The sequence below is a fragment of the Sminthopsis crassicaudata genome, chromosome 2 (genome assembly GCF_048593235.1).
Source record: "Sminthopsis crassicaudata isolate SCR6 chromosome 2, ASM4859323v1, whole genome shotgun sequence".
Lineage (NCBI taxonomy): Eukaryota > Metazoa > Chordata > Mammalia > Dasyuromorphia > Dasyuridae > Sminthopsis > Sminthopsis crassicaudata.
In genome coordinates this window covers 364,699,498-364,843,676 of record NC_133618.1, presented here as the reverse complement: position 1 = coordinate 364,843,676, position 144,179 = coordinate 364,699,498, and the positions used below count along the sequence as shown (strand labels likewise).

Here is a 144,179-nt window from a genome sequence, read left to right as displayed (position 1 = left end):
CAGAGAAACAAAAAACAAACAAAAAGGTCAAAGAAGAGATCAAATACTTATTATCTGTGTACTATGTGTCAGACACTATGCTAAGCACTTTACAGATATTATTTTATTTTCCCTTGACCATAAGCTTGTCAGACAGGTACTATTATTATCCCCATTTAAAACTGAGGAATCCGAACTTGCTTAGGGTCACACAGCTAAGTGTTTGAGGCTTCATTTGAATTGAAGTTTTTCTGACTCAGTTCTCCATCCATTGCCCTAATAGTTGCTTGTGTGTGGAAAGATCCCAGGATTTGGAGTCAGAAGACAAAGATTTGAGTCCTGGTTCTGCTCCTTACTTGGTTTTGTGCCCTTGGGCAAATAATTTACCTCAAAGAGGAAATAAGGTCCTGAGGATTTTGAAGATACCAATAATTCCAACTATACAGACCAATGGAAAAAAGTTAGCTAATGAACCAGTTACAGTGTCCACACATACTACTTCCATACTACTTCTAATTCTTCTAGAAGTAGCTTCCCAGCACTTTTCAGTTCGTGGAGATTTACCATTTGTATAGGTGCAGACCACCATTTCAAAGAAAAATTAATGTTCAAAATGAAACAAACCATATACATATGTATAGCATTTTTTTTGAAACTCTGGAGTTCTCATGAATTATAGTATTTCATACAATGTTGCTATTACCGTGTACAATGTTCCCCTGGCTCCACTCACTTCACTTTGCTTCAATTCCTATGTCTTTCCAGGGTTTCTTAAACCATTCTAATTGTCATTCCCAGAAGTCTCTCTCAATCAGGGTCAGAACCTCTTCACTCAATCTCCCTGAATCTAGGCACATACTTCTCTGACTATGATGGGGGGAAGCAGGGAGAGAAGATAAAATCCTTGGGATTAGGAAGTATAGGTGGATAGATATGTCCTAAATGCACGTCTGTAAATTTTCAGCATTTACTGAATGTTAATACCACCCTAAATGACGTACATATTAACTTTTACATAGTAATATCCACATCATCCGTGTAATCTCTTTTTATCTCTATGTATATATAACATGGATTCTATTACTAACATCGATATCTTCTACTCTATAATTATGTTCAATGTGTATATTATTTTCATTTTGATTTCTTCATCCTCTCTTCCTTCTTGAATTTATCATATTCATACAGAATTTCTATATTCTAATTTGGCAATTTCCCAATAAACAGATCTTGTTGATTTCTGGGAAGATTTTTTTTGTTATTATTGTGCCTAGCAATATATTTGTATAGATAGGTCTCTTTTCTTGTCAATTGCATCTTTTGGGTATAGATTAGGTCAAAAGAAAGGCACATTTTTACCTCATTATAAAATTCCGCTTGGCCAAAAATATTGGATCATGCTACAATTTCACCAACAGTGGAATATGGCATATTTTTAAGAATAGGAATATAGTATATTTTAAAAATATATTTATTTTTAATATACATTGCTTTATGAATCATGTTGGGAGAGAAAAATCAGAGCAAAAGGGAAAAACCACGGGGAGAAAAAAACAAAACAGAAAAACAAAGTATGTGGATTTACATTCAGTCTCCATAGTTCTTTTTCTGGATGCAGATGGCATTTTGTGTCCAAAGTCTATTGGATTGCTTTGGATCACTGAACTACTGAAAAAAAAAACCCAAGTCTTTCATAGTTGATCATTGAACATACTTAATGTTATTGTATACAATATATCCTGGTTCTGCTTGTTTTGCTTGGCATTAGTTTGTGTAAATCTTTCCAGGCCTTTGTAAAATCAGCCTGTTCATCATTTCTGATAAAACAATAACATTATCCCTTGTAATTATTTTTCCAAATTTTCCCCTCCCTTCTTCTACTCCCTCCCCTAGATGACAGGCAATCCCATACATTTTACATGTGTTACAATATAACCTAGATACAATATATGTGTGTAAATACCATTTTCTTGTTGCACATTAAGTATTAGATTCCGAAGGTATAAATAACCTGGGTAGATAGACAGTAGTGCTAACAATTTACATTCAATTCCCAGTGTTCCTTCTCTGGGTATAGTTGTTTCTGTCCATCATTGATCAACTGGAGGTGAGTTGGATCTTCTTTATGTTGAAGATATCCACTTCCATCAGAGTACATATTCATACAGCACTGTTGTTGAAGTGTACAGAGATCTTCTGGTTCTGTTCATTTCACTCAGCATCAGTTGATGTAAGTCTCTCCAAGCCTCTCTGTATTCCTCCTGCTGGTCATTTCTTACAGAGCAATAATATTCCATAACCTTCATATACCATAATTTATCCAACCATTCTCCAATTGATGGGCATCCATTCAACTTCCAGTTTCTAGCCACTATGAAAAGAGCTATGGCATTGCTAATTAAAGGGTATACACAGTTTATAGCCTTTAGGGCATAGTTTCAAAGTGTTCTCCAGAATGGTTGGATCTAGTGTGTTTATTTTATCAGAGTTGCCACTAGACCATATTTTGTCTTCTTTTTATTGTTCTTAACAATTTCTCTGGGTTAAATGAGGGAAGGGAGAGGGATTGCTTTTCTCCGGTTTTGAGAAAATTCCAACATTTTTTCCATATTAATATTGATAATTGATTTTTCTTCTCTTAAGAAGTATCTTTTTTTTTAAATAAACCTTTAATCATTTATCTATTGGAGAATGGAGCTTAGTTTTAGTTTGTCTTGGTATCATAAAAATTTTGGATGTCTGAGTTTTATCAGAAATGTTTCACACAAAGATTTCCTCCTCCTCCAAACTGTTTTGTTGCTTTTAATTCTATATATATATTGTTCTGACTGTACAATTTATTTTATTTTTGTAAGGGGGAAAATTTGATTGAGGATGCCTCCATGATTAATCTTAAACTTCTCTCCTTGAAGACTGGTCCTAGTTTAAGGGGCAAAAACAAAGGGCTGGCATGGCCACAGCTAAGAGAACTGAAAGTTATAAGGAAGAGATGGTAAGAGATGGTATTAAGAAGTCAGATTTCTAATATGATACTACAAGAAGAAGCTAGGCACTCCGTGCTGCTTCTGCAGTGAGAAGCCAGACATTAAGAGCCAGTGTGGCAAGGGTGATCATGTAGACTAGAACAGGGAGGTAGGAAGACAGAGGCAGCAGCTGAGGCTAGTCTATTGGGATATTCCCTAACACTTTCCACTAGTAACTAATATATATTCTCTTACTGTTTTGAAACACCAAGGGTTTAATATAAGGCAAAACTACTGTTCTATGAGAAACAGATTTAGAGGAATATACGATAGCTATTTGTGAATCACTGCTAGAGAATTAATATTTGATTTAATTCCATATTATTGCCCATTCAGTTTCATTAAATATTTTAATTTTGAATTTATAGTCATCTGGTTTGGTTTAAAAAAGAAACACCAATGGGAGTTTATAAACAATGGCTTTAAATTACTGACTACTTCACTGGTATTAGGATCTTGTGGGCATTTGGGAGAGGAAGGGAATAATTAAGAGGGAACATAAAACTTTATCTTGATATAATGAAAATTATAAATTTTGTCTTTTTTCTAAACCAAGATTTGTTAGGAATTTATTTCTTTTCATTCATGATGAAACATATTATCTGCCTCTCATTAGAGAAATAAACTCAGATTGAAGCATACATTTATTTTTTGACATGATTAATTGTAGGAATTTGGTTTGCTTGATGATAATTATTTGTAATGTGTTTTGTTTTCTTGATTTCTCAATGAGTAAGGGAGAGGGAGATAGGAGGGAGAAAATTTGGGACTGAAAATAAAGTTAAATAGAAAAAAATATAAGTACATGTATATATATATATATATATATATATATATATATATATATATATATATATATATATACATACATATATTTAATTCCATTTCTACAAATGAGAAATAGATAATCCCTTGTCCTTTAAGTTTTTATGACTTAAAAAATATTGTGATCATAAATCCATTTGTGTTCATTTTGAGATCTGGGGTTATTTTTATTTTTCATCAAATGGTAATCTTGTTTCCACAGCAATTTTTGTAGGATGACTATTTTCCCTAATGTTTTGTGATTCCAGGTTTATATAGCAGATTATTATAGGCAACTTGTTATAGCTTGTTATTCCACTGGTCCATTTTTCTGTGTTTTACCTATAGCCAGATAGTTTTGATTCTTATTTCTTTGTCGTATAATTTAAAGAGGAAGGAGGGAATAAGCATGTATACAGCAATAATATGTATCAGACATTGTGATAAGAGCTTTTTACAAATATTTCCTTATTTAAACTTCATAACAACACTGTGAGGTGCTATTATCCCTATTTTGCAATTGAAAAAAATCCTGAGGTAAACAGGTTAAGTGATTTATCCAGTATCACACATCTAGTAAGTCTAAAATTGGATTTGAACTCAGATCTTTCTGATTCCAGATCCAGCACTCTATCCCTGTGCCACCAGATGCCTCATATTGGAGAACTAAAAGTTCAAGCCTCCTTTTTTCCTTTTCCTTTTTAAAAAATTTCTTTTGGTATTCCTGACCTTTTATTTGTCTCTATGAATTCTATAATTATTTTGTCTAATTATATACAATATGAATTAGTATTTTGAAAAGCATAGCTTTAAATGTATAAATTCATTCAGAAATTATTACTTATTTATCATAATTATGAACATTGAACATCTTTTCAAATATTCAGTTCTTTATTTCTATAAAAATTGTTTCATACATGATGAAAGCAAGTAACTCCATTATAACCATATACATAAAAAAGAACCACTATATATATATATATAAGATCTTACAAATACTATGATATACTATTTAAAGAACCCCACAGATTCAATGAAAAATGAATTGAAACAATAACTTCAGCAAAGTTGCAGATATAAAAATAAACCTATATCAATTATTAGTTTTTCTGTAAACTGCCAACAAAATTCAGGAGGAAGAGATAGAGAAATTGCATTCATTAGAAGGGAAGTAACAAATTGGGAAAATATTTTTAAAAACAAAGGTTCTGACAAAGGTCTCATTTCCAAAATATATAGAGAACTGACCATAATTTATAAGAAACCGAACCATTCTCCAATCGATAAATGGTCAAAGGATATGAACAGACAATTCTCAGAGGAAGAAATTGAAACTATATCCACTCACATGAAAGAGTGTTCCAAATCACTACTGATCAGAGAAATGCAAATTAAGACCACTCTGAGATACCACTACACACCTGTCAGATTGGCTAAGATGACAGGAACAAATAATGACAAATGTTGGAGGGGATGTGGGGAAATTGGGACACTAATACATTGCTGGTGGAGTTGTGAAAGAATCCAGCCATTCTGGAGAGCAATCTGGAATTATGCCCAAAAAGTTATCAAACTGTGCATACCCTTTGACCCAGCAGCGCTACTACTGGGATTATATCCCAAAGAAATACTAAAGAGCGGAAAGAGACATATATGTGCCAAAATGTTTGTGGCAGCTCTTTTTGTTGTAGCTAGAAACTGGAAGATGAATGGATGTCCATCAGTTGGAGAATGGTTGGGTAAATTGTGGTATATGAAGGTTATGGAATATTATTGCTCGGTAAGAAATGACCAGCAGGAGGAATATAGAGAGGCCTGGAGAGACTTAAATCAACTGATGCTGAGTGAAATGAGCAGAACCAGAAGATCACTGTACACTTCAACAACAATACTGTATGAGGATGTATTCTGATGGAAGTGGAAATCTTCAACATAAAGAAGATCCAACTCACTTCCAGTTGATCAATGATGGACAGGGGTAGCTACACCCAGAGAAGAAACACTGGGAGGGGAATGTAAATTGTTAGCACTAATATCTATCTGCCCAGGTTGCATGTACCTTCGGATTCTAATGTTTATTGTGCAACAAGAAAATGATATTCACACACATGTATTGTACCTAGACTATATTGTAACACATGTAAAATGTATGGTATTGCCTGTCGTCGGGGGGAGGGAATAGAGGGAGGGGGGGTAATTTGGAAAAATGAATATATAAAAAAAAAAAAAAAAAAAAAACAAAAAAAAAAAAAGAAAGAATAAAGAGAAATTGCATTCAAAATAATGACCACATAGAAAACAATATTTTGGAGTCTATTTAGCAATATACATAAAAGAACTATATGAATATAATGTCAAAATACTCTTGACCAAAATAAAGACATACCTAAATAATTGGAGGAAAATTATTTTTCATGATTAGACTGTACCAGTATAATAAAATGACAATACTATTTAATTAGCTTACTTAGCCAGTTCTAAACCAATCAAATTTTCATGGGATTGTTTTATAGAACTAGAAAAAAATTTTCTTTTGGAGGAACAAAAGGTTAAGAATCTCAAAGAAGAGAATGAAAAACAGACGAGGAAGAAGTGGCAAGAGATGAGTCAGCTAGTACGGATAGCCTTAAACTATACAACAAAGGAGTAATCATCGAATCTATTAGGTACAAGTTTTAAAAAATTGAAAAGTTGATCAGAGGAATATATGAGTATGACAGTCTACAAAAACAGATTAACATAATGGCATAGTTTGCTCAACAGACTGGGACTATTTTGTTGTACTAATATTTCAATCAACAATTAACCACTATTGATTAGAGAAATACAAATTAAAACAACACTAAGATACCATCTCATCTCTCAGATTGGTTAAGATGACAGGAAAAGATAATGATAGATGTTGGAGAATGTGTGGAAAAACTAGGACACTAATGCATTGTTGGAGGAGTTGTGACCCATTTGGATCATTTTGGAAATTATTTTTGGAACTACACCTCAAGGGTGGAAAACTCTGCCTACTCTTTGATCCAGCAGTCTCACTACTAGGTCTGTATCCTAAAGAGCTCATGAAATAGGGGAACGGATCTACATGCACAAAAGTGTTTGTAGCAGTTCTTTTTGTAGTGGCAAGGAATTGGAAATTAAGAGGATATCCATCATTTGGGGAATGGTTGAATAAGTTATGGTGTATGAATGTAATGGAATATTATTGTTTTATAAGAAATGATGAGCAGGCTGCTTTCAGAAAAGCCTTGAAAGATTTATATGAACCGATGCTGTGAAGAGAGCAGAACCAGAAAAAACATTATACACAGTAACAGCAAGTCAATTATGAAATTCTTACCTCTTCTCAGCAAGACAATTTCAAAAGATTTGGGTTGGAAAATGCCATTCGAATCCAGAGAGCAAACTATGGAAACTGAATGTGGATTGAAGCATACTATTTTCACCTTTATTTGTTTGTTTGTTTGCTTGCTTCTTCTTTCTTGTATTTCTTACCTTTTGTTCTGCTTTTTTTTTCATAAGATGACAAATATGGAAATGAGTTTAAAATGATTGCACATGTATAACACATCAGATTGCTTACTATTCTTGAGGAGGGGAAAGGTGGGAGAAAGAGGGAGAGAAAATTTGGAACTTGAAATCTTGCAAAAATGAATGTTGAAAATTATTCTTACATGTAATTGGAAAACAAAATTGGGGAAAAGAAAAGGATAAGATGATCCTAATACTAAAGAGTTTGAGAATACCTAGTCTAGATACTCACTAATTATCTTCCTTTAATTAAGAGACCTTATGTGTTACTAAACTTTTTGGGGGAAATGCCACTGAAATATTTAATTTATAGCACGTTTTAGTGTTTGGGAGTTGTTGGGAAAGACTGAAGCCCAGTGAAGTTGCAGATTCTGAAAAGTGCAATGCTTGAATCCCTGCAGCTCCATTTGCTTGTTGCAGGTACAACCAGGAAAGTCTTTATGGTACTCTCTATGACAGCAATAAATTAAAGATATGTATCAAAGCTTTTTTCCTGAGAGGAGGAAACTTTAACAAGTACTCTCCCAAGGCACAAACTGTAGATGAAGAAGATGCTGATTAGGGGTGGTGGAGAAATAGATATCAACCTGAACAGGATTTTTTCCCCTTACTTGGAATGGAATTCTAGATTGAACAAGTCTCAGTATATGATACTTGCTATTGTTTCTTTGATATGAATATATTTATGCTTATGTTCCCACTTTGTTAAAGTGTTGTTGTTGTTATTTAGTATTTTATTTATTTAGTTATTTTAGTAATTTAGTTATTTAGTAATGATCTTAGGAAAGGATTCTGGGAAGATGGTAGAGTAAATCAGAAAACTCTATTCTCCAGATTTTTTTCACAGAGCCTAAGAGCCAACGTAGAGCAGTAAAAATAAACAAAAATCAGGGTAAAGCAATTGTTCTCTTGAGACAACCTAAGAAATCCCCAGGAACCTTCAGGGCAGAGGTTCACTAGAGTAAAATGCAAACATCTCTAGTCCAAAAATACTTCTGCAGAATCAACAAATAAGTCTGGGGGCATTTGAAAGTGGGAGGCAGCCTCAGCCTTAGAAACTTTCTTCTTCCACAGTTTGAGGTCTGATCTCTGAGTAGAAAAAGAAGGCTCTTCCACTGTTGAAGGATGCTTAGACATGTCTCAGGATGAGTTGATGCTGCGGGGGAGGGTGGGGAAGGCACACACACTTATTGAGTGTGTAGAGACCCTTCTCACAGTTGCAAGAAAAGCAGAGTGCCCAGTTTTAGTTTAGGGCAGAGAGGACAGCTATAATTTGCAGCCACCAGAATTACAAAGGAAATAAAATTATTTGGGGGACAGCATAGGGAAGAGGAAGGATGGTACTCTAGCCTTGGCTTAGGAGTGAAGATGAAAGCCCAAGATTGAGCCCTAGAACAGACCTCAGAAAATAACAATAAGGACTCAACCCCACACCTTAGAACTAGAACTTGATCACACTGACATGAGTGAACTCTGTAAAAAATATATAAAATCACAAAAACCATGTCCCCTTTGATCTGCAATAACCCAGGCTCCAAATGGTCTCACATCCTCTCAGAGTGAGATAAGCAATACCATTTAAGGGCAAATCAAACTCCTATTGATCTTTTAGGAAGTCAGAAAAAACTTCACATTCAATTGAGAAATCCTGGTCTGATTATCAAACTCCCTTCCCAGACTTACCTATATAAAATAGGTCTTTTACTAAACATTCTTTGCAGATTTTCTTCATGGCAAAAAAACAGGCCTGCTAAGGGAGAGCCTCTTAGTGTAAATTAAAATCTCCTATTTTTGTCACAGCCTCTGGGTTAGCGAATTCTTTGGCTTCTAAACCCGCTTTTCCGAGCAGGAGGGACCTCATTCATTCAATCATCATCAACACTAATAGCAAAACATAAAAAATAAAACAAAATTAAAATTAAAATAAGCAAGCATACGAGAAAAAAACCCAATGTTCAATGGCTCCTATGGGGATAAAGAAGATCTGGGATCATATTGTCATTAGGAGAGGGAGGAAGAAAATGGTTAGAAAATTGGGGAAATTGATGCATTTTCTTAGGCACTTCTGCCCCACCCTCTATCTCATTAGTTCAGATTGAGTTGGAAATCCTTTAAACAGCTTTTTCATTTTTACTCCTTGCTTAAAATATACTGGACTATGATTTGCTGGTTATGTTTTAACTTTGAAATCCCTTATTATGCTGGAATTGCCCTGGCAGACTCAGTTTTAGGGATTATTTTTTAGAAACAACCAGAAATCGGACACCTGTCCTGGGACTGGCAGTCTCTCTGATCTGTTTCTCCACTTCTGTAACCCCAGTTCCTTAATTAGTATTTCAACATTCTCAAAGGACCTTGCAGTTTGGTATCAGGCCTCTAAAAGTTCGGGGTTGCCTGCCTTGGTCTAACTGTGCATAATCTGCTCAGAAATCTGAATCCTAGTAGCAGCTCCAGTCTGTTCCTCTGGGTGGGGACAGGTGGAGCTACTCCAAGCCTCACCCTTCTCCCCTGGAGAGGATTGCCCCTCTGAATGGGCCTTGGCCCTTGAAGCTCAGCAGAGGCTGAGCTAAGTGCACAAATGACTGCAGAGCTAACTCACAGTGAACTGTCTATCTCAACTGGATTCTCTGGCTGAGATGTCCCAACTGACATGCTTGCAACAGGGAGCCTTTGTATTGCTGATTAATTATCAGGGAGAGACTTGTCCTTGCTATAAGTCCTATAAACCATTTTTCTGATTTTATTTTGGTTTACTTGCTTTACATAGGGTTGGTTGAAATTATGGTGCTAGACCTTCCAGGTACCTGGAGGAAGATAATTCGTTGATTTGAACATTCAGAAGAAAGAGAGTATGGAATGTTGTGGCACAGTTCTCTTTTATTGTCCTGACTCAGTTTCCCTAATTGTCCTGCCTCAATTTCCCTGAATTGTCCTGCCTCAGTTTCCCTGAATTGTTCTTCCTCAGTTCCTAATTATTCTGGTCAATCCTGCAACACCACTCCTCCCTCCTAATTATGATCATCCAGATAAGGAGAAAGATCTTCTATCTTAGGCATCATCACAATGTTGTATGCCTCTCCCCATTCTGTAATCCCAGAATGTTCAGTGCCTCCCCCAACTCTGTCAGAGTCCCGTTCCTGATCTCAGCACTTGGACTCCACCCCTTCGGGCTGGATCCTTGGAGACCATAATCTCATTCAGCCCTGGGACCAAACCATGGATCCATTTGGTCCCAGTGAATCTCTCCCTTTCAAATAAAATATTAAAAACTCTCTAATTTCTATCTTGCCTCAGTTTCTCCAGCATTAAACAATAACCTAAGATAATTCCAAAAAACCCATGATAGAAAATGCTATCCACATCCAGAAAATGTCTGAATGTAGATCAAAGCATATTATTTTAGTTTTTTGGTTATTTTTTCTTTCTTGAAGTTTATTTTATTCTGAATCTTTTTTTTTACAACATGCCTCATATGGAAATATGGTTAATATTATTTTGTGTGTGTAATCTATAGCAGATTGATTGCCATCTTGAAAGGGAGGGAAGGGAAGGATAGAAGGAAAAATGGAAACCAAAATCTTATAAAGTATATGTCAAAAACTAATAAATAACTTTTAAAGGAAAAATTAATGATATTCTAAAACACAAAGAAATAATAAAACAAAATCAAAAGAATGAAAAAATAGAAAAGTGAAGCATCTCATAAGAAAAACAACTGATCTGGAGAACAAATCAAGGAAAAATAATATAAGAATTTCAGGCTACTGACAATTATGGTTTTTTTAAAAAAGAATCTTGATTCAATAGTATGAGAAATTATCCCTGAAATTGCCCTGAAGTTCTTGAACAAAAAGGCAAAACAGTAATAAAAAAAAAAATCTGTAAATGATCATCTGAAACAGATTCCAGGAGGAAAATTTACAGGATTATCACAGCCAAGTTTCAAAGCTCCCAATTAAGGAGAAAATATTGGGAATAACAAGAAAAAAATTTAAATATCATGAAAGTACAATAGGATTACACAATATCTAGCAGCCATTACTTTGAAGGAATATAAGTTTTGGAATACTATATTTTGTAGAGCAAAAAAGTGAGGGTTATGGTCAGGGATAAATTACCCCTAGCCAAGTTAAGTAAAATCCTGAGTGAAAAAAAAAGACACAATGAATTGAAAGACTTTCAGATATATGTGACAAAAACAGCACAACTTAAGGGAAAATTCTACATACACCATCTAAGAGGAATATAAAGGAAACATGATGGACCAATGTAAAGAAATAAAATCATTTTCTTACATATGAAAATGTCAGTTCCTTTATGATTCATTTTCATTTGCATAGTTTGAAAGATTTGGGTTGAGCTGAGTATAAGTGTGATTCTTAAAAAAAACTAAAGAGAGATTAAAAAGGAGCAATCATCTAATACAAATGAGGCAAACCAGGAAAAACTGATAAGAGAAAAAGTTGGCTGGGAAGAGGGCAGAATGTAGAATCTCTACTCTCAGTGGGAATGGGTTAAAGAGGGAATAACACATATGTCTAAAAATTTGTCTTCTAAATTCATAAAGGTGAAGGGAGAGGCTGAAGGAAGGATTATTGGCAAATTGGGTAAATTAAGGAATACGAAAGCAAAATAGTGGGTAGAAGTAAAGTGGAGGATTAGCAATGGTATGAGGATAATAAGGAAAAACAGGAAGTAGGAAAATAAACAAGCAAGTATAGTTTAGAATGTGAATGAGATGAATTTACCCATAAAGCAGAACCGGATAGCAATTAAAAGTTTGAATTCAACAATATGTTTGCTTTTAGAAAATGCTATGAAAATGAGTGATACATACAAACATAAAATAAAGGTCAGGAGTAGAATTTATTTATTATGTAAAACAAACAGTGGTAGTAATCATGATCCCAGCCAGTTGAAGATGAAATAGATTTAATTAAGAGAGAAAAATAGGGAAATACTATTCAATATTATTTCAGACCATTTAAAATAACTAGGCAGTATAAAATACCAAAGAGGATATGTGCCAAAACACAGGAATTATACAAATATAAACATAAAAATTTTTATTTAAAAAACTAGATTTAAATAATTAAAATAATATTTATTATTCATGACTAGATAAAGTGAATATAATAAAAATGATAACTTTACCTAATATATTTATATAATGCTATCCCAATTAAATTAATAAAATTTTATTTTTACTGAGGAAAAATAACAAAGTTCATTTAGAAGAACAAAAGAACAGGGGGCAAAAGAGATAAAGAAAACAAATTCAGTAGAATCAGACCTTAAACCATTATAATTTAAGAGCATTGTTGAGATATAAAATGGCTAATTTTGATTATTTTAAATTAAACTTAAAAATTATAAATAAAAGTATGTATAAGTAAAAGTATGTATATATACACAGCCAAGAAAAGAAGGAATGAAAAAAATTGCTTTACATTGAATCTTCTCTCAAGTTTCTGTTGTGACATGGCAATGGTTTTTTCTCTTATTTTGTATTTGTTTAAAATAAAATTTAAAAACTTAAAGAGGAATTCAAGCATTTAAAGAATTTAAATTTTATTAGTAACCTTTTGCAACAACTATAATAAATATCTTAAAAATAATGTTCTTGGTAGAAAGGATTCAATGAGGCATAGCTTGAAGGTAGGAGTGGGGCAAGGTTAGGAAGTGGGGACCACTAGCCAGGTGATTTGATTATTAGAGACACAAACACATCCCTAAATCAAGAATTTGTACAGTACTACCCATAAGGGGACAGACACTCTAGCTTTCCTGAGCTCTTGAAGGCAGTTGGCTAATACAGTATCTTTTGGTGCTAGGTATATCTTTACAAATACAATATCTTCTAAAACTGCCAGGAATTGAAGTAAAATGTATTAACCTATAGTTTGCAGAATATATCCTCTTAATTTTTTGAAAACTCTTTTTTCAGTCTTGTTGCACCTTTTCTATTATTTATCAATCTTTCCAGAGACATCTGCCAGCTCTTTCAGGACTCTGAGATTTTGTTCATCAGGGCTTGGGTAACAAAAAAACTTTATCTTGGACAACTGGATGCTTTCTTATCTCCATACTTAAGTATTAGATTTTTGAACTATCTCAGACACATTTGATTCAAAGATTCTCCCCCTCCCCCATTATTAGCTTCTTTACTTTTTCTATCTACATTAATCTTGTTCATACAACCCCTTTTAGATTTTAGAATTAAAACTATCTTTTATGATTCCCTTTATCCTTTGTCCATACTTAACTATTGGCCTAAAAACATACTTTCTTCCATTCTTTTAAAATTTTTTATGATGCAATCTTTTATATTTGGGTTGCTTATTCATTTTTTACCTTACATAATAGAAGATAGTACTGTGGCTCTCAATATCTTTATGCTATTTAAAGTTATTGAGGATCTGTCCAAAAAAAATTTTGTTTATGTGGGTTTTATTCACAAGATATTTACCATGTTAGAAATAAAAACTAATTTTGAATTTCAGACCCTCTGAAAGGGTTTCAAAAGCCCCCAAGATTTAGAGTCTAAAGCAAATTTTTGCTAAGCTACCTTTCCATTTTTCCAACAGCTCTTGTCCTTCCTTCAGTACTTTGTGTTCTTTCATTTATCAAACATTGGGCTACTGTTTTTGATTGCTTCTGGGTCTTGCTTATCTAATCTGTTCCACTGATCTGTTTTTCTATTTTTAACTAGAACCAAGTAGCACTGATAATTACTGCTTTGAAATGAGTTTGAGATCTAGTAATATTAGACTTCCTTACTTCCTACTTCCTTCATAATTTTTAGTCTTTTATTCCTCTGAATGAATTTTATTATTATTTTCATTAATTCTATAATGTAACTCCCTGGTAGTTCTATTTATGCAGCACTAAATTTTAAAATTAATTTAAATAGTATGATTGTTTTTATTAATTCATCCTAGATATGGACAATGATCTTTATTTTAATAACATATGTGTTATAGCTATATTTATATGTCTTGATCATATCTTAGTAGGTTAATGCCCAGATATTTTATGCATTTTAGTTTGAATGAATCTTTCAAAATTTTGTAGAAAACTTGGATTTATTTTTTGGCAAAATATTATATATTCTGTTAATTTCTTGGTCATTAATTGTTTTAATTGAATTTTTCATTGATTCTCTGGGCTTCTCTTAAGTAAGTTATCATAGTGCCTGAAAATAAAAATAATTTTGCCTATTCTCAATTTCTTTTTCTTGTCTTATTGTCATGAGGAAAATATACCTTAAAATGATATTTAAATTGAGTAATTACCATTATTATGATTTTGTCCAACCCCAATCAGATACATGTATTCCCTATTATATGGGAATTGTGTTAGTGCAGTGAATTATTGGGGGATACTTTCCCCACTAGGATGGACTCAATCTGAAAATTTTCCTTTCTATACAATAACTCTTAGATTACTTACCCCCTTAGGTATTTTTTTAAATTAAATTAAATAAAAAAAGAAAGTTAAGGATAAAATGTTAATAATATAGATTAAATTTAAAAGTATGTCATGCATAGCGGTTACTAAAAACCATTTGGTACTGGCTAAGAAATAGACTAGTTGATCAGTGGAATAGGTTAGGTTCGAAGGACAAAATAGTCAATTACTTTAATAATCTAGTGTTTGACAAACTCAAAGACCCAGCTTTTGGGATAAGAATTCACTGTTTGACAAAAACTGCTGGGAAAACTGGAAATTAGTATGACAGAAACTAGGCATTGACCCACATGTAACACCATATACCAAGATAAGGTCAAAATGGGTTCATGATCTAGGCATAAAGAATGAGATTATAAATAAATTAGAACATAGGGCCTGTGGAGGAGGAAGGAATTTGTGTCCAAAGAAGAACTAACTAGAGATCATTATTGATCACAAAATAGAAAATTTTGATTATATCAAATTGAAAAGTTTTTGTACAAACAAAACTAATGCAGACAAGATTAGAAGGGAAGCAGTAAAATGGGAAAACATTTTTACATTCAAAGGTTCTAATAAAGGCCTCGTTTCCAAAATATATAGAGAATTTACTCTAATTTATAAGAAATCAAGCCATTCTCCAATTGATAAATGGTCAAAGAATATGAACAATTCTCAGATGAAGAAATTGAAACTATTTCTAGCCATATGAAAAGATGCTCCAAGTCATTATTAATCAGAGAAATGCAAATTAAGACAACTCTGAGATACCACTATACACCTGTCAGATTGGCTAGAATGACAGGGAAAGATAATGTGGAATGTTGGAGGGTATGTGGAAAAACTGGAACACTAATACATTGTATTACATTGTAATACATTGTATTATATTGTATTACATTATAATACATTGTATATATATATATATTGTATGGAGAGGGATTTGGAACTATGCTCAAAAGTTGTCAAACTGTACATAGCCTTTGATCCAGCAATGTTACTACTGGGCTTATATCCCAAAGAGATCCACGTGTGAAAGAATGTTTGTGGCAGCCTCTTTGTAGTGGCCAGAAACTGGAAACTGAATGGATGTCCATCAATTGGAGAATGGCTGAATAAGTTGTGGTATATTAATGTTATGGAATATTATTGTTCTGTAAGAAATCCAGCAGGATGATTTCAGAGAGGCCTAGAGAGACTTACATGAACTGTTGCTGAGTGAAATGAACAGGACCAGGAGATCATCATATATTTCAACAACAATACTACGTAACGATCAATTCTGATGGACATGACTCTCTTCAACAATGAGATGAACCAAATCCGTTCCACTAGAGCAGTAATGAATAGAACCAGCTACACCCAGTGAAAGAACTCTGGGAAATGAGTGTGAACCATTACATAGTATTTTCAATACTATGTTTTTTGTCCACCTGCATTTTTTAATTTCCTTCACAGGTTAATTATATATTACTTCAAAAGTCCAATTCTTCTTGTGTAGCAAAATAACTGTATGGACATATATACATATATTGAATTTAACATATACTTTAACAGATTTAACATGTATTGGTCTACCTGCCATCTGGGGGAGGGGGTATGGGGAAGGAGGGGAAAAATTGGAACAAAAGGTTTTGCAGTTGTCAATGCTGAAAAATTACCTATGCATATATCCTCTAAATAAAAAGCTATTTTTTTAAAAAAAGTACGTCATGCATATATATTTTCCCACAAAGCTGATTGTTAAAACCTTTAATATCACCAATAGACATTCATCCCTTTTTTCTATCAACAGTAATAAGGAGTTCATTTCCTCCCAAGGCAACTCATTTAATTATGGAATCACTGTAAATATTAGGACATTCTTCCACATATGAAACTGAAATCTGTCTCCTTGTGATTTCTGCTACCCTCAGGGGAAAGTAGAATAAGTCTCATTATTTAGTTTAGTATATGTAGTTTAGTGTGTGTGTGTGTGTGTGTGTGTGTGTGTGTGTGTGAGATATATGTATATGTAACTATAGATATATATATATATATATATATATCTATAGATACATATTTAATGTTTCTACTAATTTATATGCCAGTCCTTCAAAGCTATAGTATTTAAAACTATCCAATGCCCTCTATTTTACAAGTTTAAAAAAAAAGCGATCCAGCAAGGGGACAAAATTTGCCCAAGATTATAAATATTGTAAATGAAATATCTAAGAGTAGATCAGAGCTTTTCACAATACCATACTGCCTCTCAGTTCATAGAGCAATATTGTTTGGGAAGAACTCTGAAGATCTACTCAGCTCTAAGAAAACGGAATTCTGTGGATAGAAGAAAATAGTTTTGGTGTATCCTGAGATGAACCATCAATTCCTAGGAAAATTCAATGACTAAAGCAAGCGTTTTTACTATATTAGATTGGCCTAAGGCTGGATCCACTTGAGTTACTTTTTAACCTCCTGATTCTTGAGTAAAGCAATCAGGACTCAGTGTTCCCAGGGGTCTACTTTGAGCTTGTTCTGTGCAAAGACACCTATGGCAAATAGTAGCAGAATGTTTTTGAGGCAGCTTGTTGCTAGGCTAGGAGTCAGAAAGAGCAGATCTAAATTCAAATCTTAGATATTTACTAGCTTTATAACTCTGGACCAGTCAATTAATTTGCCTTCATTTTCTCAACTGTAAAATGGGGATAGGGTAGCCAGGAGGTATAGTGGGTGGAGTACTGGACTTGGAGTCATCAAGACTCATTTTCCTGAGTTTAAATCTGACTTCAGACACTAGCTGTGTGACTCGAAGTAAATCACTTAATTCTGTTTGCCTCAATTACTCATCTGTAAAATAACTTGAGAAGGAAATGGGAAATCACTCCAATATCTTTGCCAATAAAATCCCAAATGAGGTTATGAAGAGTCAGACATGACTAAACAACAACAACAGAATGGATTTAATAATAGCATCTCTCTCTCAGGGTTGCTGTGAGGATGAGATAATATTTGCAATATTTATAAATAGCTTAGCACTGTGCCTGGCATATAATAGGTGGTCAGTAAATGGTGTTTTTTCCCCTTCTATCCCATAGCATCATAGGATATTAAAGCTGAAAAGATCTTGCATAATAACGCTGGCTCCCTGGCTCCCTAACACGCTGAAACTCACTCAATAATTATTGAGACCAGCTATCCCTAAGTCTGCCCCAGCATTGGTCTGGCCCTCTGGGTAAGATATTCTACTTGAATTGAGCCTTCCTCTCCCTATCCCAGTGATTCTGCATTTTAGACTGTCATTGTATAAACCTCATCCCATTTCCCCAGCTCCAGCTTTATGGGCTACAGCAGGGAGTGGGACCAGTTCATACCAATGTGGACCAAACCACAAGGAAGGCATGTCCTCAGAGTAAATACAGGGAGTTTTAATTGCATTCCCAGCAAACTAGTCAAATTGGGAAGTTCTAGCATGTTGGGTGTGTCTTTACTTAAGGCAAACATTCATTGTTCTACAGAAAGGAAAGTCCAGGGATGAACCACCTCCATACAATCTCCACATACGACCTATGGCTACTCAACTCCCAGACTTCATAACCCCATTTGAGATTTTCGTGGTAAAGACACTGGAGTGGTTTACTATTTCTTTCTCATGCTCATTTTACAGAAGAAAAGACTGAGACAAACAAGGTTAAATAACATACTTAGGGACATATATCTAGTGTCTAAGGACAGATTTGAACTTGAATTTAGAGATGAGCCTTCCTGACATTAGGCCTGGCACTTTATCTACTTCCTTGCCCAGTTGCCCTTGTTTGGAATATAAAGAAAGACCCATTACAATTAGCATATTTGAAATATACATTTAGAAGGAAATTTATATTATAGAAAGAATTTGCTTCATCTTTATTATTATCATTGAGAAAAATGTCAATGTTTTCTATTTGTTTATACATCTTTTGAAATACATTGGCACAAGAAAGCCAATGTGTTTTGAAATTACATAGGCATGCCCTAGGCCTTGTTTCCATATAATCCCATAATTTGGAGTGTTTTTAAAAGATACTTATTCTTATAGATTTTAAAATCTATATGCAGGGGCAGCTAGTTGGTGTAATGGATAGAGCACCAGCCCTGAAGTCAGTTCAAATCTGGCCTCAGATACTTAATGCTTCCTGGTTGTGTGACCCTGGGCAAGTCACAACCCCAATTGCATTAGCACCCCCCCACCAAAAAACAAAAAACCCACCCCCCCAAAAACCCCCCCCGCTATATTCAACTATTCACTCATATTTTCTTAGTGTAAATGATAAATTATATTATTTATCTTTCAATTAACTAACATTTATTGTCTAATGGTACTTGAATTTATTATTAATATCAAACCATAACAAAAGACAATTTTTTTTTCCCCCTGAGGCTGGGGTTAAGTGACTTGCCCAGGGTCACACAGCTAGGAAGTGTTAAGTGTCTGAGACTAGATTTGAACTCGGGTCCTCATGAATTCAAGGCTGGTGCTCTATCCACTGCGCCACCTAGCTGCCCCCTCAAAAGATAATTTTAATAATTATTTCTTAAGTTTACTTGGCACAAGAAAAAATATTTCCCCCAAGGGGAAGCAACAGGATCATGTAAAGATATGTGCAAAATCTTCACAGAGCAAATACAAGGTAAGTTTGGGGAGAAGGCACTCATGCTCAGGGTAAACAGTAAAGGCCTCACATGAAGATGGTGCTTAAGCTGAGTCTTGGAAACTAGGGATTTCAAGGACAGCTAGGTAGTACAGTCAATAGAGTACCTGGCTTGGAATCAAGAAGATTCATCTTTCTGAGTACAAACCTGTCCTCAGACACATACTAGTTATGTGACCCCAGACTAGCTATTTAACTCTGTTTGCTTCAGTTTCCTCAGCTGTAAAATGAGCTGGAGAGGGAAATGGCAAACCCCTCCACTATCTTTGCCAAGAAAATCCTAAATGAGATTACAAAGAATCAGGTACAATTGAACAACGATAGGGATTTCAAGGTATGGAGATGAGAAGGGAGTGCATTCTAGGAATGGGGTTCTGCCAATACATGGAAACAAAAGTTAGAGATGAAGTGTCCTGTCTGAGAATCAACAAGAAGGCTGGTTTTGTTGTACTGTAGAATGCATGGAGGGGAATAATATGTAGTAAGGCTGTGGATGATAGATAGGATTGGGTCAGGTTGTGAAGGACTTAAAATGTCAGAGTTAATATTTGATCCTGAACTTACAGAGAGACACTGAAGTTTATTTTGAATCTGTGGGAAAAGGCAAATTTATTTCAATTGTTCAGGCAAGATAGACTGAGGTATTATAATAGGGGAGGCACTAAACTAGGCTTAGATGAGGAAAGATTTATACAATCTGATGCACATTGAAGTAGATTGAGCCAAGAAGACAATGTACGACAATATAAATGAAAAGAACAAACACAAAACAATAAAAGTTGAATTATTTTGTTGTTCAATCATGCCAGATTTTTTTCAGACTATGACTCCATCTGAAAACTTACTGTGGATATGGAATGAGAGAAAGATACCAAATTTATAGGTTTGAGTGACTGGAAGGATGATGATGGTCTTTAAAAAATTAAATTTATTTCTCTCCAACCCATTTCCTTTCCTTACTGAAAAATAAAAGGAAAAGAAAATCTTTGTAAGATATGCATTATCAAACAAAAGAATTCCCACATGGCCATAATCATAAATATGTGTCTTAATCTGTGTTTTAAGTCTATTAACTCTCTGACTCTCCCTTGACAGAAAAAAATGAAGTCTGGAAGAAGAATAGATTTTGAGGAAATCTGTTTTGGACTTGTTGATTTTGATATGCCTACACATCACACACACACACACACACACAGCGGCATGGACATTTTATGTTTTCCTATCTACTGGTTAATTTGTTTGAAATTTCTAGTAGGCAGATAATGATGTGAGATGGAAACTTGGAAGAAAGACTATACCAAATATTTAGATCTGGGAGTTACCTACAAAAGAATGAAAATTGAACCCAAGAAAATTGATATGGTCATAAAGTGAAAGAGTGTAGCAAAAGAAATTTTTTAAAGAGAGAAGAGGGCCCAAAATTCTTTAAGGAACACCCATGAGGACATGCTATGGAAGAACATCCAGCAAAAAAGACAGAAGTAGTGAGATGGGTACTGGAAAATCAAATGAGAGTTATGAAAACCTAAAAAGAATATCCAAGAGATGATGACCAATAGTATTAAATGTGACAAATAAAGCTATAAGGATGAATAATAATCAAAGGCTATTAGATATGGCAAGAGATCATAGATAACTCATTTGAATGTTAATTCAGAAGCCAGATTGAGAAGAGTTTAGAAAAGAGTGAGAATCAGCCAACAGAGAGGTGCTGAACTCAGTGTAAAGTAAGACATGATTTTTGGACATGACAAGTGCAATTTATTTTTCTTGATTATTCTTGTTTGCAATAGGGATATTGTTGTTCTTATTCTCTCAATGGTGGAAGGTGAAGTGGGGGTGGAAGGTGAAGAGAAGAAGGGAGAGGAAACAGATCTTTGAAAAAAATTAAAGAAAAGAGAGTGAGAAGTTGGGACAATGAGCATAGACAATTTTTTCAAGGAGCTTAACTGAGAAAGAGAGAAAAGATATAAGTGGCCAGGCAGATTTTGCAGATGCTGTTGTAGAAAGAACACTAGTTCTGGAATCAGAGGAGAACTTAGGTTCAAATCCAACCTCTGAGGTTTACTTCCTATATGAGCTCAGGAAAGCAATTTAACCTCTTTAGGTCTCAGTTTCCTTATCTATAAAATGATGGGGTTGGATTAGATGGCTGATGAGGTCCCTTTCAGCTGTAAATATATACTCATCCTTAAGTGAAGTTTCTGTTTTATTTTTTAAAGGATGCAGGAGACCTGGTTATAGGCAGCAGGGAAGGAATTAGTAGGTAGAAAAAATAAGAAATTATTAAATATTTGTGTGTGTGTGTGTGTGTGTGTGTGTGTGTGTGTGTGTGTGTGAGAGAGAGAGAGAGAGAGAGAGAGAGAGAGAGAGAGAGAGAGAGAGAGAGAGAGAGAGAGAGAGAGAGACAGAGACAGAGAGAGAGAGAGACAGAGACAGAGAGAGAAATGATGATGGTGATGATGATTGATGATGATGATGGGAATTGTCTGGAGAAAACTGAGGGGTTGGGGGATGGGACCATTTGTTCATATAGAGTCTTAAGTTAGAAGGCATACCTTCTCATCATAAAAATAGTTTAAAACACCAGCTGTGATGAATGATACAGAAAATCAATTAGGGAAGAGTAAAAGGACTGATTGCCTTGCTTCAATGAGATCCCTATTGAGATTAGATAACATAAATTTGCATTAGATACAGTGTGAACATGGTCATATCACTTCCTTCACTTCCATTTAAAAGGTGAATGATGGACATAATTCAGGGGAAGATATGATTTATCATAAGAAAAAGGAGCATGGGACTGAAGAGCAGAGGATAATGTAAAAGTGAACTAAATGTTTGAGATTGGGACAGGAAGAAAGTGAAACCAGAACATCTTACGTTGGAAATAGCATAATGTGGGGAAATTGCATTGGACTCTGTAATGATAAATACTAGAATAAAACATAGGTCTATAAACACTAGTTGCCACCATGAAGTGCCTTCTCTTTGAACTTAACTTTTCTTAAATTTATCACTCTACCCAGAAGCAGGTGACTATAATAAACCAGTCTCCAGAATATGTTTTATTTTGGTGATTGAGTTCAAGTCCTAATTCAAAATCTCTTCCACCCCAAATAATACCCTCATTATTACAGGATGTCATCATTAATGTTGATAATGCTTCAAACACCCTAAACCACACACACTCTCAGTTTCTCTATCTACTCAACTCCCATCACTTTTATATTCCACCTCAGCTGTACACAAGGATCATCAAACTATTACTCATAAATAAGCAGTTTCTATGATCAAGAACTCATTTATCTGATCATAATCTCCTATCATTTCATATATCCCTATTCTTTAGCAATCATATATCATTCAATTATATTGAAATTTTCTCTTTCTGTAGTATTGCTATCAAAGAGGTTTATAAAATAATTTATCTTTGCTACCATTAGTTTCAATAACATGTGTAATCAGATGAATGTCTTTAACTATATCTGTTGTTCAACCACTTAAAAAAATCCAAAATAGGAAGATTTTAGTTCCTCAAATAATTGATGACAAAGATCTTTAAGCATATGATCAATTTTCCTTTCCCCAGCATATTACTTGCAAATGGAACCACTGAAGTTACTTTGCACATGATTTGCTAAGCGTCATTTCTAATATATTCATAGCTATAAGGAATATCAAAGTTTCTTTTATCCAATGACAAATTTTACATTGAGTGATTCTGTAAGCAACTTATGATGTAAACAATCTTTTGATGTCAATGTTTTTTGTTTAAAAGTTTTTTCTTCTTCTTAAGGCACCTAATTTTCTCAGAAAAAAGTCAACATACTCTACAAATACACTTTTTTTCTTTTTTGAGGAGGCAATTGGGGTTAAGTGACTTGCCCAGGGTCACACACATCAGCAGTGTTAAGTATTTGAGATCAAATTTGAACTCAGATCCTCCTGACTTCAGGGCTGGTGCTCTATCCACTTTGCCACATAGCTGCCCCCTACAATACACTTTTAAGATGTCATTTTAATTTATTAGATTTCAAAATATCTGAAGTTAAAGCACTCATAAAAGCAAATATGGTAATAATAACGAAATTTAATGATAAATATGTTGAATTATATTTCTAGCTTTTTTTTAAATTTTGTATTCCTGTATTTCTATTATCTAAACTGTCAGAGTTGCTTATATTAGCTTCAGCTGATCCAATTGATTTTGTCTCTTTAAACCAGTTACATTTGATCCATTACCAAAGAATAGTTTTTCAATTTAAATTAGAAACAAAAATTTAATTACTGAAAATTTCAAATTCTCTGTAACTCATTCTCAATTGCATTTTGTAAAACTCATTACATTTTGTGGAAACTGTACGTTTTTTTAATTAGATCAGATTATTATATTATAAAAACAAATGGTATTGAGGAATATAACAAATATTATAGTGCTTTTAACTTATACAGGAAAATCAGTAAAATAAACATTTATTAATTGCCCACTTTTCCAGGCCCTGTGTAAAGTGCTGGGGAATACAAAGAAAAATAAAAGACTATTCTTGCCCTCAAGCACCTCAGTCTAATGAGAGAGATAATATACAAACAGCTATGCACAAACAAGTTATATATAAATTAAATTGGAAATAACCAACAAAGGGAAGGAGCTGGAATTAATATGGTATACCTTAAGAGTTTACACACATCACATTTAAATGCTGTGAATAGCACAAGGCAACTTAATTTGCCTCACACAGAATGAAGTGTTTTTTCAAGGCCTGAAAAAATGCTTTAAAATAAAAATAATGAAGAAAAAAGGATCTAAAGAGAAAAATCTAAAAAAAAAATCTAAAGAGAAAAAAAGGAGTCAAATTCCATCAGAAGACTGAAGAATGGGAGATGAAAGAGAAGATTATTGAACTCTTAGATTTTTCTATAGATTGTTGGAGAGAGTAGTGTGATCAGCCTAGGAAGGATCATGGAAATCTGAAAAGTACTTTTTTTTTTAACCACCAGGTGGCACTGACATCTATTATCCTAATTCTGTTCAACAAAAAGGATCTGAAGTTGTGTGGTCCCCTCGTTGGGCTGAGTCTCTGAGGAATTCCTGAGCTCTCTGTTATTCTCAGAGTAGATGACTTCTATCTCTCAGCTTTATTTTTTTCAGTGCAGTCGTGCTATTCTATGTGCACAGGATTTGGATTATTGTGGATTTACCCAATCAGAATTTGCTTTTGAGCATCTCCACCTGGCAAACCCCATTCTTCCCTGGATTTGCTGTTTCACAGAGTTTCAGACTTGTAGCTACAACTCATATGAATAGACAAAATATTCTGTAACTGTCTGATTGCTGGAATGCCATCTTGAGAATGCTGCCACAGGGAAAAGAAATTCTGCAGATGTGGAGTGTAGTCTGTCCAAGGAGACATTAATTTGATATCTTTTTTAAAAGATACCTTTTACTAATATCTATTTTTTTAATCACCAGAATTTCTCTTCATATCTTTTCTACTTCCCCCTCCCTAATAATTATCCCATATAGTAAATAATATTTTTAAAGGAAGAGGAGAATTAAAATAACCAATGAATACACAATCTGAAATTACACAAAAAGTACTAAGTCCATGGAGCTCTATCTTTTCAAAGAAGTGAATTGGGGGTACCTCTTATATCTCTTCTTTGAAGCCTAGCTTAGTTTTTATAATTTTGCATCATTCACTTTTAAGGGAAGCTAGATGGTGCAGTGGATAGGAGGCAAGGCCTGGAACCAAGAAATTCTTCCCAAGTTCAAATCTGGCCTTAGAATTTTATTGGCCATGTGACTCTGAGCAAGTCATTTAATCCTATCAATTACCCATCTGTAAAAAGAGCCGAAGAAGGAAATGTCAAATCACTCTAGTATCTTTGACAAGAAAACCCCAAATGGAGTTTTCATGAAGAATCTGACACAACTGAACAACAAAATAAATCAATTTTTATTGTTTTGTGTTTGTTCTTTCCATCTACATTGTTGCATGTTGTTTTTTCTTGACTCAGTTTACTTCAATCTTGATCAGACTGTATAAATCTTTCCACATTTCTCTATATTCATCCTATTCATCATTTCTTACAGCATAGTAATATTTCATTACATTCATGTAACAATTCGTTTAGTCATTTTCCAATCAATAGGTGTCAACTTCACTTCCCTATCCTTGCTATCACAAAAATATAAATATTTTAGTGTATATAGGGACTTTGTTCTTATCGGTGACTTTCTTGAAGTAAAAATAAGTGTAGTAGTGGAACCCCATAGACAAACACAAACTACAATTGGGCTATAGTCAGGAAATAAATAATGTGAGTGCTCTGTTTGCTTTTTGCTAAAAACCATGAAGGACATCACTTGGTCTCTCCTGCTGTCTCTTCCTTCCCTTACTAATTCTTGCATCATGATGGAGTTGATAAGAAGCAACCTGTTAGTTCTAAGAACCACCACCAATCTGTAGTCAAAGTCTACCAGAGTCTAGGAGGAATCATGAGGGGTAGAGTTGGGAGCAGGTAAAGGTGAAACCTGGTGGGTGGGTGGGAAACAAAAATGCAGCTTGACGCTACCTGCTGCACTGGCATAAACAAGAAAGGTAATTTTGATGTTTCTTACCAACAAGACTTCAAAAGCCACTTGATAAAAACATCACCAAACTGGTAAACTGGGACAGAATCCATGTACTATTTCTGGGGTCTATCCCTGTGGCAATATTCTCTAGGTGGTAACCTGGAAGCCAAGGGTTTATGTTCCTTAGCCGTATTTTACTTTGGGCATAGAATCAGTAAAATCAAATAAACTATCTGTAACAAAGAATAATAAAACATCTTCTAATCAGCCTTGTACCACTTTAAAACCTTCTATGTTACCAGACTGTAACTCAAACTAAGGAATTCAAAGAAATACATGTTTGAGTTTGTGCTCCTATTATAAGTGGACAAGAGAGTCCCAAAGCAACCCAACACAATTCTCAACTGATGCTCAATTTATATATTTATCAAGAAGAGTCAGAGTATAAGAACTCTACCTCTTTCCTCATAGTCTGGGATCTGATGTGAAGGAGTCCTGAAGGCTTGTGATTCCTCAATCAATATTCTGTCTCGAGAACCTGTGATTCTCCTATGACTAGGTCATTGAGATTCAGGGTGAGTGGGCCTATGGTTGACCCCACTGATGAAGTCTGATCCCAATAGGCATCTCTCTGACCTCATAATTTTACTTAAGGAATCTCTCTCGAAGTCTCAGCATTTTCTGAGATACCTCCCTCTCACACATTCCCCAATCCATTAAGGCATCCCTAGTGAGAGAATTGCTACATATTAAAAGGTGTCCTTTTAGTCAACTGACCTCAATTCACAAGGCTTAAAGTGGAGTGGTGGTGATGAATCCTGGATACTTCACAGGTCTCAAATTATCTTTTATTGGAATGAAATAAACTCTTAATAAGTTCCTACTATGTGACAAGACACTGTGCTAAGTACTTTACAAGTCTTATCTCATTTAATCCTCACAAAACACCTCTAGATAGGTAGTATGACTATCTGCATTTTACAGTTAAAGAAACTGAGGCAGAAAGCAGCTAAATGGCTTACTCAGGGTCACACAGTAGGTAAATGTCTGAGCCTGGATTTAAGCTTAAGTATTCCTGATTTTAGACTCAGTGCTTTATCTATTGCATCATTGAGATGCCTTGATTTTAAACTACTCTCCAACAAGATTCTTTTCCTCTAATTAGGCTGGTATTCTTATGGCATATAGTAGGCTCCTTCCTACTTTAGCTCCTCTACTACATGTCCTCTTTGCTTCCTTCTTTCTTTCAAAATGCTATTCTCTCTCTCTCTCTTTTTAATAATAATAGCTTTTTATTTTCAAAATATATACAAAGATAGTTTTCAACATTCATCCTTGCAAAACCTTGTGTTACAAATTTGTCTCCCTTCTTTCTCCCCTCCCCCTCCCTCAGACAGCAAGTAATCTATGTTAAACATATGCAATTCTTCTATACATATTTCCATATTTATCATGTTGCACAAGAAAAATCAGATCAAAAAGGGAAAAAAGAAAGAAAACAAAAAGCTAGAAAAATAACAAAAAAAGGTGAAAATACTATGTTGTAATTCACATTCAGTTCCACAGTCCTCTTTCTGGAAACAGATGGTTCTTTCCATTCAAGTGTGTTAGAACTGGCCAGAATCATCTTGTTATTGAAAAGAGGTATATCATCAGAATTGATTAGCATATAATCTTGTTGTTACTGTATACAATGTTCTCTTGGTTCTACTCACTTCACTTAAATGCTACCCTTTCTTGAAGGCTCATTGCCTTTAGGAAACCTCTTGGGATTATTTCAATTTAATGTTCTCTCTCTTTCCTCTAAGTCCCTAAGGATCTCAGTCTGAAGTATAAGATCAAGGCATATGTCACAAATTGCTTTATTTGTTTTTGTTTTCTTAAATCTCATGTATGTGAATTTAGTCTTCTTAGCGAGAGTGGGAACACCCTTAGAGCAATACGTAGGTCTGCCCCTTCTCTTTCTCACTTTTTTCAAGGATTTAGAGGTGGAAAATTCTGTTAGACATTATCTAATACAAACTTCCCTTTTGATAGATGAGGGAAAGATAGAAGGGTCTTGCCTTGGTTCCATCTAGCTAGTAATTGGCAGACCTGAGATTTGAACCCAGATCATCTGGGACAGCTAAATGACAGTGAATAGAATCATACCAGGCTTGAAATCAGGAAGACATCTGCCTGAATTCTAATCCAGTCTCAGATACTTATGAGCTGTGTGACTGGGCAAAATCACTTAACTCTACCCCAGTTCTTCATGTATAAAATGAGCTGGAGAAGAAAATAGCAAAGCTGAATTTCAGTATCTTAATCAAGAAAATCCCAAAATGGGTCAAAAAGAGTCAAGTATGACAAAAACAATTGAACAATAACCTCTACTTTAAATTTACTGCTCTTTCTACTAGGACCCAGATCAGCATCTATTTTGTTTTACCTGGTGCTTCGCCTCTCATATGACTAAGCACAAGACTGGCCACTTAGGGGACCTAAGAAAAAATGAGCTTGAATGAAAAGCAGGCAAGACCCTACACAAGCATAAATTAAGAAAGTTGGGTATCAGAGTATCACTTGCTCATTCTTGTATAGAAACAGATCCTCAGGTCCCCATCCTTTTAAAAATCAGAGATGCAAATATTAAACTGGGTAGCACAGAATTAGCTCCCTCATCTTTCTCCTGGGGTAGTCCCAGGCCTTTGATGTGGCTGTTCTCTTTCCCGTCCCTGGGAATGAAGCCTCTTCTCCCCAGAGGTCCTTTTAAGATGCTGGTCAGGTCTTGAAACAATGCCTCATGGGGGATAAATGATTAAAGATCTCAAAGCTGGGTTTGAGGAGACTAGTTTCTCCTACAGTATTCCATAGATTGCCTTCTTCCCTCTCCCTAAAAATAAGGTAGTCATGCTACTGGGATAGGAATTTGAAGTTATAGGAATCCTCTATTAGGTGACCTTAGTGATCTGCTCAGAGAACCTGAGTTCAAGTCTTAGCTCTGCTTGGCACTTGTGTCACTTCCTCATCTGTAAGAGAGGTGATGTCTAAGGCTTCTTCCAGCTCTAAACCCTGCGATCCTGGGCAGATATGCATCAAGGGCATAATGATACAAAATAAAGAGCCTTGGAGATGGAGCCAAGAGTCTTCTTTATTGTCCTGGCTCCATCCCTGACTATTTCTATGATGTGGGCAAGTGACTTCATCTCTCAAAGACGCAGTTACCTCTTCTCTAAAATGCTACTTAACACAAAGGCTTGTTGGATGGGAAGTATTTTGTGAACCTTAATGTACTCTAGAAATGAGAAGCATTTATTATAATTCAGTCAGCAAAACAAATCCAACCCAATCAAGAACAAGGATCCAGGCTTTTTTTTTTTTTCTTTTTTCTTTCTTTTTTTTTTTTAGGCAATGGGAATTAAATGACTTGTTAAGAATCATACAGTTAATAAGTGTCTGAGGTCAGCTTTGAACTCAGGTCCTCTTGATTCCAGGGCCTGTGTTCGATCCTACATTGTGTTCTATCAATCAATGCACCACCTAACTGTCCCAGTCATATCCTCTTCTTGCAAAATGAAAATAAATTTAGATATATAATTTTAATGTTTACTTTCCTACAGATTGATTTTTCAGATGTTCTTGGTGATTTCAGACTTGCATGGAGAGAGGTAGAACAAATAAATTATTCTTTCCTTTTCCCAACATGATGGAAGACTGGGTTTCAAATCCTGCCTCTGACAAGTAGTCTTGACCAAATACTTTAATTTTTCTGATCTGCATTTTCTTCATTTGCAAAATGGGATGTTGGGGAAGAAATGGGCTAAATGTATAACCTTTGAGGTTCCTTTCTTACTCTAGAGTTACAGTGCTGTGACCCTGATCTCACTTGGTCAGAATTGCTGCCATTCTTAGCTGCCATCTCCTTCTGGGGATGTCAACATTGAAAGGGCTGGTTTGGAAATGTGAAGGGAACTAATAAATATACAGTAGGGAAAACTAGAAGGTTCAGAACTTGTTCCCTAGTTTTAGTCACAGTTTCTGTCCCTGCACTGATATCATTTGTGGAAGAAGGCCAGGTCTTGAATTCTAAGCCAAAGATAGAAAACTCCTAGACCATTTGGACAGAAATCAAAGGCATCCTGGCCCTCTGAATCTGTTCACCCTTTTTGCTGGCCAGACAATAAAATTCAGGAGCAAATTCAAACAAATACCTATTAACCAATTAATAAGCATTTATAATGAACTTATAATGTAAACCCAGAAGCTGGGTTTACAAACACCAAAGTTAAAATGGTCCCTTCTCTTAAGGAACTTATATTCTATTGGAGAAGACATTTCATGCATGGTAATTTTTTAGGAGAAGGCAAAGGTGAACTTTGAAGGAAATGAGGGATTCTTGAGAGGTTGAGAGATGAGGAGAATATATATATATATATATATATATACATATATATATACGTATATATACATATACGTATATATATACATATATATATATATATATATATATATTCTAAGAATGAGGAACTTATGTGTATGGTCCTATGTTAAGCCTAATAGAAACTATTGGATAAGCATACATTTAGGAACTTTGAGTGTCAGGGCTCACAGACATGTGATATGGTGGAAAGACTTCTAAACCCCAAAACAGTAGCCTTGTATTGTCATTTGGGGTTTGCCCCTATTTAACTTTGTGATGATCTTAGGAAAATTTCTTCACTCTTGTAAATTTGTTTCTCATATTCAAAATGAGGAGGGGTTTGGATTAGATAATCTGCAGTTTTAAATATTCTGGAATTCAATTCTATTGGGCAACATTTCTTCCTGTATTAAATTTCTTATCTATATTACTTTTTTCTTTTCTTAATTTAAAATTTCCCCCCAGTGATTCAAAGCAATTCCAATAGACTTGGAGTTCATCCATATTCAGAGAAAGAACTATGGAGACTGAATATAGATCAAAGCATAGTATTTTCACCTTTTTTTTTTTTGTTGGTGGTAATATTTGTTTGTTGCCATTTTGTTTTTTTCCTCATGTTTTTCCCCTTTTAATCTGATTTTTCTTATATAATGTGATAATATGGAAATCTGTTTAGAAGGACATATTTCTTCTAAATATGGATTGCAGATATTTAAATCTTTATCAGATTGCTTGCTGTCTTGGGGAGGAGAGAGGCAAGGGAGGAAGGCAGAAAAATTTGAAACACAAAGTTTTACAAAAATGAATGTTGAAAACTATCTTTACATATCTTACACATCTTTACATATATTTGGGAAATACTATTGGAACATTTCCCCCCAATTAACAAGCAATTATTTTATCTCCCTCTGACCTTTTCCCACTGAGAAAGAGAAAAAAAAAAAAAAAAGGAAAAAGAAAAAGAAAACTTTTGTACAAAAATTCTCATATTGTCTACACGAGGAGAAAGAATATTTCTCATCCTGCATTTGAAATCCATTACTTTTACATTTTAATATATAGAACATTGATTCTCTAACTTTACCCCAACTGCCTTGCTCAAACCATATATATGTATATGTTATACATATTTATCACTTTGTTCAGTATTTGAAGCTTTGATTAAATAAAACTTTACATTACATGTCTGTGTATACTATGGAGTGGCAAAGAAAAACAACTGTTCATTCAACAGAAAACCCACGATAACTGTGATATCTGGTGTTCAACTGAGAGGGTAGTGCAAAAGACATTTAGATTATGATAATAATGAGGAGATAATGATTATAATTCACCTTTCTATACTATTCTAAGCTTTCCAAAGAGCTTTTCCCACAAGAACCCTCTGAAATAGAAAGTATTTTTAAATCTTAATTTACAAACAAAGAAACTAAACCTGAGAGAGTTTAAATGACTGAATTATGATCATAGTCTAGAGCTGGATGGGGATTTAGAAGACATCTAATCCATGCTTTCCCCTTCCCACCACAGATTTTTTACAGATTAAAAAAAGAAGCCTAGGGAACCCGTGCTCTTAAGAGACCAATAAGTGCCAGGGCCAGGACTTTAAAAACAAAACAAAACACAGAATTTGGAGTTTGTGCTTCTGAGTCATTAATTCACTGTGTGACCTTTGGTAAATCTTATCTCCCTGGGCTTCAGTTTTCTCATTTATAAATTGGGTTTATTCTAGGTGATTTCTAAAGTCCCCTCCAGCTCCAAATTCTGTAATTCTAAGACTGTGACTCTAAGCTTTCCACTATCTTGCTATGTCTCTCTCTCTCTCTCTCTGTCTCTCTTTTTTTTTTAATCAATGCTTTATTTTAGATTTCAAATTTAAACCCAAGATCACCTGATGGGAATTCATTGTTTGATGATAATATATGTGGGTTATGTGTTTATGGGTTATTTTCCCTGATTGAGACTTTTCCCTTGTCCCACCTTCAGTAAATAATTCAGGACTGCTGAGAATAAAGCCAAATCAGTCAGTTTAGAATTATTGAGAAAGGGAAATGTGTCATAACTTGTCCTGTCACCTCTTTCTTGAAGTCCTCTCTGACTACTCTAGCTAAGTCTCCTTTTAACTCCTCTGGTACTTAAGAATATGAATTATAGTCTATCTAGCACTGATTTCATTTAGTCTGACTATTCTCGGACAATTCTGTGAGTCAGATTTATCAGTCTTTTGAGGGCAGAGCTTGCATTTTAAACACATCTTGTTTCCCTCCAGGGCCTGCCAATCAGCCAAGTACCCAACTCACTGAAGGGGCTCAGTGTAAATACCTGATTAATGATGGATCATCCTTTTCTAGTCATTTCCTCCAGGATCTCAAAGGATACCAATGTGGGAAAGTCTATACTGTCTTTGAAAGCCCTGCCGGGTCCTGGCCTAGCCAGGAGAGTTTTTTAGGAGATGTCATAATGGGTGTGTTAGGCCTTTCTGGGTCCTAGCAAGATTAGAAATAAAGGAGGGGCGGGGCTTGGCTCTGCCACCCTTAAGAAATGGCTAGGTTTGCAGCCAGTTATAGACCTACTTTGAGCAGAGTCCAGAGAGCAAATAGAGTTAATAATAACCAGTGAGAGCTGGCCCCACAGAAGTCTCCAACGTCAGAGCTGGCAGGGTCCCTCAGAGAAGATCTAGTCTAATCCCTTCATTTTATAAGTGGGAAAACCCTGAAACTAAAATCAATGAGAAACGAGGACACTTATCCAAGGTCACACAGAGCTTCAGAGCTAGGATTCAACCCAAGGTTTTCCGAGTTCAAATTCAACATTCCTTCTTCTCTACCACGCTGGCTATGCCCCGTGTTTTGTGCCTTCCTCCATTAGGAGGCTGGGAGTGGGGAGAAGGGAAGGGCCAAATGCCTCAGGACACCCTCTGCACTGTGCAGAACACAGCTGGCACTTCGCCAGGCCCTGGGCCAAAGCTGGGGCTGAAGTATTGGGTGGAGGGGCCTGGTTAAGCGTTAACCTCCTTGCATTGGACAGGAGCCAGGGATACATCTGAGCCCTATTTTAAATGGGAAGCCCTAACTGAACCTCCGTTCTGAGCCTACTGAGAGGGTTCATAGAGGGAGTGCACTGCCCTCTCCCGGGAGAAGGTGAGGCAGAGATGGGGCGACTGGGTATCCAGTCTCTACTCCGTTGCATCTCGTTCCCTTTGAGACTTACTAAGACTCCCGGAGTTAGCGCAGGTCCTCTTTCTTGGAAAGAGAGTGGGGCTGTGGAGGGAGCGGGGTGTCGGGAGATCTTTCACCTTGTCACGGGTCTTAGGTCCCTCACGGTATCCCTTTAACCCTCTGCATTCCAGATTTGTGCGCTTGAGATGACCAGCATTCGGAGGTGGGTCTGGGTTGCAGATTGCGGAATAGAAAGGGGGGGCAGCTCGGGCCTTCATCTGACGCCCAGACTTTCCCCATCCTCTTGGGCGCGCAGCGCACACCTGGTTCCCAGTTCCCTCGGCTCTAACCTGGATTTCCTGCTCGGGAAGAGGCGGGGGCGGAGAGAGGGAGGAGGAGGAGGGGCTGGAGAGAAAGCCTGGAGGGGGCCGGGCCGCAGACAGAGGGAGGGGCGGGCCGGGCTGGAGCCTCCCGCAGACGTCAGTAACCTGCTTGGCTAGGGCCGCCAGCGGCGCTGCTGCTGCTGCTGCTCCCCTGGCCGCTGAGGTTGAGCCAGGGCCGGGGCCGGGGCGGGCTGGCGAGCCGGCCTCGCTCAGCCGGGGCCATGTCCTAGCTTCCGAGCCGCGCCTCCGCGCCGCGCCGAGCCGGGCGGGCTGGGCTGGGCCCGGGCTGCGCGGCTGCCGCGCCCGGGCTCCAGCCAGCCCCGCGCCTGGAGGACAGGGAGGAGGAGGAGGTGGCGGCTGAGCTGCTGGCAGGAGCCCGGGCCCTGGACTGGGGGACCCGAGGCCGGAGCAGGTGAGTGAGCAACTCCCACAGCCCAACCCCCACGTCGGTTCTCCTTCTCCGGCTGCGGGCCCTGGCCCGCCCCGCCCCTCACCTGCGTGGGCACCGGAGAGAACCTGGACTAGGGAAGCCCGCTCTCTGCGGGGCGGCCTCGGTCCACCTGGGCGCGCGCTCCACCCTCTCCCTAGCCAGACAAAGGCGCGCGCCCCTGGTGTCCCCAGGTGCGGGGCCCGGGCCAGACTCCTCCACCCCACCCCCCCACTTGGACTGTCAGCGCAGCGCGGGCGCGGCGGAGCTGGGGGAGGGGAGTGTGTCATCCTGTCGCACTATCCCTCTGTCCCACTTTCAGGCTTGGCCTGGGGTAGGGAGGCCACAGTCCCCGAGGATTGAAAAGAGGGACTGGGGTTGATGGCTGGGGGAGTGAGTGTCTCTGGCTGTCGCCTCTGAATATCTGCGGGGCGGAGATGGCTCCTAAGGCCGCAGCCATTGCTGCGAGAGGGGTGAGAGCTGATTCAGGATAAGGCCTCTTTTCCTCCCCTCCTCCCTCCTTCCTGGTCCCTGCCGCTTCCTTCTTTTTCCTCCTTCCCCGTTCCTTTCTCCTCCATTCTTTTTTCCTCCCTGTCTCTCCCTTTTCCCATGCTCTTCCCTTTTTTCCTCTCTGCCGCCTTCTTTCACTGTCTCTTTTTTTCTCCCTTCTTGTTCTTGGTCTCATCCCTTCTTTCCTCCCTGCTTCTCTTTCCCTATTCCCTGTTCTCTTCCTTTCTCTTCTCCCTGCCTCTCCTTTTCCCTTTGCTTGTTCTTTTGCCTTCTTTCCTTCTTGGCCCTTTCTTTCCATGTTCCTATTCTCTCTTTCTTTCCTGCTTTCCCCCTTTCCATCTTTCCTCCCTATCTTTCCCTTTCCCTATGCTCTCTCCTTCTTTCCTCCCTGCCTCTCTCTATTCCTATCTATTTTCTTCTTTCTTCCCTGAATCCTTTCTCTGTCCCTTTTCTTTTCCCTTTTCTCCTTGTCTCTTCCCCCCTTTCCTCCCCTTTCTCTGTTATTTTCCTTTCATGTCCTCTTTTTTCTTTTCCCTTTCTCCCTATTATCCCTATATCTCCTTCTATATCTCCCTATATCTCTCCTTCTTTCTCTTCTCTTTTTCTTCAGCACTTGTCTCCCTCTTCCTCATTCTGTTCTTGTCTCTGCTCCCTACCCTACTGTTTCCCTGACTCTTCAGCTTCTTACCTCTCTTCATCCCTCTCTCCTGTGTCTGTCTTTTCTCCCCTCTGACTCTGTGCCTTCCCCTTCTTTTTTCTCTGTCTCTCCCCTCCCTACTGTCTGTCGTCCTTTTTCTTGTTATCTATTTCCTCTGTCTATCTCTGTCTCTCTCTCCTTTTCTCTTCTCTCCCTTTCCCAATTCCCCTTCCCTTGCCTCTCTCAATCCTTGAATTTAAGGTTTCTGTAGTTTCTTTCAGTGGAGGCTCAGTTTTCTTTGAGGGAGGAATTTATGATGTGGATTACTTTTCCTTCTACTAGCCAATGCCAGTAAAGATTTGAAACCACAAGTGGGTGGGATGGGACTGGACAGGATAGGATTGCCTGCTGGGTAGTGAAAAGTAGTTCCAGGCTTTGGGTCAGGATTTGTGTGTGTTGAGATGGGTAACACTCCTTCCCCTCTCTAGCAACCCTGTCATCTCAAGAGTTTGATATTAGATTTATCATCTTGGGCAAGTCACTTTATTTTTCTGAACTTTAGTGTTCTTAGCTATATGAGAATAATAACACTCAGATTGCTTACCTCGATGGGTTGTTGTGAGGAATGTTCTTTAAAGTTTAAAAAGTTTTACAGGAATGTAAATTGGTATAATTATCTAAATTTTGTTTGAATACTTTCAGGAACAGGGTGCTCACTACTTTATAAGGCAGTCTACTCTGTTTTTGTGCTTATTGTTAGGAAATTCTTCTTTATTTTAAACTAATGTTTTTCAGTAATTTGTCCAACCAATTCTTTTTTTGAAACCAGATTTGATGTGTCTGAGAAGACCCCAATTGCAGAAGCAGTAATGCTTGAAAAGACCTTCCTATTCAGGAAGAGCTCTTGGGATAGACATTTCTATACCTTGACATTCCAGGGCTCCAGATTCTCAATGTGAAGGTAATAAGAGAAAGGAAAAAAAAGTCCTGAATGAATGGCAGAATCCGGAGCAAAACTGGAAGGGACCTTACTCCTCTAATAGTTTTATTTGACATTTAATTTTCAGTCCCAGGAAGAAGTGATTTGTCCAAGGCCACAAAACAAATTGGTATCAGGTCATTGTTTTTTTTTTTTTCCTCCTATACCTCACTGGTAGAATTAAATGGAAGAATGTCCCAGAGGAATAGGTCTGTCTATGTACTATGCAAACATGTTTTAAGGGATGTATTGGCAGCTAGCTGAGAGCAAGAGTCTTTGAAGGAGGTATGTGAAAGTGAAGGAGGGAGATCCACATATTTTCTTCTAGTTTTCCAGATACCCAGAGGACAGCACCAGGGTCATCTAGAAAAATCCTTCCTCTAACATCATGTAAACAATGAAAGTTTGGACTATATGTCTTCTAAGGTCCTTTTAGCACTAAGCTTCAGAAACTAAATTACAGGGAGATGTAGAAGGAATAAATCTCCTAACTATTAAAGCACAAAAGTAGAAAGATTGCCTCATGACTTTTTGAGGAAGATCCTAGATGACTTTATAGAATGAAGAAGCGATTCCTGCTCAGGAAGGGGTGTAGAATAAGGCTGGCCATTTTGAGATATGCTTTACTGGCCTCCATACCCCCATCATGTGACTAGATCTAGGCTGAACAGCATAATAAAATTTGAGTATTGTTAAGCACCTAATGTGTATTAGATACTGGGTATAGCAAGACAAAAACAAAACAATCTTGCCTGCTTTCCAAGAGATTATATGCTGGAGTGGGATGCTTAAGATGCAAAGCATATACATGATTAGAGGCAACAGTGCTAACAACTAAAGGCTTTCTATAGGAATTCAGTTATTTTTCAGCTGTGATCCCATTTGGTGTTTTCTTGGCAAAGATATTAGAGGGGTTTGCCATTCTCATTTTGCAGATGAGAAAATTGAGGGAAAGCTAAATGACTTGCTCAGTATCACACAGCTGGGGAGTGTCTGAAGCTGTATTTGAATTCAAGGCTTCCTGTTTGCAGGCTTGGCCTACTATCCACTGTTCTTCCCCTTGCACTCTCAGCTACCCCTTCCTATAGGAGATAAAAAAAAATAAATTGATCCTTGAAGAAAGTCAGTACTAAAAAGTAGAAGTGAAGCCTGGGGTACTTATCTGGGCCATACCAAGAGAATAGCAAATTGGCCAGTTTGTCTGGAATATGCAGTGTGTAAAGGGATGGAATGTGTAAGAGTATTATGAAGGTAGCCTGGAGACATAATTGTAAAGGAAAAGGAAACCCAAGCTATTGTCTTCTGAGAGTTCGCAGTCCAGAGGGAGTGGAAAACCCTGGGCTTTCTCTGAGACCACTGGTCTGATTAAGACCCAATCTCAGTCTCCCTCTGATTAGACTGAAATTTCAAATGCACTTTGTAAATCTAGCCTTTAAGCTAACATTCTTAAGACTTACCAAATCTGTCACATGGTATATTTTCCCATGGAAAATGCTTGGCATTTCTGCAATTCAATGTAAATCACAAAGAATCCAGCTTCACAGAGAAGCCTCATGGAACAGTGAATATTGATTGAATCAGTCTGTAAGCATTTATTAAGCATCCACTGTGGCCAGGTACTGTATTTAGCATTGGGGATACAAAAAGAGGCAAAAGACTTCTCTCAAGAAGGGCACGAACAAGCTATAACAAGAATGAATAGGAAATAATTAACAGAGGGAAGGCACTTAGAATTAAGAGGCTTCTTGTAGGAGGTAGGATTTTAGCTGGGACTTTCATAAAGTTGGAGCAAAGGTGTAAGAATAAGGAAGAAGAGCATTGAAGTCTTGGGGGACAATCAGAGAAAATGCTGGGAGTGTCTTGTTTTTGTTTGGCTGTATAGCCCAGTTACACTTCAGACACATAGTTACTGTATGACTGGACAATTTACTGAGGACACTCTCTAAGACTGAAGTTGAAAGCTGGTGCTTCATGGTAGAGGGAATTTCCTCACTAAGGTCAGTGGAATTATAAATTCAATCCTTCTTTATAAATCTTTATAAATCATAAAGATCTGTAAAAGTATCAGTAACTCTCATGATATAGTTAAGTGATCTGAGTTCTAGTTGGACTGGAGCCAGGGACCAGGAAGCAGTCATGTTAATTTAAGCCAGATTAATTGTCCTAATGATGGAAGACCATCCTTGCACTCAGGACCAGGGTATTCGCCCCTAGGAAGCTTGGAGTAGAGTAGGAATTTTCTTGGTCCTCAGATGATCAGGCAGCTGAATTGGCAAGCATCACAAGTCTGTTGTGATAACTTCAGTGCTTGCTACCCTGTCTCTCCTGCCCTTTCCTGGAGTGAATTATCAGATGGTATCAGTACAGGACCGCTCATGTTTAATAGGGATGCTTGTATTCAATGAAGCTGTATTCTTGATAACCTCCCCCTCTCCTGGACAACAGGCCTGACCACGCTTATCAGCTGATGTTCTGTGGCAGGAGCTAGTGTTACCCCAGCCTTTGGCTGGCTCATGAAGCTTGAGGCTCTTGCCCAGGGTGTGTGGAGGGGAGAACCAAGTGGTTAAGGGCCTTGGGGAGGAACACACCCCTCCTTAGTGCTGGAGAACAGAGTTAGAGAGAAGTAGATGATTCCTTTGGTCTAAAGGAAGATAAGAGTTCTGCCTAAGGCTAATGAAAGGGTGGTATTTGGTTTTAAACCACGTTTTGAATCACTTTTAAAAAGTTTTTATTGATTTTTTTTTGTTTGTTTCTTACATTACCATATATCCTGTATCTTGCTGAATCACTTTTTAATATGCCTGAGTGAGAGAGAAGCAAGGGAAAAACCATGACCTAAAACCCAGTCTAATGTGTTGAGGCCCAGATTGGACCCTGGAGTCAAGGCTAATGATCTTATAAACAACAGAGTAAGGAGAAAAACCCTGGGTTAGAATCTCTCTCTACTATTTCCTGTGTGACTTAGGGCGATTATTCTTCTACTTGAGCCTCAATTCACCTACATAGTAAAGGAGGGGGAAAGCAAAAAATTGTGGAAAGAATATTAAATTTTGGACCATTCTGGACCTTTGTTTCTTCATCTGTAAAATTAGGAAGTGGGTAAGCAAATTACAACTCAAAGGAATTTTATTTTAAAATGTAAAAAACAAAAAACAAAAAACCCAACGTTCTAAGCTTAAGTGCTATATAACAACAAATGATGGGATATTACCTGCTGATTGTAGTTTACTCATCTCTATTCTAGAGAAAGTCTCTCCCAGTCCTAAATCCTCTGATTAGTTAATTTCTAAGGCCCCTTCCAGCTTTAAATTCCCTCTATGTATGATCCTATTACTGAATTAGGATTGCTTGGTTTCTTTACAATCCTCAAAATTAGGGGGCCTTTCCTTCCATCGTTCAAGTCTTACGCTGGGCTAGAATGTGGTTTTCTCTGCTTCCAAATGCCTTCCTTCAAATGGCTTGTCTCATTTCCTTTCAGAGTCATCCCCTGCTTATCCCTAGCCTCAATGAGCTTTCTTCTAACGTTCCTTACAGTTAGAATTACTGGGCATACTTGCTACTCTCCTCTTATCATTAATTGGGAGGTTTCCTGAGAGCAAAACTTGAATCCTTCCTCTTCTGGGACAACACTCCCCAAGGGCAGAATTTGTCTCATGCTTTTTCTCCCCCTCCCCAAACTATGAGTTCTCTTTTTCTCTCATTGCAGACTAGAGAACAGAGTAAAACATGTCTGAGGTCCTTGGCTTCTACTCTGTGCTCTCATTTGGGGACTGGCAGGCCCTAAAACAGTAGGTAAGCCCCAGACAATAGTTGTACATGGGTTTGTCTTGGCCATCTAGAACAGTGAGTTACAACCAAAAGGCCATATCCTATCTGTATTTGTATAGCACTTATGGTAAGAATGTTACTAGTGGCTCTCATCTTCCCTGCTGGCCTCAAGGTATAAATCTTCTATCTATGAGCAGAAACCTCTCTCTGTTCTGTCTCCATATTGGCCCTTCTCCCTTCCTAGCAGGAAGTGTTCCTGGGTTATAGGAATCACATAAGATCACTATTAAAACATTTATCATGTAAGATTGTGTATTGTAGTAATCAGGATTGGTTCTTTATGTTCTTACTGGATAATGAGCTCTTTGAGGAAGGGAACCTTCTTTATTTAAACTTTCATCAAGAAGGATATAGTTTCATATACAACAGGTACTTACTAAATATTTATTGAATGAATGAATTATTAGATTTTGAATGTCAAAAATAGGGACCCTTCAGGACTGCCAAATACCCCAGTCTTTTTTATTTTAAAATTTTATAATTATACATTTTTTGACAAGTATATGTGCATGAGTAATTTTTTTTATAACATTATCCCTTGTATTCATTTTTCCAGATTTTCCCCTCCCTCCCTCTACTCCCTCCCCTAGATGACAGGCAATCTCATACATTTTACATGGGTTACATTATAACCTATATATATTATATATATTATATGTGTGTAAATCCCATTTTCTTGTTGCACGTTAAGTATTGGATTCCGAAGGTGTAAGTAACCTGGGTAGATAGACAGCAGTGCTAATATTTTACATTGAATTCCCAGTGTTCCTTCTCTGGGTGTAGTTGTTTCTGTCCATCATTGATCAGCTGGAAGTGAGTTGGATCTTCTTTAGGTTGAAGATATCCACTTCCATCAAAATACATCTTCATACAGTATTGTTGTTGAAGTCCAAATACCCCAGTTTTGAGGATCCAGATGACAATGTAATTGTGAATTAAAAAATAAATAAATAAATAAAATATGATATGTCATTATTATTCAGTCATTGCAGTCATACCTGACTCTTTTTTCCCCTTCTGGTGTTTTCTCAGCTTATTGGAATGGTTTTGCCATTTCCTTGTCAAAATCCAGATGAGTAAACTGAGACAGATAATGTTAAGTGACTTGCCCAGGTTCAGACAGTGTCATATGAATTTGTGAAGAAGAATCTTCCTAACTCCAGGCCCAGCACTTTATCTACTTTGCCACCTAGCTAATGTTATTTGTGTTTTTCTACTTCGGTATACAGTCTTCAAGGATCCATTTCTATTTGAGGCTAATCTCATTTTGCAGATGAGGAAACTGAGACTCAGGATAAGTGATTTTTCACATGCTTTCACAGATATTAAGTGAAACAACCAAGATTTGAACCTATGTTTTAAGGCTTAATATCTCTCTTTTTTCCCCCCAGGAAACTCGAAGAGGAAGTGACAGCTAACAAGATGAGTGTGACATCATGGTTTCTGGTGAGCAGCAGTGGCACCCGCCACCGGCTGCCAAGAGAAATGATATTTGTTGGCCGAGATGATTGTGAACTGATGCTTCAGGTGAGTGTGATTTGAGGAAAGAGCTGATTTTCTTGACTGGAATGGATATTTCATTGAAACCTCAACCTTCAGACATATGCCTCTTGTATCAGCTGGCCCCTTGAAAGTACTGATCAATGGGTTCCCATGTCTAAGAGTGGAGTAGAGTGCTTCAGAAAATTGAGATTTCCTGATCACTTGGAGGATTTCATGCAGAAGTTTTAAATCCATTTATCTAATATGACATGGTGGGGATTTTTGATATAGTGTTAGTTTGGGGTGAAATCTCTGAGATCCCTTTCTGGTCTGAGATTTTATGATTTGGTATTTGTTGGTGAGTCAAAGTGAGCAGTTACATACTGGCAATGAGGACAACTGTAATTGACCACACAGAACAGGATGCAGATATATTTTCTGGAGAGAACTGGGTTAGAGACGGGGGCAAGAGAGAAGCTGAATAATTTTCTTATTCATTCCTATTAGATTATGAGACTCAATGAGAATGGGTTCTATAAGGGACCATCCTTTTAGTTCTTTTAAAGACAATCAAGCTCAATTCCCTTATTTTATAGAGGAGGAAGGGGTTAAAATGTCAGCTCAAAAAGATCTTAGAATAAAGATCATGGACTATTAAAGTTGGAAGGATCTTTAGAAAATATAGGATATATATATATATATATATATATATATATATATGTGTATGTATATATACATACATATATATAATATATTGGATTTGTATATAATATATATATATGATATGTTACACACACTCCATATCTATATATGGAGAGAGAGAGAGAGAGAATATATGAATATATAGGATATCAGAAGTAGGAAGGCCCTAAAAATGTAAAAGAAAAAATGTCAACGCTAGAAGAAAATTTAGATCTCACAACCTAGACTTTTAAGGTTCTAATGAATCTTAGAACACAGAATGTTGAATATTAAAATAAGGAAGGACCTTAAAAACCATTTAGTGTATACAGCCTGACCCCTTCATTTATAGATGTAGGAATTGTCCGGAGAGAGAACACTTGCCTAATGTCATGCAGTGGTAGTGGCAGATATGAGATTAGAACTCAGGTCAACTTGATTCCCAAACATTCTCTTTTAACCTAATTTCTGCCAGTCCCTGACTGGGCCTGGGTTAGATTTGCACAGCATTCACATAGCTCATGATTTCCTATTATGTTTTACCTTGGCAGGTCATCTTGTTTGGGGTTGGGAGTCTGTGTTTGTGTTTTTCACAATGAGTCATGCCAAGGTACTGGCCTGCCCAGCCTAGCTCAGTCTGCCTGGGGAATGGGTGAAGCTCAGTGTACTGTTGCTAGTGGTTGAGACTTGGCCATCAGTTCAGTTCTGTTCAAAACAATGAATATTTATTAATTACATACTATGTGCAGGGAATACAAATATTAAAAATAAAAAGTAAAACCTTACATTCCCTGCCCTCAGGAAGCTTATAATCTGCTGGGGAAAGGGCAATGATACAATGATACAAAGAGAATAGAGACAGTGGTGAGATCCAAGCAAAGTGCTCTGAGAAATCTTGAAAATTTTGAGCTCATTTTTGGCACTTAAACTGGGCCTTGAAGGAAGAAAATAATTTTGAAAGGATTGTATTCTAAATAGTGGGGAGGGGGTGACATAAGCAAATGCATGGAGGTGGGAAAGGTAGGCTGAATTAAGAGTGGTGAGTAGGCTAGTTTGGCCAGAATGTAGGGTGTGTGCAGGTGAGGAATGTGATAGAAAGCTGGAAAGGTATGTTGGAGTCAGATGTAGAGGACCTTGAATAGCAGGCTTAAGAAGTTTTTCTTTAGTTCTGGAGGTAATAGGGAGCCACTGAAAGTTGGCTTTAGTTTTTTTCTTAATTTTTTATAGGAGAGTGACATGATTAGAGCAGGGGTTTAGGAAGATTGTTTTGTCAGCTATGTGAATAATATCCAGGAAAGGGGAGAGACTAGAGGCAGGGAGACCTAGTAGGAGGTGATGATAATGATAATACAAGTCTGAACGAGAATAAGTTAGAATGATCTGTCATCCTATAGAATGTATTCATTTAACAGATGTTTTAAGTACCTGGTAGTTTGCTCATTGTCACTGACAGGAGGTCCAATTTCCTGTCCCATGGATGGAATCATAGTCATTGATTGAGACCAGAAGGGACTCATGATTTTATAAATAAGACCCAGTGACTTAACTACAATCGTATGACTAAAGTTCTCATATATAGGGTGATGATCCAAACTTAGGTTCTTTGATATCAAGTTTAGTTCTTTCTCTGTAATGAGACAGGCAGTATGCTTATGGCACAGGAAGATTTGAGTTCAAACCCCACTTTGGACACTTTTTAGCTAGGTGATAGTAGGTAAGTCACTTTATCTTTGTGAACCTAAGTTTTTCTTCAATTGCAGAATGTGATATAGAATAGTACCTAAGTCCCATGATTGTTGTGAGGATCAAATGAGATAGTGCAAGCAAACACTAAGTAGCATTTGCTAATTTCCAAGGTTTCAGTGTTTCCAATAAAAATGTAATGAGCTAGTTACAGTCTCCCTCTGAATAAGGGATGATCAAACATAGGTACAGATGAGTGTGATACAAATAAGAATAAGACTAGTGCATGAGAGTTTAAAGTGCTGTTGAGATCAGAGGAGCGAGATGTCAAGTCTCACTAGTTAGGATGAGTTCTTAACTATTCTGTGTGGCCTGAGAATGGAAGGATCACCATTTTTTCATAAAGCATTTAGGTCCTGCCTGAGGAGATGGCCCAATACAGATAACTGGACACACCAAGTATACGATGTAGGACACAAATACAGATACACAGCATGTCTTCTAGTACTTTGGAATAAAGAACCCCAGAACTGGAAAAGACCTCAGGGGGTTCAACCCCTACTTTGTTACAACATCCCTCACCGTGATCCAGCCTTCACAGTGATGGGAAAATCACTCTTCTGAGTCAGCCCATTCCACAGTTGGTTATCTCCAGTTGTAAGGAGATTTTTCTTATATTTAGCTGACACCATCTCCTTGTTACTTCTCCCCTCCCACACACAACATTATATCTAGTTGTGCCTTATGAGGCCCAACCTAGCAAGTCTAACCCTTCTCTGATACTGTAGCCCTTCCTGTGCTAGAAAATCGCTATTTTGTCTAAGATTGAATACTAAATGTCCCTAGTTTCTTTAATTGATCCTCATTTGGGATAGTCTTCAGGTCCCTACTGTCCTTTTCTAGATGCAATATAAATGTCATTCATTTAGCTTTCAGTTTACATTAATCAAGCATTTGAGGTGGCAGACAGTGTGCTAGGGTCTAGAGTCAGGAAGATCCAAATTCAAATCTCACCTCAGACACTTTTAACAGCTGTGTGAGCCTGGGCAAGTCATCTGACATCGTTTTGCCTTATTTTCTTCATCTGTAAAATGGGGAACCAACAGTAGCATATTCCTTTAGACAAAGTTGTTGTGAGGACCAAATGAGATAATAATTGCTTAAGTGCTTAGTGCACTATATAAATTTAGTTATTTGTTATTTTTATTTTTAAGAATGCTGCCTCTCTATGGAGATGAGATAATCATAATGGGTAATCATAGATGAAGATAATGAAAGGATCTATGATTTCATTAACATAGGGAATTCTCAGATAAGGAAGCTCCCTCTGCTCCTGAGGGTCATCTTCTTTTCCTCATTGTAGTTTTAGGGAATTGCTTAGAGCATTGCAAGGCTAAGTGATCTTTCTGGATTTGAGGCCAGATCTGTTATTTCTGCTCTCTGTGTGAAGGAAAATGATTTTTGTTTGGAAAAGACAGAACAGAAATGTGCAATAGGGAATTGAAACATAGCTGTTTGGTAAGTTCTAAAGATCAGACTCTAAAGGAGAACCCCAAGAATCTTTTCTTAGCCCAGTAGTTTGGACACTTTTATCTGTGACTTAGATAAAGGCCTAGAGGGAATATAGTAGAATATAAGGCCCTGGAGGTCAGAGACTGATTAGATTTTGTCTTTGTATTATTACAATCTAGCTCGGTGCCTCACATAGCATAAGCACTAAATAAATATTTGTTGAATTAAATTGGATCACATTTGCAGATAACATAAGCAAGAAGGGTTTAGCTAACATGCTAGGTTATAGGGTACAAAAAGAGCTCAACAAGATAGAACATTGGACTGAGTTCAGTAAGATGAAATTTAATGGGAAACAAAGGTAAAGGCACACTTGGAATAAAAAAATCCAAGTTAACGGGTACAAGCTAGGGAAATGAAATAATGCATGCATATTTGTAAGAACATACAAAATTTATGGAAAAACAAATATAAGATGATTTGTGGGGGTACTATCAGCTTACTTGAGGATCAAGAAAAACTTCATGATGACGGTGCTGCTTGAGCTGAACTTTTAAAGAAAGCTCACAGAAATAATAATTAATATTTATATATTATTTCACTATATCCTCACAACAACCCTGTGAAGGTGGTATTATTGTCTCCATACTACAAGTGAGGAAACTGAGGCTGAGAGATATTAAATAAGGGTCACACAACTGGTTAGTGTCCGATTTAATCTCAGATCTTCTTTACTCCATACTCAGGTAGTAGCATATATAAGGTAAATTTTGTAATGCTTTTTACAAATAATATCTCATTTAATCCTCACAAGATCCCCCATTTTACAGTTGAGGAAACTGAGGCAGGCAGAAATGACTAGTCCATGATCACTTAGTAAATGTCCAAGGGAGGATTTGAGTTTAGGACGTCCTGACTTTAGGTCCAGGACTCTAGCCACTTTACCAGGTGAATGTACCTGTCCTCAAGAGATTTGGTGCTTTGTGCTTCAAGTAACTAGGCTTAAGTTTGGGGATCGCTTCTGGTGTCTGACAGGTTGCCAGTTGATTTCAGGCAAATCCTCTTCTGAGATCTGGCAGAGGTTTTGTTTCAGGCTATTCTGACATAGTAGGACAAGGACTGTCCCCCAAGATACACGTAGCAACAAAATATCAATACTAGAAGGACAGAGTCAGAGCTCATCAAATATTGGTCAAGGCCACATTTTGAATTAATGGCAGATCTGGGCAAAGGCCCAAGGCTTCTGACTTTTGGTCCTGGGCTCAGCCCACTGTCCCTCTTTGGACTTCTACTTCTTCTTCTGGATAGGACTATTAATCCCTGTTAAGTAATCAAAGCATCTTAGTCTATCACTTCTCTCAGGTGTAATTTATAATAGGTCAGAAGTCTCTCTAGATATCTCTCCCCTCTTGGTAAAAAGCCAAAACAAAACCCCAAATCCAACAAACTCAAATTGATTATTAATTAAAAATAGACATGACTTTAAAAAGCATTCCATTCCTAACCTAATCTTGATGTTCAAAGGATGGTAATTGTTTAATATTGGTGCCACAGGGGCAGCTAGGTGGCACAGTGGATAGAGCACCAGCCTTCAATTCAGGAGGACCTGAGTTCAAATCTGGTCTCAGACACTTAACACTTCCTAGCTGTGTGACCCTGGGCAAGTCACTTAACCCCAGCCTCAGGAAAATAATAATAATAATATTGGTGCCATATATGAGAGGCCATATATTAAGGCATGACTGGGTGGCACAAATATCAATGAATACTCCAATATTCTCTTTTTCTACAAATAGTAAAATATGTGCCATTTTCCAAATAAAACAGTAATAAAAAAAGGAAATTCATAATGAAATGAATAGACCTAAAACTTTAAAACTTTAAAATTTATACCATCCAAACTGCCAAGAAACCTTTTTTTTTTTTTAATATAACTTTTTTTCCCCACATACATTCATATCTCTTATTAGGAGGTCTGAGGATACCTAAGTCTAAAATATCTTTACCCTTTTATAGAGGAGAGGATCAAGATCCCTTGCTTCCCCAAGTTGACAAAAATGGCTGGTAAAAATGTATGGTAGTATATTATGCTCCTTAAAAGTGACTAAAATCCCAATGTTATCACTAGTGCCACTACTGATAATATAAGGTTGTTAGGATTACTAAGTGAGAACTGAGGTTGTCTGGATAGTTACAAGGTGAGAACTCAGGTTGACTTGATAGAAGGAGCAAGCCCATTGGCTGAAGTGGTTCTTCCCAGAAGCCCTTGCATTATCCCACGCCCATTCTCTGGGAGGATAAAGAGGACAGCACTCCAGGAAGAGAGGAAGACTCTGAATTGCATCAGGCTTGACGGGGCTCTCTGCAGGAAGGGAAGTCACTTCTTTGGACAAGAGTTAACAGCAACTGCCTGGAGACAACGGTTCACTACAGGAAGAAGAATCTGTTGGAGAGATTTGAGTTGACACAGCAGATCTCCTTCCAGAGAGCGATCAGCAGCTTCTGGAGACAACAGCTCGTTACATTTGGCGTCCACACGTGGGGCAAGGACTTTTGCTTATTTCTGACAAGAGGAGCTAGACCAGACCTTCGCAATTTGGTGCCCAGACACGGTCCTGATTCCAGTGGAAAAGCCTCCCATCCAGATCTCAGTCTCTCTGACCCAGAACCGTGAGTAACAAGGAAACTTTGTTAAAGATTAAGTGAGCATACTAATAGATAAATAAGGAACTTAACTTATTAAGGGCTAAACCAGGAATCTCTTATAGTGAAATGGGGCAAACACCTTCTGTTCAAGGAAAATGTTTGGAGAGCATCATCAAGGTTATGAAAAGCCAAGGATTGATTATAATTTTAGAGGAGATTACTGAACTTTTAAGAACTGTGAAGGTTATATGTCCTTCTTTTTCTCTGGAAAAAGAATTGGATCCAGATGAGTGGAAATTAGTAGGAGAGCAATTAGGTGAACACTACAATTGCCTTTGTGACATTTTGCCCTTTGGTTCCAGACCAAACTCAGTTTCCAAAGATACAATTCATACCTACAATTTAATCCAAATGGCTTTAAAAAATGTTATTCTAAAGGAAGAGATGAAGGAGCAAAATGGGGAGGTGTCAACTAAACTAGGTGAAAAGGATGAATCAGATAACAATGAAGTTAAGTACAATTCTGAGCAACAGGAGCACCTCCCATCTCCTCCCTCAATTAACCCTTCATGGGTGGAGCAAGAAGGAGGAGAGGAAGAGGCAGAAACACAAACAGAATTGCCTGTGAAGCAGCCTAAGCCTATGACAAGATTAGAAAAAGCATTGGTTAAAGCTAAGAGAGAAGGACAGGATATAAGTGATTTTATACATGCATATCCTGTGATTGAAAATACTGACTCTGTAGGTAAAAAAAGGAGAAGATATGCACCTTTAGATTTGAATAAAATTAAGGATTTGAAAAAAGGTTGTACCCTTTATGGGGCTACATCAGCTTATGTCAAAATGTTACTAGATGGTTTGTCTTATGAAGTCCTAACCCCGAATGATTGGAAATCCATAGCAAGGACATGTCTGGAACCTGGAGAAAATTTATTATGGCTTGCGGAATTTCATGAATTATGTAAAATTCAAGTCAGATGCAATTTGGAAATAGGAGTTAACACACAATTCACTTTTGAGCACTTAGCTGGTGAAGGTCAGTATGGAGAGAATTCGGAACAGATTAATTATACCATGACAATATATGAACAAATTGCTAAGGCTGCAATAAAAGCTTGGGGTGTCCTTCCTGGACAGAAAGATCGTGGAGAGGCTTTCACTAAAATACAGCAAGGTCCCAATGAACCTTTTGCAGATTTTGTGGGACGTTTACAAACTGCTGTCAAAAGAACTATTGGAGAAAATTCAGCTACAGAAATAATGACCAGACATCTGGCTAAGGAAAATGCCAATGAGATTTGCAAAAGAATTATATGGGGATTAGACAAAGATGCTCCTTTAGAGGAGATCATAAGACGCTGTGCTACAGTGGAAACAAATGCTTTTTACACCCGGACAATGATGAATGTGGAAAGACAGGGTCCCTCCTGGCAAAGGACTTCTAGAGAAACTCGGAGATGTTTTCAATGTGGAAAAATTGGACATCTAAGAGCTCAGTGTAGGTATGGAGATACAGTGAGAAGACAGGGTGAGAGAAGACCTAAAACCCCATGTCCAAAATGCAACAGAGGACTCCATTGGGCATCAGAGTGTAGAATAATTCAGGGAAATGGGATGAGGGGCCCAGGTCCAGGGCCCCAGGCAAAAAAGACTTGGGGCATGATGGCAGCTGATGTTACACCCAAAGAACCTTTAGAAGGCCAGGACTCTGATTTGATCAACCAGCAGAAAAGCAATCACATGGCAGAAAGGGATTACCTAATAAGTGAGCCAAAAGGCAATCAGATTGCAAAAATGGATTACACTTGGGGAGAATACAGGCCTTTTAAACCAACAGGGCTGTGTCCAGTGCAAACAATTCCAATGTAATTGCCAGATGATGAGAAGAGATTTAGAAAGTGGTAAATAGAAGGTAATTAGATAGGTTAACTGCCTGGGAGAGAGGGTTTGCTTGTATTTCTTCAGCAGGAGAAGGAATCAGATGGGTGCCAACGAGTCATATTCGCCTTGTCCACCAGAGAGAGACAGAAAAAGAGAAAGACCTCAAAATAAAGGAGAAGATCTAAGAAACATCTGACACTGAAAGATCATGGATAATAAGAAGACTGTTAAAGAACTTTAAAAACCAGCAGGAATCATTGGACTTCCTCACACAAGATGAGACTAATGGACAATGGACTTATGGACATTTATAAATTTTCAATTTATGATTATTTGATTATGATTATGTTATATACTTCTAGCATGTGTTATGTTACTATGTTACTATGTGCTTATGTAATTTATGTAATTATCTGTAATACTTCCCATATTGATGGATTTATGTTTCAAGGTCATGACTGTCCTATGTTCTAAATCAAAAGAAAGGGGGAGATGTTAGGATTACTAAGTGAGAACTGAGGTTGTCTGGATAGTTACAAGGTGAGAACTCAGGTTGACTTGATAGAAGGAGCAAGCCCATTGGCTGAAGTGGTTCTTCCCAGAAGCCCTTGCATTATCCCACGCCCATTCTCTGGGAGGATAAAGAGGACAGCACTCCAGGAAGAGAGGAAGACTCTGAATTGCATCAGGCTTGACGGGGCTCTCTGCAGGAAGGGAAGTCACTTCTTTGGACAAGAGTTAACAGCAACTGCCTGGAGACAACGGTTCACTACAGGAAGAAGAATCTGTTGGAGAGATTTGAGTTGACACAGCAGATCTCCTTCCAGAGAGCGATCAGCAGCTTCTGGAGACAACAGCTCGTTACATAAGGTAATACACAGTTGTTTTAAAGAAGCATGGGAATGATATTGTGGATGTTCCGAAGCTTCCTCTGGGAGGCTGTATATTTTGGTGACGGGGAGCTGGATTGACTTTGGCTGGTGTGGATTTGCTTCTCCATAGAGAATCCAGCTTGTGGGGATCACTGATTCTTCATGGAAAACTCACAGCTCAGGCCAAGCCACTAGCAAGGCTGAGTTTGGGAAAAGGCCTTAGGCTTCCCAGGTGAGGCTTGGAGGAGTTGGCAAGAAAAGGAGGAAGGGGTGCTACAGGGCTTGGGGAATTCACACCCCATCATAAGAGGAGCCAGTATTTCTTGTTTCATGGTAAATTCGTGGTGGGGGAGACTGAAGGAGCCAACTTGTTGGCTCCAGTGGTGGGCGAGATCTCCTCCTCTTTTTCCACACCCTTCCCGAGAACAGAACGATTATTTTCATCACAGACACAAACACAGTCAACCTAATGGAAAAATCTTTTTTGTTCATTCTTTTATTTAGCAATCATTTATTAAGCACCTACTGTGTGGTTTTATGGATTAGGGATTTAGGACAATAGCTTTGTCACCGTGAGAAACTTCAGAGATTAAGCAGCATCAACCTCTTATTTTACAAAGGAGAAAATTGAAACCCAGATTTAAATGACTTTCTCAAGATCACACAGATAAGTAAGTGGCAGCCAGGATTTGAACTAAAGCCTAATGAGGAAACAAAGATTTAAGTCCTCAGGTATCTACTAGGGATTACCAGACTTGTCTGCAGATTTGATCCACCTGGAGAGTGGGAGGGCTTGTCATTTAAAGGAGGGATCAAATACTTCAGGCTTAAAGGATCAGGTTTCTTTGAGGGTTTTGTTTGCAGTGAGTGGGAAAGGAGGAGAAATTGAGTAGGAGAAATTCAAAGAAGGGAGACAGGACATTCCCAGGAAGGTGAATTATGAAGTTGGGAAAGCACAATGTGTAGACAGAAGTCAGGATATCCATTTGGCTGGAGTTAGAATTTGGAGGGGCAGTAGCAAGAAAAAATTGGGAAGTTCAGGGAGACCCAGAACCTTGAAATGGAGCCTTGAATGTCAATTCATTTGGACCTTATATTAATAATATTAACAACAATAATAATAAATTTCTACAATTCTCCAGTGCTTCCTTCATCACAGGCCTGTTAAGTATATAGCATAAATATTACTATCCCCATTTTGCAGATGAGGAAGATGAGACTCAGCAACACAAGGTGATTTGCTCATGGTCCCACAGGCAGTGACTTTTAGAGCTGGAAATTGAGAGCAAGCCTCCTAATCTCCAAAGCCAGGGCTTTTCTCTTACCTTAACCTTGTGTCTTCTGTATACAGGCAGTAGAGAACAGATCTTTGCCTAGACGAATGACTGCATCAACATTGCATATGATGTATTGAAAATGCTGGAAAGCATGCTGGGTCTAGAATCAGAAGAGTTAGTTTTCAAACTTGCCAGAATATGATTTCATAAAAAGCTATCAGGTTTAACCTTTTGAAGTAGAGGGCTACCTGTCTCACCTTCCAAACCAGGCAGACAGCTCTGCATTTCTGCCTTGCAATTGTTCATTGATCTTTGGAGAATATGGTTGCTCAGTGAGAACTCAGTGGGAACTCCTGGCTCCTTGGTCTGCCAGTGAACAGACCTCCGGTGGATTGGGGGTGAGGGGCACTGCCCCTTCTGTTCTCCTGGGCATGAGAGAATTGCCTGGGTGGTGGAATTCATTCTTTCTCTATGAGACCATCCCTGTTGTCAGCCATTTGGCTGGCTGAGAAGTAGCCTCTGCCAAAGTGCATGCTGAGGGGTGTAATTTAATCTGCCCGGAAATCCTCAACATCTCTTTAGGAGATTAGCCACAGTGAAGGAGCTTAGGTGCTTCCTAAACAGGAGAAAGAGGTGCTGTTTCCACCAAGGCTCTTGGGTCAACTGTTTATCACGGCACACAAATACAAAAGGCCTAGACAAAGAGCTCTCAGTCTGTGCTTAGAGTATAGAGTCCCAGACATCATGGAACATAGACTGTGAAAACCAGAAGATACTCTAGGATGCAGCATGGCAGAGCCACATGGGACCTTAAGGGACTACAGAAACCACCTCATTTTACAGACAAGGAAACTGAGATCCAGAGGGGCTAAGATTTGGCCAGTCACACAACTAAAAGTATTAGAGTTAGGATTTGAAACCAGGTCCTCAGACTTCAAATTCAGAACTCATTCCCATTCCACTGAACTATCCTACTTCTAATGTAGAATGTCAGAGCAAAAAGTAATTTTAGAGTTTGTTTCAATTTCTTTATTTTATAGAAGGAAAATAAAATAAAAATGAAGGCACAAAAACTTTAAGTACTATAGAAATGAGAGGTTATTCTTAATGAATAGCTTGTGCTAATTAATTATCCTTAATTAATAAACCATCTAGGTTTCGAAATGGATAGAAAGCTTATCTTGGAGTCAAGAGGACCCAAGTTCAAATCTGGCCAGAAACACTTATTAGCTGTGTGACCCTGGGCAAGTCACTTAAGCCTGTTTGCCTCAATTTCTTCATTTGTAAAATGAACTAGAAAAGAAAATGTATTCTTGCTAAGAAAACCTCAAAACAAGTCATAAGTCAGATACAATTGGAAAATGATAACTTGGGCAAAATTCCTTCTCTCTAGGCCTTAGGTTATCATTTTGTCAAATGAGAGAGTTGGACTAAAGGGTCGCTAAGGTCTATTACATTCATGTTCCTCCATTCAGCACCAAAATGATCTATGTTTCTAAAGTCTATGTCTGACCATCTCATTCCCGTATTCAATAAAATTCAATGATTCCCTGTCATATCCAGGATCAAATACAAAATCCTCTGGACAGCATTCAAATCCTAAAAACCTAGTCTCTATTGCTTTTCTGGTGATCTTACGTTTTATACCCTCCCTCTTCCTTCAGTGTATTGTGTGATTAAATGATACTGTCCTCCTTTCTGTTTGTTCCTTACACACAACATGCCATGTCCTGATTCTGGGCATTTCCTCTGGTTGTGCCCCTTGCCAGGCTTGTTTTAAGTGCCTCTCCGTCCTCATCTCTGCCTCCCTTGGTTTCCTCTAAGTCCCAGCTAAAATTCCACCTTGTGTAGGTAAGGAGCTCCCTCTGATGATTACCTCCACTCTATCCTGTTGGTAGCTTGTTTGTACATAGTTTCTTGTATGTTGTTTCCCCCATTAAACTGAGCTCCTTGGGAGTCTGATTGTCAGTGAGGTAATCAAAGAAAACCAAATTTATAGATGCTAGCTCTACTCACCTCTAAGTGATTAAAGCTAATAACAGTTCACATGACAAAGATCTGAGGGTTTTAATAATAATACAGACATGAGCCTATGATTTCAGTGGGTTAAGGACTCCCAGGTGAGGATACTTCTTCTACCAAGGCAGGTACACACCTTTGTAATTTATAATCCTAGAAAGTTAGCCAGGGGGGAAAGGTAAGGAATATTTTCATTTTTAAGTGGCTGTACTGCACCAGGAATGGAACCAAGCACTTTACAACACAACAACCTTGAGATATAAGTGCTGTTATTATCTCCATTTTGCAGTTGAGGAAATTGAGGCAGGTAGGTATCAAATGACTTGTCCAAGGTGTCTCAGCTAGTGTCTCAGGTTGCATAGGTTGCATTTGAACTCAAATCTTTCCAGCACTATCCATTGCAACACCGACCTGTTTCATGAAAGTTTCAGCTTCTTTAGCCAGAAGTAGAGAGGCCAAGAGAAGAAAAGAAAAAAATTCTCCTGCCTTCTATCCTAGTGGAAATTATGTATTAGAATGGTCAGTGAGATACTACTCTCCAAGAAAATGAGAGAGCATAACATGTAAGGACTCGTGGAAGGAACTAAGGTTGTTGATTTTGAAGAAGATATGAAGGGACATGATTGCCATTTTCAGGGTTTTGAAGGACTCTGTCAGGAGAGGGATTCAAATTCTGTTTGCTCCCAGAAAGGCAAATTAAGAGCAGTGAAGAGACTTGGGAGGAGAAAGATTTCAGCTCATTCTAAGGCAAAAAAGTCTCCATGGAGCTGTCCAACCCTGAAATGGGCTGTTTGAGGAGGTGGATGATCTAACTACCACTGGGGGGGCTTCAGGCATAGTAGGATGGCCTCTTTGGGGGGATATTGTTGAGGAAATTTCTGATCTTCTTCACGTTAAATGAATGCTCTCTCACATTTAGCCAACACAGTGAGATTTGGTGGTTCTGTGAGTATTCTTAGTCTCAGTGAGGCTTAGGTGTGATGATGATGTTCTTGGTCTGCATCTTCCTTACAGGGAGGATATGAATGGGTGGGTGTTCACACCAGACTGTTTCTACAGACAATTACAGCATAATCATGGAGCCTCAGAGTTAGAAGAAACTCATCTAGGCCATCTGTTCTCAAAGAACAATAGCAACTATAGCAATAATAATAGCTCACATTTGTATACCACTTTAAGGTTTGAAAAAGTACTTTATATATATTATCTTTTTGTCTTCTCATACCTATACTTTGAGGTAAGTGCTATTACAAGCCCCCCCTTTTTTTTAACAGATGAAGACAACTCAGAGATGTTAAGTAACTTACCTGGGTCACACAGTAAATATCCAATATGGAATTTGAACCTAGGTCATACACACATTCCAAGTTCAGTGTTCTCTGCACTCTTTTATTGTTTCTGGGTTTCTTTACATCTTTCTCATGGGTTTGCTTCATATGAATAAGAAGGATATGTGAATCAGAATCCTTTGGCCATGGATCTACTCACCTGTTAGCATCTTTGGGATTGTGATCTCCTGACTCTCTTTTGATTGGGCTCCTCTGAGTGTGACAGTGGCTGGACCTAAAAGATCTTGTTAGAGTTTCCAGTAACTGGGTGGTGATGGCAGCTTTGGTTGTTCCAGACCCTGGGGCATCCTTCCTAATTGTGGAAATACCTGTTTGTTTTGTCTCTCTCCCTGCAAGATAGGCAAAGGGACCCTGTGAGGGACAAGGCAGAACTAGTGGCAAGTGAGTTATGTTGTGGGAAGAGAATAATGGAAATCTAGGAGTGTGCTCCTGCTTTCTTATGATTCAAGTTTAGTTTTCTCTGTATCTGCCTTAGACCTTTGGCCTTTTAGGTGAATATTGCCACTCCAACACACTCTCTCTTTCTCTGACTCTCCCTTTCCCTCTCCTTTCTCTTCTCTCCCTACCTCCCCTTCTCCTTTTCTTTTCCTTTCTTTTCTTTTCTTGCCTCCTTCCTTTCCCTATTTACTCCCTCCTTCTGCAACTTATACTCATACCCACCTCCTAAACACACACAGGAAATGGGAGAGACATTCACACAAAGCCTTTGGGATATCCAATATGTTTGTTTTTCTGTGTAATACCCTTTTAAATGGAGTAGTTAGGTAGAAAACTTCCTGAATTGAGCTCTCTGTGGACAGAGTTTTGACTTAGGCTAAGTTGATCTAAAAATTGTTCTTCCATTATGTTCTAGGAGAATACAGAAGAGGATATATATAATATTTTCCAACCTAGAGAGATCCTGGTCTGAGGTGGAGCCAATATTCTGCCATAACAATAATAATAATAAATGATGATGATAACTGACATTAGCACTTATATAGATTAAGATTTGCAAAGTGCTTTACAAATAGTTTTTTCATATGATTCTTAACAACAACCTTGCTAAGAAGCCTCATTTTACAGATGTGGCAGACAAAGGTTTAAATGACTTGTCCAGAGTTATACAGCAAGTAAGTGTCCAAGGCTGGATTTGAACTTGGATCTTCTTGTTTCCAGTCCTAACACTCTGTTCACTGAGCCATAGTGCCCGGTGTACTAGGGAAAGCCAGAAGATGAATAATATAAAATATATTGGAGGCATTCCAACAAACATAAAGCATACATACATACATACATACTAATATAATATATAATATAATACATACATATATAAAATATACATATATGCATACGTATGTGTGTGTATGTAGAAGGATAGATTTAGATAGAAGAGATATCAGAAGCCACCTAGTCCAGCCCCTTCCTTTTAGAGATGAGAAAACTGAGGCCCTGGTAGGTCAAATGATTCTTGATGACATAGATACACATCAAAGCAGGACTCTGATCTCAAGACCTCCGAGTCTTTTTTCTGCTGTAGCTCAGTAAATGCTATTGGTGTCTGTTCCTTTATGTACACATATACTCCTGTGTGTGTATGTACGCGTGAGAACATCTCCCTGTACATGTATTCATTGCTATTTCAGTGATCTGTGATACTGTTGGTGTGATGCTTTTTCCACCAACCCAGTTTACACCCTCTCTATCCTTGGAGAAATGGGCTTTGAGATGTTCTGTGACTAATCTGCCACCCTAAGAATGACCCAGCCTGGTGAGGAGCCACTGCATACTTGGACTTCATACAGGCACACAGTCTTCAAGGCCTGTCTACCTAGGTCAGATTGCTGAGCCCTGTTTTTTTTTTTCCTGAGGCAATTGGGGCTAGGTGACTTGCCCAGGGTCACACAGCTAGGAAGTGTTGTGTCTGAGGTCAGATTTGAACTCAGGTCCTCCTGACTTCAGGACTGGTGTTCTATTCACTGTACCACCTAGCTGCCCCAATGCTGAGCCCTGTTTGTATCTTCATTGAGCCTTTGAAAACCCGGGCTGTGGGTGGGCATCAGTTTATACATACATATGCATGCATAGGTATACAGAGATGTATGAGTGGATAAGTACATAGAAGTAAAGACACTTACAGAATATACTGATACAGAAGAAAGGAGCCTGGGCTCTGGAGCCAGAGGCTTGAGATCAGATCAGCTCTTTGATGCATCCTAAGTGTTCTGATAGAGGATAAATATTTTATATATAACAATACATGTATATGCATACATGCATATTATACATACACATGTATGTGTGTAGTCATTCGTTTTCAGTCATGTGTGACTATGATCCCATTTGAGGTTTTCTTGGCAGAGATACTGCAGTGTTTGCCATTTCCTTCTCCAAGTCATTTTACAGATGAAGAAACTGAGGCAAGAATGGGTCATACAGCTAGTAAGTGTCTGAGACAGATGTGAATTCAGGAAGGTGAGTTTTCCTGACTCTAGACCTGTCACTCTATCTACCGTATCACCTAGCTGTATACACACATGCGCGCACACACACACATACATGAATATGTGAACATGAAAGAGACAGGACAGATGATTCCCTTCTTGTCTAAGGAGCCCAGTTCTTGTCATGGAAGAAGAAAATGACATCATTTGCTGTGAGGGATGAGGAAAAAAGACTGAGCTCACACCTGTCCTGCAAATCTTCCAAATCCCAGTTTCTCTCTTTGCTTCCCAAACCCTAGCTAGTGACTTCGCTCTGAGATGACCTGTCATTATACTCTGTGTCTCTCCCATTGGTCTGTGAACTTCTCAAGGGCAGGGACTGTGTTTCTGCCTTTCTTTGTATCTTTGGTTCTTACTAAAGAGTCTGGACGCATAATATACACTTAATAAATGCTTGCTGACTGACTGACTGACTGACTGTAAAGGTTTGAAAGGCACGGTGAGGAATGAGAGAGGTAATAGGATTACATATTGCACAATATGGAGAACCTAGTTAATGTCTTTTATGATGAATTTATACTAAGTGAAATTGGTGTGGTCCTGGGACATTTTGTAATGAATCTCAGCTTCCCTGGAACAGGATCTGGAAGATTATGATGCTGAGATGAGACTTGTAAGATCAGGAATAAAAGAAGAGGGATGGAGCTTGGAAGGAATTCTAGAATAATACCTAGGGATTCATCCAGATGACAAACCATTGGGATAAAGCTGAATATAGAGAAAAGCTGTATTGGGGAAGTTAGATTATTTATGTTATTTAGTTTTTTGAGTTGTGGCTGACTTTGTGTGATCTCATTTGGGTTTTTTTAGGCAAATATACTGGAATGGTTTTCCATTTCCTTCTCCAACTCATTTTGCAGGTGAGAAAACTGAGGGAAACAGCATTAAGTGACTTGCTTAGGATCCCATAACTAATAAGTGTCTGAGGCCAGATTTGAGTTCAGGAAGTAATTCCTTCTGATTCTAAGCCAAATGCTTTAAAAGGGCAAACAGTAGGTTTACTATGAGGGAGTGAAAGAGGTAGTATGGGACATTGGAATGAATGTTGGATTTGGAATCATAGATTCATATCCTACCTTTGTCATTTACTATCATTTGGTTGAGGTGCTTAAGCTCTGTTGACCTCCGTTTTCTCATATGTAAAATGAAGGGGTTAGAGTCAGTTCTCTTCTAGCTCTGGATCTTTAGTTCTATGATGAGAGGTGATTGAAGAATAGAAAGTGGTGGTCAGAGATAATTTCAAAAGTCTGAGACCTTGGAAGTAGTGTAGTTCTGGTACTCAAACAACTGCATGTGTGTGTGTGTGTGTGTGTGTGTGTGTGTGTGTGTGTGTGTGTGTATTTGTACCTATATTTATGTGTGTATATATGTTTGTGTAACTCACCCACCTCTATATATCAGGATAAGTTGACTCACTTGTATTTATCTCTCTTATATGTGCGCATAGATATATGCTAGGTGGAGGGATTTAATTTACAGTTACTAGACTATGATGGGGGTTAAACCAGAAAAGCCTCCTTAGAAGAGATAAATTAGAAGTAAAGCGTTTGAAGTATGGATAGGGAAATCTTTTGGCAGGGAGAAACAGGGAAAACATTTCTGTTTGGATCCTATGTGATTGAAGTGGAAACTGAAGTTAGGACTATGTACAATGGAAGAGAGTTGGTCAAAACAACAAATTGCCCATATTGGGATTTATGAGAAAATGATATTTAGATGGGAAAGTGAATCTTTTCTAGGCTATGAACTCCAAAAGGGCAGTTACTGGGTCTTAGTTTATCTCTGATTCTCCTACAGCATACTCCAGAACAGATCCTGTATATACATAGAAGTTATATGCATAGTAGCATTGTAGGGGAAAAAGAAGGATATTGTTAGACTTTGGATCATAGGATTTAAAACTGATAAATAATCCAGTTCAACCCCTTATTTCATAGAGGAAGTAACTGAAGCCTTGGGAAGTTAGATAACTTACCTAAGGACATGCTACACATTAGTGGCAGAGCTGGAACTAGTAATCAGGTCTTTAGTTTTAAGTCCTTTTCACTATACTATGCTATTTGTTTATCCTGCTTCATCTGGTCTACCAGGGGATTTTGAGAGGGTCCTGGGGGGAAACAAGGCTGGTGATAGTGTCTTTAAGGCAAACTGGACTTTGAGGATATAGAGGTTTGTGAAAGGAAAGATGAGGACTTGTGATTAAGAAATTTAAAGAACACACAAAATTAGAGAGCTCTTGTTTTTGAATAGGGAGATACCTATTTAAATTGAAATGATTGAACCTATATAGATTTATTTGGAGAACAAACAAAATTATTTGCTGAGGTTTATTTAGTTACTGGAGGAGAGGTGAGTTTGTCAAGTGACTTTGGATTTTTTTGGAGGTATATGGTGGTGGTGGTGTGTGATTTAGACTTTTATTCAGTATATTTCACCTTACTATAGAGGTTATCTTTCATGATCAACTCTCATTAGTAAATATCAAAAATGAATGAATGATAAAGTATGTATTCAGCACTTGCCATGTTCAGGTACTGTGTTAAGCTCTGTGTGTACAAATACAAGCAAGCCAGTTACTTCCCTCAAGTGACTTATAATCTAATGTGGAGGACAACACATAAAGGGAACCTGGAAAGAGATGGGGGTATTGTGCAAGATCATGGTGTGAAAATGATAAGGAAATGACATAGAAGTCTGCTTCTGGGCCAGATAAGGCCAAAGTTTGCCTTTCAGAATCCAGCATCCCAAGGGCAGAGTTCATGGTTTCAGTGGCAAAGGAATGGGGAAGATCCAGAATTGAGAGAATCTCACTTTCAACAATTATGGAAGGTGAAAGGAGTTGTAGTGACCTGTAGAAAGTATGATCTCTTTGTGTTTCTGCCAAGGAATTATGTATCCAAAGGCATTTTGGTTTCTCTACTAAAGAAGAAGTTAAAAGGATTGTAGGATTGCATCTCGATTCTCCCACTTATTAGGGAAGTTTAATTATACTTTGAAATAATAGAAGGTTAAAAAAAAAAGGGGGGGGGAACTGGGGAAGCTTTAGGGAATCTTGACCCATATCAAAAGGTTAGAGGATGGAAAAAATGTGACATGGAAAAGTAAAGAATAAGTACCTATTAGTCACCTACTATTTGCCAGGAGCATTTTATGAATGTTACCTCATTTGGTACTCATAGCTACCCTGAGGAGGTAGGTGGTGTTATTATCCCCATTTTATGGGTAAGGAAACTGTGACATCTTAAACTCAATAGGTTGCAAATAGAATTCATTATCTTTCCTTCTAAACCCTCCTATCTTCCCTATTACTATAGATGATCATAACATTTTTAGTCCTTCAGACTCACAACTTAGGAGTGATCCTGGATTCCTCACTATCTCTCAACCTATTCTCCTCATATTCAAGCTGGTACCACGATCTATTGATTTCACCTTTTTAGTATCTCTCAAATACACTCCCCCTTCTCTCCTCTGACATTGCTACCACTCTAATGAAGCCCTTCATCACCTCACACCCTGATTATTGCAATAACTTCATGGTGGATATGTCTGTCTCCAGTCTCTCCCCACTATAATCCATCTTTCATTCAGCTACTAAACACAGGTTTATCATGTCACCCCTTCCCTCTTCAGTAAACTCCAGTGGCTTCCTATCATCTTCAGGATCAAATAAAAAATGTGCTATATTGGGCCTTCAGAACCCTTAACTTAGCCCCTTTCTACACTCCTAGTTTTTTAATACCTTACTCCCCAAGATGTATTTCTGGATCCAGAGATCCATTTTTGAAAGTCTCTTTTCCTTTCTGACTACTGACCTTTCTGGCTTCTTTTAAGTCCCAACTGAAGTGTACCAGCTTCTATAGGAAGTGTTCCTCAACTCCTCTTAATTCCAGTGCCTTCTCTGTTAATTATTTCCTATTTATAGATTGCTATCTGTTTGCATATTTTATATGCAATTTATATATGTATGTTTGCATGCTTGTATATTTGTTTGCTGTTCCTCTTTAGATTGTAAGTTCCTTAAGGCAGGGATTATTTTTTATCTAAACTATCTTTTGCCTAGCACTTACCACCAAGCCTGAGACATAGTAGTACTTAAGAGGCAGAGATTAAGTGACATGCCCAGGGTCACACAGCTAGTACATGTCTGAGCCCAAGTTTGAATTCGAGTTTTTCTGACTCCAGATTCCTCTTAACAAATTTGAAGAAAACCATTGCTTCTATGTCATCCATTCCCCCAAATAATTGTGAGAGTAAGGACCCATGAAACTTACTAACAAAGAAAATTTGCAGCTAAAAGACCCTTTAGTCACTTCAGCTGCTTTCCCCAGTGGTTGTCCTGGACACAACTGCCAAATACGCATTTCCTCACCTCCAGCTGTGTTTTTCCCTCTCAATTAGTAATCTATTCTGATGAACTGCTATTTCTTTTCCTCTGCCTCAATTGTGAATCAGATTCCTTAGTTATTAAATGTTACTGGAGAAAGTCATATCACCATGTTGACTAGATCTTCTACAGATTTATGTCACGCAGTCTCATTTGAATTCTCACTCCTACATGGAAATATTTTTTTCCTTGATTGATTCTCCAGGAGGCTACATGTAGGGGCCATTTCACACATTCTCTTCACACTCCCAGTGTTTATTCCATCCTAATCTTTCACAATAAGCATCTGCTTTGCTGAGATGATCCATTTTAGCAAAGATGATCCATTATGAATTATTCTCTCTCTTGCTCTATACTTCAAATTCTTTCTACAATATCACCCACTCTCTTCCCTTCTTCTAGTCTCTGAGAAAGGTGTGGTCCTCCGCTTTCCCAAGGCTAACATGCTATTTGTGCCTTGGTTACATCTTAAGAAGCAATAACTTCTTGTGCTCTAGGTAATACGTCCTTTATGTAGTGGAAAGTGTCTTGGCTTTGGAACCAGAAGGCTTTCAAACCCAACTTTAAGTACTTATTGTGTGACCATGGAAAAACAACTTCATTCCTCTGGGCTTCAGTTTTTTCATTTTTAAAAAGAGGGTTGGATTAGAATCCCTATGAGATTCCTTTCATTTCTCTATATCAGATATATGATCCTGTTCTCTTATTATGAATAACCATTATAGTATTAGGAGATGTTAAGAGATGAGAAATGATGGTTGATTTCTGGCTCTTTGCAAAGCATACTGATGCCATTGTTTGTCAACTTGATGCTAATATTGGAGAGCTTTATAGATCTAGACTGTGAGAAGGAGTCTCTCTCAAGACTTGAAAAATTGGACAAATACCACCCACTTTTGGTGATGTATTTGAGACTAAGCAATAATACCAAAAATAAAATAAAAAATCATCACTAGGAATGATGAAATTTTGAGCAATAAATGGAAGAGCTTAAAGGATCTAGGAGATGACTTGAATTTTTGTTTTCATTTGAAAATGGGGGCTTTAGAAGAGTGATTAAGGTCTTGGAAGTAAAGGGCTGGTTAAGAAGATATTGTCTATGAATGATGAGATTTATATTGAGGGCAAGAGGAAGATTACAGACAAAAGATTAATGCTTGGGATAGAGACATGGTTGACAAAACTCAGCTGAATGGGGAAAAAAATGCCTAGCAGTTGAAATTCAAGAGTTATAAGAAAATTGTAAGAAAGCTTTCAGCAATTTAGTTTTCAAGCACATATATTACTGAAAAAATGAACAAATAAACTGGCAAATGTGATTGTTAAGAATGTTGCTGGAAAGATTTTGGAAAGATTAAGAAGAATGGACAAAGTCCAAATTTTCAAAAAAAAATAAAAAGTCAACTAGTGAGCTTGACTATTTTCTGAGACAATTCTATAACATTATTAAAGAGAATTTGAGTACATCTAGAAAGGGAATCAATCATCATTAAGTGCTAAAATGGCTTCAATTCCTTTTTTGGGGGGAATAGAGCTACTAGATCAATATATCAGAAAAAAGGTGATAGAAATTACTTATGCGTTAGAAAGCCTTTGACAGAGTTTTTTTGTGCCATTTTTGTATCAAAGTGGAGAAATGTCGACTAAAAGATAGTTTCCATAGGAGACTTGGAAGCAGTTGAAGGATCAGATCCAAAGAAGAATCATTAATAATTCACTGTTAACTTGGAGAGAGGGCACTAGTGCAGTATCTGTCCTTAGCGTTATGCTATTTAACATTCTTATAGGTCACTTGATTAAAGCATAGGTTGTATACATATCATATTTCTAGACAGTATGATGTTGGAAGGAATAGCTAATCTATAGATCCTAAAAGATATTGATGGACTAGAGCAATGGGTCAAATCTAATAAGATAAAATTTATTAGCAGTTGTGATAGGAGCAGTATCTTTTTTTTTTTTTTTAATAGTTTTTATTTACCAGATACATGCATGGTTAATTTTACAACACTGACAATTTCCAAACCTTTTGTTCTAATTTTTCCCCTCCTTCCCCTCTCCCCGATGGCAGGGGGACCAATACATGTAAAATATGTTAGAGTATAAATTAAATACAATATATGTATACATGTCCAAACAGTTGTTTTGCTGTACAAAAAGAGTTGGACTTTGAAATAGTATACAATTAGCCTGTGAAGGAAATCAAAAATGCAGGTGGACAAAATTAGAGGGATTGGGAATTCTATGTAGTGGTGCATAATCATCAGTAGGAGCAATATCTTAACCCCTCTGTAGGTTAGACTAGTTTGTCCTTAAAATGTATTAGAACATACCTGGAGATTTGGTTGGGGTCAAGGGTCTAAGAGCTCATATTCTTGATGTCACTTCATAGTCTAAATATAAAGCAGCTCTGAGGATTTGAGGTGGGGGCTGGGGAGTGTCTCAGAATGTTTTTCCTGGTTGATGGATGTAGATAAAGCAAGCCAGGAAGTTTCCGCTGAATCTACTAGAGGTGTCCTCAATGCCTTTCCTCATTGCATATCCTCCACCTTGACTAAGAAAATCTTTTTTTGTTAACTGATCTATAAGTGTCTCATTTTGTTCCAGTATTGTACGTATAAACTGTGAGGGATCTGGCCAGAGTCAAGTTCAGTACAGGATAACTGGCATAATCTTGCCAGATTGGAATATGAGGAGTTTGTTGAAGTGGTCAATGGACTGTGTGGAGGAAGGTGAGAAGGACTGGCCTTCCTACTTCTGGTACTGCTTCTGATGATGTTTCCAGAAATGGTGGTTCCTTACTATGAAATAACTCCATACCTGGGAAATTGGAGAGTGAACTATCTGTGACTGTTCAATAAAAAAAGAATGATATATTTATTCTCCGTGTCCTTGGGAACTGTACGCTGGTACCTTCGCCGTGTCCTTGGGAACTGTACGCTGGTACCTGCCCCTGGCCTCCTATTGGGGCTTGGGGGGGAGTAGAGGGGAGAGACAATAGAAAACAATACAACACAAAGCAAAGGCCAGTTATGCTATCCCCCATGTGAAGTAGTCATTTATACTGGGTTAGAGAAATGTAATCAGGACCCAACATCATGCTATCTGGAAATCTGATAAATATGTCACCTATGGCTCTTCCCTTATTACTTATAAGAATGTTCGACAACATTGGGGTAAGAACAGATATTCCACTTGTACCCTCCTTCCAAGTTGACAGTGAGTCATTAATGATTTTGGGTCTGATCCTTTAACTGCTTCCAAGTCCACTGACAGCTATCATTTAGTCCACATTTCTCCGCTTTGGCCAAAAGAATGGCATGTGCTAATCTAGTATAATTATTTTCAAGGTCCAAGTTTTTAAACCTGCATCTTATTTTTCCCCAGTTACATTTAAACAATTTTAACATCTTTGTAAAACTTTGAGTTCCAAATTCTCTCCCTCCTTCCCTTCCTCCCTTTATTGAGAAGGTAAGCAATTTGATGTAGTTTATACATGTATAGTCATGCAAAGTGTATTTCTATATGTTGTAAAAGAAAATGTAAACCAAAAAAAAAAAAAAAAAACCTCAAGAAAAATAAAGTTGTTTCAATCTGTATTCAGACACCATCAGTTCTTTATCTGTGGATGAATAGCATTTTTCATAATAAGTCTTTCAGACTTTGTCTTTAGACCATTATATTGCTGAGAATGATGAGATCTAGAATTGGGCTACCTAAATGAAATTAGGGTTAATTGAGTCCTAGTGGCAGGTTCGGAGTATAGAGAGTCAAATGGAGCTCCTCTGCAACCCCTTTGGATTCGGCACAAGGATACAGAGTTAAATGAGATCTAGTAGTGGCGCAAGAGTCCCCTGTAAAGGAATTTACAGACCTGAAAACCTAGATTGATAAAAGAGGTTTATTGTGGGGTTTAGTTAGTAAAAGGTGAAGGAACTTTCAATTAGGGGTCCTTCAAGAGCAGAGAACTCAGATCCCAGGTACATTTCCTTAACCCCAACATAAAGAACTGCAGTTTCCACATGGATACTGACCTGGAGGAGGCTCTGACTTTTTGCTTTTTGTACTGTGTTGTGTCATTCCCCAGCATAGAAGGACAATCAGGTGCCATTAGTACCAGCACCTAAGCCCCTGATAAATATGAGAAGGCAATAGCAGTGATGGCTTGAAACAAGCTTTTGCATGGAGTAGAGTAAGGAGGACAATCAGGACTGCCATAGTGGGGCAGAGTTAGAAGGGCCACCCAGCAGGGGCCGGGCAGTGGTGCTCAGGCCCTCAGTCTCAGATAAAGGCTGAAGAGATCAGGTCTCAGTAGTAGCAGTTGTCCTGCTCTGGAGCTGGGAGTAGCAGTTGATAGAGCTAAGTAATAGATAGAGACGTGGGTCCTGGGACGCTGACTGAGGCTAGGGGACAGTGGGCACCATCTGCAATGGCTCTATCAGCTCCCAGAAAGCAGGAGTAGAAAGAGTACTTACTGGAATATACAGTAAAAACAAAAGGCAAGCCCTTTGATTATTATAATGTAAAACTGATGAGCTCTACATTGCTGTTAGTACAATACTCAATGATATCTTAAGATTATTACTTAGGAAGGGCTTAAAGGTGACCAAAGGTTGGGAGAGAGATGGCTTCATGGCATCAAGAGAGAAGGAAGAGCAATCACTTTTTAGAAGTCTCTCATGGGACAAAGATTTAATATTCTTAATTTCTAGGGGAGGGGGGTGTCATCTAGTGGGCCAGGGAACACTAAGTGGTTAGTGATATGTTTGTTAACTAACTCATTGATTGGTACAGGACAATTGTCCTTGACCTTCAAAAAGGATTGATGACTTCAGGAAATGTCATCATCTTTCCTATAGATGCTATTCCTGTTTATAGTCACTTTTTAAAAATATATATTTTTTGAGAGACCCCCTTTGAACTGCAATGATTTAGCATCACCCACCACGTGGATCTGCTCATTTAGATCTGGGACTCAATCTTTCCTGAGACTTTCATATTCAGTTATTCTTTCAGGGAATTCTTATATTATTTCATTAGTTTGATAAGCATGTATTTGATAAGCAAGTACTACTTACATGTACTGTGTTAAGTTTTGAGAATACCAAGAAAAGCAAAACAAAACAAAATAATTCCAAAACCCAGTTCCTGATTTTAAGGAGCTCACAGTCTAGTAGGGGAGATAGTAAGCAAATAAAACTTTTACAAACAAGATAAATTGGAGATAATCATTGTGGAAGGCACTTAGGAGGATCAGAAAAGTCTCCTTGAAGAAGGTGCGATTGTAGCTGAGAGCTGAAGGAAGCAGGGAAGACAAGAAGTAGAGATGAGGTAGTAGAGTATTCCAGAAATGAGGAATGGCAGGAGTCTGGAGATATAGGGTATCTTGTATAAGAGAGCAGATTCTACTATCTCTGGATCATAAACTATGTGTCCGTAAGTAAGGTGTAGGAAGACTGGAAAAGGCAGGAGCAGCCAGGATTTTATATCCAGACCTGATGATAACAGGGAGGCATTGAAGTTTACTGCATAGGGAGATAACATGGTCAAAGCTGCACTTTAGGAAGATTGTTTTGACTGGAATAGAGTGGGGAGAAACTGGAGCCAGAGAGCAACCAGATCACCACACTTAATAACCTAATTACCAGAGCCTGGACTGAAGTGATGGCAGTTATCACAGTCTGAAGCTGACAACTGATGAGATTAGGCAGTCAAGAGATGGCAATGAGAAGTTGGAGACAATATCTAGATTAAGACAGCTTATATGATCGGGAGGGTTTGGGGGAAAGATGAGTTTTCCTCCGGATTGGGGTCTTCCAGCCTATCTCAGTCTTTTACCTCTCTTTTGTGTGTTATCTCCTTCTATTAGACTATAAACTCCTTGTGGACCCAGACTATCTTACTTTTTCTTTCTATTTCTACTTTATTTAGTTTCTTTCTATTTCTACTTTATGTATTTAGTACCCTGCCTACCGCTTGGTAAGTACTTGATAAATTCTTGTTTCCTTCCTTTACAATCTTAGCTGCCTGAGATTGAATTGAGAAATATTTACATTATACCTATCAGAGATGGGAATTTGAACCCTTCTTCCTGACCTCAGGGCTTCTACTGTTTGTAATATGTTATACTGCCTATAATTATAGTTATTCTAGATTACAATGGAAACTAGTGTTCTTTCAAGATAGCTACAGGGTTTCCTGATTCACCCAAAGGGCTTTTGAAGTGCCTTCACTTTTAGGATTCTATGACTGTATGCTACTTTACAAAACTCTAGGCCAGTGGTCCTCAAACTTTTTAAATAGGGTCCAGTTCACTGTGCCTCAGACTGTGGGAGGGCTGGACTACAGTAAAAACAAAACCTCACACTCTGTCTCCTCCCCTCAGCCCATTTGCCATAACCCAGCGGGCCACATAAACGTCCTCAGCAGGCCACATGTGGCCCAAGGGCCATAGTTTGAGAACCCCTGCGTCTAGACCATTGGAAACTTATCCTACCTAGCTTTGTGTAAAACATCCCTTTAGTGTGCTCCCTTTTGTGCAATGGGGATTGGAGGCCAGGAAAGGCCAGAGATTCACAGTTTCTGTGAAAACCAGCTTAGAATTAAATTTCACCCTTGGGTCTAGGTTCTTTCTGAATCAGTCAGCCATCATTGAGCATCTACTGCAAGCCCAGCATTGTGCTAAGTGCTAGGGATAGAAAAAGAAGCCCTCAAGGAGCTTATTATGTGGGTATAGGGACAGGCTTGGTAATTTCTTCTATACCTTCTATTTTAATATTCCATGAAGTTTATGAGTAGTAGCCTTATTATGGAAACTGGATGTAGTGAGAAGAGACCTGGTCTGGGAGTTCAGATACTGGATTTGAATCCCTGCCACATATGTGATCTTGGACAAATCTTTTCTCTCCTTTGTAAAATAAAAGAATCAAGCTAATTGACCTTTGAGGACACATGAAGCTCTAAATCTATGATTTTGTGATTTATATTTATGTAAGGTTCATAGAATTGTAGATTTAGGACTGGAAGACAGCCAAGTTACAGAACTGAGGTTCAAACCTAGGGCCTCTATCACAAATTCATCCATATTTCACTATTAGAAATGATGATTTCCTCTTGATTTATCAATTGCCCAATGGGGAGAAATAAGGGAAAAATTAAGTGTCATTAATTTATTCATCTTGTCTTTTCTAAGCTCCCATCTTCATTGAGCCCTTTTCTTAGCTTTGCTCTGGGTAAGATTGTGAAGGAACAGATGAGGTCCAGTCTTCAGTGAGCACAGGTTTTGGGGAGACAAAAGGAACAGAACAAATGAGACCTGTCCTCTGGGAGCTCATCTGGGAGCTGGGGAGATGGGAGGGAACACACTCACGATATAGAAAAAAAAAAAAAAAGAGGGGAATCGATCCTTGAATCTGCTTGTCCTTGGGAGCTCATTGGGAAGCTCTTTGGGAAATTGGAAGGAGAACGATCCCACTCCTGACCTCAAGGAGCTTATATTACCTACGTTAGAAACAGACAAGGAATTCAGTGTATCATACAAATAAAAAAATGGAAGCCTAAGTGATAATAAAGATTCAGAGGATTGGTGCTAATTATGCTCAAGGAGGGCTTCTGGGAGAAGATGAATTTATAGCAGAATTTCCAAATATGTTCATAATGTGTATGGAAAACTCAGGGTATCTGAACTACATGTTCTAATTTTGTGGGAGAGAACTGGGCTCTGAGTTTACCACATCCTTTTATCTCCTGCTTGGCACTCTTATGGGTCCCTGATTGTAGTGGAGTAGAAAGCCTTGAATTTGCATTCTGAGGACCAGTTTGAATTCTAACTCTGCTCTTTGGCACATCTCTTAGCTTTACAAGCCACAGGGTTTTCATCTATAAAAATAGGTTGAACTTGGATGATCCTTTCCAACATTGAATCCCATAATATAATTCCCATTTATATATAGCACTTTAAAGTTTATAAAATGCTTTTCTTGAAAGTTCAAAGAAATAATAGTAGAAGTATTATTATCCCCATTATATAGATGAAGTTGAAGCTTGTGAAGAAAATGATTTGCCAGTGGTTTAGTAGTATGAAATGGAAGAGTCAGAATTTGTCCCTAGATGATCTGACTAGTACAAGTTCAACACTCTTCACATCTTGCAGCTGCCTATATTCTTGAAATTTTGGACTTGCTTACCCTAAAGCTCACCAGCTGTAGAGTACAAATGGGTTACAATCAGTAACAAGATGTGCATGCAGATTCTTTTACTAAATTGTGCCCATGGCATGAATGTTTGCTGGAATATACAATGTGGCTCTTTATACTGTGGTATGATAAGCGGCTTTGCTTATCGGGAATGGGTCATGTGAACTCACTAATCACACTGTGATTGAAGACTTAGAAATTTCAAATAGTGCAGGTAGATTTTCTTTTCTTTTTTTAAAATTTCTTAAAAAAAAAAAAAAAAATATATATATATATATATATATATATATATATATATATATATATATATATATAGCTTTCCAAAATACATGCAAAGATAGTTTTTAACTTTCACCCTTGCTTGTGTTCCAAATTTTTCCCCTTTCCTTACCCCTCCTCCTCCCTTAGACAGCAAATAATCCAATATATGTTAAAGATGTGCAATTTTTCTAAACATATTTCCACATGATGCATAAGAAAAATCAGCTCAAAAAGGAAAAAAAAAAATGAGAGAAAAAAAGCAAGTAAATATCAACAAAAAAGGTGAAAATAGTGTCTTGTGATCCACATTCAGTATCCCCAGTCCTCTTTCTGGATACAGATGGCTCTCTCCATCACAAGTCTATTGGAATTGGCTGGGTGGGTGGATCTTCAAGGGTTATTTATTGTTTTTGGAATAATAAGAACCTCAGAAGCATAAATTCAGAATTGAACAGAATTGAGCTTGGACCAAGAAGTCAGGAGATCTGGGTTCTGCCATTTACTTCCTTTATGATGTTATTAAGGCACTCCCCCTTTCTGGGTCTTAATTAACCCTGGAGGAAGAAGGAGGAAGGCTGGATCTGATGGTCCACAGGGGACTCCTTAGCACTCATATTCTATGAGTCTGTGAACAGTGACCTTGTAAGGATTGTTAGTATCCTCAGGGGTAGATCATTCAACAATAATAATAGCTAATATTCATTCACTTACTATGTGTCAGGCATTGTGCTAAGTTCTTTACAGATACCTCATTCAATCCTTACATCAACCCTTCAAGGTAGATGTTGTTATTATCCCCATTTTACAGATGCAAACAATCTGCCCAGAATCACTAGTGAACCTGAACTTGAACTTAGGTCTTCCTGTTACAAGCTCAGAACCACATATCCTGTGCCAGCTACCTTTCACCAACCATGAGTGTGTATGTTAGATGTTTGCCCCCTGGCTTAAGCTATAGTTGCCCATTTTCATTTAAAATAAATGGGTGCCATATTTCAGGAAGGATGGAAACAAACTACATATATATGTAATAAATAACCACATTTATTTTGTAAAATCTGGATAAAATGGATATGTCCCTATTGTAGGAGCAATCTTGCTATTTTAGAGTTTAGGGTTTTAGAGGCTTCTTTATATAGACATTCTATGCAGTATCATAGAACCATTGCATTTCAGAGCTGGAAGGGAGCTTGTAGGTCTCTGGTTCAAACATATACCCACCCCCTACCTTGCCTTCCCTATTATTCTCACTCTACTCTACCTCTCTCAGCATACTCAGTAAAGCTTATTCAGGTTCTGCTGAAAGATCCCCACCCACCTCTGAGACCTTGTAGCCACAGGTCTGACCCTGTTCCTCCATTTTTTCCCATTCAGTAAACTCAGTGGCCCCCTATTAATTTCAGAGTCAAATATAAAATTCTCTCTTTGCATTATAGCCCTTCATAACCAGTCCTTCCCAACCTTTCCTATCAGACATAAATTCTTCCTGATGTTGAGCTCCATCCAATATGGTTGGCTGGCTGAGTGCAAATGTACATACGTATATATACAAATATTCATATAGCAGATAGCTGAACCTAGAATCAGGAAAATGTGAGTTCACATCTGGCCTTAGACATTTACTAAACTACCTATGTAACCCTGAGCAAGTCATTTTAACTATGCCTCAGTTTCCTCATCTGTAAAATGATCTGGAGAAGGGAATGTCAAACCACTCTAATATTTTTGTCCTAAAAACTCCAAGATGGGCCACAAAGAGAGATGGCTGAAAAACAAAAAAAACAAATGCAATGAGAAAAAGAGCAGGAGATTTGGAATCAGAGGATCTGGTTCATATCCTGACTATTTCTACCTTTGTGACTTTAAACAAATTTTTAAACTCTCTGGATTTCAATTTTCTGATGCAAAAATATGAGGGTCCAGATCAGGTGACCTCTGAGGCAGTGAATCTGTGCTCTTGTGGGAAAAATTACAACAACAACAGAATTGTTTTTATTTTTATCTGTGCCGAGTCCTGGATGGGCCTTTAAGTAGAGCTTATTAGCAAGTTTCTGGGCTCCTTCTTGTAACTAGCCTTTTTTGGGAAGGCAGATTCCTTTGATGACCAGTCAAAACAAACAGAATTAGAAGAGGGTGGCTAGAACCAACAAGCCAGCGAGCTTTTTAAAATTCAAACAGTCCTACCTTTAAGAGGGTAACCATTGTTTAGTTTTACCTGTTACCTGGGTGAGGAAACCCAAACGGGGTTGGAGAAGACAGTTTATATAATAAAGACCTTGAGTGAATAGCCCAATATGAGTCAACAGTGCTGACATGGCAACCAAGTAAACTAATGTGATTTTTATTGAATTCAATTTGCTAGGAGCACCTATTAATCTTGCAGAGCAGTCACTGATATGTACTGAAGCCTCCTATACTGATGAAACCACAGGTCTGGTCTGAAAAACAAGATGTCTTGCCATGATGCAAAACATAATAGCAGATACAGAAAGAGGGCCTGCTTCAGTCAGAAAAATCACTAGCTGTTTGACCTTAATACCCCTTTTTCTCTGAGGGTGTGAAGCAGTTGCTAATCTGAGTTGGTAATAGGAATTTTTTCACTGAGATTTCTTCCTCTTAATGAAATCACAGTATAGCCTCTGCTTCTACTTGCCTTCCCAGCAGGTAGGTGGAGCAGTGTATAAAACCACTGGGAGCAGGCCCTGAGTTCAAATCCAGCATCAGACACTAACTATGTGATCCTGGACAAGTCATTCAATCTGCTTAATTCAGTTTCCTCAATTATGAAATAGACACAATAATAGCACCTATTTATATGAATGTTATGGAATATTATTGTTCTATAAGAAATGATCATCGAGATGATTTCAGAGAGGCCTGAACTGATACTAAGTGAAATGAGCAGAACCAGGAGATCATTGTACATGGCAACAGCAAGATTATACGATGATCAATTCTAATGGACCAAGGAGTGACCAAAGGTTGAACAAGGTCACTGGTATCATCTTAGTTGTACTTTAGGAAGATGATTTTGGTAGGTCTTTGGAGGATAGTTGGAGAAGAGGCTGAAACTGGGAGTCCAATTAGGGAAATTGTTGCAAGGAACATGTGATGAGAACCTGGACTAAGTCTGGCCTCAAATAGACCATGTAAATGGAGTGAAGGGAACCAATATGTCGTGACAATCTTAGACTTAAAAGAGATCTTAAAGGCCAATTAGTCCAACTATCTTATTTTATAGATAGTGAAACTGAATCCCAGAGAGGGTGACCTATCAAAGATCATATGTGTAATAAGTGACAGAACCCAGAACTGAATCTGGATCTTTTGCCACAGTCAGTGTTTTTCCCATGGTACTATGTTGCTGAAAGAGATAGATTCGACAAAACATCGCCATTGATTGGATATTGAGAAGTGGGAATGGGAGAAGAGGAAGAATAGAAGAAGAAATCAAAGTTACAAGCCCAATGTTGGAAATTTGGGTTAAAGATGGTTGTTCCCCAAACAGAATTGGGAAAATTTGGAGGAGGGTTAATTGAAAGGAAAGGAAATTAAAAAGCAGGAGTATCCCTTTTTCCATTTTAGAGACTTGGTTTCTTAATGGAACTTATGCAATTTCAAATCATATGAAGAAAATGAATTCTGTTTTAGAGAATGGTGTTCCTATAAACATCTATGTAATTGGACATGTACAGCAGGTGATGTGAGACTGGAATTTAGATAGAGATTAGGGCTAGTTAGAAATATTTTTGAGTCAACTGCATAGATAATAATTAGACCTTGGAAACTGAGGAGATGAAAAAGGAGCCTAGGACAGAAGGTTGGGGAACATTTAACAGTTAGTAGAATGGGAGACAGATGATGATTCAACAAAGAGAGAGAGCAGTCAGATAGGAAGAGAGCCAGGAAAAAAATGTTACAAAAACCAAGGGAAGAGAGAACATCTAGGTGGAAGGGCTGTTCAACAGTGTTAAAAAGTTAAGAAAGATCAGGAAGGAGAAGGACTAATTTGGGAATCATCACCGACCTTGGATAGAATGATTTCAGTCAAGAAGTGGAGTTGGAAGCAAAAATTTCAAGAGATTGAGAAATGAATAGGATATGATGAAATATAATCTCATCTGGCTTTGTCCTAAGAGTTAGGCTGTAGACAAGAGAAGAAATATGAGGATATCTTGAGGGGATAAAGTTGAAGGGAGTCAAATAAAATTTTTGAGGATAGTGGTGACTGGGTTGTGTTTATGGTATGGGCATAGAAAAGAAGAGCTCTAATAGTCACTTTCTTATCTCCAAAGGGACAGACTTTTCTTGGGAGACTGAGGGGAATACAAGAATATAAGTTGGATTGGCAAGAAGGATCATTCTTTTTCTGATAAGTAGAGCAAATGTGGAAAAATTGAGTGATAATGTTCCGAAGTATAAAAATAACCTAAAAATAAGAGGGGAAAGTGTTTTAAGGACTCCATCTTTGACCATCCTCGTGAGTCTCTTGCCTTCATCACTCCTCCACTGAGACCAAGGACTTGGGTTGGTCCTGAGGTCCTCCAGAGAGCTAATCTGGACAGTATATTTTAATATCCCCGGTTTGGGGGCTCTAGAAAGCAACGTATGTTTTATCACCTCAACTTGGGGGCTTTATAAAGCACACTACATTTTGGTGCCTAAATAGAGAAGAGGAAGGACATCAGTCTCCTCATCAAAATAGCTGACATTTACAAAGGGCTTTAAAATTTGCAAAGTGCTTTACATCTAAATACACATACATATACCTATGTATATATCTATAATATATATACATAGACATGTATCTGAATAATATATTTACATACACACATGCAAGTTGATCCTTACAATAATTTTGAGAAGCACAGTTTTATTATTATCCCTATTTTACAGAAGAGGAAACTGAGGCTGGCAGTGACTTGCCTAGGATCACACAACTAGTAAGTATCTGAAGCAAGATTCAAATTCACCATCCTGACTCCAAGTCCAACACTATCTACCAAGCCACCTAGTCTCTACTTTCTTTTCTTTAAAAAAAAAAAATGTCAGTAGTATTGTATTTTTCCATATGCATATAGTTTTCAGCATTCATTTTTGTAAGACTTTGTGTACTAATTTTTCTCCCTCCTTCCCTTACCTCCCTAAGACAGCAAGTAATATGATAAAGTCTTTTATTTTCTTTCTTTTCTTTTTTTTTTAATATAAAACTTTTTTTAATTTTCAAAACACATGCATGAATAGCTTTCAACATTCACCCTTGCAAAACCTTATGTTCCAATTTTTTTTTCCTCCCTCTCTCACTCCCTCTCAGAGATGGCAAGTAATCCAACATATGTTAAACATGTGATTCTTCTGCACATATTTCAACAATTATCTTGCTGCATAAGAAAAATCAGATCAAAAAGGGAAAAAAATGAGAAAGAAAACAAAATGCAAACAAACAATAACAACAAAAAGGGAAACTACTATGTTGTGACTTACATTCAGTCTCCATAATTCTCTCTCTAGGTCCAGATGGCTCTCTTCATCACAAGACCATTGCTATTGACCTGAGTCACCTCACTGTTGAAAAGTAGCTTTTTATTTTTCAAAACACATGCAAAGACATTCACTCTTGCAAAACCTTGTTCCAAATTTTTCTCCCTTTCTCCCTCTTCTATACAGCAAGTAATCCAATATAGATTAAACATGTGTAGTTCTTCTAAACATATTTCCATATTTGTCATGTTGTACAAAAAAAAAAAATGAACAAAAGGGGAAAAAGCCATGAAAAAGAAAAAACAAACTAACAACAATCACAAAAAGTGAAAATACTATACTTCGAGCCTCATACAGTCTATATAGTTCTATGATTGAATGCAGATGGCATTTTCCATAACAAGTCTGTTGAAAATTGTAGCCTCTACTTTCTCAGTAAAATAGGAATTGAGACTTTATTCGAAGAAGGAAGGGGAAATGTAGAAAGCTAGAGAAGAAATTTGGAATAGTCACCACTAGGAAGAGTGTAATAGAGAATCAGTCATTGAACAATGAAGATTATAGGGCAGCAGTGAAGACCTAGTTGAGATTAGACAATGAATATCAGTCTATAGTGGACCAAGCCTCAGCAAGGTCATGTGACTTTCTCTAACAGCCTTCAAAAGCTATAGACTAGGAGCAGAGGAGATAGGTTGGTGGAGGTAACCATTACTAGCACTTAGCAAGCCCTGAGTAGTGATAGGACAAGGGGAAAAGGAGTAGAGGAGATTGAGATTGTGTATGTAAAGAGTTTTTTTTAACCTTAAGTAGTTATATAAATATAAGCTAATCTTATTGAGATATGAGGAAGAATGGCTTGGGTATCTAAACGAACCTCCCAACTAAGATCTGAATAGGATGATCCATAGGAGTGAACTTCAGAGGAAAAGAAGGCTGAATAATGGTGGCAAATGGATGGATGATCTGGAAATGGTAGTGAGGAACGAGGAGCCCTGACCTATTATTTTGGGGTTCTGAAAGAAGTTATACCTGATGCTAAAGAGGGTGACTAGGGATATAGTAGAGAAACTGCACAAATTCCAGGGAGAAACCAGGTCTCCAGGATGGGGAAGGTGATACTCCTGTTCTCTTTTGATCTTGTCACCAATTTTGAACCTACATATTCAGAAGGAAGGATTTCAGTCACCCTAGGGACACAGCCAAAGGTTGGTTGCCAGGATGTTGAGAGGACTAGAGGCTATGGGTTATGAAGAACAAGTGAAGTAATGCTTTCTGTAGGGAAGAAGAGGTCCTCTAGGCTGATACCCAAATTAGAGAGGTCTGGAGATGGGAAAGGATGGTGGACAATAGCCATGGCTGGCTGGCCAGCATAAAGGGTGTTGTCAGGGTTGATGATGGAGCTGGTTCCGAAATGCTTTCCCTTAGCTCAAACTTGGAGGTTCCTCACTCGGCCTTGGTTTAAGATCCCTCTGTGCAATCATCCTGGAAAAGTATTTTGAATTGAGTCTGACTTAGGGTAAGGGGGAAATGCTCGGAAATAGATGGTTTTGAGCATAGCCAGATTGGGAGCAAGGTTTCTGCTACAGATTATAAAATCTCCCTTAGCAGGAGTAGCATTTTATCTTCTATGGGAATTTATAGGGCAAACACCACCCAGCTACCCCTGAGGCATAGACCTCCTGGAAACTCTATGAGGTTAAGCAGGCAGAGGGACAGAGCTTTGGGAGGCTTCAAGCAGATATTGGTGTGGCCTCAATTTATACTGCTACACAGCTATCTGTGGAGTAGCATTTTATCTTCTATGGGAATTTATAGGGCAAACATCACCCAGCTACCCCTGAGGCATAGACCTCCTGGAAACTCTATGAGGTTAAGCAGGCAGAGGGACAGAGCTTTGGGAGGCTTCAAGCAGATATTGGTGTGGCCTCAATTTATACTGCTACACAGCTATCTGTGGTGTAGCTGATAGAGCCAGTTTTGCAATCAGTTTGGCTTGAGTTCAAGTCCTGTGGGGGACTTGGGGAAATCAATTCTTCTTTTAGAGTCCTAGGCAAATGTCCAAGATCCTGCATTGCTGAGCAGTTGATGATCCAAATTCCTAATAGTAGCCAGCATTTATGGAGCATTTTAAAGTTTGCACGGTGTTTTCCAAATATTAACTCATTTGATCCTTGCAACAACCTTCTGAGGTAGATGGGATTATCATTCCTATTTTACAGGTAAGGAAACTGAGGCTGAGATAAGTTAAGAGAATTGGCCAGGGTTACACAGATAGTGTCTGAGGCTGGCATCTTCCTAAATCCAAGCTCAGCACTCTTGAGCTCCACTGTATCACCAGCCGTGTCCCCTCATGGAGTTGGAGTTTCCTCTCGGGAAGTTCATGCCAGTGAAATTACATGAGTGATTGGGGGGAGAAAACACCTAAATATCTGTGAAAAGAGTTCCGATCTAGAGGTAGAACAGATGGGTTCTAGTTCTGTTTCTTCTACCAGATTGCTTTGTGATGTTGAGTAAATCACTTGTTCCTTCTGGACCTCAGTTTCTTCCTGTATAAGTTGAGGAATTCTTGGTCATATTGACACTTTAGCACCATTTTTAGAGATTATGGAGAAAGAATGCTGCAGGGTTTTTGGTGTCATGTATTGAGAAGAGCAATTTTCAGAACAGAAAATCAGGGCTACTCAATCGTTTCAGGAAAGTTGGGAGACAGAATGGGAAGGGTCTGTTTTGGGGGAATAAATGGGTCTGACTCTCTGTTTCCCTCCCTTCTTCCTCAGTCTCGAAGTGTGGACAAGCAGCATGCAGTCATCAACTATAACCAGGACAAGGATGAACACTGGGTGAAGGATCTTGGCAGCTTAAATGGGGTGAGTTGGCATTTGGCTCCACCTTCCCTGAGGACTGAAGTCTGTTTTGCTTCCTTTTCCTCCAGGCCCTTGTTACCCTATTGCTGAGGATGGGGGGAAGGGATATTTTCCCAAATAGTTCCATCTTCAGGTGAGACTAATTCTATGAAGAAAATGGGCTTATTCTTTTCCTCTCTTCCCCTCCCTCCCTTCTTCTCTCCCTTCTTCCCTTCTTCCTTCCTCCCTCCCTCCCTCCTTTCTTTCTTTTTAAAATTAAGAGGCAAAGATTTTATTATGTTGCTAAGTTTCAGGTTCAATCTATAAGGTTTTTACCAAGGAAAGGGTTGGGGAGGTGTCTACAGTATGAGCAGGTCTTTTATAGGGGAAATATCACCTCAGAGGTGATATTATAAGTTGGCTTTTTGGTTGGATACTGTAACTGTAGGGTTATGATAATTTTTGTCAATATAAAGAATTCAGTTAAGAATTCTATTAGAGACCTCCATTGGAGTGGAGTTGTAATAAAAGTCCACTTTAACAAAAAGGTAAAGGGGGAATTTCTTGAGGGCATATCATTAAGCCAAGGAATCAGTCAATAGAAAGAGGTTAGGGAGGTGAGATCCTTTGGAAAAGAGAGTTAGGGAACTGGATGGTCTTCAGTCTAGATTGAGGGGAAACAAAGGAATAAGTATTAAGTACTTATTGTGTGCCAGACATTGTACTAAGCACTTTACTGCTAGAGAAAGCTCTGGGACTACATGGGTTTGAGGAGTGACCTGTGATTCCCTTTGAGTTGAGATGGGAGAAGGGTGTTCCACATTCTGCAGGTAGCAGAGGAAAAGTATTTAATCTGAAGCAGGAATTATGTGGGCTAGATTTAAGAACTTTTGTCTATAGATGAGATTGAAATGGGGAGAATGAAAAGGTGGATTATAAATAAGTGACCCCTTTTTCCTTCCCTTGCTTGGGAGTTTTCTGGACCTGTGTCCCTCTCAGACTCTCCCTAACATTTTTATCAGTGACTTGAATGAAAGTGAATTAGATTTGCACATGACACTAACCTGGAAGGAATAACTAACCAGAATAGATGACAAGAAGTCTGTATTCAAAAGGATTAGACCACATGGTTAAATCTCTGAACTAGATCTAATAAAATGAAATTCAATAGGAATAAAAATAAAAATCTTGCATTTGGGTACAAAAAAAAAAAAGAAACTCTTTTTGCAAATAGAAGATAGACAGGAACTGTTTTGAAAAAAATCTGGTTTTTTTAGTGACCTTGCAAGCCCAACATGAGTCTGCGTGAGACCACCAAAATGGCATTTGGAGCCTGCACTAAGGATACTATAGCTTGCTAAATTTACTGAGGGAGTTCATACTCCCATTGTATTCTGCCCTCCTGAGACCTCACCTGGTCTACCATGCTCACTTCTGGGTGTCATTGTTTAAGAAAGACATTGATAAACTGGAGAGTATCAAAGCAACCAAGATAAAAAAGGGTCTTGAGTCCATTGTATTTCTTTCTTTTTCTTTTTTTTTTTTTTAAGCTTTTTATTTTCAAAATGTATGCATAATTTGCATATTTGAGTCCATTGTATATAAGGATTGGTTCAAGAAACTGGGTGTGTTTAACATGATGGCAATAAGATTCAGGAAGAATTTGATAGCTGCCTTCAAATATTGAGAGGGCTGTTATATGAAAGAGGTGAACCTCTTCAAATACTATCCTCATTTTAGAGATGAGGAAACTGAGGCAGAGGAAAAAGAAAGTGACTTGCACACAATTATATTTCAATAAATGTCAAAGCCTTGCCTTTTTAGTGCTTTTCTTGAACCTTAAATAAAAATAAATAAATGTCAAAGTCTCTTGCCCCCTGTTACGGGAGCCACCTGCCAGTGGCTGCGGAGATCCAACTCAGACCAGCAGGATAGATCTCTTCACATGAGAGGATGATAATGATACAAAGAGACTGAGAGACAGTTGCATTCTCTGACTTCTCTCCTCTTCCCTCTTCCCTCCAATTTATTTCATTCCCAGTCCACAAGCAACACCTGTGTCAGTAAAGGCTGATTTGCAATTCTTTCAGGGTTATTATGATTCACAGCTGTGGGGGCTTTTTGGAGAATCGACCTGCCCCTTAACACTTAAATGTGAATGAAAACTTCACATTTGTCCTTAACAGCCTCCATCTTTTTACCATCCCAGTTTCTTTTCTAAAGATCATGAACAAATACATATCCCCTAGCCAGGGTAGCAAGTGGTACAGTGGATTGAATACTGGGTCTGGAAATAGGAAGACCTGACTTCAGACACTAGCTGTGGAACTCTGGGCAAGTCACATAACTCTTGCCTCAATTTCCTAATCTATAAAATGAGCCAGAGATGGGAAGCTAAGTGGCACAGTGACTTTTAAAGCTTGAATAGCTTAATTGTATTGTATATAAGTTCAAAGTTAGAAGACTGCTTCCTTTATGGTTTATCTAGTCCAAGAATTTTTAACCTTTTTGTGTGTTATAAACATCTCTCACAGCCTGGTAAAGTCTATGGGTGGACTCCTTTCTCACAAAAAATGCTTTTAAATGTATAAAATAAAATACTTAGGATTTTGAAGGAAACCAAGTCTACTGAAAAACAATGATCTGAATGTTAAGAAAACAAATCTAGACCAAACCACTTATTTTACAGATAAGTTTACAGATTGACTTGTCCAGTATCATACAGGTAGTTAGAGAATTGCAACTTGAATCCAGGTTCTTAAACTCTAAAGCCAATTTTCTTTTCCCTGTACTTCATCTTTAAAAGGGAGGGTATTAACATTTATATTCAACTTGCTGGGTAGTTAAATGAGTTTGAAGAGCTAAATATATGTGAATTTTATGAAGGAGGATAAAATATTACCTATAATTATATGCCTATAAATTTATGCCTATAATTTCTACTACTGAGGAGGCCGAGCCTGGTATATCCCTTGAGTTTAGGAGCTCTTAGTTTCAGTAGACTAAGCTGAAATGGTGTCTAAGCTGAGTTAGGCATCAAAAGTTAGACTGCAAAATGGGAGCGGGCCACTCGGGTATCCAAGGAAGGGCAAACTGGATGGGTTGGAAACAGAGAAGATCAAAGCTTCCATGCTGATAGCTAGTAAAATCTAACCCCTGAGTAGCCATGGCACTTCCTGCCTGTTTGAGATATAAATTCATAAATGAGTTATCATTTTTCCCCCCAAAGAGAGACAATCCATCTGTCTGAGGCCATTTGGTGCAGGGACAAGCAGGAACAAATCTCAGTCACCTCGGAAAGCATCACTGTGTCCTTTTCTGAGCTCTTATTTTTTAGTGCTTTTACTAAGTGCCCTTCCTCATAATAGTCCCTTGTCACCATTTTTATATATGGAGACCCTGAGGCTCAGAGAGAGGAAGTGACATTTCAAAGATAATAGTTGTTTTATATTTTTATTGATGACCTCATGTCAATAAGGAAAAAATTAAACATTGTCCAGTGACCTTTCTTTAAGGTTGTCAGGGACATGTGAGGTATATTTTTGAAAGTTTTTCATTCTGAGTATTTAAAATAATTTTAAAAGGCTTGTTGCTTAGAAAGAATAGTTTTCAGACTGGGAAATTTTCACTGTGGCTCATAGCCCAAGGTTTCTGGAGATCCTAGAGTGTTACTGTATAAATTTTTGGCAACAGTTCTTTATGTGGAATTTTCCAAAAGAATTCTGGGGCCAATCTGAATTGGAGTTAGCAAAGACCTGGGTTTGAATTCTGATTGACATATTTAAAATCTGTGTATCCTTGGACAAATCACAAATCACTTTTTGTCTTTGGGCTTTAGTTTTTTTCATCATTTAAATGGGGCCCCTTATAGTTTGTGCTGTCTTTTAAGGACTATTAAGAAAAAAAGCACTTTGTAAACCTTTAGTTGCTGAAGAATGCCGGTCATTATTCACACAATTTCTCCTGTTTGCTGTGTGCTTGCCAACCAACTTTGACATGTTTTTATTCCAGGAAATTAGGAATGATAAGGGGACAGAGGTGGAAAGAGAGTTCAGCATGGTAGGCATTATCTGCCTACAATTGAACCTACCCAGGATAATTCTTTATGGTGTAAAAGTTTAATCATATATCTGCTTTCTCCACACAGACATTTGTGAATGATGTGCGCATTCCTGACCAGAAATATGTCACTCTGAAACTCAACGACGTTATCCGCTTTGGCTACGATATCCTTTTTTTGGTGTGGTTTGGGTCTTCCTGGGGTTTCCCTATTTTTCCCATCCCCTCTGTTTCCTCCTCTCTCTCATTTCCCTGAGAGCCAGACTTTTTCTGGTTCTGCAGAGTTGCACTTGGAAGTCTGTCAGGTGACATCCACTGATGTAGCAGTATGATGGTGTGCTTATAGCTCATTCAAATAGAGGGAAGTGATAATTAGGCCAAGGTCATGTGTTCATCTCTACACAGACCACTCAGTCTCCAAGAGAGAAGACCTATTTCTGGGCTCCTGACATCTAAATAAACATCTTTCCTTGACTATTGGTCCCAAGAGGGACAAGGTGAGGAAAGTATGTGGCTTAGTGTATACAGCCCTGGGGCTAGAAACTGTGGTTGATAAGTGGAAAGTTAGGAAGGCCTTGTGAAGCTGCTATCTAACTACTTTTCTATCTTTTAGGAGGAGTAGTATTTTGTCTGCATTGGGATCACAACTTGATTTTTTTTTTCCTCCATCCTTTCTCTCAATGTCCTTACTGTATCACTTTATTTACATAAATAGTGAACATATTAACAATTTGTTGATTCTCACTCAGCCTTGTGCTTGGTAGTTACTCTGTGGGAGAGACATGATGTGGGAGAGGCTGGGGAGGAGATTCAGGTCTTGCCTTCATCATCTGGGAGATTAGTAGAAGAGGAGCAGACTAAAACCTGGGAATGGGGGGAGTAGAGAGTTGGAGATGTGAAACAGCTCAAATTTAATAAAGTTAAACGTTTTCCTCTATAGATCTAAGGTCCTCAATGTAGTCTCCCCAGCAAGTGCAGATCACAACCAACCCATGTTCCTCATCCTTTTGTGAATTTTGTCAGTATTGTCTCATAGTTGTTGAATGAATGGATGAATAAAAAAGCACTTATTAAGTATTATGATATGTAAAACACCATGTGAATCAATGGATGTACACAAAGAAAGGCAAGTCAGGCTAGAAGTAAGGATAATAGCAATGAGAAGGATTTGGGAGGATTAGTATGGGGCAGATAGAAAGACTTCTAATGCCCTCAGACTTTCTCCTCCCATAGTGGCAGCTGGTCAGTAGTTGGGGATGGTGGATTGGGGGGGAGGAGGATGGGTTTGATCTATATAAGCATGACTCCCCTTTATGATAGCTGTGGGAAAGATTGACGGTAAAGGGAAAAGGGGAAGCAAAGGATGAGATGGATAAATAGTTTCATGGAAACAGTGAACAAATTTGAGAAACAGTAGAGGATAGAAGAATCTAGCATGCTCATGAAGAGTTGGACATGACTGAATTACTGAACAGCAACAATAACAAATGGTAGCTGTGGCTGACAGCAAGGTTAGCAATCTGGAGGACCCTGCAGTTCTCAAGGCATTTGAACCCAGGGGAGGATCATCAGAGTTCCAGGGAAGGGAGAGATTGAGGTGTTGGTGGTGATGTGAGCTGCCTGGTACATGCCTCCTCTTGTCTTACTCTCAGGGTGCCTTACTGCCATAATGACATTGGTTTAACAGCCCTAAAAGTGGAAGTTATTTGGTAACTAGTCTTGATAGTGGCCAGGTGTCAGGTCCCCTCTTCACAGGGGTTGCTGCTTCCATCCATCTATTCTGCAGAAAAGATTAACATGCTTAGAAGACTTCCTTTAAGTCTGCTTACTCACCTTTGTAGTTCTTGGGCTATCCCTTGTTCTCATGACCTGGCCAGCACACCTCGTGGGATCGATATACCTGGGGGTATGAGGACCATAGATCTTCTGAAGAAAGCATTTCACATTATTAGATTTGGCCCATATTTTAACCTTTTAAGTTTTTCTTGGCAACTGAACATTATGCAATAAATGAGCTATCCTTTGATTCACATCTCTGCCACCTCCCTACTCTCAGGCTATGAGCTCCCTGAAAACAAGGTCATGGTATGTTCCCTGGGAGACTTTTTGAAATTACCAATTACATTTCCTCGGTTGGTTGGGGCAGCCAGATGGTGCAGTGGATAGCACTCTGGCCCTGAATTCAGAAGGACCTGAGCGCAGACACTTAAACACTTCCTAGTTGTGTGACCCTGGGCAAATCACTTAACCCCAGTTGCCTCAAAAACAAACACAAACTACTTGCATGTAGTCACCATTGGAAATATGCAGAATCCTACTTGAACTAATCATGTGTTTCTCCATTGCCATCTGAGGCCCTAGTAGCTTTGATTGTTCAGAGATGAGATTTTTGAAGATTTGTAGCCATGCAGCATTTCTAGAAACAAAAATTTGAGTTAAAAAATTGGGGTTAAATCCATAGAGCCATAGAGCATTTTGGGATTGCCTTCCAGAACTACTCAATCTTTCAAATGCAATCTGGGGTCATGAAACAGAGACACCTTTGTGATGGTATTTATCAAACAAGAAATTTTGTTTGATTAAAGATCCTGAAGTGAAAGGGACTATTGAGGCCGTCTAGTCCAACTCCCTCATTTTAGATGTAAGGAAACTGAAGCCCAGGGAGGTTGTGAAGCTCAGAGTTATACCAGATAGTAAATACTAGAGGTGAAATTTGAATCCTGGACTTCTAACTCCAGAATTAATGTTTTTCCCCTAACATATTCTGATCTTAGTTGGAGGAGAATTTTTAATGTGATGTTTTACATTACCTAGTCAAATGTTTTTTGGCAATCAGCAATTAATAAAGACAATGGAATCTTGTGTTCTTTGCACCTTTTAGTCAATGAACACATGATCTTTAGGACAAAACAGTCTTCCTAATTTCATTCTTATATTTTTTTAATCTTCTTTGATCAAAATGAGAAAAGGGTTGATAGTTATTGATATTTTCTCAATCACATTTTTGGGATAATAAAATCATGGGCCAATAATACTATTTGGCCTATTCCTGTGCCACCATTTTTTGGTTATCTTCTCCTTCCTACTCTGTCTATAAAATGCTTCTTCCATGCTTTCAAAATTGTGTTAGCATGAACACACATTCTCTTGGTTTGTACTTGCTGTGGCCCGGCCATTGTTTCAGACTTTGTCCTCAAATGTCATTTCAACTTCCCAAGATGACATATCAGGGACTGAAATTTCAGAGTCCAAATGTAGCGTTTCCTCTGTCATTCATGATGAAAATAGATAATTAGAAACATTGGCAAATTGGTTTCCTTGCTATCTTTGTATTCTGCTGATTTCAGCTAAGCAAGCTCATGGGGCATCAGTTATGTTTCAGACCAAGCTTCCATTTCTCTTCATTTTATGAGTTGAGAGTGCCCAAAACCTTTCCATGTATTTTTGTGTTTGTTTTTTTTTCATTAATTTTTTTGTACTATGTTGCAAATGAATTTAATATTTTAACCTGTTGGTGTCCTTGACTGCCACATCACTCTGCTGTGCAAGGAGATGAAGTGGTGTCTAGGTTCTGTAGGTCTGCTTATTTTTGAAGATTGCTTCACATTATTGAAAACTTTTCCAGATAATAGTGATGATTAAAGGTGACACCTTTGCCATTTTTCATTTAGCATTTTTTTCCAGCATCAGTGGCTTGTTTTGAATAGGTCATGTTGAAATTGTCACATTTATATTCAGCATTTCCTCATCTTTCTCCTTGTAATTTGTTGTTGACTTTGATTTTTGTTTTAGTTAGTCAGTGATCTGACATGATTCCCATAGATGATCATAGATTGGAATAATTCTTATGAATAAATGGTAGCATAAGATCACAGGTTTCGTTTTTTTGGGGCGGGAGGGGTGCTGATCTTTGTTGCTTACTATATCCAGAACTTTCTAATCCTTTTTTAGATCATCTATAAATTTTTGACCTCTCCATTCTCAAATCTGAACCATGTTTTCCAACATACTGTTCACATTTCTTCCTTGTATTTCCTGCCACGTTGAAATCATGAATATCAAAATATCTGCAAACTTGATGTGAAGAAGTGTGTCAGATTGTTTAAAGATTTTCTGTACCTCTTCAGCCACTAAACCAGATGCTATCATATCAGCTTCAGCTATCTTTAGTGGCGGTCTTTTTGTTTGTATTCATTACAAACACAATAGAACAAACTGACCAAATGTTCCAGGGGGCTGTGATTCTTGACTTTGGGCAGACAGCAGAACCGATTCGGTCAATTATTTTGTTTTCTTTTTCAAGGAAAACCTGTTAGTCATCATTCCTTGTGGCTGAAATTTCCTTCTGACTTTTTATTCCTTGTAGCTGAAATTTCCTTCTGACTTTTGTTTTGTTTTTGAGACTATGGATGTTGAGGTAATTTGAGTTTTCTGATCATATGTCAATCTATTGGTATTTGGATAAAAATCTCACGTTTAGAGGACCAACAGTTATTTTTATAAGCAGTCTAAAACCTGGGGTTCTTAGGATCTTCTGCCTTTTTTTTTTATTATTACCTCTGCAGAAGGGGTCTATATAAAACTGAGGGCCTGAGCAAGTCAGTTGATCTCCATTTTGTCTCAATTTCTTCATCTGTAAAATGGGAATAATAATAGTATCTACTTCCCAAGGTTGTTGTGATGAAGAAATTAGATAATAAATTATAAAGCATTGGAGTACCCGGCACATAGTAAACTCTATATAAATATTATTTGTATTTTGTATTTTTCTTTTTGTCATGAATTGCCATTGTCAAATAATTTATTAATCAGAAGCTAACTTCCTTGTGAGGAGCTTCTTCAGGGGTTCTTGAATAAAAGGTAAACTTTTTTGCTGAGACTATATTCAAAATCTTTTCAGTCTGGTTAGAATATCACAGAACATAAATCCTGCTAGCATAGCCCCTAAGGGCCTACTATCACCTTCATGCTATGGTGAAGTTTCACAGGAGGATTTGGTAGAGGAAGATGAAATGTAATTAGAATAAATATAAAGTCTTTCACTTGGGTTCAAACAATCAACCAATCAACTTTACAGGTACAGAATGAGGGAAGAATATTTAGGCAAATTTATGGTAAGATCTTATAAATGGAAAGCAAATGAGTCAATGATATGACATACTATCTAAGAAAGACAAGTCTTTCCTTAATTCTATAAAATAGGCATAATAGATAGCATGAGAAAAGTGTCCTTTAAAGTTGTTGGAGTAGGATGTTCAGTTCTGAGTACTATGTTTTAGGAAGGGTTTTACCAATTTTTATCATGTCTAAAGGACACTGTTCTGAATTTTGAGGAGACTAGAGAATATGCATTATAAATATCTATTGAAGGAACTGGGAGTGTTTAAGTGCCTTTCAGTATCTGAAGGGGTGTGATGAAGGAGGAGGAATTAGTTTTGTACTTTTTGGCTCCAAGAAGTAAAGCCTGGAGCTAGGAAAAAAGCAGAAAATTCAGAGAAGACAATTTGAGTTTGATGTAAAGGAAAAATTCTTGATTGTAACTGTCCGTAAGTAGAATGGCTGCCTGAGGAGGTGAGCCTCCTCTGCCTCTGGAAATTTTCAAGTGTAGCATGGGTCACTACTTGTTGAAGATTTGGGGAGGAGATTGCCCATGCCTTAAATGTTCTCCCTTCTCAATTATTCCTCTTAAAGCCTTTTGTTTCATTTAGCACTCACCCAAGGTACTCCGTCCTGTGAGAAGCTTTTTCTGATTCTCTATTTTTGCCCGTCCAAAAAAATTTCCTATTTTTTCATATTATTTCATATGTTTTTGCATATATTGCCTCCTCCTATAGAACATAAGCTCCTTGAGGTAGCTTTGTCCTGAGATGCCTAGAACACACTAGAAACTTATTAAACATTTCATTTTTTTTAGGAGTGGTGTAAACTAATGGACTTGTAAAGTCCCTTCTAAATCTGAGAGTCTGATTCTGTGGGAAGGGAGAAAAAGTAGAATTAGTCTTTGCATTGCTTATAGTCTGGAAGAAGGAGAACTCATGATTATGATATAGGTTGGGAACTATTAAGTACTACCTGTATAGATAAACTTCTAGGTCCAGAAAGTGAGAAGAGAAGGGAAAAATATCAGCATGGGTGATGGGGGCTAGAGTGATATAAAAATGCTTGGGAACCATCCCCATTGAACTAAGTTCCTTCCCTTCACCTCTTCTCAGTCTCAGTCTTGCTTTGGTCAGTCATTGACTGAGAAAGCAGTGGCTATAGAAATAAGACTCTGCGTCTAGGGCCTAGCAGGATGAAATCTCAAAGATCAGAGATTTAGGGTTCAAAGTGACCTACAATTCCACTGAGTCCAGCTAACCCAGGAAACTGTGCTCCATGGAGTCAAGTGACTTGCCCAGAATCATAGCTAACAATAATGAACTCATGGTATGTGATATAATGGAATATTATTGTTCTATAAGAAATAATGAGCAGGCTGATTTCAGAGAAAACAGGAAGGACTTACATGAACTAATGTTAAATGAAGTGAGCATAACCAAGAGAACATTATACACAGTGACAAAAAGATTATATGATAATAGCTGTGATGGACTTGGCTCTTATCAACAATGTGGTGATTCAAGGCAATTTTAATAAATTTGGGATGCAAAATACCATCTGCATCCGGAGACTGAATATGGATCGAAGCATAGTATTTTCACCTGTTTTTGTTTTTTTTCTTTTTCATGTTCTTTTCCCTTTTGATCTGATTTTTCTTGCCCAAAATGACAAATATAAAAATATGTTTAAAAGAATTACATATATTTAACCTACATCAAATTACTTACTATCTTGGGGAGGGAGGAAGTAAGGGGAAGAGAGAAAAAAATTGTGACACTGTTTTACAAAAATGAATGTTGAAAACTCTGTTTACATGTATTTAGAAAAATAAAATACTATTGAAACTAGAATTTGTAAAATGAAGGTGTTAGACTAGACTATCTCTGGTCTTCTAGCTTTAGATCTACTATTCTGCCACCTAACAATTCAATTTAAAAACATGTTAAGTACTGTTATTTGGCAAAACTCTATGCTTCATTCAGGGATCCAAAGATGAAAATTATTTATCTTTCTCCTCTAGGATCTTACTGTTGAATAGAGGACCGGGGAAAGTGAATATGATGTAAAGAGAAATCCAGACATATGCTCTTGGGAAAATGTGAGAAAGAGAAAGTTGTTTTCACTAGGTAGAGAATGGAGGGAGAAGCAGGGAAGGCTTCAGAGATGAAGTGGCATCTGAGCTGAGCTTTAAAGGGAGAGTATGATTTCATCAGGTGATGATTCTAGGAAATAGCGATGGACTTGATTGAATGGAATTATGAAGTAGGAGAGGGCAGGATGAGATTGAGGAATGGAGGTGAGTATCTGAATCAGAATCTGTAAGAATTTGGTAATGGGAGATTAAAGTCAGGTTTGGAAAGCCTTGAAAGGGAACTAAGGAGTGTGTATTTTATTTTGTTGATAATGGGAAATTACTGCTGTGAGGAGACAGGTGAGGACTATTGGGTCTGAGTTGTTTACCCCAATAAAACCCCAAGCTAATTGTTGCTTTTTTTTTTTTTTTTTTTTTTTTTTTTTTTGGTGGTGGCAAAAAGGGTTTATTGGCAGATTTGGTGAGGTACTAGGACTCAGTTCTGGTTGTATGACTCTGCGGTTCTGGGCAGACTCTCTGAGTCTATAAAAATAAGAAACAAACAACTAAAGTTGTGCTCTTCACTTCATAGAATAGTTAGGATGTGAAGAATGTACTTTGCAAGCCTTGATGTTCCATAAATCTAATTTGTGCTTTTTCCTTTGCACCCTCAGTGAATAAAATACAGAGGAAGCAGAGGCTTCCTCCAGGTCTGCCCCTGGACAGACCCCCTCACTGTACTTTCCTTAATGCCTTTGTCTACATTCTAACCTGTATGTATTAGAACACGTCCAACACAAGGTCCCTGAAGAGGCTCTGAAGGTAAGTCACCTTCTGGAGGGATGGACAAAGCTTTGTGGCACAGGACCAATGTTGACCTTTCTTTTAGTCCTTCACAAGGCAATCAGGAAAGTCTATCTTCTCGGACATAGAGCTCTTGGTTCTGCCACTGACTCACTCTGACTTCGGGCAAATTCCTCTCTCTAAATGGGTCTGTCTCCCCATCTGTAAAATAAGGATAATAATAATTCCTGCCCTCTTCTCTCCCAGGATTGTAAGCCTCTATTGAGACTAGAGGTAAGGAAGATGGTGTAGGGTGCAAAGCCCTTTTCTCATGCTCCATTTATTTTAATATATAGGATTTAAATTTGAAAGGAACCTTAGCAATCATGTAATCCAATCCCCTTATAAGGGGTACATAATTGAAGCCGAGTTGGAAAAGGGATTTTCCCAAGCTCCTCCTTCTAGTAAGTGGATGCCAAGATTTATATAAGACAATAGGATTTTGAGCTGAAAGGAACTTCAGAGATCATCTTTTCCCCATTACACAGAATAGGAAACCAAAACTGAGATGGGGAATGTGACTTGTCCAAAGTCATAAGAGTAGTTTACAACTGAGATCCAGAGCTGACTTCAAATCCAATGGTCTTTCTCCTACACTGGCACGGAGGTACTTATTCTGGGCCTCAGTTTCACTAGCTCTAAAAATGAATATTGGACCAGATGGTTTCTTCTAATTTCTAAATTCTAATTTCCTTGGGAGTTCCTGGCTCTCATGCCCCTCCCTCTTTCTGGAGTCAGATTCTAAAATGTGACTTTCTGAATGCATCTTTGAATTCTAAACCCTTTCCCCACCAATAACTATATGGTATGTTTTCACTTCTGTTATTTTAATTCTGACAAAAATGCCAAGTGTTAGGATAGGGGAATTATTTCTTCCTTCAATGATTATAGGATTGAGATTTGGAAAGGGACTTTAGATATCATATAGTAAAATTTCCTAAGTTTATGAAGGAGGAAATTTAGGTAGAATGAGAGGGAATAAGCTTGCTTAAGGCCACATATCTGATAAGTAGCATTTCCTCTCACTCTTAAATATCAGGCTGCACATTTTGACAGATTATAAAACTGAGAAATGCTTTTTTTTCTTTCTCATTTTTTTTAATTTGATTTTTTTTTTTGCACAGCATGATAAATGTGGAAATATATTTAAAAGAGTTGCACGTTTAGCCTATATTGGATTGCTTGCTGTCTAGAAGGATAAGGAGAAGGGAAGGATAAAAATTTGGAACACAAGGATTTATAAGAATGAATGTTAAAAACTATCTTTGCATTTATTTTGAAAATAAAAAGCTATTATTAAAATTTTTTAGAATTAATATCTTGTTTCTAAAGCAAATAAATAAACCGTAGAAAGCAGCAGTGTGTTATAATTGAAAATGTACTAGATTGGGTGTGACTTTACACACCTTGACCCCATTTTATAGAAAGAGAAACTGCCTTTCCTCCTTTGAGCCTCAGCTTCCCCCTCTGTAAAATGGGGTCAAGGTGGGATTTGGACTAGACAGTTATTAAGGTTTCTGCCAGCTCTTGATTAATTGATTGGCTAAGTGATTGACTAAAAATCACTGCATCCATTCTTCATTCACTCCAGTTTTAAAACAGTCTATATCTCCTGTGTTCCCTGAACCCTCTGTTTGACAAAGAGCTCAGGACAGGATTTAAAGGCTGGCCTTCCAGGAGATCATTATATATTTCAAAAACAATACTATATGATGATCAATTCTGATGGACATGGCTCTCTTCAACAATGAGATGAACCAAATCAGTTCCAATAGAGCAGTAATGAACTGAACCAGCTACACCCAGCGAAAGAACTCTGAGAGATGACTATGAACCACTACATAGAATTCCCAATCCCTCTATTTTTGTCCACCTGCATTTTTTATTTCCTTCGCGGGTTAATTTTACATTATTTCAAAGTCCGATTCTTCTTGTGCAGCAAAATAACATGTATACAAATATTGTATTTAACATATACTTTAACATATTTAACATGTATTGGTCTACCTGCCATCTGGGGGAGAGGGAAGGAGGGGAAAAATTAGAACAAAAGGTTTTGCAAGGGTCAGTGCTGAAAAATTACCCATGCATACATCTTGTAAATAAAAAGCTATAATTTAAAAAATAAATAAATAAAGGCTAGCCTTTTTTGAACCTTTAATTTAGGATTAGGTGGGCTCAGACTCCTGAGTATAGAATATATAGGAAAGAACTGAGTTTCACCTAACTCTGCTGTAAAGGACAGGATACTTAAGTCTCAGTATGATTGATTTAAACAAGGTGTCTCAGTGGAATTGGTAATATAATGGTTATCTAGTTTAGCATGTGAGTTCTCTAGTTCAGTATGATTGCCCTAGTGATATAATGAATGGTTTATACTCAGTATACAGTGATGATGTAATTATAATAGAACACATAAACTGGGACAAACTTGGCCAGGTGGGGACTAGAACAGACTCAGAGAAGACAGAGGACTGGAGGCTAGAGCTCAAGATCTCAGACAGAGAGACATTCCATCTTCATCAGCCTCCTGAGGGCTGGACTGTCTTCCTGCTTCCCCCATGGAGACCATGTCCCGTCTGAAGGGCCTCCAGAAAGCTAGCCGAGCCCCAGGCAAGGAGACAGACTGTGAGGAGACAACAGAGAATTTGGACTTTATCCCTGGCTATTCTCTGATGACTACTCAGCAGAAATGAAGGCTGGTCCCAAGAGCTCCAGAAAGCAAACCAGAACATTATACTCTGCTGATTGCTATCTGTCATATTACCACTATGGTAATTTCTCAAAACTGGAAGAGCCCTGCAATTAGATCAGCTTCTGCCATTTATTGGTTGTGTGGGCTTAGATAAGCCTCTTTCTGAGTCTCAGTTGCCTCATCTGTAGAATGGGAATAAGGATTCTTGCCCTATTAACACTAAGATTGTTGTCAGAAAAGGGCTTTATGAAAAAAAAAGAAATAATCTTGAAGTGCTACATAAATGTTATTTTTGAAAGTCAGTGCAGTTTAGAAGAAAGAAGCCTGTTCTTGGGTTTAGGAAATCTGGTTCCCATCCTGTTTTTTTTTTTTTTTCCTTTGTAAAGTGAGGATAGTATTCGTACTATTTCACAGTATTCTTTTGGGGGAAGTGCTTTGTAAAATTTAAAGCATTATAGAATGGGAATGCTTAAGATATTGGTGTTTCCTTCTCTCCCCCTCTCCACTGCCCCCAGCATTTCATAAATTGCAAAATCCTAAGTATAAAATGAATATTAATAAATAATAAATTAATATTTAATAATTAATATTTTTCTTTTCATCATTGTGGGGGTGAAATGAAGCTCTTTTTCCTTACTTTTGCTTTCTGACTCTTGCCTTTCAGCATGAAAAATACACCAGCCAGCTGCAGATGAATTTTAAGGGCACAGCTGTGAAGCGAGGGGATCCCCCACCAGACCTTGGTTCTTACTCTGAATCCCCACAGGCCAAACCAGAGAAGGGAGACCGGAGACCCATCACAGGTAAAATACTCAGGGATGAGGCATGGGACAGAGCAGGGAGGAGCACATATCTCAGTATATAGACATGTGTTTATTCAGAAGCATGCTTTGCTCAGATGTATATACAAGGCTCTGTTTCTGTCCACATGGATTTGCATTTGAGTCAAGTTTGTGAAAGACCCTTGGTATGGTTTCTAATGTGGCTCTGGAGGGAATGAGGGTGAGTGAGAGGGACAAGGGTTCAAGAGGGATCTCTCGCCTATATATCTCCTCCTTTCTCTTAAAGGGAAGCTGAGCTAGCCTGGGATCACCTAGTAAATATTACTTAAGCATCAGCCACTGTGCTAGGCTGGAGATAAAGACAAAAATATTCTCTAGGGGAAGACAATATGTGCACATAGCAATATGTACAAAATATATACTAGTAAATACTAGGTAATCTTTTGAATGGGAGACACATTAGCAATTGAAGAGGGATCAAAAAAGGCTTGAACTGAGCTTGGAAGAAAGTTAGACATTCTAAGAGGTAGAGGGGAAGAGGGAACATATTGGAAATAAGAGAAATAGGTCTTATACCTATGCAAAAGCCCAGAGGTGAGAGATGGAAAGTCAATGTGAGGGAAAGCATGAAGACTCTAACATACTTTACAGAATGGGTGAAGGGCAATGCTGTATAATAAGCTTAGAAAGGTAGGTAAGAGTCAGGTGATAAAGGGCTTTACATGTCAAGCAAAGGAATTTGACCCTAGAAATAATAATCTTGAACCAGGAAGTGAATGGAAAAGTTGGAATGGAATGAAACAGTCGAATCTGATTCAACTGCAATTCCACAAATATTTATTAAATCACCTACTTGGTGTAGGGGGCCCTGTTCTTGGTGTTGAAGCAGATCATAAAATGGGTAAAGTTTGCTTGGGTTTATAGGGTTTTTAGTCTAGAAGAGGCAGAGGAGGAGAAGATCCAAACCCTGCCTTCAAGTAGCTCATAGACTTGTAGAAACTTGTTACAAAGAACCACATACCAGCAAAAAGTTTATAAAAACTAAAATAACATTAATATCCAAAATTTATATAGCTCTTTAAATTTTACCCCTCAGTTTTTCCAAGAAAGTAAAATCCATTCATCCCCTAGCCCCTGTGCCTTAGTTCAGTTGTGTTGTTTGATTGCAGGCTTCTGGGTAGCTTACTAGAACAGTTAGCAGCATTAAATTGCAAGACTATGGGTCCCATTGTGTGCTATTCATCACTTAACCTCAGTCTCCTCATCTGTAAGAAAAAAGATAATGCTTCTAGTACTTTTGTCTCAGAATTATTGTGAGAACTGTGCTTTGTAAATCTGGTAACTTCTACTAGAAGCTGTTAGACTGTTGTGTCAGCTTTGGAGGATGGCAAGGATATATTCTTTGGAAACATTTATTAAGTACCTAGTGAATACCAGGCACTGTACTAAATTCCAGGGATACAAAAATGCAGAAGATAGTCCTTGTCCTAATGGAACCTGGGAGATAGTGTTATTATTATCCCCATTTTACAGATGAGAAAACAGAGGCAAATTGGGTAATGACATCCAAGGTTGCAGAGCTAATAAGTGTTTAAGGTGTTGAATTCAGGGCTTCCTTACCTCCAGGGTTAATATTCTATATGTGGTGCCATCTCAGTGCCATAATTAATAGCTTTTTTTTTTCTACAGTGGAGGACTATTGTTTAGTTTGTTTAGTTTAATTTTTTCAGTCATGTCCAATTCTTTGTGACCTCATTTGTGACTCATTCTTAGTAAATTCCTTTCCCAACTCATTTTCCAGATGAGGAAACTGAGGCAAGCAGGGTTAAGTGATTTGCCCAGAGTCACACAACTAGTAAATGTCTGGAGCCAGATTTGAACTCGGGAAGAGTGTTCCTGTTTCCAGGCCTGCCACTTTATCCTTAGCTGTCCTTAAGATTTGGGGCTAGATGAAGTCTTGAAGATAATCTACTTCATCTCTTCTCTTATTTTACTTTTTTGACATTACATATGTTTTGTATATTTCCTCCCATTTTTTCAATTAACAAGTACTTATTTTTTCCCTTACATTCTTCTATCCACACTTAAAAAGAAAAGAAAAAACCAACCCTTGTAATAAATATACATAATCAAGACAGAAAATTTTCCCAATTGGCCACATCTAAAAATGTCTGTTTTATTCTGTATTTTGAGTCTATCACCTATCTGTCAGGAGGTGGGTAGCTTCATTATTGGTCCTCTGGCATTGTGATTGGTCACTGTGTTGATGATCAGAGTTGTTAAAGAAAAATCAGACCAAAAGGGAAAAAACATGAGAAAGAAAGAGTAAACAAACAACAACAATAAAAGTGAAAATACCATGCTTCAATCAGCATTCAGTCTCCATAGTTCTTCTCTGAATGTGGATGGCATTTTCCATCCCAAGTCTATTGGTGGATGCCTTGAATCACTGCATTGTTGAGAAGAGCCAAGGCCATCACAGCTGATCATCACATAATCTTGTCGTTACTGTGTACAATGTTCTCTTGGTTCTCATCAGTCATGTAAGTTTCTCTGTTTGTCTCCACTTTTGTGCCTGATTTCTCTGATAGCCTCAAATTTCTTTAACCCTATGGACTGGGCCCAATCTAAGGGAAGGGAGAGACCTGGGAAAAAGCCTTCTTCTTCACTTTGTATAAACCGACATAGGATTCTTTTCTAAGGAAGTAATGTTTAAGGAGGGAGATACTGAAGTTCCTTCTTATTGCAAGAAAATGTTTCTACCTGGAGAGACAAATATTACCAAGAATCATTACCATCTATGAAGAAGAGTTGATATCTATGTCAATTATAGGATCCTTTACATCATTATAGCTATTCAAAAATGTTGTTGAATGATCTTGGGCTAGCTAGTCAGTCTCCTGTTCTCTCTGGGTCTCTATTTCTTCTACTGAAAATGAGTGGGTTGGACTTGTGTGGATTCTTAGGACCCTTCTGATACTAATCTTCTGTGTTTGTTTTTTCTTTTTGTCCCAAATCATGATTTCACGGGTAGGCTTCTATAACTTAGTCCTAGAGAACTTTGTGGGGCACTTTAAGGTTATATGATTTACCCTGGTCACATAGCTAATAATAATCTTCCCAGGGAAACCAGAAGAATGATTTGAACCCTAGATTTTCTGGATTTCCAAGCTAGCTTTTATTTAGTAGGCACAGCCTAATGACTATGAGAATTTGTGAAGTGTGAACATGCTCTATTTATGAGCTTATATCTTTATTAACAATAACAATAATAGTAGTGCAATACTTTGTGGGGGGGGTTGTTTTTGTTTTTTTTTGCTGAGACAATTGTGGTTAAGTGACTTGCCCAGGGTCACACAGCTAGGAAGTATTAAGTGTCTGAGACCAGATTTGACCTCGGGTCCTCCTGACTTCAGGGCTGGTGCTCTATCCATTGCGACACCTAGCTGCCCCTAGTGAAATACTTTATACATGCTAGGTGATCAAAAAAGAAAAATATAAAAAGCCCCTTATGGAACTAGAATATTTTAGATAAAGTCCACCACTTTGCTGGCTTTCATGTGGCAGGGTATGTGTTCCCTCAGCTTACGGATTATAAAATTTATTAATAATTGCTAGCTCACATTTAGATAGTCCTTTAAGGTTTGCAAAAGAACTTTACAAATATTGTATCATTTGATACTAACAACAACTCTGGTAAATAGATGCTATTATTATTATTCCCATTTTACAGGTGAGGAAACAAAGGCAGACAGAAGTTAAATGATATATACAATATCACACAGCTTATAAATTTCTGACTTTTTGAGATCACTTCTTACTGATGTCATATCTAAGTGCTGTATTCACTGTACCACATAGCTGCCAAAATTAATAATAGTAGCTCCCATATCTGGAATATTTAAACCTTACAAACTTTTTTTTACAATAACCTTATGAATTAATGCAAATAATATTGACTCCATTTTACAGGTAAGGAAAGCTGAGGCAGGTAAAGAAAGTAACTTTGACTTGCCCATAGTCAATAGACTTGAATTCATGGCTTGTGCTTCTAAGTCCAGCTCTCTTATTACTGCCCTTGATTCTGCCAGTCTACATGTGTTCATGAGCAGCATGTAAACTGGCATTTCAGTGTTGAAGTGTGGTGATTTGGGGAGTGACTTATTAGGGGGTGATGGATAAGGGCGGATGTTCTGGTAGAGTGAAAAAGAAGACAAGATTAGGAGTCCACTGAAATCCCAGCTCTGCCACTGATTACTTGTGTGACTTTGAGTAAATCACTTTTTAGATCTCTGCTTCCTCATCTGTGAAATGAGTGAGTTCAGCTATATCCTCTCTAAGATTCCTTTCTAGCTGTTAAATCCTATGAACCCTATAAGTGCTTCCAGGTTTCTGGGTCAGTTTTAAGGTAGATATTGAAAGGCAAGGCATGAATCTGGTACCTTAAGATATGGGTTCATAGTGCCCTCTAGTGGAGGATATAATCTCATTGTTGCCTAAGTACATTTGAAAGTCAGCTCATTCATTTATTTTATCTCTAATTTAAATATAGTTGTGAGAGAGATCATCTGAGGCAATAAAACCAGTCAGCAGAAAGTGGTTGAATGATTTTCAACTGATTTTTATCAGATACATCTTTAAAATACTCAATATTTATTGAAATTAAAATACACAAATTTATTCTGAATTTAGCAAATAGAAAATAAAATGGGAATTTCAGGATACATAGTAGTACGGGGAGAGAGGAATCTGCATGAGACTTCTAATATCTACTATATGCAGCTTGGTTTTGTCTTTTAAGACAAAAGTTAAAACTTTCAAAGCCCTTCTGCTTGTCTGTGATTCCTTTTGGCCAAAAAAGTGCTCTTTTTAAATGTTGCTATGGCATGCTCTCTCTCTCTCCTTCCTCTCTTCCTCTCTCTCTCTCTCCTTCCTCTCTCTCTCCTCTCTCTCTCTCTCTCTCTCTCTCTCTCTCTCTCTCTCTCTCTCTCCTCTCTCTCTCTCTCTCTCCTTCCTCTCTTCCTCTCTCTCTCTCTCTCTCTCTCTCTCCTCTCTCTCTCTCTCTCTCTCTCTCTCTCTCTCTCTCCTTCCTCTCTCTCTCTCTCTCTCTCCTTTCTCTCTCTCTCTCTCTCTCTCTCTCTCTCTCTCTCTCTCCTTCCTCTCTCTCTCTCTCTCTCTCTCTCTCTCTCTCTCTCTCTCTCTCTCTCTCTCTCTCTCCTTCCTCTCTCTCTCACACACACACACATGTGTGTGCGCTCTCGCTCTTTCTCTCTGTATGTGTTTATGTGAGTCTGTCAGGCTCTTTCCATATTCCTTCTTTCTTCTTTTTCAATTTCTTCCTTATCCTTTTTTCTTTCTTCCTTCTCCTTTTCTCCATTCTCTTTTCCTTTCTCCCTTTAATCATTTCTTTTGTTTTCCTTCCTTTCATTTTCTCTTCCTTCCCTTCCTTCCTCTTTCCCTCTCTTCCTTCCTTTCTTCTTTTCTTTATTCCTTTCCTTCTCTTCCTCACTTTCTCCCTTCCCTATCTTAATTCCTTTCTCCACCTCCCCTTTAGCCATTACACTGTTTTAATTTTTATTTGTGGGATGCTTCTGGTCATTGATTTCCACTAGTGTCTTACAGCATATATCAACTTTTTAATAATCAGATATTTAAAGAGCACATGAAGTAGGTGGCAGATGACAGATTAGTACAGTGGAAAGATCACTGCATCAGAAAATCTGAGTTTGTGGTGGGTTTTCAGTACTTTGTAGCCATATTGGGGCTCATTCCAACTCTCAGCATTTTTCTACTCCTACAAGATGAAAGGATAGAGAGGCAGCTTTGAAATCAGGCTGACACGAGGTCAAATCCCTCCTCTGTCATAGGTCATGGGATCTTGCAAAAGTCTCAATGCCCAAGGAAATTCTGTAGGACCAGAGAACTCAGAGAGTATTGTTGATTTGCTTTAATATAAAAAAGTGTCCTCACTAGGTATATCTAAACCAATGAAATCATAGGTTCAAACACCCCAAAAAGTTCAGAAAAGAGATAAGGGTTGTAGAAGGAAGAAAGCAAGTTTTTTATAAGTGCCTATTATGCGGTAGGCACTGTGTCACCTTTAGAAAAATATTACATTTGGAGAGGTTTAATAATGGGATGATAAAAGAAGCTTGGATTTAGAGGTGATAAGTCTGAATCCTAACTGCTATTTGCTCTCTGTGTAAACTTGGGTAGTCTTCATCTATAAATGAGGGATTTGGGATAGGTGACTTTAAAAGTCTCTTCCAGCTTTAGATGTATAGTCCTAATTTGGTCTATACTAGTCAGGATGACTTCATGGAGGAGGCAAGAATCCCATTTATCTGGCAAGTTTTAGGGAATGAAAGTGAACTGGAAAATCTGGTATTTTGGTTAAAAGAAAATGATCTATCCCTTGGGTTTAATTAATGTTCTGAGAATGAAATGAAATATAATGCACCATCATGGAAAGAGAGCCTTGAACTTGAAGTAGGAAAGACCAGAATTTAGAATCTTAAGTGTGTGTCCCTGGGGAAATGTTTTAACCTATTGGAGCTTCTGTAAAATGAGGGGAAATGATACTAATTGTTTCTTAATGCACAGGTTTATGTTCGAAATACTTTACAAACTTTCAAATGCTCTAATTTTTTGTAGTTTTATTTTTAATTGGTATCAATGCTAAGACTTAGCTGTTGGCATTGTCATTGTCCTTGGACTGAGGTGGGGGAATTTCTTGTATAATTTGCAGAGCCCTGGGTTTACCAAAATGGGCTTTAGGGCTCAAGCAACTATGCTGTAGAGGAGAAGGTACCAGAATTTGGAGTTAGAAAATTGGGGTTACCTTCCTGGTTCTGTTATTCCCTATATAACTTTAAGAAGTTTTTGTCATTTCTCAGCGGTTCCACTTCCTTTAATTGTAAGATTAATAGTTGAACTAAATGACTTTTTTTTTTTTTTTTTTGAGGCAATTGGGGTCGCACAGCTAGGAAGTGTTAAGTGTCTGAAATCACATTTGAACTCAGGTCCTTCAGGCTTACTGCTCTATCCACTGCGCCACCTAGCTGCCTCTGAACTAAATGACTTCTAAAGTTCCTTTTGGATATATATCTAGGATCCGCAAACAGGACTTTTTTCAGGAAATGTCACTCTCCATATGGGGAAGGATGTTGACCTTTCTTTTGGAACTGAGCTATTGAGGTGACAAATTTTTTTTTTTCTCTTTCCAGAGCCATTGACCTACCGCACGCCACTATATGGGCAGCCTTCATGGTGGGGGGAAGATGATGGCAGCAACAAATTAGACAGGCCAGATGACCAGAACCAGGAGGACCATTATCCAGGTAAAAGTCTAGACTGAGAACCAGTGCCTGGGACTGGCCTCATGTCCCCAGGTCTGAGGCCACCTCTAGATCAAGTCAACAGAACTGATGTTAGGGCACCAGGCACCCTTGGCTCTATGCTTGAGTCTGCTTATATGGGGAGACAGACCCCTGACCTCAGGAATCTCAAAAGTGTGAAATAGGCATAAGAAGAAACAAATTTCCTATTCTTAAGAAACTCATAGACTCAGACACAAAAGAGAAAACCCCAGCCTTGCCCTGGGAATATTCCCAGTCTTCTGGTAACCCCAGTGAAATCCCAGTTTTGGTCCTAAAAAAAATGTTTGAAGAAGCAAAATTGGAGTTAATAGAGAACAAATGTTTTCAATAAAGGAACAATGTGCTTACAAATATTATCTCATTTGATCCTCACAACAACCCTAGGAAGTGGATGTTTTTATGATCCCTATTTTATAGTTGAGGAAACAGGCAGATAGGAGTGAAATAATTTGACTAGGGTCACACAGCTAATAAATGAGAGAGTGTAGACTCCAATCCAACTCAGAGTTATTCACAAATTATATAGCTTATTGTGTGGCCAGGCACAAATCATGGCTGGCATGTGAGGAGACCCCATATAACTAGAGCAAAGACCTCATGATGAAAATAAGGAGCAGCTGATGTTGGAGAGTAAGGGTTATGAATGTCCTCAGATGCCAAGGAGAGGAGTTTGAAGTTGTTGTAGTGGGATGTCTTAGAGCCATTCTGCTAGATAAGAATTGTGGTACAAAAATTGAAGATAATTTAAAATTCTTGAAACTGAGCCACACATCTCAGCCTTTGTTAATAGAGCCTTAGTGTTCAGGACTAGTGAGGTGATAGTCCCACTGTTCTCTGTCCGGCTCAGACCCAGCTGGGCTATTGTATTTAGTTCGGGGACCATATTTAGGGCAAATATTTTCAGGCTGGAGTGCATCCAGGACACAGGAGAATTGTTTAAAAAAACTGAGCGTTTTGTACAGAGGATAGGAGACATGGCAGGGGAGTGGGTGTGATAGCTGTCTTCAAGAATTTGGCTATCCCATGAAGAGAGTTTGGATTTGTGCTGTTTTGTTCTATAGTGCTGAACTAAGATCATTATCACATGAAACTGTCAGTCATAGTGATATGGAAATATGTTAAAAATGATTGTTCATATATAACCTATGCCAGATTTCTTGCATTCTTGGGATAGGGGGAGGAAAGAGAGGGGGGGAGAAAAAATTAGAACTCAAAATCTTGTAAGATTAAATTTTGAAAACTATACATGTAATTAGATAATAAAATGCTATTGAAAAGAAAACATAAGAAAGTATAAGTCATACCCACTGATAGAGTTCCAAAATCTTGTAAGATTAAATTTTGAAAACTATACATGTAATTAGATAATAAAATGCTATTGAAAAGAAAACATAAGAAAGTATAAGTCATACCCACTGATAGAGTTCATGGAAGAGAAAGCCTTCTAACCATTAAAGCTGTCTAGAAGCAAAGTGAGCTGTCTTGATAGAGTGGAGACAGGTGGTGATTTTCCTGTTTCTAAAGCCTAAAAGCAGAGGCTGTAGGAGCACTCAGTGAGGACAATGTAGATAGGATTCCTGCCAAGGTTTAGGCTGGATTAGGTTACTACTAAGATCCCTTTCCAAGTCTGAAATTTGGTGGTTCTTATTAAGTGGTGGAATGGATAGAGTTTGGAAGAACAAGTTTGAATCTTGCTGTAGATCCTTAGTTACCCCTATATAGCCTCTTACAACCTCAAGTTCTTCATCTGTAAAATGATGGCATTGGACCCAGTGGCCTCTAAGGTCCCTAGCTCTAAATCTAGGTTGCTAATTTGATTAATAGCAATAACAACAATAATAGTCCCCATTTCTTTAGCATGGAAAACTTATAAAGCACATAGAAATCAGGTGATGCATTTGGGATGTCTTAGAGGCATTCTGCTAGATAAGAATGGTGACACATGATTGTAGATAATTTAAAATTCTTGAAATTGCACCACATATCTCAGCCTATGTTAATAGAGTCTTATAGTTCAGGACTAGTTCACAACACCCCCATGAAGTGCTGTCAAATGTTAAACCCATTTTACAAATGAGGAAACTGAGATTTGGTTAGGCAAAATCATTTGTTTAGGTCACAATAACTGGCTGGGCCAGAACTCAAACTCTGGAATTTTACTCTAATACTTGTGTTCTTTTTACTATTTAAAACTGCTATGAAAAGACCATTTGGTTTTAAGGTTCATTGGATGATTTTTGGGGGGTGGTATTTACTTTCAGGGTTATGTTTGGCTCATACTCTTAAAGTAATTTACATTGTCCTAATGAACACCTACTGACTGAGCAAAAATTAGGAGGAGAATTGGATAGATGGCCCAGAGTTGAAAAGCATGTCCCAAAGGAAATCCACCCAGGAAGAAAAACTTATTGTGGATGACATGCATATGGGCAGCAGAGACAAGACTGCTTGTGATAAATGGACTTCAGAGCTATGACTCGGCTGACTTCATTCCAGTTCTGTGGCTTTGTGTGATTTTGAGAACATTCATATTCTTTAAGCCTCAGTTTCTTTCTCTGGAAAAGAAGGGGGCTTTGTTATGTGCTTGGTCTTTTTCATAGAATCCTTCTAAGGATCTGTCATGAGGTTTAAATGAAGGGTTGTCATTAAAAGTGCTTTCAAAGCTATAAAAAGGCATACAAATTTGAAGGTTAAGCATTTGGTGGGAAAGTGGGTGAAAACAGATGATTCCAAATATTCACTACGACTAGTGCTGACTGAGAACTGAGAATGATTGCAGTATGAGAGGTTCAGCAAAGCAATGTGGTATAGAGCCAGTCCTTGCTAGGATGAAAACTAGATGAGTGACTCTGATAAGTAACTTTATTTATTTGATTTTCAGTTTCTTCATCTGTAAAGTAAAGAGAATACTCATGCTGCTTACTTAACATCTAGTTGTCTTTCTTTTCTTTGGAGGTGACTCTGGATGTGCAAAGACTATACCATGGGGCACAGGTTCGGCTAGCTGTCCTACCAAAGCCAAACCAGAAAAGCTTTGGGTACTGACCTGTTTCCCTGTAAACTGAAGACCAATTTAGTTAAGTTAGAAGAAAACCATTCCCAGTTTGGTCTGAAAGGTGATGAGACCACAACAGATTCTAGAGATTATTTGCTATATTCCAGAAATCTGTGCTGAATCTACTTAATCTACTTGCTTCATTGACTTAGCGAACCCTCAGCATCATCCATCCAATACTTTTTCTTCTAAACAGAAAACCTCCATGTTCTAGGATCTACAGAAGGTGTCAGCAAACAATAGCTTATGGGTAAAATCTCTGCCATCTTAGAGCTTGCAAATTTCTAAAGCACTTTATACATAATTCCACACTGGGGCCTCAGATTAGAATCTGACCCTCATTGATTAAAAAAATAGGTCCTCAAAATATGGAAGTAGATTCCTTGCCTCACAAAGTTGTTGTGAACCTTAATTCTGGATAGACATGAAAGTTGCTTTTATCTTTATTATTACCATTATTATTACTGTCATCCCTATAACAGTACTTTTTTTTCCTCCAAGAGAGGACCAAGGAGATTCCCCAGCATGAGGAGGTCAATGGGAATATACCAAACTACCGGGATGGCCAAGAACCATCAGCATTCACCTTCCGGAGGGAGCCAAGCTATTTTGAGATCCCCACAAAAGAGTTTCAGCCCATCTCCAAGTCCGTGGAGGAACAGGTTCATGAAGTCCCCACAAAGGATGTGGAGCCAGGAGGGGGTGGGGCTCCCCCAGTGGTGCAAAGCCATGCCTCCTTCACCATTGAATTTGATGACTGTAGCCCTGGCAAGGTGAAGATCAAAGATCATGTCACCAAATTCTCCATGCGACCTCGGCGGCCTCTTGTGAAGGACCCAGCGCCTACTGATATGGTGTCAGCCCAGAGCAAGGTAGTGAATTGGTTGGTACAGAACGATCCTAGCCTGATACGAAGGCCAGGACCTGGGGAAGATGGATACAGCACCAAGAGTGACCTTCCTGTCCATGTACGGACACTAAAGGGTGAGTAGGACTTACAAACAAGACAGTGTGATTTTGGGGAAGGGAAAGGGAAGGTTTACATGACTACATAGGACTCTCTGTGAGACTGTGATTCTCTGTCTGTGACTGCAGAAACAGGACACCAGGGTAGGAATGACACTGAGCCTTTTAGCCTTACTTATAATCCGGAACTTGTCTTTCCTTTATGTGCCACTTTTCATGCTTGAACCTCAGAGCTTTTGGGGTCAACCCCCTCCCAGAGCTGGAATGCTCTCAGAGAGCATTGTCCAAGCTATACTTAAAAGTCCAGAGAAGTCAGCCAGCTCTGAGTCCTCCAGTAATGAGAAACTCACTATTCCTTGAGGTAAGACAGTAACTTTTGATGAGATGTAATGGATAGAATGTTTCTCTTAAGTAAAACAGAAACCAGCTTTGTGACTCCACCTCAGTGTTCCTAGTCCTAGGTTTTTCAGATTAAGCAGAACAAATCCTACCCAGTCTTTATCCCATAAGAACCCTTCACAGACTTGAAGGTTGCCATGATGTCCTTTCTAAGTCTTGTTCCTAAGCAACCTAGTCACCCTTCTCTGGACACCTTTGAGCTTGTCAATAGTCTTCCTGAAATATGACCTCTAGAACTGAACATGTTACTACTCTATATGTGGTCTGAGCAGACAGAGGATACTGCTCCTCATGCAGCCTAAGACTCCATAGATTTTTTGGGAGTGGTGGCAGGCAGCCCATGTGAGATTGATTAAAGACTTCCTGGATGAAGAGGTAGCATTTTAGCAGCATCAAACTTTTGACAGTTGTTGAGACTGCAATTCAGTAAAATCTCTAGATCTTTGTCATATGAACTCTTTAAATAATTATTTAAAATAATTATTTTTTTTCTTAATTAGTTAATTTATTTTTCTCCATCCTATACATGTACAGATGGTTTCTGAGCCTAATTATGTTAAGAACTTTATACTTAACCCTATTTTCATCATGATAGTTTTTCTCAAAAGAGTTTTTACTGGAATTTGAAAGAAGGATATTAAAATATAAACTTAAAGAGTGTGAAATTCTCAGGATAGAACAAAGAAATCTTGCCCCAAATATCCTAGGATTTATAATCCAATCTTTGACCAGATTGTTTTCTATTCAATAGCCTCCCTTCCCTTTGATCTAGTGACTGGCCTGGCTGCCACACTGACCCTTGAGAGAAGGTCCTTCCCAGTGCCACCAATTTCTGCTTCCTCTTCTCATTCAGAGCTGGTGTTCTTTCCATTCACGTCAGGGCCATTTCATCCTTGCTACCATCATCCCATCACATTAATAAGGTTCTGTCCAGATTGATTAAATCACAGCAACTCGGAGCTGGAGGGGATCCTAGAAATCTCTAACCTACCTCTGTGAATGATCCTCTCTGACTTCTCTGACAAGTACATATTCAGCTTATACCTGAAGACATTTAGTGACAGGAAACTCACTACCTGCCAAGTCACTCCATTCAGTTATTGAAAAAGTCTAAAATATTGTTTTTCCCAGTATTGCCTGTAGCAATATATAGTCATCTAATTTCCACCAACATTCTTTTGCAATAGGATATGTGGTAAGACTCTGTGGTGTATGTGTGTGTATGACTGTGTATGAGTGCCCGAGTATGTGTGAATTCCTCCTTTCTCTTCTCTATTCTCATTGGAATGCTGAGGGCTATAGTCCAGAAAAAAATTTCAAATTCAGTAAACCTTTCCTAAATACCTACCATATGAAAAGGACTGTGCTAGGTGATGGGGAAAACAAAAATATTTATATATGATGTGGGTTCTCCTGAATGAAGCTCACAGTCTAGTAGGAGAATGAGAAACAAGATAGACAATTAAAATACAAAACATGATGAAGTTTAAGGTGGTGGTGGGCAGTAGGAGTGCAATTGGCAAAGACTTACTAAAAGAAGTAGCATATGTTTGGGGCTTTAAAAAGATACATAAGAATTCAAATGGTGAAGAGAAGGAGAAAGGACATTTGAAGCCTTGAACAACATGAATAAAGACAACAGGAAAAGCACAGAGGGTATTTAGGAACAATGAGATATCTAGAGCGACTTAGTACAGAATATATAGGAGAGAGTGGTAGGAAATGAGGTTGGAAAGGCAGAGAAGCACCAGATTATAGATGGCCTTGAATGCCAAATGTAAGAATTTGATTTTACTTTAGTAACTAATTCTTGTCCTGAATAGATAAACAGGGTAAAGGGGATAATACTAATAAAGAAGGCGAGTTAAAGATTTTTGTGCAGAGCAGTGCCATAACCAGATCTTTTCTTTGGGCATGATAGCATTAATCCTCTGATTTTGTAGAATAAAACAAAAAAAGGCTTAAGGAGGTGGGGTGATTTGCCCATGTTACAGATAACATGTATCAGAGTTATGGTTTAACTCAGCCCCCCTTTAGGCTCTGTGGCTTCTTTTGAACTATAATGCACCCTTAATTAGGAAGATTAGTCAAGGTAACTATATAAAGAATAGAACAGATAAAGGGCCATGGGGAAAGTGAGGAGAGTGGAGGTGGAAAGAATTGTTAGAAGTCTATGGTAAAAGTCCTGGAAGGCTGGGACAGTGCCATACATGAGACAAAAAATATAATCCCACCAGCATTCTGCATCTAAGGTTATATTTCATTGTTTTTGTCCAGTCTTTGGGTGGGCATCTTTGATTTTAATTCTGCCAGTTGTATTTGTCCCCAAGTGCAGAGTTCTATATTGGGGACAAAACTTCTCCACTCTTTTGTTTTCTCCACTGAGAAAGACAGAAAGGGGAAATAAGGCATGTCAGACCTTTCTTCCCAGAACTCGAACTCTTGGGAAAGTTTTAGGTAGGAGAGGTAGGTAAGAAAAACTAAAGAAACATTAACAAATATCCAAATAATGATTCAAATTTATCCCCAGATCGATTAGAATAATCTTTGCAAGATATTTTAAGTAGGAAAGGGTGGGATGAGGGCAAACTCTAGAAGTTTTGACAGGATCCAGAGTTTGGAGTAAAAGAAATGATTTCTAGAAGCTGTAGGAATAGGAAAGCAATATAGAATTGCTTGGATTTTAAATTAGAAACCAGGAGTTGAGATTAAATCCCAGCTCAGATATCTATTATCTGTATTCCTTAGTCAGTATTTCAGGTCCTCGGTTTTTCCTTCTGTAAAGTGAGGAAATTGGACTAGATCATCCAAGTACTCTTGCAGCTCTAAATTGTATGACCTTTTGCTTAGCACAATGCTTGGCACATGGTATGCAATCAATGAGTTCTTACCAGCTGATTGATTGATCCTATGAGTCAGCTTCTGATTGGGTGAGGCTTTTTTGGTGGCAGGGCTGTTCTCATTGCCCACTTCCCTAACTCTTAGGTCACCGACATGAGGATGGTACACAGAGTGACACAGAGGATCCAGCAGTAGCATCTTCTCTAAAGGCAGAAAAAGAGACTGCCCCAGTACCAGTGGCAGAACCCCCCACTGGGGAGCAGGTCCGGTTGCAGCGGCAGATCAAGCGGGACCCCCAGGAAATGCTGCACAACCAGCAGGCCTTCGTCATTGAATTCTTTGATGATGATACACCTCGTAAAAAACGTTCCCAGTCCTTCACCCATGTGCCAGCTGACCCCAAAGCAGACAAGCGCAGAGTGCCAGGACCCCCTGGTGTTTGTGGTGGGATGGCTGCTGTCCCAGGTCCTGCTTCAGGCCGAGCATCTGGAAGCACTTCAGGCCCCCAGAGGGCCAGTTCGCTCAAGCGAGAAAAGACAGAGGATCGGATAGCTTCATCTTCAACAGCTGCCCGCCCAACACATCGACTCTATGGCAGTGTGGGGCGCAGGTCCCGGATGGCTCAGGATTTTGCTGCTGAATACCTGCGGGAGAGCACCACAGCAGGGCGGTCTGGCCCAGAAAAACAGCCACCAGGCTTGCCCACACCCTTAGCTCCTCGTGTGGTCATCTCAACAGCTCCCCCAGCTCCTCCATCCTCCCCAGCCCCAGTGTCCACTGACCCTCAGCTGACCAAGTCTCGGAAACAGGAGGAGGATGATAGTTTAAGTGATGCTGGCACCTACACCATTGAGACAGAAACACAGGACAAGGAAGTTGAGGAGGCACGGAAAATGATTGACCAGGTAGGGGAGGTGGTATGTTGTGATGGAAGGAGTATGGACTCGGAGTAAGAAGACATGTTTTAGTTCTGACTCTACCACTTGCCAGTTGTGTGAATCTTAGCCAGTCCCTTCCCCTTTGAGGGATGGTGGATATGTCACTGGAAGGTCTTGGGGGCAGGGGTGGGGGAATGAAATAGGAGCAAAAGGTTTTTGTCATTATCAACAATTGTTCTAGGTGGGTGTGGGGTTAATAGGGAATCTCTCTTAAATCAAATCTGTTTCTTTCTATCTCCCTTCCAGGTTTTTGGGGTATTTGAGTCCCCTGAATTTTCTAAGATGACCTCAACTACCTTCCGCCCAGTTATCCGTGGAGAGAAGGATGAAGCAAGCTCCTCCCCACCCCCAGTGGCAGAGGCAGGGGTGGCTCAGCGTCTGGCTCTGCTGCAAGAATTTGCTTCGAGGACCTCAGGCCTGTCTCCTCCAGGCGAGACCCAGGTACGGTACAATGTCCAATGGGGGAGGAGGACAGGAGTAGGTGCACATATGCTTCTCTCCACTGTCCCCTGCCCCATGTCTGTCTGTCTCATCTCTCTTTCTCTCTGTCTTTGTCTGCTCTCTGTCTCTTTTTTTTCTCTCTCCCCTTTCCCAAGTGGCAAGCCAGGACCCCAGGCCCAGAGGAATAGGACACTATAGTCAGGAAACAGGAGCTTACTGGAGAGGACTCCAGTGTGGCAGAGAGTCAGAACTAGATCAATAGCTAAATTACACGAAACCATATGATTTAGAAATGGAAGACATTTAGCTGATCATCTTGTCCACTTCATTTTTTCAGATTAAAAAGAAATGAGGACCAGAGAAAGGAAGTAAGTTGTTGAGGATCACCCAAGTGGTAGAAAGTCTCAATTTTGAGATTTGAACTCAGATCCTCTGATACTTTTATGTTTTATGATTTTATCTTTGTGGGTACTTTTCTGCACACAACACCCCACCCCACCTTGGATGTCCTTTTGAATGTAAATTCATTGAGAGCAAATTTTTTTTCTTTTGGCTTTGGATCCCTAATACCCAGCATGAGTCTTGTATTTGCTGTTCAGCCATTTCAATCATGTCTGACTCTTAATGACTGTGGATCTCTGTCCAAAGGTGTTTTTTGTGGCAAAAATAGTGGAATGAGTAGTTTACAATTTCCTTTTTCCTTTTCTGCTTGTCACTACAAGCAGAGATGAAGTGACTTGCTTAAGGTCACATAGGTAAGAAGATTCTGAGGCTGAATTTGAATTCAGATCTTCCTGGCTCCAAGCCTAATGCTCTGTCCACTTAGCCACCTAGCTGCTTAAGTGTCTTGTTCTTATTAAGTTTTTAATAAATATTTTTAGAATTGAACATTAGATCTCAGCCCTTCTCTTCCTCATTAGGTAGCCTTGAATAAATGAATGAGTAAAGAGTTAAAAAATTGATCTCTCGGTGGCCAGATTGAGCCTCTGAGCTTAGAAAGATTGAACTAATTCTTGTAAAACAAGTATATCAGTTGTCATGTACTGCTAGATGTTAAAGGACAAAGCATTTCAAGCTTGGTTTTCCAAGGCTCCATTTGCATAGTATTCTGAGACTCCAGGACCACTTCCAAGACAAAATGAGTCATTAGAGTGGGACTTGAGTAGAGGAAATGAAATAATGATAGTAATTTTAATGCTATTAGCAAGAGGGATTAACCCTTTGGTTTCATTGGAATAGGAGCTTCCCGTATGAGAAAACTATTTTACCAATGCAAATTGGTACCTTCTTTGCTCTCCAATAGAGTCTTAAATTCTGTTTTGTTTTTGTTTTGTTTTTTGCCTACAGCAAAAATTCCAAATTCTTTAGCTTGGCATTCAAGGCCCTCCACAATTCAGCCCTATCTCAGCTCTCCAACATTTTTATTTCTTTCTCCCAAACATGTATTCTTCCCCTTCCTCTCTATCCAAGATAGGCCAGTTTCCTAGGCATCCAGGCAGGGTTTGAACTCAGGTCTTACTGGCTCAGTTTTCCATTCAATAGACTATAATGCTTTTCAATAATACTGCTATTATTAATAATGATAATGGCAATTCTGTAGCATTTGACATTCACAAAACCCTTTCCTTAACCCTGTGATTTGTCAGATAGCACACAAGTTGTTATCTTCCAGCATTGCTCCTTACTCCCTGTACATCCCAGAGTTAGTCCCTTTCTTTTGCCAAGCCTCAGACTTCATGTGTATACAATGATGAGGTTGAGTAGATGTCCTATAAAAACCCTTCTTGCTTTGTATTTATGATTCTGTGAGCTATAAAATGAGGCAGTTAGGCTGAGAGGCACAAAATTCTTTTCCAGCTCTAAATCCTGTGATCATGAGATCCCTTTTACAGATGAGAAAACTGAGGTTCATACTCACAGTCATACAGCTAGTAAGTCTCCTAACTCTAAATCATTTGTTCTTTCTAAGTCAAGGATGGGTGGTAAATGATGCTAGGTGATTTTAGACAGAGGTAGGAGCACAAGGAACTGAGAGACCATTGTGTTTAGGGACCTGTGGATATTTAGATTTTATTTGCCCAAATGATTGAATACAATGAGTTAACCAGTGTCCCTGCCCCTCAGTGGTCTCCATCCACAGTCACACCAATGGTCATCTTGGATCACAAATGGGCATTTCTCTTTGTAGGTCCTGCCAGTGTCAGGCTCTCCAGGAAGTCAGAAATGGGTATCCCGTTGGGCCAGTCTGGCTGATAGCTACTTGGATCCGGGACCAGGGACTTTGCTCTCTGAGTCAACCCCTTCTGGCCTGGACTCTGAAACTGGTAAGTCTCTATTTGACTGGAGAGTGAGATGATAACAATAATAGCTGATATTTCTGTATTGATTTAAGATTTACAAAGTCCTTTTTCCATAACAACCTTGTGAGGTAAGTACTGAATTATTATAGCCATTTTCCAGATGAACAACTGAGACTGAAAAAGCAAAGAACTTAGCTACAGTCATATACTTAGAAAGCTGCCTAGAATCTCTGATAGTAAATTCAACTCCTTCTCCAAAACCATGCTACCTTAACCCTTTAATTTTGTGCTTGGGCCAGGTGGATCTTAGGTCTAGAGGAATTATCAGACCCAGATTAGATGGTCAGTTTTGGGGAGATGCCAGAAGTTTCCATCTGGGGAATAGAAATGCAGTTATTGCCTCCTTCAGTGTTGATCAGTTCAACAAGTTCAATTCAGCATGCACTAACTAAGTGCCGAGATATTTACTAAGTATTAAGCGTCCAAAGATTAAATCAGGTGCTGCTTCCAGGAAGCTTAAGTTCTAATAGGGGATGGCTTCTGGTTTCCTTGCATTTTCCTCAGATTCACAGCCCTCAGCAGCTCTACTGCTAAAACTCAAGATTTTCCTCTTTCCATCCCTCCCAAGGAAGTCCTTTGCAAAATGGAGTTGAGACAGAGAAGTTTCCGGCTATTATTAGAACATCTTCTTGGTTTCTCTATGGCATATGGCAAGATTTTCCATTTTTATACAACCTTAGATCATAAAATCCTGACTAACAAAGTAGACAATTGTAGTGGCAGCATTCAGTAATCCCTTTACCTAAACTTCAGCCTGGGGAAGTGACTAGTTCTCATGGTCTTACCTAAGTTCAGTCCTACTTCGAATTTCCTTTCATTTCTACCTCCTCTCACTTTTCTTTCCAGCCCCCGAAAGGGGTTGATTCTCCATCTCTCTTCTACTCCTATTAGCCCATATCTAGGTTCTCCATTTTGTTTGGATTTTTCTTGTTGTGGTTTGTAAAGTTCAATCCCTTTGACTCTGACAAATGGAATGGAGGGTTAAAAAAGGAACTTTATCCATTTTAAGCAAGGAAGTAAAAGAAAAAAGACTTAACAGCACAGAATGATCAGAAGTCTTATTCTTAATGTCCCTTACTTGTCCGTAGACAATAGAAGATTCAGGTACTGGTGTAAGAGAGCTCAAAGCCTGGAAGAGATCTTGGCATTCTGTCCTAGAGGTTCCTGGTCAGGCTGGGAAGATTTGAAGTGAGACAGAGCACAGCATAGGACCATTTGTGATCTTGGATTAAAGTGTAGGGACTGGTTTCTCAGGGAAATAGTGAAGGCTGGAATAGTCAGAGAGAACTTTCTAGAGGAGGTAGGTTTTGAAAGATAGATAAAATTTCGATATAGAGTAGTAAGAGGAGAGACTGAAGAGGTGACTTGCCTGAGATGGAAGGAGAAAGGGGGAAAAAAAAGAACATGTTTGGGAGGTGTGAAGAAAAGTTTAGAGTGTTGAAGGTAAATATTGAAGATCCTTGAGTGCCAGGAGAAGGTGCAGCAGAGAATTAGAAAAATCTTCTTTGGGGTCTGCAAACTGGTCCCTAATTTAGGAAATGAACTCTGTTCTCTAGAGTGGTATTAATTTATCCTCAGACATAGGAGAAGGCTCTACTAGAGAACCTCTTTTGGGAGAGGAAAAGTTGGTGTTTTAGTGGGGGTATGATAAAACCCTGCAATATTGCCATAACTTGGTGTGCTTCTGGTGGGAAGGGAGGCAGGATGTGAATGGAACAAATTTTCCTTTAATGGATCTATTACTTCTGTCCTCACAGATGTCACCAACCATAAAGTTGGGGAGTTGGAGCCGACCTTGCCTTCCAGAACACGGAGACTACTCCCCCAACTACCCCCAAGTGACAAAGCAGAAAGTCCTGTGCTGACTGGATTAATGGGGACAGAACCCTACCCTGAAGTCACCAAGAGAAATGCAGCCAAGCCACCAGCCCCAGAGTCTTACGAGAACCCAGTAGACCATTTGTTCATTCAAGAAGACTTAGACCCAGACAGTCTCAGTGATGGAAGCCAATCAGATGATGGTCTTGGGTCTGGGGAGAGAAAGAACAATAGTTCCCAGAGGTCAGAGTGGCCTCGGGGCCAGCAGCACTCTCCAGGGGCAGAACTTCAGCATTCCAAACCCAAGACAGCAGGGGAGCCAGTCCCCTTGTCCTTCTATATTGGGGATGAGAACAAAGAGCCCAGTTTTCCCTCCAAACTCTCCCCAAGTTCCCCATCATCCCGAGCCAACAAGGAACTGGTGGATCAGGAGTCATCCCCCTTGCGCCCAATCAGCAGCTCCCCTTCCTTGAGGTCCAGAGCCAAGGAGGAGAATGGCACATATATCAGCATGACAGGAAAGATGACTATTTCCCTGCAGTCCAACCCGTCCCCAGAACAAGATAGTTCAGCAGCAGTGCCAAAGGAAGCCCTATCCTTTGTCCGACAAGAGAGCTTTACCAAAGAGCGGGCAAGCAGCGGCATTGCCCCCAACAGGCTCCCCCACATATCCAGCCATCCCCTTCTGAAAGACTTGGAGGCTACTCGGGCCACCCGCATGGACTACCACACTCAGGACACGCACTTAATCCTGAAGGAGACGGAGACAGCTCTTGCAGCTTTGGAAGCCAAGATCCTTGCCAAGTCCCCTGAGGATGCCAGGAACACCCCCACACAGCCAGAGGATTCCTTATCGGGTGACTCTGATGTGGACACATCTAGCACTGTCAGCCTTCTCAGTGGGAAGAATGGGTCCAGCCAGACTCAGAAGGGCAAGGTGGTAGTGGGCAATGGCCCCCAGAAAGAGCGGCCATCATCGGCACCTTCAATCCAGGATTCCAGCAATGGTGGTCTCGTGCCCAGTGCCCGTGAGCGGCTCTCGGAGAAGCAGCGTCGCCCAGGACCAGCTCCAGAAGGAACTCGGCGCTTCCAGGCTAAACGAAACAATGGAACCCGAGCATCTCTGGACTTTACGGATGATGAGCGGGGCTCCGGTCACCCCTGCACACCCGGTCCAGATACTGTCACTTCAGAACCTGAACATCAGCCAGCAGCAACAGTTAGGCCCACCCCCCGGAAGAAGCCCTCAGCCCCGTCTCCTTCCCCTTCAGCCAACAAGGAGGAACACGGCCGGGTTTCTGCCAACGTGCAGAAGGTACAACAGATTCTCACCAGGTCTAACAGCCTGTCCACCCCAAGACCTACTCGGGCCTCCAAGCTTAGGCGGGCACGGCTTGGAGATACCTCAGACAATGAGGGTGCTGATAGCGAAAGGGCCACTGCTTCCAATCCTGAAGCCACAACCAAGCAGGCCACAGAGGTCAAGAAGCTGTCCCGCTTGGATATTCTTGCCATGCCCCGGAAAAGGGCTGGTTCATTTACAGTGCCCAGTGATGCGGAGTCCACTCCAACCCGGACAGGCTTCTCTGGAAGGAGCGTTGAGTCCTACTACTCAAGCCGAAAGCCAACCATGTCAGAAGCTCGAGCAGCAGCCAGGAAGACGGCAGCAGCAGTGGCTGCCACAAAGCAGCCTTTCAATAGAGCTCGCTCGGGCAGTGCCCGCTATTCTTCCTCTTCTAGTAGTAAGTCTTTGGCTCTGGTGGGTCAACAGTATCCCCTTCTTCTGCAGACACCAAGTCAAGAGGGTGGACATTAGAAAAGAAGGGTTTTGGTGCATTTAGGGGCTCCCTAGATCAAGGTTTCTAAACTTGGGGTCCATGAACTTATTTTTAAATATTTTGATAAATGTGTTTAAATATAATGGACTTCTAATGTATTTTATGCATTGAAAAACATTATTCTAAGAGTGAGTTCATGGGATTTTCCTGTCAGAAAAACCCATAATATAAAAATGGTTAAGAACTCCTGTTCTAGAAGTAATCTCGGTCATCTCAGTCATTATGATGTTACCCAGTAGGTGCTTAGGGCTTGGCACTGGAAGGGAGAAGGAGTATGAGATCTTGCCATATTCTTGGAGAGCTCAGGTGTGAGGAAGACGTGGTCTCACCTTCTCAAAGCTCCTAGTCTGATCAAAGTGGGTGAAACACAAGTTATAGGCATATGTATATACAGATATACAAAAAAATGGCAATATGTACACAGCCAACTGCAGCTTTTATAATGGGATCCACAAAATACTGGAGTGTCCTGGGGTTGGAAGGAAGAAGATTCCAGGTACTTGGAGAAAGTTGTCTTATTCTGGTTCCTTTGGGATAAGCAATATCTCTCACTTGTGTGGGCCCCATCTTGGTTTGGTTGGTTCCTCCCATAGCACATATAATCTTTGATTCAGGGCTAGGTTTCTTTTATGACTGGTATTTTTTTCCTTGAGGGTGTCCTAAAGATCAGTGGGGCTTCTTAGATGGAGAGAGGGAAGGAGCATAAGAAAAGGGTATGGGCTCCAAGGACAGTAGGAGAGAAGAGGGAGCAATATCAGCGGTGGTGTGGGGAGGGGGAATCAGAAATGGTCCAGTGCCCTGGTTGTGTGTCTGTTCTCCTGCTGTTTTATTTGTGAAAAAAGGCCTTCCTCTTTTGTGTTCAGCCATGTGTTTGTCACGTTACAATATTCCTTTGAAAATGCTAAGTATTATAAACTCCATGGGGCTGCCTTCACCCTTCCTAAAGGGAAAAGCTGGGGTGCCCTTGAAGGCAGACAACCCTTGCTTTTATTTTTAAATTGTTAATGAAGTTGGTCACTACTAATGATATATGTAGAGACCACCTCTGGGATATCCAAACTCAGAACATGTTTCTGGCTCTTAATGATAGCTAGGGCTCAACTCCAGATCACTCATTAAACTCTAGAGAAGAGCTAGAGCTTCAATCTTATTCTAAATGAATTGGTTTTTGGTTTACAAGACCCTGGGGGCTTCAGGCAAGGATTTTTGGTTTTTTATCTTTTCTCTTTTCCCTTCCCTACCAGCTATTGGCAGCTCCTTGCTAACCAAACTCTCCTTCTTCCTAACAGTCAGCTTCTACTAACTTCCTTCTCTGGTTGTGTCCATGCTGAATTGGCTTGGGATTTTCCCCTCTGCACCTCTCTGAAGAAGATGGCCTTGCTTGGGGGAAGGGGGGAAGGCTGGAATGGGGTGGTTTTACCATATCCCAGGCTGGAGATTCTAACTAGAGAGAAAGTTGCCAAAGTGCAGAAACTTGGACACTGGCTGGGCCAGGTTTGTCATTATTTTGTGAGATAATTTCCTGTTTCTGTAGGAAAATTGTTCTTCAGGAGTTGCATGAGGGGCAGCTTTTCGGAAAGGAGAGGTGGCAGTAGGTGAGACAGGCTGACTTTCTTGGGGGAAGGAGAGACCAAATGAGAAGAGTGTCTTCCCCCTCCTGGACTTCTGGATGAGCACAGCCCCTCCTGCTGCTGCCATTACTGTTGGAATTAAAATCTTTAAGAAATAAGCAGTTCATGGAACCTGAAGAGTCTTAGAACTGATGCAACCTTAGTGACTGTCTAGTCTAGTTATTTGCAGAAGAGGAGATCGGAGCAGTACAAAATGCAGAATTCTTCAACATACAGAGCCCTTCTAACTTGGGGATGGTTCCTTTATCTTCTTCTTGGCCCACTTTCAGTAGTCATATACTTGCCTTGTCCCACATGGAGTTAGTTCCCTCCACTGGACGGTCAGACAACCAGGGCAGCAGCTTGGATGAGTTGGCCTGGCAGGGTCCAGCAGGTGGACCATAGGCAGCTCAATACCTTCCTGCATGAAGCATGGGGGAGAATGTCACTTGTCCCTCCTTGGGAAACCTAACTTTCTTCTATCTCTCCCAGGAAGGCCAACTTTCCCTCCCTGTTTGGATGATATGGGGTGGCTTGGGCTGTGTATCTAATTTCCTGGACCTGGTTTGGGTGTCCATGGAACTTCCCTGGGAAGATATGGGACCCGTTATAGACAAAAAGCTCCTTTACCTGATGACAATGACTTTGAGGATCTCTGAGGAGCTCCAATAGTAGCTTTGGTGCTGCAAGTATTTCTGTAAAGAAGGACTGAAAAGGCAGAGTTCACATGTGTCCATCTCATAGGCTCTTTACCAGCCAGCTGTGCTTCCATTTTATATATAGATACACATATATGTGTGTGTGTGTGTGTATATATATATATAATTTAGTTAATTAGTATGGGCAGATCATGGAATATTTTGGTTGAAAAGGACCTTCAATTTCAGTCTCCTCATTTCATTTCTGGAGAAACTGCAAAAGGCCACAAAGCTAATAAGCTGCATTTGAAGGATATACTAACTCTGTGCCCATTCATTGCTATATCTACTTAGTCCAGGAAGTTCATGACACCCAAACCTTTTTCTTCTTTTTAGGACTCCTAAGAGGTTCTAAGGGGCTCCCTCCCCCACTTTGTTTTGCCCTGTTTGGTTTATTCCAGTTTGGTTTGACCTTGGCTGCCTGGGCTCTGAATTCCTTTCTGTTTTTGTTCTCCTTGTGTCTGAAACCAATTCATTTGTCTAAGACTCCCGGCGAAGGCAGCAGGGTTCAGATTGCACATCCACCTCGGAGGAGGAATACGGCTCCACCCACAGTTCTCCCAAACACAAACGCTCCCATGCCTCAACAGCCACTCAGACCCTGAGGGCCACTGGCCAGGGCCGGCCCAGACCCTATAATGGTCGAGACACAGATGAGGATGATGAGGATGAGGAGCCCTACAACTTCATCGTGCAGACGGCAGAGATCGCTGAGATTGCCAGGTGAGTATGAGAACTCTGGGATGCCCTTGGAATCCTAGAATCTCAGAGTTAAACTAAATCTCAGAGGAAATCTGGTTCAACTTACAATAAAGCAAAAAGTGTTTCCAAAGTAACCCTGATCCTTGGATTTAAATCCCTCCTCTGCCACTTGTTTGCTGTTATTATAGGCAAGTCACTGAACCTATGTGGTTAGAATTTCCTCCTCTATAAACAGTGGGTGGCTAGATCACTTCTCAGGTCCTTTTTAGCTCTAAATCCTATATGATTACATGTTCTAACTTGTGCTTATAAGCTTGAATTGACAGGAAACTTGTTACCCATATGGAAAGGGAAATTTTGAAGGGTTTGGGAGAAGGATCCTTTATTTAATGTTTGTCGGAATTTGATGTGCTCATTTCTCCATTTCTGCATGTGAACTTATTCATTTAGTTGACCTCTACCAGTGGTGCTTCCTAGAAAATTTCCCCTTGCTCCTTAGACTTACCCAGATCTTTTCTCTTATATTTCATGTGATTTCTATGGATAGAGACTTCTTACGATCACAGAGTAATGAACAGAGAGAGGCTGCCTTTCCCCTCCTCCCGTTGACTTCTAATCTAAAGTGTCCAATCCAAAAAACCTTAAATTATGGATTCTTTGCCTAGATAATGGAAGGTTACATGGAGAACATATCTGAGCTTTGATGAGAAGTCAGGATGGGATTTGTGTGGTGGAAAAACCTCTTGGTTTAGAGTCGAGACCTCTTCACTTCTATGAACTTCAGTTTCCTCATTTATAAAAAGAAGAGAATAATTCACTTACTCTTGATACTTTTACATAGGGCTTTGTAAAACTTAAATACTATTGCTGTGTTTAATAATATCATCGATAACAACCAGCAGACATGGTGGAGAGGGACTGTAAGACCTGTTTTTGGAAGCGAAGAAAGTTATCCAAACCGATCAGTGTTTAAACACGTGCAAAGAAGTGGAACTCAGGTTTTCCTGATTCCAAATTCTGATTATTTTCACTATATCAAGGATCTGGAGTCTTATCAATGTGGTGTTTCTCTTCACCAATGCAGATCACATTCCCTCTTTTGCTTAGGATATGGGTTTCAAGAGTCATGGAGGGGCAAAGTTCATCACAGCCAGCCTTTGAAACCAAGTCTACATTTTTCTTCATGGCAGGACAAGCCAATGACATTGTGACTCCAGTGACATAGCTTTCAAGAACCAAAGCTCTCTACCAAATAGCAGTTAGACACTGCAGTTAATGTTTCACATAAGGCAAAATGGCGTTTATTCTTTGGTAGAAGAAGGGAGAAAGGACAGTAGATTTTTTTAGTGTAGGGAACTTTCTACTTTTTCTACTTATGCACATTGGTCTGTAGCAATTAGTAACTAAAAGCTGCTGGATCCCACAGAGGCTATGACTTGCCTATGGTCATACAGCTAATTAAGTGTCAGAGATATGATATGACTACCTTTGGTATTCCTGATTTTGCTTCCTTTCTTCTCTGTAATAGTCATGTAAATAATCCAGTGGAGAACTGTTCTTGATTTAACTTTAATTATTTTAAATTAACAATCTATTTTTCTCTCCCTCTCACTACTCTTCCCTTTTCATTTAAGCAAAACAAATTACTGCATTGGTCATTTTCCAAACATATGTCTCAATCTGCACCCTAATTCATCACCTCTGTGTCAAGAGGTAGGTAACACATTTCATCATCTGGAATCATTGGAGAGCTGTTCTTGTTTTAAGACTTGTTATAAGACTGCCTTTGCTTGTGGCATCATAGAAAGGATTAAGAAGTAGAAGGGATCTAACCCATTCATTTTACAGGTGAGGAAATTGAGCTCTAAAAATGTTAAGTAATTTGCCTGAAATCACAAATGATAGTAAGAACAGCTGGATGTGTAAGGCCTTCCTACTCCCAAACCAGAGGCCTTTCTATACGTCATCACTGTAATTTCTTCTGTTCTTTAGGAGGAAGATTGGAATTCAGATTTCCTCTTTGGACATCAAATTATTGGCAAATTTGGGAAAACAAAAGAAAATATTTAAGCAAGCATTTATTAAAAGTTTAATACTGATGTGCTGAGTCCTGAGCATGGAGACATGGAGATATGGGATACAACAAGTAGATATAGACATAGCATAAATAAACAAACTAGATAGTTGTTAGGAAAGGCACTAGCAATTGGAAGTGGGGGTGGAGGGGAATTGGGAAAGACCTCATTTGGAAGTTGACAGTTAAGATGAACTTCAGCTAGGAAACTAAAAATAAAGGAATTGAAACTAAAACTAGGAACTGTAAAAGGTGGATGAAAAAAGGGAGCAGAATCCAGACATAAGAGACAAACTATTTAAAAACACAGAGATGAAAGACTGGGTCAGTTTGCCTAGATCAAAAAGTATGTAAAGAGAAATAATGAATGATAATCCCAGAAAAGGAGGTTGAAACCTGCTTGTGAAGACCTTTAAATGCTACCTCCTCTCATAGAATCAATCAAGGCCAATTGTAGAAGGCCTTGAATCTCATACATTGGACTAGATAAAATAGAGGTATTAGGAAGTTCCTGAGTGCTGAGAGATACAGTAAGACATGCATGTGCCTTGGCAGTATCACTCTGGCAACTACAGAGAGGATGGATTACAGAAGGTAATCCTCTGTACAGAAGGAAGGGCAATCAATGAAGCTATTGCAGTAGTCCAGATAAGGGGGTGATGGTTCTGGGATGGGAATAATGAGTAGGTAGGAGATGTTATTGGACTAGAAATGACAAGACTTACTGGAGTTGAGGATGACTTTGAGTTTATGAGTCTGGGTGACTGGAAAGAAATTGGGAAGTTCAGAAAATAGGATGAGTTTTTGGGGAAAAGTAATGACATATGTTAGACATTTTGAAACTGAATAAAGGTTTGGAGCTCTGAAAGAAAACTGGGATTGGATCTGTACCTTGATGAGACATCTATCTAGATAGTAATCGAACCATGGAAGTTGTTGAGATTATCAAAAGTTGTTGAGTGTAGAGAAGAGGATCCAGGATGGACAGAGCCTTGAAGTACACTCACAGGATGACAAGAGAATAGTGGCATGTTGATGGAGAATCAAAATAAAGTGTGTCATGAAACCTAAAGAAAAAGAACTTCCAGGATGATAAAATGGTCAGCAGTATTAACTGCTCCAGAGAAATTTAAAAAAAAAAAAAAAAAAAAAAAAAAAAGCTGAGTGAGAAAAGATTATCAGAGTTAACTGATGTCTTGATGTCTCAAGACATCAGTTCAGTTGATTGATTAGGTCAGAAGCCAGATTACAAGGGATTAAGAAGTGAGTAAGGGGAGAGGAAGTGGTGGCAAGGAGCATAAATAGTTTGAAAATATGGCAGGATCACATGAAGATTTTTTTAAAGAAGAGGAATATCCAGACATGTCTGTTTGTAGCAAGAAATCAGGTGGGGCTAGGTTTCAGAGTTTGGTGTGTTATGAATAGAAAAAAATTATCTCCTAGGGATTTGCCTTGTAGGTTATATAGGGAAGCATTGAATCCAAGTCTATTGAAATTATGGCATATTAGGCCCAATCATAAGTTGGTGGAGTATGCCTTGTATGATCTAGCTGGCACCTCTCAAATGGCCCACTTATTCTGGAAATAAGATAAATAAGGAATAGGTCAAGCTGGTCCTGGTACCAGGTCAGGCCTTTGCTGTGACTATCCTTTCTACCACCTCCTCCACACTCCCCACTGCAGGACAAACAAGGTAGTTTCTTCCATGGTCATGGTTCTTTTCTAATGGAGCCCTAAGTTGAATTGGGCTACTTTGGTTTTCTGGGAACTTGGAAATATTCTGAACTGGTTTTGTGTGTCTTTTTTGGCTGCAGGTTAAGCCAGACTCTGGTGAAAGATGTTGCCATCTTGGCGAGAGAGATCCAGGATGTGGCTGGGGATGGAGACTCCCAGAGCTCCTCAGGAACTGGCCGTGGTACCTCACTCAGCTCTGTCCCCACCACCCCAGCCTCCACTATCTCTGCCAGAGAGGAGGTGAGTTTCTCCAATGGAAGTGGCTACCATTAATTAACTGAACTTCAGATAATAGGACCTAAAAATCTGATAGGGAGGCCATGACCTGAAGTTCCTTTGTTCTTCTTGAGATTTCTTTGTACCTTTGGTTTAACAAAAGATATGAATAGGGAAGCAAAGTGGATCAGTAGATTAATCTCTAGAGAAGATATAGGTTTCAATATTAGCATAACTTAGCACTGACTTGCTATGTGACTTTGAACGAGTTCCTTCCCTTCTCTGGATCTAAGTTTTTCTAGACATAAAATGAGGATGTTGAAAGAGATGATCTTTCATGTCCTATCCAGTTCTCAAAAGAACAAAATTCTATGATGCTATACTAGTTTGGGCAAGCCACATTGAGCTCCAATCAACTCATCCATAAAATGGGGATAGCAATTGAATAGGCATTTCTATTTTTAAAAAAAATCTTTATCTTTTTTAAAAATATCACTTCCATTTCCAAATAAAATCCTCTTTGTTCAGCTATCTAACCAGTCATCCATTGTAACATAGAATAAAAAGCAATTCATCAAAACCAGTCAACACAACTATGTCCAATAACATGTGCAGCTCTCCATCTCCCACCTCTAAAAAAGGGGATGGTTCTGTGAATGGTATCTCAAAATCATTAATCTGGAGCCTGGGGGAGTATATCTGTCCAGAGAAGGATAGCTATGTCCATGAGGATTAGAGATTAGCTGTACAACTTTGGGCAATTGATTTTATTTTTCTGGCTACTCTGCTCCCTGGACTATTTTCATCTTCACTCTGAAAGAATGAAAGGCTTAGTTCAGGGTCTGGTACATGTTTTTCAATTGTTTCAATCATGTCTGACTTTTCATGATTCCATTTGGGGTTTTCTTGGCAAAGATACTAGAGTGACTTGCCATTTCCTTTTGCAGTTCATTTTATAGATGAGAAAACTAAGGCAAACAGGTTTAAATGATTTGCCCAGGGTCACACAGCTAGTAAGTATCTGAAGGTAGATTTGAACTTGGGTTTTTCTGATTCAAGACTTGGCACTTTATCCACTGTCCTAACTTGCTGCTCTGGCACATACTAAATGATCATTAAATACTCATTGATTGATCAATTGAATGGCAACTTTACCCCACTTTCTTGGAAGTACAAGACTTCCTCTTCCGTGAGCTTCAAACCAATCACAACATCTCTGCAGTAGGCTATGAATGGAGATAGAATAAAACTCTGTGTATGAATCTGTTGTTTATCTCTAGACATGTTCTAGATTCTCAGTGTCTTTCTAAAGTATAGCACCTGAGCTAGTCTATATAACAGACCCAAAAAAAGGTCTTACTAGACCAGAATATGGCAGGACCATGATCTTCCTTATTTTGAATGCTTTTTTCTCTCCTCTTCTTAATATGATCTAAGGTAGCAATAGTTTTTGGGGTTTTTTGCCTCCCCAACTTTTCATACAAAATGTTATAAAGTCATAGGATTATAGGATTTAAAGATTGCAAGGGATCTTTAAGATCATCTAATCTAGACCCATCATTTTATAAATAAGGAAACAGACTTTGAAAAAGGGAAGTGATTTTCCCAGGATCACATAAATAATAGCTAAGAGGACTGGGATTTGAATTCAGTTCTTCACTTCCTTCCAGTTATCTTTTCATTATTCCTCATGTCATTTAATCTCTCTGTATATCTTTACTCATCTTCCTAATGGAAATAGTAATAGCAGCTCTGCCTGCCTCAGAGGGTGTTGGAGATGAGTGAGGCAATGTCTGGAAAGTTATTTTGGAAAACCTGAAGAGTGCTACAAATGTCAGAAATTGAAAATGTCTGTGGATTTAGAGAGGGGAAGATGGGGGAGGGAGGGAGAAGAGACAGAGAAAGATGGAGAGGGAAGGCTGTAATGTAAGCTCAGTGTTGTCAGGGCAGGGTGTGGACTGTTACTCATTTTCCTTGGCTTCCAGAGAACTTTCTGTCCTTTCTCTTTGCAGCTAGTACAGCACATCCCAGAAGCCAGCCTCAACTTCCAAAAGGTTCCACCTGGGGCCATGGGTTTGAAGGACTTTGATCAGAACATGAATGACAATCGGGATGACAATTATGCTTGGAGGACACGTCCCAGGAACCGAGAAGAGGCATGTTTCTTTATATTTTTAAAGTTTATTTCATTAAATCTTTCCCACTTACATGTAAATTTTTTTTAGCATTTTTTAACATTTTGAGATCCTATTTTTCTCTTTCTATCACATTCCTCCTTCCACCTTGAAAAGGCATGCAGTTTTATATTTTTACACATGTAATCTCTTATAAAACATATTTCTATATTAGCAATGTTGCAAAAGAAAACACAGCCAAAAAATAGAAAGAAAAGGAAAAAAAACAAAGTTTAAAAAGTATGCTTCAATCGGCATTAGAATTTTATCAGTTCTCCCTCTAGAAGTAGATAGCTTTTTTTTCTTTTCTTTTCTTTTTAACATGAGTTCTTTGGAATTGAATTCATTAGAGTAGCTAAGTCTTTCACAATTGATCATCCTTACAATATTGCTGTAATATTGTATTACAATGTATATAGATACAATGTTCTCTTTGTTCTGCTCATTTCATTTTGTATGAACTCATATAAATTTTCCCAAGTTTTCCTGACACCATCTTACTTATCATTTCTTATAGCAAAATAGTATTGCATCACAATTTTACCATAACTTGTTCAGCTGCTCCCCAAATAATGAGTAACTCCTTGATGGCCAATTCTTTGCCATCAGAAAAAAAGAATTGTTATGAATATTTTTGTACAATAGGTCCTTTTCCCTTTTTTTGAATCTCTTTGGGATACAGACCATGGTATTGGTCAAAGGGTATGTATAGTTTTGTAACTCTTTGGGCATAGTTTCAAATTGTTCTCAAATGGTTGGATCAATTCAAATTTCACACATAGTGCATTAATGCCCTGATTTTTCCATATGTCCTAATTTTTTCAGTGACCTATCACTCCATTTCTTAACTAATACCAAACTATTTTGATGATTACCATTAACAATAGAGTTTACAATCTGGTCCTGTTAGGCATATTCCTTCAATATTGTTTTCCATTGATTCCCTTGATATTCTTGAGATTTTTTTTCCCAGATGAATTTTGTCATTATTTTTTCTAGTTCTACAAAATAATATTTTGATAATTTGATTGGTGTGGCTCTGAATAAATAATTATTACATTGGTATTAATAATTCCTTAAGTGTTTGGTAAAATTCTCTTGTAAATTCATCTGTTTATGGGGACTTTTTCTTAGGGAGCTCATTTATGAGTTATTTAGTTTCTTTTCCTAATATTGAGTTACTTAAATATACTGTTTCCTCTTTTGTCAATAGGGGCAGTTTATATTTTTGTAATGTTCCTTTCATTTATTTAAATTGTCAGTTTTACTGTCATATAATTAGATAATTTATTTTGATGCTTGATTTTCATCTTCATCAATGGTGTAATCACCCTTTTTGTTTTTGATGCTGGTAATTTATTTTCCTCTTTCATTTTATTTTAAATCAAATTAACCAATGGTTTGTCTATTTTTTCCCATAAAATTAATTCCTAGTTTTATTTTCAGAATTTTCATTGTGGTGTTTAATTGGAAATTTTTAATTTGTTGTTTTTTTGGGGTTGCATGCTCAATTTATTGATTTATTCTTTCTCCTTTTATTGATATATACATTTGAAGATATAAATTTTCCTGTTTTGATTGCATCACACAAATTTTGGAATATTGCCTCATTTTTGTCATTGCCTTTAATGAAATTATTTGTTATTTCTGTGATTTGTTCTTTGATCTACTTGTTCCTTAGGATTATATTATTTGATGTATAATTAATTTTTAATCTTTCACAGTCTTTTATTGAATATAATTTTAATTGAATAATGGTCTGAAAAGGGTATAGTTAATATTTGTCTTGTTTGTATTTGGTTGTGAGGTGTATGATCAGTTTTTATGTAGTTACCATGTACAAGTATACTCCTTTTTATTCCCATTCAGTTTTCTACAGAGATCTATTATACTAACTTTTATAAGATTCTATTCTCCTTAACTTCTTTTTTAGTTTTGGTTAAATTTATCTGTCTCTGAAAGAGGAAAGTGGAAGTCCCCCCACTACTATAGTTTTATTGTCCTGTAACTCATTTAACTTCTCTTTTTAGAATTCAGATGCTTACCATTTAGTTTAGTATTGATATTACCTCATTATCTATGATGCCTTTTAGCAAAATGCAGTTTCCCTGCTTATCTCTTTTAATTAGGTCTATTTTTGTTTTTGCTTTGTCTTAAATCATGATTACTGCCCCTGTTTTTTTTTCTTAACTTTAGCTGAAGCACAATAAATTCTGCTCTAAACCACCTCCTCCCCTTTTTTAAACATTTTGTGTGTATCTCAAGTTTCAAGTTGTTTCTTGTAAACAACATATTGTTGGATTCCATTTTCTAGTCCATTCTATCTGCTTCCATTTTGTGGGTGAATTTATCCCATTCATATTCACAGTTATTAACTGCAAATTACTTCCATCTTATTTTCTTTTCTTTGTTTTCTCTGTCTTTTTATTCTGTAAAGTCTCTTTTTTATCCAATAAAGTCTCTTTTGTTTCTGACCACTGCCTTCTTTTACCTACCCTCCCTTTTATTATCCCCATCCCTCCTTTTTCTTTTATTCTCTCCTTCTTCTACTTCCATCTTGGGTAAGATATAGTTCTATTATCATTTGAGTGTGTATGTATTTTTTCCCCTCTTTGAACCAATTTAAATGTAAGGTTCAGGTGCTGTCCACCCTCACTCCCCATTCAACTGGAAAAGCTCATCCTTGCATACCTCTTTTATGTGAGATAATTTTTCCCATTTTTACTCTGCTTTTCCTCTTCTCCCAGGGAATCCCTCTTTCTTGCTTATCCTTTTTTTAGTTTTGTAAGATAAATGATTCTTGATTGTGATTCCAGCTCTTTTGCCTACCAGAATATCAAATTCCAAGCCCTCTGTTCCTTTAATGTTTTAGCCACTAAATCTTATGTAATCTTTACTGGGGCTCCACAGTGTTTGAACAGTTTCTTTTTGGCTGCTTGAAACATTTTCTCTTTGACCTGAGGACTTTGGAATTGTACTATGATATTCTTGAAAGTTTTCATTTTGAGATCTCTAGTCAGGTGATGATCAGTAGATTCTTTTAATTTCTACTTTACCCTCTGATTCTAGGACACTGAAGTAGTTTTCCTTAATAATTTTCTTAACATGTGATGTCTAACTTTTTTTTTTTATAGCTTTCTGGTAATAAAATAATTCCTAAATTAGCTTTTCTCAATCTATGTTCCTGGTTGGTTGTTTTTCCAATGAGATAATTCACATTTTCTTTTCTTTTCTTTTCTTTTTCATTCTTTTGACTTTGTTTTCTTGTTTCTTGACGGTTCATGGAGTCATTAGCTTCCACTTGCCCAATTTTGATTTTTGAGGTATTCTTTTCTTCAGTGAGCTTTTGTACTTCTCTTTTCATTAGATCCAGTTCTGCTTTTTCCAGTAATATTTTTCAAGTAGTTATTTTCATAAGTGAATTTTTGTGCCTCTTTTACCATTAGGCCAATCATTTGATTCTCACAAGAATCCTAGGGGGAAGGTGCAGTTGTTAGCTTCATTTTATAATTGAGGAAACTGAAGCAGAACTGAAGTTCGGTGACTTATCCAGTTTCACACAGCTAATAAGTGTATGAGGCAGGATTTGAACTCGGGTCTTCTTGCCTTCAGGCAAGAATCTACTGAGTAATTTAGCTCTTTCTGGAAATAAAAAAAAATCAATAAACATTTATTAATCCCATATTCTATGCCAGGAACTATACTAACTTGTATTGTGCCTACAAAGAAAGGCAAAAATAATCTTTGTCTTTATGGAGGTCACAATCTAATTGGGAAAATAATATACAAACAGCTATGTTCAAACAAAATATAAACAAGAAAATTTGGACATAATCTCAGAGGGAAAGTTAGTATTAAGGGTTAAATATTAAGTTTGAACAAGGAATGATTTTTGCAGAATATGGGATTTGAATTGAGATTTAAAGGAAGGTGAGAGAGGTAGAGATTAGGAGGAGAACATTCCATTCCAGAAATTGCAGGTAGGGGGAGACAGTGAAAATGCAGCATTGGGAGGAAAAGTATCATGTACAGGAACAGTAAGGCAACCAGTGTCACTGGATCATAGAATATGGAGATGGAAGGGAATAAAGTGTAAGAAGGCTGGAAAAGTAGAAGGGGACAGTTTATGAGGGACTTTAAAAGCCAAACAAATGATTTTATATTTGATTTTTAAGGTGATAGGGAACTACTGCAGTTAATTGAATGGGGGGGGGGGGAGTGAAGGGTCATATCTGTGCTTTAGGAAGATCACTTTGATAACTGATTGTAAGATGCACTTGAGGCAAGAAGATCAAAAAGGTTATTGCAGTAGTCCAAATGTGAAGAGATGAGTTAGTCATAGCAGTCTTAGAGAAAAGAAAGGGGCAAGTAGGGGAGATTTTGGAAAAGTAGAATGAATAGGACTTGGCAATTGATTGAATATAGAGGGATGAGAGGTAGTGAGGAGTCAAGGATAACTCCTACATTACAAGCCTGGAAGGATGGTGGTACTTAAGACAATAAAGTGGAAGTTAGGAAGAGAGGAGGGTTTGGGAAGAAAGATAATGAGCTAGAAATGAATAATTATTAAAAGTGGGGATAATGCCCAAAGAGATCATTAAAAAAAAGAGAAAGGACCCATGTATGCAAAAATGTTTGTAGCAGCCCTTTTTGTAGTAGTACAGAACTGGAAATTGCCAGTCAGTTAGGGAATAGCTGAATAAATTATGTTATATGAATGTAGTGGAATATTATTGTTCTATAAGAAATCATGAGCAGGCTGATTTCAGAAAAACTTGGAAACACTTACTTACATGAGCTAATACTGAATTAAATGAGAAGAACCAGGAGAATATTGTACATAGTAACAGCAAGATTATATGATGATCAATTAGGATAAATATAACTTCTCAGCAATACAGTGTTCCAAGACAATTCCAACAGACTTGGAGTACAAAATGCCATCTGCATTCAGAGAAAGAAATATAGAGACTGAATGTTGATCAAAATATACAATTTTCGCTTTTTGATGTGTGCTTTTTCTTTCTCTTTTTCCCCCTTTTTTCTGATTTTCTTTTATGATGTGATAAATATGAAAATATGTTTAAAATGATTATACATATATAAACTATATGATATTGCTTGCTATCTTAAGGGGGGGGGAGATAAGGAACTCAAAATTTCACAAAAATGAATCCTGAAAACTATCTTTACATGTATGTAATTGGAAAAATAAAATAGTATTGAGAAAAAAATTGATTAATGCTAAAAAAGAAAAAAAAAAGAAAGAAAAACTGCTGTGGTTGAGTGGGGCAATAAATTGATTAGAGAGGTGTTATAATGAGGGAGCAATTGAGAGTAACATAAAATTTAGTAGATCCCATAAACATAGTTTCATGATTTCTCTACTTCCTCATCTTTGTTTAGTAGTATGGCAACAAGCAAAAGCAGCAGTTGGTAGGTATAATTAGAGGCTGTGGTTTGGTAGGACAAGATCAGAGTAGAAAATAGTATATAGTTGAATTGGTTCACCAAGCGGTCAGGATGGGGTAGGATAAGGAAGCCAATGTAAAGGTGATGGCTTGGGAAAGAATTGAGGGGTAGAGAGAATGTAAGGCACAGTTAAGTCAAAGAATAACATAGGGGATTAGATTAAAAAAAAAAGATAGAATCATCAGAGGGTAGGAGGAAATGGAGGATTTTCAGTTTATGGAAGTAGAGCAGTTGTAGGTGATGGCAAGGTCAAGGATATGACCATGCTGATGTTCGATAGGGTGGAGGAAATAAGTAAATTGAGGAACTAGAAAATTAGGGTTTTAGAACTTAGTTTTTGTCTCCCAAACCAAAAAATGTACCTTCTTTTAAATTTAGGAATATGGGCTTATTGTACACAGTAGTTACTTAATATTAATAGTTAATTAATACTTTATATATTTGTTGACTGAGTCTCAATATGGCAGCAGCCCTTTAGTTTGGGGAGGGAGGGAAGTGGGCCAAGGACAGGAAGGATTTGTGGATGCAATGCTACATTTGGAGTCAGGAAGACCTGACTTTGAATCTTACTTTGGTCATTTACTAGTTTTATGGCTTTGGGCAAATTATTTAACCTTTCTTAGTTTCAATTCTCTCATGTATAAAATGGGCATAATAAAATAATAGAAGATTTTTGTGAGAAGCAAATGAGATAATATATGTAACTTAAGGCACTATGTAAATTCTAGTTATTGTTAGCATTAGCAAACATTAAGTGTCTTATGAATACAGAGCATTGTGTTAGGTGCTGGACCATATGGGAGAAAGCAAAGACAAATGTACATCATATCCCTCTTATTACCTGGTAAACTCTGTGAGGGCAAGTCTTTGACAAGCTTCACCTTGATAGTATCCCGGCACAGAGCCCTCTCTATAGTAAATACTTAAATAAATGTCTCTTGAAGTACACTGGGGGACAGTCTAGGCTAGAAGTTCACTACTTCTTTTCCATATTGACCATGCTCGTGCTAACTTCCTTGCAGGTGATCTTTGATAACCTGATGTTGAATCCTGTTTCCCAGCTATCACACACAATCCGGGAGAACACAGAAAACCTTGCAGAGAAAATGAAGTGAGTTTTATGCTGTATACCCACTGGGGGAGGGTCTGTTCTCGATTTATCTCTGGATGGGGGTAGTGGCAGACTAAAGGAAGGCATCTGGAGGTCAGGGTGGGGGGCAGTGTTCCAGTTGATTGAGTTTCTTATCCAGCAGAGTAAGGGCTTTTCTTTGTGTCAGGAAGCTCAGTCTACTTTCCTTATGATAGGAAACCCTCAGGGCTGTGCTTTGGGATTATGGGTGGCCCTTGGAGATCAAACTTTTTGATTCCAGGACCATTTTATTTTCTTAAAAGTTTTTGAGATCCCCAAGAAGCTTTTGGTTTATTCAGATTTTATTAATATTTACAGTATTAGAAATTAAAACATAAAATTTTAAATATTTATTTTAAAATAATTTCATGATGTGTTAATATAAATAATATATTTACCAATAAATAATATATTTACATACCAAAAAAAGCAAAGGGGGGAGAATTACAATGTGGGTTTTAGACCAGCCTTTGCCTTTTCTTAGAGCTAAGCAGCAATGTGTCCACAGGATTCTCTTCCAAAACACAGAGAGGACTTGGGAAGACATGGAGGCTAAGATCAACTCAGAAAATGAAGTGCCCATCCTGAAGACATCCAATAAGGTGAGTGAACAGTAAGGTTTGTAGCCTGGCTTTGGCCTGGGGCCTCCAATAACAAAAGGAAAGGGGACAATCAAAGGGGACAAAGGGGGTTTCTTAAAATAAAATAAGAAAAACAATATACTCCTACACAGGGAAAATGGTTCCTTAAACTATTAAAGTACTTCCAAGACATCCTCATGAAAAGACCAAAACTGAAATGCAAATCTGACATATAAATATAGGAATAAAAATAGGCATAAAAAGGTAAACATGAGTGAGACTCATAATAGGGGACTAAACAAAGTTTATATTCTTATTTTGGGGAGATGATACATGACCTATCAGAACTTTATCAGTATTAAGGTCACGGGGGAGGAGGGGAAGGGGGGGCTAATTAAATAGAGGGCCTAGGTGTAATTCTGCTGTGTTTTAATGATCTCAATAGAAGAATGGAAGGGGGGGGTACATTGGAATGAAGAAGAAGGGAGAAAAACAATGGGGAAAATTATGTCCTATAAATGATATATTTTTTTGTGAACAAAGGAGTTTTTATATAACAAGGAGGAGACTCGTGTATGTGAAGGGGAGTGTATTTGTGAGGGGTGGGGGTAGGAAGGAGCTGACAACACCTAAACCTCATTGTCATTTGAAGTAGTTAAGGAAAAGAATACATGTACACATAAATGAGTACACAAATGAGTAAGGTATCCTAGGCAGGAAATAAGAAGGGAAAGGATAGAATAAGGAAGTCATTAGAAGCAAAACAGACTCTTAAAGAGGAAGCATAAAAAGCAAAAGAGAAAGATAAGTGTAAGAGAATAGGGTTAAAGGAAATACATCATTAGCCATCAGACTTGTGAATGTGAATGAGATAAATTCACCCACAAAATGAAAAAGAATAGCAGTCTGGATTAAAAGCCAAAATCAAATTATTTATACATACATATATATATATATGTATATATATATATATATATATATATTAAATAAGAAATGCACTTGAAGCAGAAAAATACAGAGTTAAAATAAGAGGCTAAAGCAGAATCTGTTATGCTTCAGCTGAAATGAAAAGACAAGGGTAGTAATCATGATCTCAGACAAAACAAAGACAAAAATAGACTATTGAATAGGTATAGGAAGAAATATCTTTGTCTCACCTATATGTCTGTGTACGTGTCACCTTCCAAAAACTGACTTTGTATTAGATCAAATAAATATCTTACAAATAGACATAAAAATGCAGAAATATTAAATGTATCTTTTACTGATCGTAATGCAATAAAAATTACATTCAATGAAAGGCCTTTGAAACATGTTAAAAAAAAATTAATCGGAAACTGAATAACAATTCTAAAGAATGCACAGTGTGAAAGAATAAATTATAGAAACAATTAGTATTATTTTATGAAAGATAACAATGAGCTAACATACTAAAATTCCCCAGTTTAATAGAATAGGAAAAAGATTATTTAAATAACCCTGTCTTAGAAAAAAAAAATGGAACGAGCTATAAATTAACTACCAAAGAAAAAAGTCCCAGGACCAGACAGATTTATAAATAATTCCACCAAATATTCACCAACAATTCCAATGCTATAGAAAGTGTTTGAAAAATTGGATAAAAGTAGAAAGTAGTCTGGTGGAAACAAGGCACAGATTAACATCTCATATTGTATACCAATTTAAGCTCAAAGATGAGGTAAAAGTGATATCATAAGTAAAAGGGGAGCATAGAAGAAATTACTCTAAGGATAGAAGAATTCATATCCAAACAAGAGATAGAAACATTCACAGGAGATACAATGAAAAATTTTGATTATGAAATTAACTTTTTATATAAACAAATCCAATGCAGCTAAAATTAGAAAAGAAGCAGGAAACTGTGGGGAGAAAAATTCTTCTTTCCCAGCAAGTTTTTGTGATAAAGGTCTCATTTCTAAGGTATAGGGAACTGAGTTAAATTTACATTAGTAAGAATCATTCCCCAGTTGATAAATGTTCAAGAGATATGAATATCCAGTTTACAGAGGAAGAAATCCAAGCTATTAATAGTCATATAAACATTCTCTAAATCACTAATTAGAGAAACATAAAGTAAAACAACTCTGAGTTACCACCTCATGCCCATCAGTTTCACTAAGATGATAAAAAAGGAAAGTGAGAGATGTTACAGGGACTATGGGAAAATAACTAGACACTTGTTAGACCTATGAAATAATGCATTCTAGAAAGCAATTTGAAACTATACCCTGAAAAAGTATTAAACTTTTCATACCCTTTGACCCAATAATAACGCTATTATTGTCTGTTCCTCTAAAGAGGTCAAAGACAAGAAAAAGATTCACATATACAAAGATCATTTATAGCATCTCTTTCTCTGGAGGCAAAGAATTAGAAACTTAGAAGATGCCTATCAACTAGATAATGAGCAAACAAATTATGGTATATTAAAGTGATGGAATGTTATTGTATTATAAGAAATGTAAGAAAAAGGGGATGGTTTCAGAAAAACCTGAGAAGATATATATTAATTTTTTCCAAAATTAGCAGAACCAATAGAACAATTTGTAATAATGATTATTGCTGAGATAATAAAATTTGAAATACTTAGTAACTCTGATCAACACGATGACCAACCACAATCTGAATATATGTGTGTGTGTGTACACTATCCACCTCCAAATAGAGAACTGATGGACTCAGAGAGCAAATTGAAACAATCTTTTTTTCTTTCTTTTTACATATATGTATATATACACGTTGTATTTGGTTAATGTAGGAATTTGTTTGGTGTGACTTTACATATTGTAATGGGTTTTGCTTTTCTTGCTTTCCCCATGGATGGAAGTAAAGAGAGAATTTAGAGCTGAAATAAAATTGTATTTAAAAAACTTTAAAAAATAAAATAAAGTGGATGAATTGTACTAGATCTTTGAGAGTTTTTCAGGCTTTAATATTCCTAACTCTGTCTTTCTCTTTCTTAGGAGATCAGCTCCATTCTGAAAGAATTAAGGAGAGTCCAGAAACAGTTAGAAGGTTAGTGACTTCAGACATTCTGCTCATGCAGATATCGAGGGTTGGGAACTCTGCCTAGCCTAATATGAAAAAGGATTTGTGGTTACAAATTTTTTAATACTCTGAAAATTGCATCTACCAGCAACATCAGTATTGTTCCTAGGGTTTATATAAAAAGAGGGTTTATTAAGAGAATCGTTGCTTTAAAAAATAGGGAGGTGATAGTCCTATTGGACCTTGCCTTGCCTAGCCCACCAAAAAACTCTGCAGTATTGCATTTAGTTCTGTATTGGGAATTGAAAAAGGGTAGTGAGAGGGTTCAGAATAAGACAGTGAGGATGTGAAGAGTCTTGAGTCCACACTATATGAGGATAAGTTGAAGGAAATGAGAGTATGTAGAAGAGAAGACTTAGGAGAAACAAGATGATGGTCTTCTCATCTTCCTGTTATTTGGAAGAGGCTGTAGAATTTTTTCTGGATCATCTCAGTAGCATTGACTAGAAGCTGCAAATAAGCAACTGAGGCTTGAAATCAGGAAATGCTTTCTGAAAATTAGAGCCATCCGAAAGTAGAATGGGCTGCCTTTGAGAGGTAATGGACTCACCATCATTGGAGGTCTTAAGGCAGAAGCTAGATGACCACTTACTGGATTGATTATATAGCAAGGATTTCTTTTGGTTGTAAGTTGGGCTGGATGACTGCTAAAATCCTTTGAAAGTCTCAAATTTTGCAATTTTTAAACTCTTCAATTTAATTACATAAATATTCCTTTAAGTCCCAGGTTTTAACCTATCCCTAGTGCTTACCTCTGCTATGAGGAAGACAGGAAGGGAAAGATATCCAAGTCTTGCCAAGTTTGGGGGAAACATAGTAGCAGTAGGCTAAGATCTCTATTCTTTTAAGAAGATGGGAAAAGATGGGACTCATACTTGGGAAGTAACTAATTAACCAATAGATGGTAAGTATTCAGTGAGAGTTTTACAGAGGGCTGGAGGAATTCAAAGATAACAAAGATCAGTATACTCTGGGTTAGGGTTCTAGAAGGTCTGATGTGTAGAACCTAGAAGGTTTAGATTAGGTAACAATATGATATCCTATTTCTTAAATATTGGATTGGTAACCTTGGCATTTAAACAATTAATCAACACTATTTACTGAGCACTAATATGATTCTAGGCATTAGGAACACAAAGCCAAGTAAGAAATAGTTCCTACTTGCATGCTAATGGAATTCAGAATTTTGCCTTCTCAGGTAGGGAGGGCTAGGGCTGGAAATGGGAGGCTCAAGGAGATGCCCTTTTAGGATGAGGTGAGCAGAAGATCCACTCTCTCTTGTGATTTATGAGTTCACCATTTCTGTCTGCATTTAATATCCCCTATTTTCTGGTTCCCCTTTCAGTTATCAATGCAATCATTGACCCCACTGGGAACTTGGACATCATGACTGGCAACAGGCTGTCAACACTAAGGCCAACCAGTAAGGCCAGGACTGCTCTCAGCCCAACCCCTCCTACTGAGGAAGGGGTGAACCCCCTGACACCATCCATGAAAAACCACACCCAGAACTCCACCTGCAGCTCAGCCCGACTCCAGGACGCCACCTTCCTTCCCGAGGCAGAGAAGTTTGTGATATGAAGCTGTGTCCTGCATCATTGCTGCTGGCCACTGGCCACCTGTGATTCCAGTGGTGTGGTAGTGTTGTGTGTGTATGTGTATATGTGTGGTTGTGGGCTGTCGTGTCAGTCACTGGCACTTTGTACAAAGAAATTGAGCCTACTGGGCTTAAGGCAGTTGTTAGACAACTAGCCACATCAGATATCCCACATGTGCCAAAACTATTGCCCAGCTGTGCACCTCTTCTGGGCTCCTCTGCCCTGCCCTAGTCTAGTAATCACACCCCTCTCTTTCACTCATCATCCATGGCTCTAAGGTCTTGGTCTTGATGATGTGTTCATCCCTTCCCAGGGCCATGGACACCCTCTAATGTTGGGTCTGCATGGAATGGGTCATGAATTTGTGGATCAGTGTGGATCAGATCCAGTGGCTGGGGATGGGTATCCCAGTCTCTTGATGGACATACCCAATATCTTGGCATTTAGCACCAGGCTCTGAGCTTCTTCTCAAAGCAGATACCAGATAAGCCTAGGTGGCTGTAAGGCTCTTAGACCTGTCTTTGGACTGACCTTGGAATTAGCTAAGCCTAAGATCACTCTCTGGCCAAATAATTGTCCTTTTAGCCTGATTTGAGTCTTGTCTTATCCACAGGTATTCATTCTTTAGCTTTTACAAAGAAGGGGGAAAGTTTGCTCTTAGGAAACCAGTGTCCCTTAGGGGCTAGAGAGCCATCTGCATGTGGTTTTTCAGGAAACAGGTGCTCTTCCCACAGGCTTCTGACAGATTACCCCAGGAATGAGCCCTCCTGGATCTAGCCTTTACAGTAACTTAAAGGATACCAGCACAATTGGTCAGTCAGCAGCTATTCAGTGAATTCCTACTCAGTGTGCCATGCCCTTTGCTTATGCTGACAAGGGAAAGACAGTAAAAGGAGACTCCTTTCACTCAAGAAACTTACAGTCTGAAGGGAAACAGGAGATAGACGCCCAGGCCAAGGAGTTTGCTCTGTGGGAAAGACTCATATGGGGGACCATTAGGGAATCACCCAGAATGGAGGTGGAATGCTGTCAGTAAGTGTGGGAGCTGGTCAATGACAGGAGAGATTTGTGAAGTGGGGGGTGGTCATAGAGCTCAGCCTCCTAGGAGATGTATATACACGGACACATGTGATATCCTGCATTGTTTGGCCACTAAAAATGGGTACAGGGCCATATACCGCCCCCACCCAGTCTCCCCCTAACAATCCTATCCTGGTAAGGGAGACCAGGCTAAGCAAGGCTAAACATCATTCTCCTCTACAGTGCCCATGCTGGTCAAACAGGATTGATACCTCCCCTGTGGTACCGGAGACTGGTCAGTTCCAGCACTAACAGATCAGGAGACTTGTAGCCATTCACCCTGCTACATTGCCAGACATTCAGGAGAGACCTAGTACCCCTTGCTCTGCACACTCCTTAGAGAGGCTTCCTGGCAACTCTAAGATGAGCAAGCAAGGTGATAAATAGCTACTTGTACAGAATACAGTCATGTGCACACCCAGACATGCATATGTACTCACAAGGGCACATGCACTTATATACAACATGCACATATACAGCATGCACAAAAGTTTACTGCACACGTGTGCATGTGCACATACAAATGTGTACTTGTAGACACACACAGCTGGTTTCTCCGAGTTCACTTCTCTCCAGTCTCTTCAGTGCTGGTTCTGCTTGGTTACTCTGCCCTCAGTGAGAATGCTGGCAGGCAGATTGATTGTCTTGTTTGGCCTGGGAAGAAAAGTCTCCACTGGAAGCCAAAGTGAGCTACTTTCCCAAGTTGAAGCTTCAATGGGAGTATCATTCCCTGATTTTTGAGGCCAGAGCTGTAGCTTATCCCTATAGTCTCCTGTACCCTAGGGAAAACAAAGCTGCCTGCTCCACTTATTTCCTGGCCTCAGACTTGCCTCTAGAGTCTCTGACTGCCACTGGGGAAATATCAACACTGGCCAAGCCAGGCCACTACCAAGTAGCATTATGGTCAGCCAAGGTCAGAGTCAGGACTCTCCATCTCTGGGGTTGAGGAACCTCTCAGACTGTAGTCAGGAGAGGATGAAATGGAAAAGGTAGTCTTTTTTATTATTATTGTTTTTGTCTCTTCTCCCCTTGCCCAGGCCCATCCTCAAATAGCTTTCTTCCAATCCCCCCCAGAGGGACACAGAGTGTTCTTCATTGTGAGCCCTGTCCTGCCCCATCCTCTGCTGCTTTCTGAATTTTCAGGAATTATATACTGTCTCCACTGACTGGCTGCTAAAACCATGATGGCATGGAAGTTCTAGCTGAGAGGATGGGAGGGCAGATTGTATACCACCATCTTATTCTATGATCTTAGGCAGATTGCTTCAGTTCTTTGGGCTTGGATTGGACTCTGCACCTATTAGTATGGAAGAATGACTCCTTCCCCTCCATTCACCCTCACAGCTGTCCTAGTAGGAGAATGAACTGCATACATGGGAGTGCTTGGGAAATCTCTATAAATGTGGAATGGGTCATTTAAATCTGAACCCAAAAACTTGGATTGGGGTTTGGAGACATTTTTACAGCATGAATATTTCTGTCATTTTTCCAGATTGTTTCTGGATTCTTTGCCAAAAGGGCACATGCTAACTTAACTGAGTCTGTTACATACCTTCTCTCCTTCAGTTTCCCAACCCAATAAGCCAAAGAGCTAGCTCAGACTCATATCCTTTCTTGGCTTTCTTGCCCCCGTCCAGACCCAGGTAAGACCAAGACCCTGGACTCTTGGGTATGGGTTCCCCCTCCTACATTCACCAGGCATCCTGAAGGTCAGGCCTCAGAGGAGAGCAGAGTTTGCCAACAGAGTCTTGGCCGGATGGTGTTAGATGGCCCCTTTCTCCCTCTCCTTCGTTATTCTAGTTTAGGAAGGTTAGCTGTATTGATGAGTGCTTGAGGACAAAGTCCTCTTAATGGTGCAAATACTCTGAGAAGGTCCAAGTGGCCTGGCAGGATGTGAGTCTGATGGTTGATTGGAAGGCTCTTGGACTTGTGGCCAGCTCAGGAGTGTGTCTATGTTTACATGCAGCTGTTTAAGAGCTCTGTTTTTAAGTTTTTTTTTTTTTTTAAAGGCTAAAAACAGAAGAAAGTGTAGACAGATAAGTGTATGGCTTCTCATGGTTCCTTTCTCTGCTTCCTAATTCATCCTTGGCAGCATTCCTGGAGTATGCTTGCCTAACTCATATTCCTCTGTGGTCCCCTCCAGGACTGGCTAGACTGAAGCATGCCTGTGGGAGGGAGGAGTCACGCTCTCTGCTGCCTGGTGCTTCCTCATTGCTGACCCAGCCATTGGGTGTATATATAATGAGAGAGATGGCTATACCCTCTGTCTTGGGCCAGCCATATGCATGAGTGTGTCCGTGTACCTTATAAATGATCAATGTCCATCTCTCCTCACTCATTGACTTGCTCTGCCACTGATTGATTCTCTGGTTTTCCACCCCACTCCTCCTCCATGATAGTTGTACAATTTTTTTTTTTTTTTTTTTTTTGGAGGGGAGGAATTCACAAGTTCACACCTTTCTTTCCAGTTTGGTTTGTTCCCCTTTCCCACTGAGTGGTAATTTATTTTGTCTGGATTGGAGGCAGTATCTGTACATTTGATTCCCAGGTGATACTGTAGATGTCTTTAAGAAAATGGGTTATTTTATATAATTTTATCATAGATTGTTCAAATAAATCATTCTTTTGTCACATAGCTATGTGTCGCCTCCTTGCTTTGTTAAAGGGTTGTATCTCCAAGCAGGAACTGAAGGCCAGCCTGGGTATGAGTCCTTGAAGGGGTTTGCCAAACTCAGTTCAATAAATATGGACATTTGTAAGTGATGGAAGAGACTCAGCATTTAAATGAGGGGATACCTTCTGTCCTCATATAGCCTAATAGGGAGTTGTAACCCAAGGGAAGATGAACTGCTTTCCCAAGTAGTAATTACCTTATAAGGCAGTTCTTATATAACTGCTTGGTGGAAATATTAGTGGGAGGATTCCTAGAAAGCTGTGAGTTGAGGTTGCTTGTGAATTCAGGTTGCTTTAACTTCATAAGGCTGAGATAAAAGAACTACACAGATAACGAAAATCAAAATGTACATAAAATAATATTTGTGGAGAGGCAGTGTTTAGTCATAGAGAGAGGGATGGCAGGGAAGTTGTGACAATATTGGTTCAAGTCTCACCCATTCTAGCTGAGGGTCCCTGAACAGCATTCAATTTCCAAGTGCCCCAGGGGAAGCTCTTCCTATAGGAATGAAGCCACAAGTAAAGTGAAATGAAATCATATATCCCTAGGTATATTTAAATGCTTGAGTTGCAAAGTATTCTGTGAAGTCTTGGGGGGAGTAGGGTAAGGGTTGAATTTTGGTTATTATTGGATAATTATTATTATACTAGGATACTATTATTGTATTAGTATGAAGTGGGACTCGGACAACACTTCCCAGAAGTAGTATTCTACAATCAAAAGTGTGAAAAGTTATAGCCTAGTCCACTCTACATAAGTCTAGAAATCAAGGTCAAGTTTTCTTATGACACTGAACTTTGGAGCTTTCCTAAATTTGGGGTTTGTAGAATAGTTGTGTCTGAACTTGATCTTGAAATAGTGACATCATTTGGCAAAGGGAAAAAAGATGAAAGTTATTGAACAGGATCCTAGGAACATGATAGCAGGAGAAAGTCTTGCACTTTCAGTGGATCTGAGTCCATTGATTGGCCAACACAGCCTTTATTGTATGTTTAGTTTTTCTGATTTTTTAAAGGCTACAATTCTCTCTTTGCCATCTACACAAGGAGAACAAAGAACATTCTCAGCATTTCTCTGAGGGGCCGAACGATTATTCTGAAACATCCAAGTAGAACCCTGCAAAAAGGTTTCAAATCATGTCAGTGTTGAAGTCAATTATTAAATATATCAAAGTTTCTGTTAGAAGCAGAAAAAATTCCAGGTGGACAAGTATTGTGGGGAAAGAGGGGATCCATATCAGTTTGTATATTGTGATTATGACCAGACCTGATCCTAAGGTTTCCTCAGCATTTTGGTATAAGATAAAAGTTCTAAATTTACAAGATTCTCTATCACATTTACTTTTCAAAAGAACGCCTCCAGGGACTTCTGGTTAAGATGGTGACATGAAAAGTCAGAAAGAAGCCCAGCTCACACACATTTACTGCTGCAAATATTTAGTAAGTAGCAAGTTCCATATAAGCAGATGAAAGTAACTTCAAGACCACACTAATTATAAGTCCAATGCCCAGAATGAGCAAATTATGCATTCTAGGGAGGATGGTAAAAAAAAATTAAAAAAAAAAAAAATACACTCTATCCAGAAGAGTATGACCAGGATTATGCGAGGACCAGAGACCATGTCATACAAGGACTAACATAAAAATTGATAAACCTGCACATGAAAAGATGGGGAAGAGTTGTCTTCAAGTATTTGAAGGTTTTGCTGTCCTATGAAGTAACAATTAAACATAGTCTGCTTTACCATATTACAGAACTAGAAGCATTGGATGCAAATCTTAGGTAGGTATATTTCAGATCAATATAAAGGAAATTTTCCTGACAACCTGAGATGTCCCAAACTGGGCATGTGGTTAGACAAAGGAGTTGGCCAGATGATCTCCAAGGTCTCTTCCAAACTGAACTAGACTGTGGTCAATGAAATTCTGATTGGAACACACTGCTATCAGCTGATCAGACTGCCTCAGTCACAGAATCCAAATTGCCTGGCTGCCATTAAGAAAATGAGGGGGGTGCAGGGAGAGTTCAGGGAAGGAAGGAGGGAGTAGAGAGAAAAGAAAAGATGGGAAAAAAGGAAAAGAGGGGGAAGGAAAGAAGAAAAAGAAGAGGAAAAAAGGGAGGGGAGTGAGAGAAGAGAAAAAAAGCAGGGAAGAGAGAAAAGGAAGGGAGGAGGGGAGGAAGAGGAGAAACGAGAAGGGAAGAGGAGGAAAGAAAAGGAGAGAGGGTAATGAGAGAAGGGAGATGCAGAAAGATACTCAGAGGCAAAGAAAAGGGAGAAGGGAGGAAAAGGGAAAAGTAAAGAGTGACAGAAAGACTTTCTTTAAAAAAAACAAAAAACAAAAAACAAAAAAAAACCTGAAAG

At 38.5% G+C, this 144,179-nt stretch overlaps 1 protein-coding gene across 3 annotated transcripts; it reads left to right on the top strand.

The window, feature by feature from the left end:
• Nucleotides 1-34,129: 34,129 nt before the first annotated feature.
• CEP170B (centrosomal protein 170B) lies at nucleotides 34,130-141,778 on the top strand. Of its 3 annotated transcripts, XM_074291033.1 has the most exons (20): nucleotides 34,131-34,400; nucleotides 40,248-40,333; nucleotides 41,761-41,896; nucleotides 79,356-79,445; nucleotides 83,569-83,649; nucleotides 91,417-91,473; nucleotides 94,854-94,992; nucleotides 102,198-102,311; nucleotides 105,907-106,389; nucleotides 109,756-110,516; nucleotides 110,796-110,990; nucleotides 113,179-113,314; nucleotides 115,108-116,910; nucleotides 119,800-120,037; nucleotides 123,905-124,064; nucleotides 126,053-126,196; nucleotides 132,709-132,797; nucleotides 133,324-133,417; nucleotides 136,381-136,432; nucleotides 137,811-141,778. In XM_074291033.1, the coding sequence occupies exons 3-20, from the start codon at nucleotides 41,792-41,794 to the stop codon at nucleotides 138,044-138,046; spliced, it is 4,977 nt and encodes a 1,658-aa protein (XP_074147134.1). In that variant the 5' UTR covers nucleotides 34,131-34,400; nucleotides 40,248-40,333; nucleotides 41,761-41,791; the 3' UTR covers nucleotides 138,047-141,778. The 3 variants fall into 3 exon arrangements, with proteins under 3 accessions (XP_074147135.1, XP_074147134.1, XP_074147133.1); XM_074291034.1 differs by lacking the exon at nucleotides 40,248-40,333 and having other exon boundaries at nucleotides 34,130-34,400; nucleotides 119,905-120,037; XM_074291032.1 differs by lacking the exon at nucleotides 40,248-40,333.
• Nucleotides 141,779-144,179: the final 2,401 nt, after the last annotated feature.

Bases quoted from the DNA above. Each gene is read 5' to 3' on its own strand.
- CEP170B (XM_074291032.1), top strand. From the start codon at position 41,792: ATGAGTGTGACATCATGGTTTCTGGTGAGCAGCAGTGGCACCCGCCAC. The intron at 91,474-94,853 runs GTAAGTCACCTT...CTTGCCTTTCAG, and splicing joins TCCCTGAAGAGGCTCTGAAG to CATGAAAAATACACCAGCCA. The intron at 133,418-136,380 runs GTGAGTGAACAG...TCTCTTTCTTAG, and splicing joins TCCTGAAGACATCCAATAAG to GAGATCAGCTCCATTCTGAA.